We start from the raw sequence: 132,572 nt of genomic DNA on the forward strand, positions 1-132,572 counted from the left end.
TTAAAGAACCCCAGGTGGTCGAAATTTCCGGAGCCCTCCACTACGGCGTCTCTCATAGCCTCAGTCGCTTTGGGACGTTAAACCCCATAAACAAACAAACAAGTATCCAGCAAAGGATCACTTTCTCATAGATCGTAAACGTGATCTTCACCTACGTCTGGTTCCTTCCACACATGTCTACCTCTTTTATTCAACTAAAAGTGCGGTCAAAAACTCTTTGTTATAACAACTACCGTGGTCAGCCTCCACCACAACACGTAATTACTCGTGCTGAATATTAGCACACTGCGAGCAGGAACTGAATTTTTCCAATACCACTCTGGCTACAGAGACAACAGTGCGTCATCGGGAACATTATGAAAAGAAGGTATGAAAAACGCGCTACTTTTTGTCACGTTTTAGTATTCTGGGATTTTGTTTGCGCTCGTATGTTGTGCATGCTACATTTGCAACCTAGATAACCCCTTGCGTTAAAAGGTATTCCGTAACTCCTTTATTTTTTCCCTGTTTCCCTACCACGGGACCACTAACGGCACCAAATTTAGGTGCACGTTTTCCTCTCCATCCCACATTATGAATCTAGTCGTCTCACTCAGCTAAAAGACAGCGTAAGTAGCTTTCTACGAACGCAGGTAAGTTTATATTCGAAGACCCCGTCTTTTTTGCGCAGTCGGCACAAGTGAATGATTGCCCAAAGGTTATGGGAACCAAGACGTCAGTATAGTGATTCCGCTCTCTGACAGAACTTCCTGAACTTCCATCCGATGCAGCGTTGTTTGTTGGTGCAGGTGCCAGTGTTAGTGGACCCTCACGGCCCTTTACGCTTCGTACGCATGACTTCAATTCCACAGCGAGAGGCTCGAGCAGGCGTACTCCTTATTAGCTCGCTTAATTAGGCAGCTCATTACGCTGCGCACTTTCCGCAGCGCTTCTCCAACAGCCTGCCCGACCCTGACAGGAAAGTCGGCTCAGAAGCCGTGTTCCCTGCGGGATTGATTGCTCCCCCGTTGTCGACCGCAAGTCTGTGTTCGTAAACGAGAGTAAAGGCAACTCGTGGAGCTCTGAGTTCTCAACTCCCGCATAGTGTGCCCCTACCTATATCAGACGCAGATTACCGCGAACTTCCGAATGCAAGCCCATCCCGATAGGTCGCCAGCTTTTGCTTCATATGCACAGTATACGTGTATTACTGGAAGCAAGAACTTAATTCTCGCGGCTTTATGATCATCAGACCGCAGGTGATGGGGAATGTTAAGGTTAGGACGTACGACATTGGCGAGACCGGCGCCAATTTCCCGGGAGTAAGCCTCCTCACAGAGATGTTGGTTCAAAACAGACTTCCGTGCATCTCGGAAGAGACGCTGGAGCGCAGTATCAGCGAGTTCCTAACCTTCGCTTCACAACGAGCAGTCCGAATGACAAGCTTGCATAACGCCTGAGCCTCTTTTGGTAACAAGGAGCAAATCTTATTCCCTTGCGGTCAGCGCTGACCCAAGGCCATCAAGCGTCTCTCGGCCTTCCCGGAGAGCACGAGTATCAGTGACCAGCTCTCAGCGTGACGGTCCCGAGGAAGGCGTATGCTTCTAACCTTGCTATCTGCGGCGCATGACTCTTTTTCCTCCCCTGTCTTCCACTCACATTCTTCTTTCCCTCCTTCTGTCTCTACCTATACCAGCGCTAATGGTGATAAAGGTGCCAATCACAGGCGTCAATTTTTTTTTCCTCATATATTGGTAAATTCGTTTTTCTCTCTCGCTCGTTTCCCCGCAGTCTTTGCAGTACTTCAGAGAGTCCTGGTGAGCGCTTTCAACTCAGAGTTCTCCCCCAAGGACTACCCACAATTTAACTAAATATGAGCATGAGGAGTAAATACAGATTTACAGGAGAAAAAATGAGTTAGAGCTATTGTATGGTTGAGGATAAAACCCGCTAGAAGGCACTGATTTCTAAACAAAATTGGTGATGCGCGTATCTTAACGGCTTCGTTTATTGTACCAGTGTTTTCATAAAACTAGCTCGTTTCTACATTGTTTGGTAAACATTGTTTTTTCCTGTCACTTTTTCTAAACCGACCTTGCCGTTATTAAGCTTTACGTGTGGAACCACCCTTGCTAATGCTTTTAACGAGTAATAATCAAAGTTAATAAAAACGAACGCCATAAGCTTGCAAAACATCTTTAGACCATATTCAGAGAGTCTAAAAAACAGCACAAGTCAGGGCTTTAAGAGAAGTTTATTGAACCCAGGACCAAAAAGGGACATCGGTCCCTCTACAAAAACAAACATACATTGCGGCGACTGATGTCGCCCGGTGCACACACACACGCGCAGGGACCTTAAAGAGTCCAAAACCACCAGATGTCCAAGAAAGTTCAGGGGTCCATACGCGCGGGGGAAGCACGCACAAATACCCGCGCACAAACATAACGCGCGAACAACGCACACACACCTCGCGCACAAACTTCGGGCACGAACATAACGAGCGAACATCGTGTACGAAACACGCGCACCACACAGGCGCGCCACACTTAATATGGCAGGAGCCGCACCGACACACGGCCCCTGCCCGCGACGATGAAGCGGGTGGACCAGCGCCGAAGGAACTGGTGCTCCTCCAGCGACATGGGGTCCACGCACGCCTGGGCGAACATGCGCGCACGTACCCGCTGTAACATAGGGTACATGGCTCTCCGTGGTCGTCCCTGCAGAGCCGTCACACCTCTCTGGCGCCACAGCACGAATGCCCCGACGCAAAGAAGCATGCGTACGAAAGGGTCGCGAAACATGGAGTTGGGGCCGAGGGTCGCTGCAAACATCCTAGACATGAGAACCCAAAATGTCCTGGCGACAGAACACTCAAAGAGTGCGTGCGGCAAGGTTTCGACAAGGCCACACTGCGAACATCGGTCGGAGGGGGCCACGCCCCAAGCCGCCAGGCGGTCTGCCGTAGGCAGGGCCCGCCAGCCCCGCAGCCAGCCAAAGTCTCGCACGTCTGCGGGAAGGGATGACGACGTCAGGTCCCGCCATCGCACCTCTCTGCTAAGCGCCAATTTCTCCTGTGGGGCTTCTTTTATGGCCAGGAGCTCACATACCCGAGAGGCGGGAGTTGAAAAAAGCTCCACCTCTGGCAGCGCTGCGGTGAGGGACCTGAGCGTCTGGCAGACTCGCTGGAAAAACCGAGGCTGCTGGAAGGCTGTCGGGCCGACACTTTGCTCGGGAAAGAAAAGGGAGCGCGACGTACCGAGTAGGTATGACAGGAGCGCCCTGCCCGGGTAGCCGGCCTGGTTAGCCAGGTCGCTAGTCGCCCGCAACGCGAGCACGTTGCAGAATGTGGGCAGGTGGGGAATGCTGAACCCCCCCATGTTAGTAGGAAGCCGGAGGAGCGCGCTCGCTACAGACTCCGTCTTGCCTGCCCAAAAGAACGAGCCACATAAAGTGGCCAAACGACGCGTGAAGGTGCGGGGTGGGTGGGCGATGCGTGCGACATAGTACAGTGGGGCGCACACCGACGCGCGGATGATAAATGCGCGCTCCGCGAGGGAGAGACGGAATCGCGCCGCCACTGACAACCGTTCCTCGGCCGTCTCTCTAAGCCGGGTCCACGTATTGCGAGCCGGCTCACCGGACGCGAGGAAATAAACCCCTAAAACCTTCACGGCCGAAACCCACTTCACGTCGCGCAACAGGTCTGAGGAGAACGCGCCAAAACGCAACGCCCTACTCTTGCCCCTGTTCAGCTGGGCGCCGGACAGCTCGCTGTACACTTCACACAACCGCAAAAACAAGTCAGGGGTGTCGTCCTCATGTAAGCCATTGATAACGTCGCTAAAATTCCGCCCGAGTCCCAGCGATGTCATCACTGGTTGACTTCAATGTTGTGATAGTATTTCCGGTAACACTCAACCAAATTTTGAGCAATCATTCATCCTACGGCATTGCGGATGGTGACATAGCGTTTCTCTTTCCACATAGCTTACATATTTTAGTCAAGTTGGAGGCTAGTTTGCGGCAGGGGTTCGGACCACTGACATATGCACCTAAAATTGCATGCTTTCTGAGGCTACTATATTTCTTAAGGTGTGGTTGAGCAGTCCACCGAGATGTCGGGATGCGAGAGCTACTGCATCCTTTCCTTTCCTCAAAAACCTTTCGTTTAATCAAAAACTCTGCCTCTCCCGTAACCGAGAGTAGAGTAAGCATGAAATGTTTACGGGCATAATGCGAAGCGCACGCGGACACGACGAGACGGAGGCCTGACAAGAATGTATATGCAGCGCGTTCGAAACTGTCCGAAGTGCGTAGAGGCGAAAGCGTTTTCAGCACCAATTTGCGTATGTGACACTGGTGATGTTACCACTGGATTACGTCACACATAATTCATGACGAAGTAATGACAAATTACTGATTAGTGTGTAATGACTGATTAATACTAAATACTAATAAACTGCTAATTAATGACGCTTAAGCTTCGCCTTTAGGAGTGGAACGCGACAGCGTGTTGTAGCGCTGCCAGGCAGTCCGCGGAACGCCACCACGCGTTCGGCGTGATGCTTCGTCCTTTGAACGCGACGCTTTTTGAGGAAAGGAAATTACGCAGTAATTCTCTGCCATCTCGGTGGACACCCGAGCCGCACCTTACAGGAAGGTAGGAACGCCACCACCTGTTCGGCGCGATGCCTTGCCCTTTGAACGCAACGTTTTTTGAAGAAAGGAAATTACGCAATAATTCTCTGCCATCTCGGTGGACACCCGAGCCGCACCTTACAGGAAGGTAGGAACGCCACCACCCGTTCGGCGCGATGCGTTACCCTTTGAACGAAACGCTTTTTGAGGAAAGGAAATGACCCAGTAATTCTCTGTCATCTCGGTGGACACCCGAACCGCACCATACAGGAAGGGAGGAACGCCACCACCCGTTCGGCGCGAAGCTACCGGCGCTTGTATGCCGGTCCTGTAGGAGGGCTTAGAGAGTCTCGTTAAATCTCGTACGGTGCACCGGATGTTCTCGTTTCAGTGCCCGGATGAGTGGAATTCAGTGCCCGGATGTTGGCTCTCGGTCTTGGCGTGACTATCACCACACTGCCGACAGCGGGAGCTAAAAGCATTTCATGCTTAAATATTGTGGCATGTATGTGCTTTTTGAACGCGTTATTAGAAATCGGAAATTATAATTCCGTGCATTATCAAACGCACAGCTCGACTGATATCTTGATAAACATTGAGAAGGCACTGGCAGCAGTTATTTCTTGTGACTCGTTTGGAGACCAACCGGCGCTTGCATGCCGGTCGCGTAGGAGGGCTTAGAGAGTCTCGTTAAATCTCGTTAAGTCTCGTACGGTGCCCGGATGTTCTCGTTTCAGAGCCCGGATGAGTGGATTTCAGTGCCCGGATGATGGCTCTCGGTCTAGGCGTGACGTCACCACAATGCCGACAACGGGAGCTAAAAGCATTTCATGCTTAAAAAATAGATGAAACATCAACGTGAATCCGTGTCCAAACGGCAACGGAGGCTGGTGGTTGGGGAAGTTCAAATCTCGGTTGTAGGCCGAGAAGGCGCAGTATTATCCTACGAGTAGCCGAAACAATTACCAACGAAATTTCAGGTAGACTTCCTGAAACTTCAAGAACACCTATGTTTTGCACGTTTATGCTAAAAGCGAAAAGATAGCCTCCTAAATCTAACTAAATAATGCTTTTAGTTTCTTCTCTGAAGGCGAAAGGAGACTTGAGATAAAAGCCGCGTAAAAGTCGCATAAATACGGCGCGACGCAGAAAGGCCTTTTTTTTATATTCTTTCACGCTTAGATACCTATATATTCATGAATTTACGTGGACGAGCTTGTAGCACAACGCCGTAGTCCATCCACTTTGGTCCAACGAAGCAACGTGCTGCTTTACATCTCTCTTTTCGCGATGACAGCTTCATCTCGTCGCGTTAAAGCAGTTGCTGCTTTCAGCTCATCACGCCATTCTTCGCTTAATTTTGTTGTCATTTTCTGCATTTTTGTTTACGTTCTAGAATGAATAACCACTTAACCTCCTGACACTCCGTGACGCTACCGTTCGCCTTTTACTGCATATGAAGTTTTGTGTACGGTGCGTTCTTGAGAAAAGCTGCGTGCGCAGTAATGTCCCAGGTGTAGCGCTCGCTCCTATTTCTGTCTCTACTCGTTGTTGCGAGTGCTGTGCAAAGGTACAAAGATTCATCGCTAGACAAAATTTTATTCAGCACGCATTTCTTTCAGAATAAATCTGCAGTGTGATGCGCGAAATCCACCTGCCAATTACATCTTTTTTCGCTTAGACAGTATTATTCTTCTGGAATACATACATAGACATAACTAATGGGAGGGGTGGTGTAACGCTTTTATTAAAACAGCCATTATATCAGGCGTTCAGTACATCCTGGGCCAAGGCGACGAGGGCACGTTGCAGTCTCAGTTCCAGGGAGGCGAGCCAGATGGGCCACGGTGGGGGTGGGGGAAAAGGATAGGCGGGGGACTGGAAGGCTGCATGGCACTGTGTAAGGCAGTGGTCTATCTCTGCATATCTGCATGGACAGTTTGGGCACTGAGGTGTGGAAGTGTACCGGTATAGGTAAAGTTTGGCTGGTGTATGTAGGAGGTTAAACTGTATTCAGCTAAGAATGCGAGCCTCACGGGTCGATAAGGATGGGTGTGGCGAGGGCAAATCAGCTACGTCTAATAGCTAGTGGAGTAACCAGAGAACACCAATAGTACAGGAGTTTGGCGTGTGGTTCTTAGTACAGTTGAAGAATTCAATCAAATCATTTATCGTTGAAGACGTTAAAAAGCCACAATAGAAAACGCATTCCTAAGCGGAGGCACATTTGCCTAATCGAAATATGGCTGTTGCTACGGTACACGTGAGCTAGTCCTATATACGATGATAAAAGCGGTGTTGTTTGACCATAGGATTACCTATTACGAAGCCAGTGCTTCATTCATAGATTACACAATGGGAGTAGGTAAAGGCCTGTGACATGTTTACGTTCACTCAGACCAAGTCGACCCTAAGAGGCGTCCCTGCAGAAAGCGGCCTTGTCGGAGTGGTCAGCGGCCCTCCAGAGAAAAGAGGACGTAATAGACGATACACTGTCCCGCTGTGCTCACTGATTAGTCGTTGCGCTCAGCACAACTGAACCTTGCCTTACCAGTTGGTTCTCCTCAATCCTCTGATTCGGACGCTCAGCAGTTACTGACAAGAAAAGAGAGGCGGCTCACGCTGCATTTCCTTTCGTTGTGGCGGACAATGGAACGACCTCCGCTGCAGGTGACTTGGCTTCAGCACAGGCTTTGTCCCCAACACTTTCTCTCTCTCCCAGACGCTCTCCGGGACTGATCAGGCTTGCCACCCGTCCCTATTCACCGCAATCGCGACATACGTTCTTGAATACAATGGCGCACATCAGTTGTCGCTGTTATGAGAAAATGACATCATTTCGACTCTCTTGAGCATCCACCCTAGTGTTCGATTTCTCAATGTCCGGGGGACCTGACATGTATAGGTGATTTAAGGACCGGGATCAATGTGGTACCTTTTCATTTATTTTTAATTTTGGTTACCGAATGTACCGTTGGTGAAAGCTAATCCAGGGTTCACTACCCCAGCGTGCCTTATAGCGTTTTGTATAGTTCTAGCGCGTGAAAAGTCCTCCTTAAAATTGCTGGTTAATTTATCTTCTCTGTAGTGACCAATCCAGGGCTCGGATTTTACGTTTGAGCCATACAGTAGCTGCGTGAGCACAAGAACGGCTTGTCAGTACGGGATCAGACTGCCGAATAAGCGAAGCTCCCAACTGAAGTGGCTGGATGGCGCGGAACGTAGGCATCTTGTCTGGAATTTCGGAGCGCGCTGCATTTTGGGCGACCTCAGTTTCGCACGCACAACCAAGCTGAGAACGCAGTTGATGCGCCGGGCACCTGAGGCTATTGTATTGTCAGTTATATATTTCAATGAAGCCTGAAGGTTTTGTGTAAAGTTGCTCGAGGATATGCAGGCGAAAACATGCCGTTCGTGCATCGATGCTGAAATACGGCCAATTAGAATTCCTGCTCTTTTTTTTTTTTTTGAGCCACCAAGACTTTCACAATATACAAAAAAAATATGACGAGAATGGAAAAGCCAGTTACGAAAGAGAGCCTCGAAGACTGGGTTCGCACGGAATTTTTTTCAATTTCAAATGAAAACTCTCGTCTACTCTACACTCGAACTACTTCGTTTCAGAACAAAATTGAGGTTTAGACGGGGAAAAAAAAGCCAGCATGTGCAATGCCTTTTCGTTCAAGGAGTTCCCTAGGAAAGACTTAAGGATAGCATTATGGTAGAACACGGTGAGAGCTTGGACAAAATTTTCTCTCGTTACTCTTGGTGCCTAAAGGTATCCCTGACAAAAATAAAATAAGCTGGCGGTCTCCTCCAGAAAGGGCCACCTTATATTTTGTGTTTTGCTATATAGCCTAATCACCAAGGTTAAACGGCACGACCTAATAACTCTTAGCTAAATGGTCTCTTTCTACGGTCAAGAGCCGGCCGTTCTTTTTCCTTTTGTTCCGAGTTACGTCTTGAGAAAAATCAAAAGACCTGGTGAAAATTTGAGATAGCTGCCGCTTGCAGTGATTTACATTTTCTGGCACATTGAAACTATGGGCCTTTGTTCTGCTCTGCTTTGGAATGGGGCCGTTAAACTTTCTTTTTTTCATTCAGCCAAGAACTCAAGGTCGCGCTTTCAAAAGTAAGCACAGTTACATTGAAGCCTGTCTGAACCCTGGACTAGATTATGCTCAATTTCGTACCCTCGGCGCACATCTGCTCCTACATGAATTCTCCACTCGTTGAAATGCTGTCGACGATCCTGCTTCGGCTGATCTAATAAAATGCCAGCCCTTATTCGCGCGCTCTCGGTATGAAACAAGTGCAAACTAAGAATGTCAACCAGTAACATCTGCAGCTCATTCACCAAATTAGAAAACGTGCCCAGGAGCCTGATTCATAGCAGTATTCGATCCCCATCGGCTCAACAGATCAACGACCTGCAGTCGTCTATAATGAATAACGATAGCCTAACCCAAACTCTCCTTTGAGTATGAACTCCTCGTGCACAGCTGGCAGGCGCTTGAGCTCCCCCCCCCCCCCCCCCCCCTCTTTTTACTGCGGCTAAAAAGAACTCCTTGGCGTGCAGGTTTGCGAAACTGATTTCGAACGCGTTTTAAGAAAAGCCGCCTTGCTCGTTGCCATTGACCAAGTGAAGCTGGGGAAGCAGGAGACAGAGAGAGGGAAAAAGTGGCGGAGGGTCGAGGGACAAAAGCTCGCTATTCGCTCGTGAAAATGGCGTAAGACGACGGACACAAAGGAAACTTTCCCTAGCTGCCAACTCCTCAGCCCAGCTCCTTTGTGAGATGCGCGCTCCTTCACGAGTTGTCAGAGTGGAAAGGAAGAGAAAAAAAAACGTCTGGCGTGGTTAGTTAACGAACAGCCTCTCATTTAGATGAGCACAGCAGTCCAAGCGAGCTCTTCACTGAATGCAGTTTCGAAGGCGTTCTCTCGGAACACCCGCTGAGTGAATAATTGGGTCAGTTTTTTCTGGCCATTCACTCTTGAGTGGTCTGGCCACCTTTTTATCTTATTTCGATCTCACTCTTCTGTCTGAGACGTGGTGAACTTGATGCGATGGGTTAGAAGGGGTAGCGTAAACCTTGAAGTTTTTCTTGTTTTACTGCTTCATCGCATGCCTGAATGCGTACAAACGGTGTGTTCGATAACTTTGTTCGGGGTGTAACTTCGGTAATTCAAAAGTGAATCGGTATTTCTTGAGCTGACATGCTCATCCTACGTGGGGCCTGGGCTCATTTTCAGCTATTTCTGGCAATTTGGCCCCCACTAAAGCTTTTCTCAAAGACACGCGATGCCATCTTATGCCCACGTACAAAAAAAGCAACAACAAAAAGGAGCAAAATTTAGAACTCATCAAATAAGCATCCGGCAAGGGCATGAAGTACTAGATGTTACATTCTCAATTCAGATGACGTGGGATAGTTACGTTGAACAAACAGCCAAAAAACTGTCTTCTGCTAGAGGCGCCCTTTTTCGGACCCGGCATCTCTTTCCAATCCCAATTAGGCTGCTCTCTCTCTCTCTCTCTCTCTCTTTCTTGTTTGCTCGTGCGCTCCTCTTGCGCTCGACTGAACACCATATTGAGTACAACGCGTTTCATGCCCTTATAATACAGAGTCGCGCAATATGCGCTTGGCAAAGTTTTATTTATCGTTTTGATCCGACGGCATTAGACAGCTCAACGACATGAAAGCCCGGCATGGCCCATAAAGTTGCGTTACAAAACTCGGTGGTCGTAGAAAAGGTGTGACGTCATAAAGTGCGCGAACATACGAAATGTTAACTGGTAATATTCAGTACTAGTGCATACAACTGCGCCAACTATGAAGGAGTAGAATAGAATTATGACTGAATTCGAATAGAATGCATTTGAATTTCATGAGACGACTGCAACCACGACCTAGACCGTTGTCGTTCAGACATTACACAGCATCGCTTCCTATATAGGTATACAGGGTGTTTCACCTAACACTTTACGCAATTTTTAAATATAGGCTTTTCTAGTTCGAAGAGCGCTTTTTCGTCATGACATTGTCCGAAGTGTTGAACATTAGAATACAGCTAATACGTGCTGGCTAGCAGGCTGGTTCACTGATATTCAACAGTTAACTTTTTAACTATTACTGTTAGGCTCCTTCATTATTGACAGGGATGTAAACCACCGAAAGCAATAGCCATATCAGTTTTCTAGAATTTCAAAAACGCTGTTACCCTCGGCGCAATGGCACAACAAATTTTGGTTACATTGCGCCAAAATGCGCTTTCGATAAGCTTGCGGGCAAATCAAGCTGGACAATGCGCGTAACTTGTCGAAACAGCCAGAATTTGTTGGGCCACAGCGCCTAAGGGAAGCGCGCATTCGAAAATCTAAAAACGGATATGGACATTACTTACAGTGGGCTGCATGCCTCTAAGTAATTGAGGAGTCTAAAAGTTAATAGTTAAACTGTTTGATCAATATCGGTTAACCAGCCTGATAGTTAGCCTGTCTTAACTGTAATCTGATGTAATAGTACAGGGCCGGTTGCGTTCGAATCTGCGTGTGGTGCAGCACAGAATTACTAGTCGTAACACGAGTTAGCGCTCCAAAGGGAGTCGAAATGTCGACCAAAAAAGCGAGGGGAGCGGGTCGGCTCGTTCGTGGGCGCAAAGCGATGGTATCGCATTGTATCACAAATTCAGCGATTGAGTGTCCCCTAAATTTTGATTTCCCTTTTCTCATTGGCTCAAACTCGAAAAGATTGCGAGACTGCGGTTATTGAACTTCCATCAAGGTCTAATACTTACCTAAAAATGTCCGAAATGTTTCCCGAAAGCTATCAGGAAAAAAAAATTTGCTGAAGGCTTAGCTTGGTTAAGCCTGGCTGATTGCGAAAGCAATAACACCTGGCTGCGCTTGGTTCTGCCGGTAGTTTCGTTTCTCGAATTCACGCGTAGCAGACTCGAACTCGCCAACTCTTATCTCTTGTTCTTCACGTCGCTGAGCCACGATGTCCCCTGCTCGAATCACCACAATGCTCTGCTCTTTCTTCTTGGCTGTATACTGCACTCTTAGCAAGCCGCTCTTCTTTCTGTTCCGGCGTTTTCTTGTCTTGTGATTATATCGCTCCGCACTACTCATAGATTCTTCTTCGGCATTAAGTAAATTTAAATTAATTAATTAATTTAATAATTAAATTAATGAGCCCCCATCGATGGGCCCCAGCTCTCCTCTTGTCGTGACGTCACGCGGTCACGTGGTAGCGTGCCGCAGATGCGCCGGAGCGAAGGATGAGCCTCCATCGATGGCAGAAAAGTGCAAGCAGTATTGCTTTCGCAATAAAAGAAATGATGTTCGTTTAGGAACAAAGAATGACTTTTCCATTGTTTCACGAAAACCGTCGCTTCGTACGTTTTTAGCCTCTTTCGTTTGTGTGAATGCATTTTAACCGCGTGTAGGGAAAGGCCGGGAGGAACTTACGCAACATCATCTCGACGACGTTATTATCAATATGCCCCGATCATCGACATCTGCGCGAAAGGAGGGTGCAAAAATATCTGGCTTTCATCTCTTCATTTCATCTGACACTTTGTACCAGAATATAAAAAAGCAAGAATGTGCTGAGACAACGACAAAACTCGACTTTGTTAAGCGCTACGAGTTAGGCACAGCAGTCATATCGCCTAACTTGAAAGGGCCCGGAAAGTGAAGTGTATTATGTACGCAGCTGTCAAGCAGGGCAAGATTCAAGCCTTTTAACGTTCGAATATGTTGGCTAAGGGATGAGCTAGTCATAAAGAAAAAAATTATGTACGCAGCTGAAAATTACAAGAACGGTAGCTAAGATTATGTGCAACTTTTAGTTTGTTTTAATTTCTTGCAAACAGTTTGTAGCCCAGTGCAGCGGCATATTTTTGTTTTGGTTGTATCGCTTTTTATGTTACCAGTATATTTAACCAATAAATTTATGATAAGTTTTGCGCACAAAACTCTGGCATTTCTTTCGTTTATAAGTGTAATCAATAAGCTACAGCTTGATATATTACAACGTCCTGTGCATTTAGCACTTATTTCGGAATTTTTTTTATTGAAAAGCACTCAAAATCGGTCTTTTTTTTCTCTAAGAAAGTGGTCAAGTGTCTCGGCCCTCTTTCATCATACCCTCCAGCCCACACATGTCGCTTCACAGTCGAATACGCGAGCCATATTATCATATTTGTTAATTTTCTTTTTACTATAGCTTTACTTGCTACTACAGCACCGAATGTGTTCGTACTCGGTAAACTGTGGGTCATCAAATCCAGCTGCCTTGGGCATCACTATTAAGTGAGTACCAACTGTGAAATACTGCAAGATACTATTATGAGCATAATGATGCTAATGGTCAAATCTTCAAAGGAGTTGAAAAATATTGCTTTCAGTGTTTTTCCTGCTCTCGCACTGAGTAGTTAAGGAGGAGGAGGAGGATGTAGAAGAGGAAAGGCAGGGAGGTTAACCGGAAGGATAATCGGTTTGCTACCCTACACGGGGGGAAAGGAGTGAGGGCATAAAAAAAGAAAGAGAAAGGAGAGTAACAGAAAATTGAAGTCACTCTAAAACGTCACTGCTCGTTAAAGTCACAGCCTATCGTGCAGGCGAGAAGTTAAAAACGCCACAGAAAACGAATGGAGTGCGTTTTTCCCCAATAAATATCACAAACTACAAGGGTGCCGAGGAGTATCTGCGGATGCATTGATTGTTATGGTGAAATCTCACGATATGCGAAAAACAAGTTTCCGCTGAGAAGTGAGCTTGTCCAAAATTTCTGCTTATGTGATGCCGATCATGCATCGTACTTGCTTCAGTAATTGGCAGGTCGTTGCGCCAAATTATTGGTGACGTAAATGAAACAATGGTTCGCGCAACCTTGGACTTCGTTTAATCAAATACAAGCTGGCGGATAAGCCTAATGAAGCACATATCAGTATTTCTTGACAATATCGACCAGGGTTCTGCAATAGGAAATACGCGAACCAGGAGCACTACTTCGAATACTTATATTTACAAGTGAAACATTTAAATATGATATAAACTAAAATTTCCCCGCGACCTGAACAGCGGCTACAACAAGGGCGTCGCGGCCATCCGTGCATTTTGTGTCTAAGAATGTATCGCCTTAATTTAGTAAATGAAGTTACGTGTGAAGCGTTCAGTTCCTATTCATTGTAGTACCTGATCTTCCCGCTGAACATCATTTACGCATATCGCAGTATTGGTCAAATGTTTAGGGGAATCCCCCAAGGTGGAGTAGATTTGTAATAAGGGAGTAATTACTCATTGGCATCCACCCAAGCGCAGCCATACGGCTACAAAGGAAAGCTATACAGCTTTCTCAGAAACTTCGTAGTTAAAGAAAAATTCGTCCTGGTCCGGGGTCCAGGACGAATTTTTCTTTAACTACGAAGTTTCTGAGAAAGCTGTATAGCTTTCCTTTGTAGCCGTATGGCTGCGCTTGGGTGGATGCCAATGAGTAATTACTCCCTTATTATATATCGCAGTATGGGCGCAACAGGCACCGCCGAAGCCCTCAGCGTTTCTGTGACTACATAGTTGAAAGCCTACTTGTTCTCGCGAAGGAGTTCAAGATAATCCCGCACAGTACTGTATACCTAAACATAACAGGTGAATTATTAGAAGACCACAGTTGATAGAAGCACCAGTGCACGATGTGACTGTAATCTTAGGCATCCGTACCGGTTTTTTTTTTTTTTTTTTAAGACAAGAATTACCCCAGACGGGCGACAGATAGCCACTGTGAAAATAAATCTCCAGAACTTCAACCTCTAAGCATAGCATGCCATGAATTTGATTTCAGGATCGATCGGTGAGAATAAAAAGTAGAAAGAAAAAAAACAGAATATCGACGTTATAAGTGCTTAGAGTGCTTTCGTAGAGCGCTTTCGAAGACTGCTCTAGCTGGCAGCCGGGCCAGATCGAACCTGCTCTGTCCGCCCACTTCTCGCTCGTTTACACGAGGCTCTAGCAAACGGGAAAAAAACTAAGCAGAAGCTTTGTTTCTTCTCTTCCTTGCTCAAAAATAAAAGAACAAGAAAAAGCCTGCCAGCTTTTACGTTCACGGGCTAAACGCGAAAGCTTCACGGCTGCTCGCACATTGAGCACTCTGCTCGAAAAGGAAAAGACGTAACCCTGAGAGGCAGACTAGGACATGAATTCCTAGAAAAGAAGAGATGCCTCCAAAGACACCCTCAGCCGGAACTGCTTGTTGGTTTCTCCCTTTATTTCTCTCCTTTCTCCGCATTTCTTCCTCCTTTCTTTGTTCATTTATGTTCTCGGCGGTTTTATTTCTCACCGAAAGTATTGTTTCTTTAGCGTAACAATCGGTAGCTCTTGGTTAACCCTCAAGCAAAGTCTACTTCTTGTGTCCACCGCACTTGGCTCATTGTGGCAAAACAGGAAGGGAAGCGAAGATGCAGTTAGGGAACTTGTGCAGGCGAAACGAAGGAAAACGTAACCGTTGGTGTTTCGATTTTCTCGCTGCCGGAGTCTCGCACCGGTTCTCGGCAGACAAATTGACTCTGGAAGCAAACCTAGAAAACCCGGGTCAGTGACCCCGGTTTTGCTGACTTGTGTTCGTTAGCGCCTTCATTTCATCTTACGCCACCCTCCTTGTTAAAGAAGCACTTGAAAAAAAATAAAGAAAGGTGCTTTTTATTTCTAAACTCCCCAATACCGTTCTCGCGCTCACTACGTGTGCATTTACTTACATTCATACTTCTATGAATGACGCGCTTTTTTTCAGTCAGGTTCTGTGATCGTGCGGTATCTGTTTCGCATGCTTTTTCTTGTGTTTTTAATAATGCCATTTCATTTATATGCTGTCTCACCTGTAGCAGTAAACCATTTGTTTGTTAGTCGGCGCTGGTGTTTGTCCTTCTCTTGTCTCGCCTTCCGTTGCGCTGTTTTTTCCAATTCTTCAAACATGTACCAACCAGCCCATATTTGCACTCTTCTGGAATACTTCTATGCATGCCGATATGCATACTTCGTTTCACATAGTCTCTACTCAACTAAGTCTTTAGCCTGGCATTCGTTATTCACGAACAGGGGGACTGTACGTCACTTCAAGCGAACTGCGAGATTTGTACATACACTTCTCAATTGCCCTAATGGTGTCGCTATAGGCAGCACACAGCCCATAGATTTATTTTATAGTTTGAAGGTCCGTCTTGTTGTTTGAAATACCCCCAGTAAAGCAGGAAATTTGTGCGAAAGTTAACTTAGAGTACAACGCAGTTATCCTGCATAAACAATTTTTCCGCCCATGTGCTGCCACCTAGCGGAGTAGCAAGCAAGACTCAGCAAGTAATCGCATTTATGGTTGCATCTTTCTTTCTTAGAACAATATGCTTTTCATCAGACATGGTGGAAGAATTTACAAGAAGAGAAACTGTGAAATATAAACTTTATTACCTTTTTCTCGCATCGTCGAGCAAAATGCAAAGATAAAGTATGTACGAGAAATTTCAACTTCTTATGTGATACGTCGACGTAAAAGATTAATTAGTGGACTAGCATTCCAAGGAAACTTTATTATTGAATTATTGACGCATGACCGCTAAGCATGCTGGGCCCGGAATGTGCGGCTGCAAACTTCTTAAACTGGGCCTGGGGCACAGCGGCACATAGTAATTAGTTTTCGGGACTGGCGAAGCCTCTCTTCCAGTCGTGCAAGTTGCGTAGCACGGCATTTCCTTTAGCTGCATTACAAGTAAAGGAAAGCTTTCCACTATCAGCATGATATGCATTAAAATTAAGAGTCAACAAACAAACAAATCTATAACAGAAAAAAATAAACACGGGCAATGCAGCCAATAGCTGCATCACTTGAAGCCGCTATTATTGATCGCAGAAATTTCTTTCTTTTCTTCTGAGTCAAAGCCAGTAAGGATAAAGCAATCACTGAGAAACAATTTAAAAAACGTACTTTTTTGTGCGAACGTGAAGCATGCATGGAGATTTCCAATTTTTCTGTCTTCCTTTCTGTCCGCAGCTCGTTTTCCACACGTAAGACATCAAAATGCATCCACCTTAATGACGCTAACTCAAAGGCTGTGCGGAAAGAAGAAATAAAATAGGTTCATGTAAAACACGCTAGCTACCGGCCCAGGTACAACGCCTGGCTTTGCTGCCCCAACGTTGCACGAAACACGTTTATTTTTCTACTCTTGGACGCTTTCTTGCGGCCCAAACTGTGCGGTGCGAGCGATGAAACCAAAGCAGCAACATAGTTTTGCGTGAATTTAGTTAGAGACACATGTTTCTGAAAGCTTCGTTTTGCGTGGCATACGCAAAGGCACGCGTTGTTGCATATAACGCTGAGGCGAAACATAGCAGTTCGCTTCCTTTTCATTTCTTTTGTTTGCCCCGCCGCGGTGGCTCAGTGGTCACGGCGCTCGGCTGCTGGCCCGAGAGACGCGTGTTCGATCCCGGCCGCGGCGGTTGAATTTCGATGAAGGCGAAATTCTAGAGGCCCGTGTGCTGTGCGATGTCAGTGCACGTTAAAGAAGCCCAGGTGGTCGAAATTTCCGGAGCCCTTCACTACGGCGTCTCTCATAGCCTCAGTCGCTTTGGGATGTTAAACCCCAATAAACCAAACCAAACCATTTCCTTTGTTTGCACTCACATAAATATACTTTGAAAAAAAAAAAACTTGGAGGATATACTTAAACTAGGCCTAAGTGTATGACGCGAAAGCGAATGAATTCTCATATATGCAGAAGGCCATTCTCCACTTTACGTTCGTAGATCCCTGGGGGTACCCATACCCCTCCTGGCGCAGTGGTGCAGCAGTTAAGTAACGCGCCACTGCCCTGCGATGGCAGGTGCTCCCAGTGGAGGGCCTTATGCGGTCCAGGATGTTCTTCCCGAGCGACCAATCATTAAGGTCCACCTGCCACGGCGGAAAGCTTGCTCGCTATCCGGTGGGCAGGTTGTGATGACGCCCCAAGGTCACGTGACCTAGGTGGCCCATCTGCCTCCTATAGGTTGCTCTGCGGGGACCACCTGCCAGAGCCGCGCCCGTGATTTTTCGTTCACGACACCGATGCTGACAACGCCGACACCCGATTTTCTGGTCAACGAGGGCTTCAACGCTGTCACGCTGAAAATCTCGCAGAAACCTCTACGCTGTCGTCTATGAACTGAGAGAGCATTCGTCATAATGCCAAAGATGGGGCATGGTAATTAACTACAATAAATCTACATACACTCACGTAACTAAAAAACAGAACGTTATCAGATTTGAATATAATATTGGAGAAAATACCTTGGTCGAGGTGCAGAGTTTCCGGTACTTAGGGGTGACAGTGACGCATAATCTAGACTGGCGTATTCATATTGAGAATATCTATTCAAAAGCGTACCAGAAGCTTTGCTTTCTTAGGAGAAAACTTCCAAACGCAACTAGAGAAATTAAGGTAGTCGCCTACAAAACGTTTATACGACCAGTTCTGGAATATGCGAATGCTGTGTGGAGCCCTCACCAAAAATGCTTAAAAAAGAAGGTAGAAAGAGTACAGCGGATTTCAGCACGTTTTATATGTTCAAAGTATCGCCGTACTGACTCGGTTACAAAGATGATGCAGCAGTGTGAATTGGAAACGCTGGAAATTAGAAGAATAAAACATAGACTCAAACTTTTTTTCCAGATAATGCAAGGGACATTAAACATAAATAAAGAACATTATGTGAAAGCGCCTCTAAAACGTGGTTCCCGGAAAACCCACAGCAGGGTACTACAGCCTATTAACACACGTACGGATGTGTACCGGTATTCTTTCTTCCCTGATGTAATTGAAATGTGGAACAAATTGCCAAGTGATGTTGTGGAGAGTATGGACGTGCAACAATTTGAGCTAGGTGTTGATATATTTTTGAGAAATGGTGCACAAATTTTGAACTCTGACTCATGATTGCTCATTTATGTATTTGTTTTTGTTCCCTCCCTGTAACGACCCTCATTTGAGGGTTAACAGTATGACCAAATAAATAAATAAAAATACTAAAGACTACTGAATGTGAACACAACAACGGAATGTGAGTATCGCATGGTGTCGCTATTGTACACGCGTGATGTCCGACGTAAACCGCACCCTACCCATGGCTCGCTGCAAAACACTCCGAACGCGTATTTGCGTACAGTGTTTCGGAAAGTATGCACCGGTCCCGGCAGCAGAAAGTTGTTCTGGCACACCATAATGCCTAACATCATACACCTTTTCGAGCTTGCCTTGCGTTCCTCTGCGCTTTCACGGGCGCGCCGATGTTGTTGGCGCCGTTGCTTCTCGACCTTCGCTGCGCATCGGCGGCATTCGATTTCCCGCGTCTCTTGCAGGCACTGTTGCTTCGCATTGTCCTGCTTTGCTAGCAATCGGCACCCCTCGCCGGCTGCACGTCGCCGTTTTCTTTCTCGGAGCTCCTCGTCTGTGGGTGATGGCCCCTCGCACTATCTGCGCCACGAGACGAGCGCTTCCCAGGCGGCACTGCTCCAATGCGCGCGTAAAAAAAACAGCTGCCGTCAGCCGCTGGGACCGCACAAGACGCTAGAGCACATTTTGAACGATTAGAGGGGCGCGTTTGGCTGATAACACTCCTTGTTCAGGTTCTCTCGGCGTAGCATATAGCTTACGCATGCTAGGTGTGTGGCTTTGACAGAGCGCGGAAGCTCGTGCCTATAAGCGCAGGAAGGCGCTGGGGAAAACCAATTCGGATGCACCTAAAAAATTCTGCGTGCACTTTGCTCTTTCTAAAGTGCGATGAGGTGAAAGCCATTTCCGCCTATGGTTGGTTTATGGGGTTTAACGTCCCAAAGCGACTAAGGCTATGAGAGACGCCGTAGTGGAGGGCTCCGGAAATTTCGACCACCTGGGGTTCTTTAACGTGCACTGACATCGCACAGTACACGGGCCTCTGTAATTTCTCCTCCAAAGAAATTCAGCCGCCGCGGCCGGGATCGAACCCGCGTCTTTCGGGCCAGCAGCCGAGCACCATAACCACTCAGCCACCGCGGCGGGGTCCATTTCCGCCTATGTTGTTGTCCTTGTTACTGTGGTGATGACATCATAGGTGACGTCGCGCGCATGCGCCGGCAGCTGCCAGGGTGGAATCGGAGCGGCGGTCGGCGCTCCATATATGCACTATGGTGATGACGTCATAAGTGACGTCACGCGTATGCGCAGTACATTTCCGGTTACCACATACTACGCCATTGATGACGCCATCAGTTTCTGTTAATTATTTTGTTGATCTGGATTTTTAATTAATTTAATTAAATTTCTGCTATGACATACTACGCAATAACGTCATCAGTTTCTGTTAACCTTTTTGTTCGTTTTGATTACTTTTTAATTAATTTCATGTTACGACATACTACGCCATGTTGATGACATCAGTCTGACTGACAGCTGGGTGAGACAACTGCGGACGCACACTTTATTAACTTTATGGAATGCTTTAGCAAAGTCATGAAATATGCAGTCAGATGAAAAAGCGGAGTCCAAATAGAAGTGCAAGTCCTAAGTGAAAATAGTTGAATGTCACAAGAGAAAAACTTTCAGAAGCCATGCTCTCTTAGAGAGAAAAAATTATCATCCAGAAAATTAATTGATCTCAAAGATATGGGTCAATGGTTAGATGGATTCCGTTTTTCTCCGTCTTTATGTACTGGTATGACCACAACAGTCTTTTAGTCTTCAGTAGTACACCATGATTATTCGATTCTGAGAATATGCATTTCGTGATGATCGAATAAAAAAAAAGTGCTTGCGTGGAAATGACTCACGTGAACTTCGTGTTCGCGATCAAAAAGTGGTGAACGATACGTTGACGTTGATATAAAGCGGGCGACGGGACGAGTATGCTTACTTTACTTTGCTGCGCGCTTGTTCGCTCCAGTGTATTTTGCCGTTCCTGTCGTGAAGCGGACGGCTGGAAACAGCGACTCCCCGCCGCCCGTGTGGAATGCGCCAGTCCGTAGTAGAAGATATTGTGCCTCCGGAACCCATCCATTTTAGGGGGGAGGGGGGCCTCTACCCCCCCCCCCATCCCCCTGCAGTCGGCGCCTATGCGTACATGTATTCTGTTTAATCTACTCTCCTTAATATAGGAAGATAGCCCATGAGCGGTCCCAAGCAGACACCGGCGTTTTCAACATGCATGAGGCGAGGCGCCTTTGCATATCAACTTATTTCGCGAATTAGTCATCAATTATTAAGTCCTCAAAACCTCTAAGCTTTATGACTCCTCGCAGCGTTAAGTGGCACCTCCTGAAAAGAAGAAATATTAAGTAAGGTACTCTTTATTGCAAGCGTTTCCATTTTCTCAGTCACTTGAGACTGAGGCACCCTTTAAAATCCGTACGAGGAAAAAAAAGCGAAAAGGCAAAAATAGATCGAACAGTCTAAATGGCTGGTGAATCGCATATTTCTCAGCTGTTGACTTTCATATGACTTTGGCGCATCAGCGAGAACATTCCCAAAGTAGGCCGCCTTGAGCCTATTATGCGCTACATGGGACCCGGCTGGTGTCTGAACACGAGGACCCCACAATAATCTGGACCATGAATTAAGCCGTAAGAGGATTAAGTCGGCAGAGAAAGGGCGTACTGCGCTTTGAGGCAGAAAAGGATTAAGAATCTTGTTTCGTGCCGCGGCTTTCACGCCTGGGACTTGAAAACTTCTTGAATTTGCCGTATTGTTCAGGATTAAGAGCTCCCGCGCGTCTTAAAATTTACTCAGCGCCTGTGGCACCAGTGAAATGTTAAATTTTTAGAGGTCCTTCAAGCTCCTTATCGCCAGTGCGTTTCTTGGGTTTTCTCTCCAGAATTCTAGCATAACACTTCAATGTCGCGGTACGCCTTGTTTTATATTAACTTTTTTGAAATCCTGCCTGCGGGGCACTGTTTCCTTTCCTAAGGGCGTCGTGCATGGTCGATAGACTTGTGACTTCCTTACTTCGCACACTTGATTTTAAACTGCCGTAAATTTACCCTTTCCCTTTTATTTTCCCTCTTTCCTCTCCCCCGTGCAGGGCTAAAAGTTACATCCAGGTTAACCTTCCAGCATCTGCCTCGCCTCTTTCTTTCTCTTTGACTTTGAAATAGAAGACGCGCTGTATAAAGAGGTGATATTTTTGTGCTACCAGTAGGAAAAGTTCCGAGAATGAAACTTAAAGTGAGACCTTCTGAATAGAGCCGGGATCTCTCAAAAATAAATTTCAAAATTGAGAAGGCTTCTAAAACACATCAACTTTATTTGTAGTCCGGAAGGTTACTTACTGTTATTCTTGGAATTTTATTTCTTTCAAGGCTCTTCAAAACAAATTATACTGTAGTCTAGTCTTCTAAAGCAATTTGCCGTCTGCTCCTCTGCAAAATACTTTGCGGGTGTGGGCCTCGCTGTACCCAACGTGTATACATATTGTATTTAAAAGCGTTAGCTGCAGCACATTTAAAAATTACAATTTATGAGTTGTTTCGCCTGCTCGAGTTTACTTTATAATCCGCCTGTTTTATTTATAAACAAAGAAAAAGAACGCTCGAAAGGCGAACTGAATACCACTAGAAGAAAGATAACATACAATGTGCCATTAATTCTACGGAGCCTGGTCGCCACCTTGCATCTGACAGGCTTTCCCGGGGCATCATCCTTATTCATTCCCGCTCTCCCAAGACAAGTTAGAATTATTATCAATTGTTGTTCAAGGCAAATTCATGCTTTAGCCACTACTTCTTCTACGGATCATCCGTTGTGGCTCAGTGAGTTTAGCGTTCGGCTTCTGATGCCCAGGTTGCGGATTATTCAATCCCGGCTACTGCGGCCGTATTTCAACGGAAGCTAACTGCAGAACTTTCGTGTGCGTGCGATGTAAGTGCGCTTAGAAGTGCACGTAGAAATTTGTTTATGGGTTATGAGGGTGTAACGTCCCAAAGCGATTCGGGCTATGAGGGACGCCGTAGGGACGGGCTCCGGAAATTTCGACCACGTGGGGTTCTTTAACGTGCACTGACATCGCGCAGTACATGTGCCTCTTTTCGCCTCCATTGAAATTCGACCACCGCGGCCGGAATCGAACCCGCGCCTTTCGGGTCAGCCACCGCGGCGACTTAATAGCACTATTCAACAGGGTACGCATATTTTTTTTCTTTCATGGCGGTCTCCATTTTCCCATCTCCGAGCGAAGCAGTTCTCGCGACCGTACACTGACTTGTCAACGTGTCAGTTCCAGCCTCACCTCTGTTTTGTTTCCGAGGCAGAACCTCAGAGTGGTGCGATAGACTGCGCGATAGATTGCGTCTTTGTAATGCATATTGAACCCTGGTTACGTGTGCTCTCCTCACGCGCTTTAGCTCGGGACTTTAATTTCCTGCCGCGACAGCGGTTCCCCCGCAGCCTTTGTTCCGGGGAAGTTTTCCATTCTCGAGGGCCATTGTTTCGCCGAAATAGGCTTTCGCTTCCAGACGGCGGGGCAGCCACATTGCATATCGAGGCGAGAAAGCCCTATTATGCAAACCAGCAGTGACGACCTGACTAAACCAACCTAACCTTCGTCGGTCTTTTCCATGTTCGTTGTGATTGCAGGAACAGCGCCTAAGGTGATAGGTTCACGACTATCCCAGGGTCCTTTCGTTTTCGCAAACCAAAAAGTGTGCGTGAATTCCTTGTCTCGCAAGCTGAATGTTTCAAAATCTTGTGCGTATCATAAAATATCTTTATGTTAACATTATCTGCAATGTTTTGTAGGCGTTGAAAAGGCACTCTCCTCAAATGCTGTTGGTGATGGTTGTTTGCGTAAGTGGTGGTAACTATAATATTGAGTGAAAGAGAACACCACGTATGTTAAGAACATGCCTCATGTGCAGTGCACAAGAAGGAAGAAGCAATATCGATGAATCACATAAAGGAGATCAAGTGAAAAACGGATAAAATTGGACAAAATATGAAGCAAAAAGAAGCTAGACGAACGCTGATGAATGGAACTCACGGACGCGCTTTAACGCCCACGCGATATTTTACAGCGAAGACTGCTATTCAGGTTTAGTGCCAGCACTGGCTCCACCATTCTTTTTTTTTTTCCATACTGAGGGCACGGGGAGTTATGAACCACAAAACATAAACAGTGAATCCGCGGTCGTTTCGAATTTCGAACAAAGTGCTTTGCCGCAAACTTAATTCTCGTGCTGTAAGTTCCACAGACAGCCTGATTCAATTTGATCGCTAGTAAAAACAAAAAAAAATCACAGCGGCACTTTTCGTCACCTAAATCGGTTAGAGGTGAATCGCCAATGACAGGACTAGAAATGCTGGAACTAATGCAGGAGAGACGGCTATTTTCGGAAACGTGGTTACTCGACAAAACACCCGAATTTTCATGCTTAGTATGTGCAGTTCGGCAAAGACATCTCAGTTTCCCCTCTGCCGTAAGCGTGCCATTCTCTTCCATGTCCTCACGAGGTTCCAATATCAAAAGAAAGTGTTCCTAATTTTCGCCCACCGCCCTCCATAAAAGACTACTGGTGGTTCACGCTCTGCCTTCTTCACTGTACATGACAGTATACGGAAACCAAAAATTCCACGCAAAGATTTCTTGAAGCTTGAAGAAACCAAACTAATAAAGAAAAATTGACAGTCCGCTTGCGATATAGAAATTAAAACCAAAAACCTGGAAAAGCCGATTCTTGACGAATGAAAGTCGTGTCAACCCCAAAAACTCTTTATTGAAATCATTTTATATCGTCTTCGCATTCGACATACGCATCTTACATATAACTTCATACACATGAAACAAAAAAAAATCCCTCTGTGAACTACAAGGTCAAGCGGTCATCACAGTAAAATATATTCTGCAAACAATCTCGAGAAACAAAGGAAAAAGAATTTCACCGCGTTTTGCGACAAGCAAGTTCTTTTTCACCCCCACTTATTGTTAGGAGAGACTGCAATAGTACATAGCCTTATCGCGATTTGTTAGGTTCCTAAAAAAACAGAAATGTCGTTGAAGTCAGCGTTCGTCCTGCGTGTTCTCCTCTCCTTCTTCGTCTTGTGTTTGCTGCGCTGAAAAAATGCATTCTACAGAAATGTCGTCAACAAATTGTCACACTTTAAAACCTAGTTCTCAACTAGCACAAAAATGAGATCTTTCTAACCCTGAGTCTGGCGCATGATATCCTCAGCTGCTTATGCGCTATAAAAACCAAGACCCCGCAAAAGCGAACGACATTATGTCATTTGTTACCGTACCAAGATCAGAAGCATTCTGTTTCCGTCTTAAAGGTGCACTGAAGAGGATTCTGAACTTGTCTTTTTGCCGCGGGAACTCGATCTACACGTTCCTAGCATTCTTAGAAACTGCAACTTATTGCCCTGTATGGCCAATTTCCCTAATTAAATCGAATTAACGTCCGGCTCCCGCCGTTTTTTTTTAATTCTGCCTCGTACGATGGGCGGAGTCGATCAACGCGTGAAGTTCCTTTCAGCCAGCTCCGTGGAGGCTTTGCTTTCGCTTTATTTTGTTTTTTAGGTTTCCATGAATAAATAGCTTCATTCGCAGATAATATAGCCGCAAAATAAGCCCGCAGAAATAAAAATACGCACGGACTATTTGCTACTACGGACTACTACGTATTACTCCGCCGATGGCAGAGCGGCAAGCCGTCACGGGACTGGGTGAAAGGCACTCCACGCGTTGGTCGACTCCGCCCACCATACGAGGCAGAATTCAAAAAAAAGGGCGGGAGCCGGACGTTAATTCGATTTAATTAGGGAAATTGGCCACACAGGGCAATAAGTCGCAGTTTCTAAGAATGCTAGGAACGTGTAGATCGAGTTCCCGCGGCAAAAAGACAAGTTCAGATTCCTCTTCAGTGCATCTTTAAGGCATAGAATATCGCTTCCTCCTGTCATCATGCACCCCCGTCTGCCGCTGTTAACTTGCCCAAGCTTCCGCCCCAATCAGAAATCTCTAAGAGGTTTAAAGACTTGAAAGAGTCTACTTTCGCTATATATAGTTGGAGCATTCCTCATCGGGGGCGTAATTTGCCGCTAATCCTCAAAATAAGTGGCATTTCCGGCTATGCTGGCCGGATCACGAGGAGAAGCACATTCGAATATTGTGCCTGAGCGAAGTTTTAAGGCTTAATGCTGGCTCCCTTATTAATTATTTTCACGTTCAGAAATTTTGGCGTAGGTACTTTTTGTATGAGCTATATACTTTAGCTTCATGGCTTGCTGGAGCATGGTTGATATACAATCGAACCTCATTATAACGAAATAATGGATATAGCGAAGAAATGACGAGCTCAGTCGACACGGGCTATAACGAAGCTACGGTTATAATGAAAGTAGTCGCCAGGCCCCTTCAACTTCGTTATAACGAGGTTCAACTGTACACGCTGTAGCGCTGCAGAAGACGAAGACGCAGAAATGGAGACGCTAAGCGTTAGCTGTAGAGCCCCCTTTTCTGCGTCTTAGACTTCTGCTCTAGTTGCCCTATAGATTATTATTTAGATTTTATTTTACAGCTGCAGTACTATTTTTCTCCTTTACATAATAGTACTATAATTGCAAAATACTCTATAAGTACTCTATAAATGCACTAAGATATTCTCTTTAGATACTTCGACGTTCTCTTAGCCTACGCTGTTTGGTATAAAAAGCAATAAATAGATGCTCCTAGGCGTCCAGGAGCAAACATTGTTTAACAAAAATAATTATTATCCTGTGCACTGACTCTGTATTAATCACTGATCAAATTAGGTTTTTATTCTACTTACAGTTGGCTTAAGCTGAGAAACGTCAGAGGAGGCCAATTATGGGTAAATTTTTATGTGCCAGGAATTTTTCCGCAAGCTGGAGAAACCTCTAGACACGGCGTTCTGCCCTTCATATTTTTCAACACTGTCCTCCAGATTCTTTTTATTTTTTGTGGGTGTAAACGACCGCAACAACACAAGCCATACACGCCGTTCGTGCCAGTCATTACGCACTGTGCAGACGTCGAGAGGAACTTGCACCTCTCGAGCTGGTCACGTTGGACACAGAGCGAACTTTCTCAGCCAAGGGGAACTCATGCACTACTTACTTTGTGGGTTGTTCGTACAACGTCATAGGCTGAACGTAAGCTTAGCTCTCTTTGTTCCCCTCCCCAAGTGTGGGGTTGCCAACTGGGCATCGCCTGGTTAACCTCCCTGCCTTTCCGTCTACTTCTCTCTCTCTCTCTCTCTAGCTCTCCACATAGCTAGCAGGGCGCGATGCTCGGATGACCGAGGCAGCGTCGCCGAGCAATCAGGTTGTGGGGCTTGAGATTGCGGGTGCCGGATTTGGGATTAGAGTCCCGAGTTCGGGGGAGATCGATGTTGCTCCTGGCGCGAAAAGTCGTTTCTATCCTTCCTCGCACCCAGCAACGCCTGCATCGGTGGTGCATTTATCATTTTAAGATTCGATGTAGTGCTATTAGGAAGAACGCAGAAAGGGGACGGCTTAACATCGAGCCCAACGTAGGTGCATTGATTACGCAGCACACACAGGCCTGCCCGTCATCGCTCTTTTCAGGATGCTACTCCGGTATCGATGAAGTATGAACGCGGAGTTTTGCAGATATATGCAAAACCGGCTGCTTGCAACGTCCCTGTCATAGTTTTCACGTGTGTCTGAAAAGCCATCTCTATGATATGTGAGCACCGAGCCTGAGGTCCCTAAGTAGTTCATTTTACTAAAAGCTCAAGTGGTCATTATTCAGTGAGAGTCATAAATTGTTACACTGAAAGCAGGAAAGAAAACAAATCTTCGTGTCTTTTTCTACTGTATAGATACATTATGAAAAATGCAGGCGCTAACAACCACTGACACAGAAGGGGGACAGCGCTTACTCGCCACTACAAGAATTTTTATTCAGGAGCTTTTATATATACAACAAAGAACAAAACAAACCAAGAGTAATTGCACGCCACATGCCGACCGATGTGCAGGTAAAGATTAACTCGTGATTTTCAATCGCTCTTTCCAAAAACTTATCTCTCTACTAGACAAGTCAACCGAAGGGTCACTAACACATGTATGCCCCTTTTCTGCGATAGGATAGGCTTCAACTATCTGCCGCTTTACACAATTTTGGTGACGAAAAAGAACACACGTTTTGGAAAAGATGGGAGAACATTTCTTCTTGCGCTTGCTGCAGTTACGACAATGAAGAACTATATTGTTTGAAGTGTCACCTTTTTCCATATCTCCGGCATGCTCCATCAACCACACATTCAAACATCGACCTCTCTGGCCGAAGTAAACTTTTCCGCATGACAGGAGGATTTTGTACACTATGCCGACTTTGCACGCGACGTACGTGATATGTCTGACAGCACAACCTCCATTTCTTTTCTTTGCACCTTGCTCCGCCTTAGCTTAAATCGCACGCCATAACGTTGACAGTTTTTTCGGAGCCGAAGACATGACACGAATGCCATACCCGCCAGCAACTTTCTTAATCCAATGTGAAAGTCGATGCACATACGGCACGATCACGGGTTTGCTGTGTTCTTCTATATAGGACTGTATAGTACGGTTGAGTTTCAATGATCCTGGGAGGCCATTGCTCAAAAGGAGATGCCAGAAGTGCATATAAATCGGTTATTATTGCGCAAGCAGAGTAGCATGCGACAGCATCAAAAGCTGACCAAGAAAAAAATTTGTCGTCGGCCACATAAATCCTAGTGCCGGAAGTGACAGTTTAATGTTTGGATGTACCTGCATTGCATTTGCGTCGCCACCTCCATACATCTTCGGGGAAACATCTAACCACCAGCTAGACGACCCGCGGAAATGTCTGGCTGTGTGCAAACAAACGTGTAGGAGTCCGCAAGCACAACCATGCATGAATGGCACAAAACTCGATTAGTACTTTCGTTTGAGTGAGTTGTTTTGTTTTTTTCAAAGGTGATTATTTATCTTTTATGTTACGTCGTTTGTCCTTTGTTTTCCTTGCGCAAGGAGGTACGTATGGAAAAAAAATCCGCATCCGAAAACTTCAGACCCTATTCGATTCGTTTGGAAAGCTTTTGGACGTGAACTAATTGATTAGTTAAACGAAACGAATCAAACAGTTCGCATTCACATAGTTCAGCAATTCACAATTGTAAATTTTCAAATATTTCCACAACCGTACAAAAGGTCATTCAAGCAGACGCAATCATGTAGGGATTGGCCTCGTTAAGCTCGCCAACCATTGTGTCCTGTGCCTGCATGACGTCGAACAGTGTTTGAAAAAAGGAAGTCCAAATTAAAGCTGTTACATGAAAGCTAAATTACAGCTAATACAAGGCAACCACAACGTAAATATAGATGCTCAAATGCTCCTCCTCCGTGAGCGGTGGCAGAACGTCTGCTGTAAAGGCCAAGGGAGGCGTGTGAAAGGCGCCACCGCAACACTCCTGAAATCGTCGGTTCAATGGATGAGCGCATTTCATTCCTGGGTGCTATACTTGCAGAAGTTGTTGTGCGTTTGTTTTCTTTTAACTATACGCTACTGACTTCGAGATGAGACTTCCAAGATCATCTTCCAAGAATGGTCGGGACAAAGAAAAACAATCAAGAGCAGCGGAAAATGATTTGAAAGTTGCGTCTGTTTAGACGGTACAGGTTGCATGGACTATCCATACAGGACAAATAAATGCCTGTTAAGGCCGATTCCCACGAGAGTCCGTTCGCCCGCGGCCCGCGCATCAGGTATTCATACGCCACTAAAAACTAGTCCGCGATCCCACGACCTCAAGCGGACGCGACGGACCAAAGGAGCAGACGACGCACTGGGTGTACCACAGTTGCCAGATTATTTTAAAGTGTTAGGCAGGGCTGGTCGAACCGGTTTTTCCTCCCGGCCCATGACTATGCGATTGAATGGAAGAAAAGCTTTATTGAACTGCAGAGGTTGTACCACTGATCTCCACTAGGGGAGCTGGATGCCGCATCGGGCGCCCGAAAGTGAAACCACCGGAAGTGAGTGGCCTTGTCCCGGAAGTCAGCCTTTGGCAGTGCATGAAATCGGACGTCAGCACGGTTTTTCAGTTCCAGTTTTGTTTTTTCACTTAGCATTTCGTTTTTTCGCCGTTCTCGTCTTTTTCCATGGCAATGCCTACCTGTTGCGCCATCAACTGAGCGAGGAGACCAGCGAAGTCTTCGAGAAAGACGTTTCAAAAATAAGGGCCCATTGCATCGCAATGAGACCTCACTAGCAGACGACAGGACGTCGCTACATACAGCTACATACCGCAAGTACAGAACCTCGTCTGCTCAGCTCTGTGTCGTCCCGTCGCCAACACTGCTCTCTACTGTGATGCACGCTCCCGCGCTCAAGCCCAAGTTATGCTATCAATGGGGGATAAATATAAGAAAGAATAGGTGGAAGCATTCACCAGGCAGCTGTCTTTGCAGTGATCATTTTACCGACTTATGTTTGAGCGAGGGCTAGGCTACTATCTGGTGAGGTGTCAACGGTGTTCAGTTGGTTCGCATTAGCGCCTCCAAAAGGTGTGGTACTGCTTTTTTGATGGAACGTGTTATGTACTGTTTCGTATTGTAGCAAGTTAAGCCTGAATTGGCTATTATTCGTAGTGCTTGGTGCAGTTCACTTGTAACAGCGCTTCTCACGCGCACTACAGCATTCGTCTTTCTTCTCAGTCGTTCCTTTCGCGCTGTGCCTTTTCTTTGCTACACGAAAATTCGGTTTTAAGATGACCTAGCCTCGTTGTTATTCCACTACTTCTCCTTCATGCTCGGAAGGCAAGAACCAGACAAGAACATAGTGCTTAATGCACGTACTCCTTTACCGCGGCAGGGTGAGACCTGCATGCCTGTTTTCTTCGGTTTCTCTGAAATTACAGGGTTCTTCACACAATGCTCGCATTTCTCGCGTTCAGCTTGCTTGTTCTTTTCATATAGCAGCAGTCATTACACGAGAGCAGCGCAAAAAACTGAGAACAAAAGGGCGAAAGACGCGACTTTTTGCATTGAAATGCACAGCAGACACCCGACTTCCGGGACAAGCAGTCCAACTTCCGGTGGCTTCACTCGCGCTCGTCTCGGAAAGCGGGAATGCGGCATCCAGCCACCTAGTGGAGTTCAGTGGGTTGTACTGCAGAGTGGGTGCGGCCCTTTGTCCAATGGACAACCTGCAGAATAACGAGTGCCCTCTACAATTTTCCGACCAAAAACCCTCGTACGCAGACGGCAATCGCAGACGGCAATCTCGCATTCTTCTTTGAAAAGGGAGAGGGGAGGCGTCCCTGTATCTGTACGGGAGGGAAATTGTTGAAAGGACACAATAGAGTCAAGGCGCGAACGAGAGGAGCTGGTCGAGACGGGTACTCTTCCAGGGAATGCATCACTGTAACCTTTGCACAGCTTTCCTTTGCACTCTACCTCGGAAGCTGGCAATGTCCGGCGGGGCTTCAGGTTCACGCAGATTTGGGGGCAGTCACCCCTCACCTTTTCGAAGAAGGACACAGTGCAGGGCTGCTGACTCATCTCCCCTCGCGCTAAACCCTTCATTCAGCATTGCAGGAAGCGAAAACGTGTCTGTGAACGAGGGTTTTTGGTTGGAAAACATCTTCCGGTATGTCAGCTTTCCCGCAATTTTTGCAAGTTGTTCATTCCTCAATGGCCTGGGTCGTCTTGCTAGCCCATTTGCCAGAGCTAGCGCACGCATCTTCGTGGCCGCTAGTTCCCGCGAGGGGAGAAGCACCTGTGCTTCCGTGCATGACCAGTCCGCAGGCCGACAGCGCGTCTCTCAATGTGGTGACGCATGAACACGTGATGCGCGGGCCGCGGACGAACGGACCGTAGTGTAAATCGGCCTTTGGGGGACTACAAAAACAAAAGAGCGGATTTCGTCTTATATAATTTTCAAATTTTCGACCAAAAGCCAGTACCAGCGTTGCGGAACGACAGAGTAACAAAGTGGCTGGGGAAAGAAGTCGAATAACGGCAGGTATCTGCCCTGCCATCCGAAGACTGATGCGAGCACACAAAAAGGAGAGCGGATGGAACGGAGAGGATTTGCCCCGGGTTTATTCGCGGGCGGACGCGGCAGTCACGGACCACACGGGCTTAGAAGCAGACCCACTCAATCTTCGCATGGGCGGATTTGCTCAGACCGGCCCGGAAGTGTTTTTTATCCGTGCTTAAGCTCCGGATTACGTCCCATGATCTCAACCCAGATCCCGCCCAACATTACACACTGTCTGGGTTAATCACGAAAGGCGCACTTACATGTCGCGTTTTTTTTTTGGGGGGGTAGTCGTTGAAATTGTGCTCCTGGTTCGAAAATGTGTGATTTTTTTTTTCGTGTAACTAGGTAATTCCGATTTTTGTTTTAATATCCTTCGGATTTACTTGTAGTGAGACTTGACTGAGTGCTCCAATATTTAAGCCTCGTCACACGTCGGAGGGCTTGCCCGGGGGATCACAGGCACCCGGATTTCAATCTCTCAGGAAAGTTGATGGGCCAGCTCATTACCTGCAATCCCTGCTTGACCAGAGACCCGCCTTATGGTGTCCGAGGATGGTTAAAGCCTGTGTAAAGCTTCTTCCAGGCTATAGGAGATCTGCGAGTAGGTTACTCTGTTGCAAGGAATAGATAGCCGGCTTAGTGCCTGTATAGGTCGCGTAAGCGGGATACACACCAGCAGCCGGATTTATTTAGTACTCCAATTTGGGAAAACAGAAAACCTTTATCTGCTTTAGAAATTTTAATTCCCTCTCCTTTACGTCGGTAAGCTGCTTGTTTAACACATTAAAACTAAAAGAAAATAAATCAATGCCCGCAATCCATGCACGATCTTGTAGGGGAAATTCCACTTAAGATCAATCGAAGATGCGTAATTTACACGATTAGATAATTTCTTAATACAGCGTGCCAGTCTTTCAAACTTTGCAGTACGGTTTGCTGACATACAGAAGAGAGCCAAGCCAAATTTTTTATAAATGTCTATGTAACGTCCAGTATTGGTCATTTATGCATGCCGTGCAGTCGGTAATGATCTCTAGTGAATTAGCCGATATGTATAAAATATACTCTCAGTCAATCCTAGGTTAATCGTTTGAAAGCTTTAGTAGTTTCTGTTGCTGCTGATTCTCTTGTAGCTAAAACCCAAGTGTGGAATCGATCATTCTCTACTTTACATTCATAGATCCCTGGGAGTCCTCATACCTCTCCTGGTGCAGTGTTGCAGCGGTTTAGCGATGCGCCACTGCCCTGCTATGGCAAGTACTGCCACCGGTGGGGCTTGTGAGACACAGGTTGCCCTTGCCGAGCAACCTCACGCGACCAATCATCGATTTAACTGCCACCTACCACTGTGGGCAGTTTGCTCACAATCCTCTTGGCAGGTTTCGATGACGTCACAAGGTCACGTCACCTAGGTGGCCCACCTGCCACCTATGGGTAGGGTAGGACACGTGGGCCATCCTACCCCGGCCCATTTTTCGACCACAACGACGCCAACGACGCCGACCACAATGTCGAATTTTCTACAGACCGGGATCCCTAACACTAACGCGTTGCTATAAAGCACAGTGTCAGTGTCAGAGGACCGCAGGCTGTTGAAGGAACCCATTAACGCTATGGCATCATACCCTTAAGACGGATCTTAAGTGTCACCCGAATTTTTTGTTGCGAAAGCAACACTATGCCCAGCGTATCGCCTCTTCAGCGTGGCCGCACTTTCGCCGCGGCGGCGACTCCATGAATGACCTTGAGCCGTCGCCCAGCAACCCACAGCAGCTGCCGCCGCCGCGCTTCGCCAGATGGCGCCGCCGGCGCTCGCTTCGCCAGTTGGGCGTAGTAGAGGGGGAGGAGGTGTCACCTAACAACAAGCGAATCCTAAGCGTAGCCACGCAGCCGTTTCATTCGCAACAAAATCACGTATAACCAGAGCTAAACCACTGCTATTTTGTTTTTGCCTCGTAGATTATGCTTGGAAGAAATTTGGAAGACAACGCAAAATAAATATAGTGCTGCGGCGTTTTAGCAATACCATGCACAAAAAGCCGCAGGCAATCCGCAACCTTTGCAAACATTGCATATTTTTCCATCTCTCTTCTAAATGCGTTCAGCCTTCAGTATCCTCCCCGTGCTGTCGCCTTTTTATCTCCCGCAAATTCTTCAGCACCCTTACGGTGCGTGCCGGATCCTCATTTGGAACTCCTCGTGTTGCGACGCCATAGGAACTTATACTATTAACGCGGGAGCGTTAAACGCCCCGCTGTTAAAAGAATCCTGTGTCGACGTTGCGAGCGAGAAATCGCGAGCATTTCTCTGCCAGGTGATGCCCAGAGAGCAACCTAGGAAGCAGGTGAGTCATCTATAGGTCACGTGACCTTGAGGCGTCATCCCAGCCTGCCCGCAGGATTGTGAGCAAACTGCACATTGTGGCCAGGGGCAGCTAAATCAATGACTGGTCGCTCGGAAAGAGCAACCTGGGCCGGACAAGGCCCACCGCTCGGTGCACTTACCATCGCAGGGCAGTGGCGCATCGCTAATCGCTGCACCACTGCGCCAGGCGGGGTGTGAGGACTCCCAAGGATCTATGAATGTAAAGTTAAGAATGACCATCTGCATATATAGGAATTAACCCATTACACTACCGCGTGATGCCCTTCAGTCGGAGTCTAAGTATCCCCTCCAATTTTTTCGTCCGACTTCCGTATGACGCGTTTTAAGGTCAGAATACATTCAACATTCTTACGGCGACAAGTGAACGATTTTCGCCCGCCGCCGCCGATCTGGGCCCGCCAGATAGTGACGCGCGGCGTCCGGTGAGACCGGAAGCGGCAGCTGAAGCGAGCCAATAGCAGCGCAGAAAGCCCGCTCTTCCGGTTTAGCTGCCCCTGCCCGCCGCCGCCAACATGGCCGCTAAGGCCGATGAGTTACGCAGGAATACTGGCACGGAAATGTTATTTTCGAGAAAGTAAACTCTCAATTACACATGAAATGTCGCGTTTTGGGGGGGGAGAACACGACTGAGCCTAGGATCGAAATGCCTGCATTTCCTCCCTGAAGCGAGAATGCCGAAGAAAACCGCAGCAAATGGTATACCTGCGGCTGAGCGGGCATCCAAAGGTATACGCGACGGCATGCATTCTAGCACGCAAGTCCCTATATATAACTGTGCACGAGTGCTGAAATTAGTACAGTTGCGTCGAAACGAACACTTTCGTGATTAAAACATAAGAGTCAGCGTCGTTGCTCTCAAATAGCTCCTCGCCCAGTGGTATTTGTCACTTGTTGATCCCATTCGCTTTCGCGGCGAGGGATACGCGCAAGCGTGCCGCCGTCTATGCGCTTCATGTATCTTAGGCCAGGAGTCGCGCTCGTCGAAAAAAACTTCGTCGAAAAAAAACGTCGCACGTATCCCCGGCTTTATGCGCGCTACCGCAGTGGCAAATACAATAACCCATATAGCGATGGCTGCATTCGGCGTCAAATCACTTTACACAGTTCCCTTATTCCCTTGCTGGTTGCTCTTACGTAACAACCTCGTATAGCTACTTGTGATATGCGACGTACGTGATTATAATCCTTGAAGCAGCGCCTACTTTGCTACATTACAGATTACAGCAAGAGAAATAAAAACTTACATGCAACCAGAGGTGTTTGTTGCGTCACAACAGTTTGGATGGATCACGCTTAATAAAAGGAGATATTAAAGACTATGGCAAAGAAAACACCTTAAAGGAAAGCTAGAAAAGGAAACGGTTAGTCGTAGCAAGAAATGGGGAATGTTTGCGAAGTTCTTAATCTCTCGATACGTATAATATTGGGCGCCCCCGCTCTAGCCGGCAGCAAATCTCAAGCTATGACTGACGTAACCTGAGCGTGATTTGTCCCAGTCGACAAGTCTTTGATTAGCTTCGTAATTAGGAAACGCATTATGCAAGCGAATAAAGCAGCAATTTTGTTTGCGCCAGACCAACATCCTTGGGGCGGTTCTGGAAACACACCGTTGTTTGCTGCCGGTGTTAAGTGCGGAGCTGCCGCTTAGTTGACGCTGTGTAATCACAAAATCAAGCAAAACACTGGTAGTCGGGCTAAGCTAGTAGAATCACAATTGCTAATCTCGCTCAGCAAAGCTTACCTAGAGTCTTTTTTTTTTTCGGTGGTTCGCAACTGGTTCAGATGAGGTTTCGCGCTTGAAATTCAGCACGATCTAGAGTTAACCTTCGCGGTGTTCCAACATGCAAATTTTGACGAAACCTCGATGCGCTCTTCATCCTTCATTCAACTAGCAAGAAAGAGCTTTTGCGTTTCCTAACTCACACAGGGAACAAAAAAAGGTGTAAGAAGATTAGTTTTTGACAAATTATGCTTTTTCTTTACTACATCGCACAACCCCCTCTGAGCCTGCCGCCACGTTCGTAAACATAAATTTATGTTTTCGTAATTTTGTATTTTAACGTAAAACTTGCCCAAGTGCGAAGATACTAATCATGGAAACTGAGTCATCAGTTACAAAGGGGCTCCTTATATATATTTCAAAACAACGCATACATGCTTGTACCGACCGAGAAGATCAGCATACATAGCACCTCGGTTACGGTGATGAAAGCACTGGCGATAGAGCACGTAAATATTTCATCATTTAGACAGAGGAAAGCATCAAGTAGTGAAATGCTTGGAGACATTTACGCAGCGGGTGCCGTCGTTTTCGTCACCTATAGTTGGTGCGCCAGCTATCTCAATAGCCGTTGCCCACTCCTCCTCCCAGAATAAACTTCTAGCAGACGGCTAATTCATCGCGTCTTCGCTGGAACTGCTGTGGAGCATACCCTTCTCTGTAGTTAGATATAACATAGTCCATATACGCGCATACGTAGCTGTGGGGAGGCGCAGCGAGTCACGTGATTCGATACTTCCGAGGCGAGCGAGCGCCCTTGGCTCAACGCGCGCGGTTGTAGCTAGTCACGTGACATGACGTCAGAGCCAAGCCTCCGCTCCTCCTAGGTTTGAAGGTCAAATTTCATAGCCACACGACCTTCAGCTTTGCACGGGCGGATTAGATTTTTCGCGATGAAACAGTGTGATGAAGTAGCTTTCCGGTGGCTTTGAGCATAAACAAAGAAACATTAAAAAACTCGCCAATATAACGGCACGCAACCTTTTTATATGTTGTTTTATTCATGAGTGGCCTGTCCATGCTCTGTGATGTTTAAAACTTCCTGCCCCCCTCACGGTATTCCATCTTTCATTGAAGGGAATGTAAACAAACAAAGCATTGCCTATGTCCTCACTACTTCCAGAATTAGAGCTCGTTCGCTTCAGCAAATAGTTCAGCAAGATGGAGCAAGTGCCGATGATTCAGAGGAGACGCTAAGGGACAACTCGACGCCCAACGCCACCCGACGCCATCGTGTCAAGTTCCGTCATGCGGTGGTAATGAGTCTCGACGGCTCGATTGGCTCCGGTGCATGGTTTCCCATGCTTCAGAAAACGCCGATTCTTTTTTCTCCTCTGTTCACCTCTGGCAGAATACAACTTTTTTGCGCGCGAGTTTGGGGACTCGTTAGGTTCGCTTTTCTTTCCAGTCACGGAAAAATGAAGGAGGAATTAGGGACGAAAACGGGGACGACAAGTGCGGTAAAGGCGGGGAACAATACCAGCTCGAACGCGCAAACTTGCGCGAGGGAAAAGTGTGTGGATGAACCGTTCTCGTTAGGCGCGTTTGCCGATTAGAGCTGTTGAAGCGGGACCAAGTCGAGAGGACAGACCAGCGCGTGCTGTAAACAATGCGTGAGTGCCCGTCTCCCTATATAGATGCTCTCCCGGCGAAGAATCTCCAACGAGCGCCTGATTGGAGCCGCGCTCACTTCTCAACCACGCTGCATGACTAATCAGGCGTGAATTTCCCGCTCACTCAGTCTCATCGACCGACCTCCAATTTTTTTACTAGCTCTTTACTTGCGCCTTGCAAAGAAAGATGGCAAAAGTCGGTGCGAAAGCTAGAGTACGCTGGGAGGGGTGAACTTTGTTAGTGAATTGACGCGGAAGAGAAAACCTTTGTGCAGATGGACGGCACATAAACTGTTAATTGAGCATATGAATACAAGATTTCAAATAATATAAACCACAGTTCTTCTCGATGTTGCCTCCAGAGAACGTCATTAAAAGGCTCGCCCAGTGGCTTCAAGTGTAGCAACGAAAAGTTTGTTGTGAAAGCAAAATATTCACAGCGGTTGATGCGAGTCAATTTCTTTTTTCATCTCGCGAATTTCTCGAAAATCATTTTAGAGCCAGCACATGGATGGAAACGACGAGTTACTTGCGCCTTGATGAGAAAGGTGGCAAAAGTCGGTGCGAAAGCTAGAGTACGCTGGGATGGGTGAACTTTGTTAGTGAATTGACGCGGAACAGAAAATCTTTGTGCAGATGGACGGCACATAAATTGTTAATTGAGCATATGAATACCAGGTATCAATTAATATCAACCATAGTTCTCGCTGCTTGCCTCCATGCAACGTCATTAAAAGGCTTGCCCAGTGGCTTCAAGTATAGCAACGAAAAGTTTGTTATGAAAGCAAAATTTTCACAGCGGTTGATGCGAGTCATTTTCTTTTTTCATCTCGTGAATTTGTCGAAAATCATTTTAGAGCCAGCACATGGATGAAAACGACGATTCCAAAAGAACACTTAACTCCTTATTTTTAACTTTTGACAAGCCGCCCTTACAAGACGGCTCAGAGTTAAGTCCATAAAAAAACAGTGGGATAGCAGCAAAGCAACGTTTTGCACTGACGCTCCTGTAACAACAGGACATCGCGGCAGCTGTATACCACGATGCTCTCCTCTGTGCGCACATTAAATTATTTCAACGCTGCGTTTTTCACTCTAATAAATTTAACTCAAGTGAAAGTTCAGTTTTAGGCTAAAATAAAAACTTTCGCGGCATTTCTGCGAGGTTTTGCTTGAGAATAATTGTATTTTTGCTCCTGAATCCACGTAATAGATGCCCAACAATGGTCAAGTAAGAAACCTCCCGGCATTCCTATGCCTCTCAATGGTGGATGAACTTTAGAGAAAACAGTTTTCCCTGTAGTTACATTAAGAAACACCTTGGAGGAGAGAGTGAACTCTGCCTCAGTCACGTGTGAAGGCATCACCAAGCGGTAGACAAGTTGCAAGTTGGTTTGCAAGGGTGGAAGAGGGGGCTAGTTGGTAGTTCATCTTGAGGAAAAACACAGCGCACTCCTAAGACACGGACAAAGAAAGGCAAGACGAGACAGCGTTGGTGCAGGCAAGTTGGTGCAGGCTTTAACCTGCCCACCTAGTTTTTCCTGGAAGACGGATGCTGACTTTACTTCAGAACTGGGTCACCAACGGAACTCAGTGAACAATGACCGTTCCCGGGAACGCCACCAGAGGTCTCCTGCTAATGCCTCTTTCCAGGAATTGGCCTCGCCCTAATCCTATATGACTAACTTTCTCGGGTGAGAGAAGTGAAAATAGATGCCAAAAACAGGCGCATTCTTGTGCAGCCTTCTGTGGGTAGCACTGCTCAGTTACTGAAAAAAAAAAATGAGAAGGGCCCATGGGTGCAGACAGAGGGATGGAAGGATAGAGGTGAGTCAACAGGAAGGAAGTGGTAACAGATACAACCTGCTGCGGCTCCGTTTTTGCTTCCTGCCACCTTACTTTCTCTCTCTCCTGGAGAGAACAAGAGATAAGCGATGAGTAAGCAAGTGTGCCCAAAGAAAAGAAAAAGTGCTTGTCACGTTGGTAAGATTTCTGTCGCAGATGTCGCTGCTTCGCCGTGACGTCACATATTTGGGATCACGTGTCTTTTCGCCCTAAAAACTGGCGAGACGAGACGCATCGTTTCAGTTTCCCTTCAGTGTGCACATTGGCAGCAACGGCACAGGTTTCTCTCGCGTGCAGTAGAGGCGACCATAGCGCGATCACAGCCTGGAGAGCAAAGTGACGTGTTCCCCAAGCCACTCAGACGCCACGATGCCTTCCTTGAACCGTCGTCAGCGCCGCAAAAAGGTGAGTCCGATATGCCTTTTTCGTACCTTTATTTCAGCAGAGAGCAAAGATTTTGCGATCACATTTCACAACTCTACCATGTTCACTGCCCAGCAAGCACCTTGTTCTTAGCGCGCTCAGGGCAGCTAGCAGCAAACCCTTGTTTCAAACACGTTGCCTCGTATACAGAGAGGTTTGCAAAAACTTCAGGCATTCACTTCCCTGCGTTGCGATGTTGTTGTTGTTTTTTTTGCCGCACGAACAACCATTTCCTTTAACCACGTAGATCTTTAGACAAGCTGGTATCGCGTTCTTACAGAGAGGCTAGGCGAGGAAGCAGAAAAGCGGAAAGGCTTAGTACTCCTTTCTTTGTTCCTTCGCGCTGTGTTTGCGTGCTAAGCCTATTTGCTAAAACGCATTTCCTCCATCATCCACTCCATGCGTACTTACGATGTGGTTGGCCTGAATTTGAATTTACGTTAGTCGAATTTTTTTTCTTCGCTCTTGGTGATAGTTACTGCGCTGGATGAAAAATTGAAACAAAGTCTGTATCTAACCGTGTTCTGAGGTTGCCATGTGGTACAAACATCGGCGCTGTTTTTACTTGGGTGGTCCGCCGCGCTTGTCCCGAACAGCGCGTTAACCCAATGTGGAACCATCTTTTTCTCCTTTGTTGTCTGTTTTGTGGTCACCTCACCTTAAGTTTCCTGCGCTAAAGTATTCAGTAACGTCTACCACGTGCAAAATACGCTCGCCGTGTTTCTGCGCGGTGCTTTTACCACAGGCTGCGGCGCGCAAGTTTTTCCGACAAATTTTTTACCCGGCATTAATCATCTTGAGTGCAACTTCCCTCCGCAGCGTAAAAGGCTTAGGTCTTTTCTGACAATTCAGCCGCTGTGTAGAGCTTATTCACGTGCCATCAACTCCGCTAGCTGATGATAACCTACTCTTGCGCTGAGGTTCCTGTCAAGTAGCTATGCACCAACCAGCCTAGACCACAGTCCTGAACCAACTGCATGGCATGCATGCGTATGCAGGCAGTCGTGGCGTTCGAAAAAGATGGCGGTCGCATCTCGTCTCGCCCACACATGCGAGACACTCCTATTGCCCAGCTACTCGGAAATGGCCCCCCTCTTCCCCGAGGCGTCGGGGAGGAGACTATTGTCAGTGTCCTTCGAGTGAAGTGGGGCGCGATATCATCCCTCCATCTCCCTTTGTGCACGGTCTTTAGTGCCCGCAAGCACCCCGCATTCGGAGATTTTAGTTTCGACAAGCAGGATTTTTGGGTGCAGCAGAGGCTAGCCAGGAAGCCAACCTGCAAATCATGAATCACCAACTGGCCCAAAACATTCCAGGTAGAGGGGGAAGGTTCGGTCAGCTTTCTGGGGCTATGCAGACAAGACTAGGCAGGAAATGGGTTGAGGCTTTGTCCCGTTGCCGTGAAGAGTGGCCTCTCCGACTTCCTGCAGCCGCTCCCCTAGCTCGAACCAATGACCAGCCCCCGCCACACTTCGTGAACAAAGGCACTCCTACATTGCTTTCCTGCCTAGACTTGGCTGCATAGCCACAAAAAGCTGTCCGCGAGAATCGGGGCTCCTCTGAGGGGCATCTGCCGCTTTGTTCTCCAGCACTTTCCAATTTCCCCCATTCACTACTATCACCCATCTATGTCTCTAGCCCTAGCAGACCGCTTCCCATATCACGGAGTCAAAGGCATGTCTCCTTTGCTTTCTTGCCCAGCCGCTGCCGCATTCTCATACGAAATAACCGGTTTCTGAACCCTAAGTTGCTGGCCGCTATGACGTCAATGCAAACTATGTATTCCCTGTGTGAAAACGAGTTTGGAGCTACGCACTGAGCACGCCCTGAAGAATGTGTTCCGTTTCCGGGGGTAAAAAAGTGTGCCGAGATGCGGTTTCGATTGTAGGACTAGCTATTAGCCTAAAGCTTGCCGCCTTTTGAATGGTCTGCCTGGTTCCACTCCACTGAGTCATAAACGGACGGTGTCTACTGTGCACTCCGCGGCTCCGCTGGGTTGTTTCCGGGCGCGTCCAGAAGGTAGCCGTTTTCGGAACAAGAAAGCGAAGAAGCTGCATTTTTCTTCTGTCTGGGCGCGGCCTGTACCGAGAAAAGCACTCTGCAGGCCGCGCCGGGAACTGCAGAATGCCCCATTCACTTCAGAACTGCATGTTAAGACCGCGAAGATACGAGCTTTTACGCGGTTTCCATGTTCGGAAAACATCTGCGCGCACTGTGAGTGAAGCCATTTTCCTATTTACTGAATCCTATTGTCACGTGCCACACCCCGCAACGACGGACGCTCAAGAAGTGCTTTTTGGACATACTCGACGCACCACAAACTTGATTCCGCGACCGCGCGTCCTACATGAAATAAGCCGGGTTATGTACGCTACATTAAAACACGGCAAGCGCAAATACCTTAACAGAGGTATGTACAGTTCTGATGCCTTCAAGCAACCGATATAGCGTAGTCAAAGCTTTCACAACGTAGCAAATTATGTGATGCGCGCTCGATCAGCACATTTTGGCCTTCGGTTAAAGACCAAAACGTGTCATGCAGCCGCGGTGGCTCAGTGGTTATGGCGCTCAGCTGCTGACCCAAAAGACGCGGGTTCGATCCCGGTAGGGACGGTCAAATTTCGATGGTGGTGAAATCATAGAGGCCCGTGTACTGTGCGATGTCAGCGCACGTTAAAGAACCCCAGATGGTCGAAATTTCCGGAGCCCTTCACTACGGCGTCCCTCATAGCCTGAGTCGCTTTGGAACGTGAAACCCCCCATAAACCAACCAAAAACATGCCATGAGATTATGGCAGAAAAAAGCTACTGTAAGATCACGGCCGCGGTAAGATACTCATGCTGTAAGAATTGAGCACTGGAGTTTCAAAGAAACGAGGATTTTTAAGTTCGATTTCGCAATGAAATTCGCATAATGGCGCCATAATGTTTTGAATTTCTTGGATGGAGCGGCCGCCACATGTAGTATACTAGAACTTTCGTCAACGAGGCGTCAGTCAGTGTACCGTAAAGAGCTTTAGGAGTGAAAACTGAAATGGAGGCTACTCTATACTAATGATCTCTTATCACAGTCTAGTTTTTGGAACCGCACTTTTGCCGACGTGCAATCGCCATCGCGCTCGCTGATAATTGTTTCCAGCACCGGGATGCATAAAAACGGGCGCATGCACTGATTCAAAAATTCTCGGTAGAAATTTCCTACAGCGTTTCCAATAAAACCATTGCGAAATGCAACACCTTAGCAACCTCTCCGTCGTGCCGAAAAAATAAATGCTTCCTTCTTTCAGTGTTCAAGTTCAGTGTTATGTCCCTTCAAATATTGAATCCCGGCCTGGCCTGATCCAATGTTTCTCATCATATTTCCCAAGGAGAGTGTAGTGGCGTATGACAGAGCCATACTCTTACTAACCTCAGCACGCGTACAACGCCAAGATTGTGCTAAGGAACGCATCAACCCCATAGTGTTACCCTCTTCCGGGCTGCCATTTTGCATTTCGTCGCGCTACCTATAGGGTTTATGCAAAATGCGGTACCATGTGTTTGCTGCAGTGTGCTATCCGCCGTGTTGGAGAATAGCCTCCGAAATCGCAACGCGTATCTGTGTACGCACGTCGCTCGATTTTTGTTCTGGCTCAAGGTGCCCATATACCGGGTGTTTTTTTTTTAGAAGGTACAAAATTTATTTAAAAATGTAAATTGCTGTAGATTTACTTTAGCACTGGGGCGTTACTGGAGGCTACGGCGGGCACCCGGAAAGAAAACTGCTTTAATTAGTTCGCTGATTAACTAAATATGTTAATAAAGTTTTCTAATTTTTATTTTAGGGGTTCTGTTGTATTCACAGAATTGGAGATCGTCCTCCAAGCAGTCCAACCGAGAAAAAAACAATTTTAATCAAAAATTTTTCACGCACGTTACGAGGCGCGAAAAAGTCACCCTGGTAGGCATCTTCACACCGTAACTCAGCGGCGGTGAGCGCCTCTGACGTAGTTCACTCCGCCCTGCGCTTTGCGTCACACGGCTGATATCACCTGAAGCCCGGACGGGCGGCCTGCGCTACCGCTGCTTGATTCGCTTCGCTCCGCGGCCTCACGGAATGCCGCGTTGGAACAAAAACGCACTTGCACAAAGCGCAGGGCGGAGCGAGCTACGTCACAGGCGTTCACAGACGCTACGTTACAGTGTGTATCTGCCTAGCAGGGTGCCTTTTTCTCGCTTCGTAACGCGCGCAAAAATTTTTTTCATGAAATTTTTTTTTCTTGGCTGGATTGTTTGGAAGACGATCTCCAACTCTGCTGATACAACATATCCCCTAAAATAAAAATTATAAAAGGTAACTAACGTATTACGTTAATCAGCAAACTAATTAAAGTAGTTTGCTTCTTACCTGGCGTCCGCCGTAGCCCTCAGTAAAGCCCCGGGGTTAAAACAAATCAAAAGGAATTTACCTTGCTTTAAAAATTTTGGACCTTCTAGAAAAAAACACCCGGTATTGTTCTGTGCATTCGTCCAGGGAGAAAAAAGGTAGGGCGCTTGATTCAAGCGCACTTCTATTTCTCCTCAGCAAGGTAACTTGGAAATTTGGACGGCATGGATAGGTCAGCTGACCACTCATCACTTATTTTTACCGCCTCAGTTGCCTGGAAAGAGGGTTTTCCGACAAGAACATGCTTGAGGCCAGAGCGTAGGAAGTGGCTGTAGTCATCCTCCAATATGGTGACGTTCCACCTGTTTCACTTTTCTCCAGTAGATGGCAGCAGTTTTGGATAACGGGTTGAGAAGGAGTAGGCGATTAGATGATTCGCGCTAACCCAGTGCATAGAAATAGCTTAGACGGGAAATAGACCTCTCTACTTAGCCTTCCTGGCATGAGCAGTCTAGGCGACAAACTAAACAGGCAAATCCTGTGGAACATATTAAAAGATGAAGGTATCGGTCGTGAGGTAACTGATTTTCTATAGGAAATATACCGAGATAATAAAGTTGAAATTACTTGGGGACGGGATAAAAAATGCTACTGTGGAGGTACACAAAGGATTAAGTCAAGGTTGTTCTTCTCAACAAGGCTACAAGGCAGTAATCTAGGTTATAATTTGTCGTACAGATTAGGCTTAGAGGTCGTTGAGCACCGGCTGCCGGGTTTCATGTATGCGGACGACATTGTACTGTTAGGAGGATTTACCAGCTGTTGAATCGTTGTGCAGACGAAGTAGACGCTATAGGTTTCAATTTTATCGCAACTACGTCGGGTGTGATCGTTTTCAACGATACAACTGATCATGTGCTTACAATACAAGGCCATGAATTACCCAGAGTGGCCGAATACAAATATTTCTGAATTTGCTTAAACGAAGGCTGATATACATGGAAAAAGCACGAACAGTCTGTTAGGGCAAAACGGCGAAGAGATGCCGGGATAATGACACATTGAGCATTATCGGGGTAGAATAAGCATCCGATAGCTTTTTTTCCCGAAAAGAGGATCCACTACCTTTGTTATCGGCCATCTTCGGAGCCCCATGGAGCGACTCCACAGGCGTTTCTTGGGAAAAGAGTCACCTAACGCAGCAAGATGTACTGCTTGACAAATCGCCGCTGTCCAGTCAATAAAATGGGCCTTTTCACCTCTCCTGCTGGAACGGAAGGTGACTCAGTCGCTACTGCCGTCAAGAGACAGGCTTTAACGTACACGCGCTTTTACAGCGATAAGCTGCTTAACCACAAGCGTAATCAGGTGCTTCGTAAGGAGCAGGCGACAAAAATTCATTGACGGCGGCGGACCATAGCTTAACCGCGGCCACGTTTTCGTTTTTACGTAAAATATTAAAACCATTTCCGCTTCACTGCATGCAGCATTTATCTCGCAATACATAAGTGACCCCGAACATAGGGGGGGGGGGGTCAAGGAGGGTGGTTGCCTCCCCCCCTCCCCCTTAACTTTTTGCGCTCCTTTCACCAAAATCTAAGTGCTTGCACTCAGATCACATTTTTGACAATGGTTTTTGTTCATAGATTTTATTAATGTACAGAGCAGTGCGGCCAAGCTATATGGCTCCGTAGCCAGCTGTAAAGCTTTTCATTTAGTAACCTAACCTAATCAGGTCATAGCAGGAGCCGTTGATTGCCTGACCCCTGTTCATGAACATGATTAGCAGACTTGAAACACATTAGGTGCAAACTTTTTTGATGAAATCGATCACTTCTTGTGTACACATCTTATCAAGCTGCCTATTTCAGTCTTTATGTGCATTTGCAACTCTACCTTTGCACAATGCCAAATGAAAAGAATATAAAAAATCAAATTTATTGTAAAATTGAACATTAAATAAATAACAAAAGAAATTCGAAGCCTTGTCCTCCCCCCCCCCCCCCTTCACTTAATATAAAAGTTTGGAAGTCCCCGGAGAGAGACCTCTTTTATATTCTCAGTGTACTTTCAGTTGTAGGATTGCCAGTAAATGCGGAGTACTTACAAAACTTTAGGGGGATGTGGCGCTCCTCCCGTACCCTTTACAGTCATCTAATACCATTTGTGGCACGTAACTGTAACTACACTGAGCTGTAACTACACTGCTGGTCAAGCAATCTTCGCTGAAAAATCTGGAGGGGGCATTTATGCTCCGCCTTAAGGGTATGACACCTTAGCGTTAACAGATTAATGTCCATAAATGCTGGATTGGTCCTTGTATAGTTTACATTCCCAGACCCCTGGGAGTCTCTACACCACTCCTTTGCGCACTGGTGCCGCAGTTAAGCGACGATCCACCGCCCTGCGTTTGCAGGTGTTGCCGTAAGTGGGCTATGTGAGACCCAGATTGCTCATCCCAAGCAGCCTCTTCCGTCCAATTAATAATTTAACTGGGTCGGGGGGGGGGGGCAGATTCCTCACAATCCGGTGGGCAGGCTGTGATCACGTTAAAAGGTCACTTAATCTATAGGTGGGCCACCTGTCCTCTAGGCTGTTTCTCTGGAGATTTTTCAGTCACGGCCAACGACACCGACTGCTCTGCGACACGGAGTCCTTATAAAGCATTTATGTCAAACAGAATAGTTTCTCGCGAGTGGCACTCCGCTTTAAATCTCATCAGATTTAGGCAGCTAATAACAGAACACTTGAACCAACTATAGCTACTTCCCTCGCGATGCTCTGCCTGCAATTTGGACTGCTTGTGCCATTGCGGCCCCCCCCCCCTCCCCCCACAAGTGTTTTCCCACTTATTTAATTTCCGTACATTTTAATGTTTAATTTTTTATACTGCTGCTTTGCCATATATATTGTGTACTATTTGATTTGCCTGACGTTAATTTCACGTCAAACTTGTTATTGTTATTATTTTTTGTTATGCTTTGTAAGACCGCTTCACACCACTGTCTTCCCCCCCCCCCCCCCTAATGTAATGTCCCAGACGGGATCTTTAAGGGTTCAATAACTGATGATGATGATGAAGCCTGAAACGAGCTGCAAAGACAGCCATTGATACCTCGCGCTTGAATATTGTGCACAGACCACGATTATTTGCGTTGTAAGTGGTTATGTTCACCAGAGTGCAGCTACTGCGGTTAGACAGGTGGTTAATTTAAAGATTTGAAGCTGCAAGTGCCTCTGGATCTGCTGCAGCCAAGGGCGTCGACCGATTCTCTCCCTTGGCGGATCCCCTTTTACCTGCTGTAGTCGGATACAACTCAAGAGCGAAGTGGCAGGTGCCCCTCAGAGGAACCCCTTCCAGCCAAAAGAGAGTTTTAGTATAGCGTTAGCGTAATAGCCAACCTAAGGGAAGTTCCGTTAGGATGCCGCAAGCCAGTTATCCCCTAAGACAGTTCCATTATAGCGTTCTGGAAACGTTAAGCGCGATCTGCTTGACTTGGAGGTGAGAGGTCCATCTAAAATGGCCGCCAGTGCCGCTAACTTACCAAAATATAATAGTTCAGAGTCTTTGAAGCCGATTATTGCAGCAGCGCTTATTTTCGCCAGCAATATGACCCAGAAATTGAAATAAAAGGAAATAGAATACATATAACAGTGGCGCCATATCTAGTCAAGGCAATGTTTACAAACCGTTCGAGCAAGAATATTTTCCATCACATGGCGTCTAATCTTCAAAACAGCTTTCTAAATATAATATAAATTGCTGTGTTGCATCATTTAAGCACGTAAAACACCGCTACAAAGTTCGCAATCTATTTTTGTTACGTTCCGGGCAGTTGCACGAGGTTGCAGTACAGCTTGAGGTTCCATTAGGCTTGAGTGCTCCAGAAACGAGAGCGTATCTCAAAAACTGGGCGGAATCGCAGCGTAAACTTTATCGTCGAAGCAAGGCAAGTCATAGCGAAATGCAACACCAGTAGTCTCCGGTAAACATGCCGACCTGAATCGCAAGGACTGCTGAATCGGCTGAAGCGGGCGGCTCTCGCTTGTAATGACGCCGCCATGTTTTTGCGCTAAGGGCGCAAAAGCCGCAAACTGCCGCAACACTACCTTCTGAAAATTCGAGCGTACGCTAACGCTTTTACCCCGTTAGCGTTCTGCGCATGCGCACTCTGCACCTGCTATTCCGCTATGCATACAATTATGCAAAGCCCGAAATACTAAAACGCTCTGATGACGTCGACCAATTTTCATGACGTCGCGGTTAATATGATTGATCCATGATTATTCCCCGTTTATCTTCCACCCCCTGCGATTTCTCGCTAGCAGGTCCAAGGGGATCGGTCAAAGGTGTGGCGTTGTAATAGGGAAATAAATACGCTTAAAGGGGTTGCGAAACACTGCCAGGGGGAATACCGGCTATACTTCAAGTGGGTTCTTTATGTCACACAGATGCTGACTCAAAAAGAATTACAGGATTCGATGCACAGGAGCGGGAGTTACTCAGCGGAGAATTTTCAAAATACAAGCAAACAAAAACGCTGCCCTCAACTCGATTTTGGCGGGGCTTCCCACTCCTATTTCGCTCTCCCAATGGCGGCACCTGGCGCAACATATCAAAACAGCCAGCCAGAGCACGTCGCGGAAGTTTGTACTCCATGGTTGCCTCCTCTCTGTAACTCGTTCTTGCTCAGACTGGCAGCGTTGTTTCCATGCCAGAGCGCCCCTGGTGGTGTATTTTTATTTTACTTGCTTTGCAGGGCTTTTATGTAAGACAAACAAATTGTTTTTGTTGATCTAATATAAAACGCAGACAGATGACAAAATGTGTCTCTATTTATTTACACAATTTGAAGTATATTTACTGTTTGTCCGGTCATCAAGCTCGCGCCAGGTGATGTCATATCCGCTGCTAAAAACCCGCCACTGTGTGGCGACACCATCATAGCCATGAACTTGTTTTTGGGAGGACATTAAAATATTAAAAAACGGAATGTATGCGGTATTACCGACGCTAATAGCACCATTATAACTCACTGTATGCAATCAACAGGCAAAACAGCTAAGATTGTGTTTCTGGGCCCCTTTAACCGCGGCTGACACAGTTAAAAACCGCCGGACACCGCGATCGCGAGCGAGATTTAGAAAGAAATGAACGATGTTTTGGCTGATACCAACAAGGCATTTATTGCTACAACAACAATAACGCCAACTAACGACAAACCACGTTAAGGAATCGAAGTCCCACTAGCCAACACAGTTAGAAGCGAACATTCGCCCATGCTAGCGCAGGGAGAAACTCCGAGGCCGGACGGGACGAGCTGAGGGGAATGTCCCCACCACGAGGCCTCGCCCCGCTGGCGGACAGCGGAGCGTCGCGCATCAACGTCAGCGCGCGTCGAGTTCCCGATCCAAAGAGGGACAGCTGTCTTCTGCGTGCGGGCAGCAATTACGCCGTCTGTGGCGCTCGTGTCGTTGCGACGCCGGCGCCCTCCCTTGTTAGTTAAGGTAACTAAGGAAGGAGCATCACAGGGAAAACAAGCCAATGGGGAGGGAGCAGAAAGTCCTCACAGAGGGCAGAGGAGGCTTATCGGTTAAGGGTGAGAGGAGGCCGACAATGGCTGGAGGGGCTCCTTTTAGGCGCATCGTTCTTGAGTTGGTCGTGTCATTTTACATAGTTTACAAAATGCACTTCTCCTTCGGTCAGTGGCTCTCTTCTGGTATCTGGCTGTTTAAATAAAAACGTGGTAGGGTTTTAACGTAGGTTAACCGAGTAGACGTGCGAAAGCATGTGTTTAGCCTGGTTGGCTCATGGTTTTGCATTGCTGGTTCGTCGGCACGTCTGGCGGCGATATTAGGCTTATGTTAAGCTCTGATCATGGTTAAGTTGATCTGATATGTTCGCGCCGCAGATGAAAGGGGATGAAGACTACGACGTGCAATGCACAGCTTGAGGGTGTGTTGCAGTTTAACCCGAGGCGTGATCGACTGCGGCGACAGCGTAGCACTATCGTGTGGTGGCCAATGAAGCTCAGCTGTCCACGCCGTCACGGGTTTTACACCCATTCGCGGCAATATTTATTTATTTTATCTCTGCATGGGACAAGATTATTCTTAAGGTCAAGCTTCACTCTCGGTCGTCGAAATATGTGACCATTCTGTGTTTGAATCAGCTTTAACTAATCTGATGGTAACATAGTACATGTAATGTAACATAGTAACATAGTACGCGGTAGTCCAAACAGACCTGGTCTCTCTCTTTTTTTTCCCCTTCACAAATTCTGCTGTTTAAGCTCATGACAGGAAATGTGCACCAGTTTTTTCGTGCCATTTTCTACAACTTGCTCCTTGTGTCTTTTTTTTTGCGTTATATGTTTTACTTTCATTCTTTGCTCATAATTTCCTGTTAATGACTGTTAATTTGTTTGATTGTATTTGCTGTAACCTACTCATCTGCGCGAGCCATATTTTTGTTCAAATTTGTGTTACTAGTGACTGCTGTTCTTTTCTCATTTTGTCTATTGTATCCGACTCCCCTCTGTAACGCCGTCGGGCCCTGAAGGTACTGAAATAAATAAATAAATAAATAAATAAATAAATAAATAAATAAAACTCGGTGATCCGGTTAAGCCTCCTGTGGCTGTGAGGTCGAAGTGTGGTAGTAGGTCACGTGAGGCATAAAAATACTGCACTATAATCGGTGCTTCTACATACGTTGCCATTACGCCTCTTGAGGAAGGCTGGTTTCAGCATAGAGAATCAAAACGCTCAAGCCACCCAATTTAGGTGTCTACACTCCTTTAACTGTGAAGTCCACCCGTGAATAAGTGCAACACATCAGCTAACTTATGTGTTGTGTATTCAGCTTTGCACACTAACGAAATGCGGGACACTGGAAAGTGCATTTTCGGGTAGAAGGTACGTTCAATCCAATTTTTGATGAAGTCTTTTCCGCATGCAAACATCGGCTACATCCAAGTTTTTCCCTAAAACGAAGGGCATCTTATATGCCTTGACAAATCTTATCGTGGATGTTCTCACGCCACAGCACACAACAGGGCGAGTAAATGACATTCATATTAATGCGGCATCGAGCAGCGCAATACTGCACACGGTTAGCATGGCTTTCTGACCATCCTTCGAGCAGCCTGGTTGAATTTTTACTGGCGCCTCTTACAGCCCGTGAAAGTTACGACTACTGCAATTTGTGCGACATTCTCACCACTCACTATGTATTCTCTGTTCAGCAGCAACTCAAGAAGGCCGAAGAGCAACGCAAGCAGACCGAGGAGCAACTCGCGCAGACTGGGGAGCAGCTCATGCAGACTGGGAAGCGAGCCACACAGACTAAGGAACAACTCAAGCACTCCGTGCAGCAACGCAAGCAAACTAAGGCGCAACTCAAGCAGACTAAGAAGCAACTGGACCAGACCGGGAAGAAACTCAAGCAGGCCCAGGAGAAACAAATGCAGACTGGGGAACAACTCAAACAGACTGCGGACACCGAAGAAGCCTCTACGCCAGACGCTGTGTTAGAGGCGCCCAATGTCTCTGGCGAGAGTCTGGACGATCCCTCACCCTCTGCAGACTGCTCCGAGGAACAGGTCGTCGGTGTTGAATGCCCTGAGAACCCAGAGCCGACCAAGCGTGTACGGCGCTCCGTGGCTGCGTGGGCGACCTGTATGCGAGAGGCCTTTCTGGCAAGGTGCGACGCTATTGACAAACTTGTGCATCTACAGCGATAGCGATAACAAGCTTGAAGGAAACGTGGGAATGCTCACGGTCGGGTGGTGCGTGTCGACAAAGTCGTTGTAGTCATTACTACTTTCTGGGTAATGTTAACACTTCGCCCTGGGCACTGTGACTATCTGTTATGGCTCTTCCAACAGTTGAATTCAAGGCAACTGTGCAGGCGCGGAATGCTGGACCCTCAGTTTGGGGCCCATCAGATCTCGCGTACACTTGGTTCTTTTCATTCTCACATCTATAATGTTCATTTCCATTTCACTTGCTTAAAATCAACCGCTTTGATTTTCGCACGCAGATACATCCAATCATTGTCTACGCCCTTTCGCTGAATTTTTAATGTCCCCCCCCCCCTCCCCCCGCTGCTTGCTGCAAATAAAAGAACGCATTGCGATGGCCAACTGAAGGTGTCGAAGCTGCATGATGGAACACAAATTTTGCTTTTTTAGGAGCGCAAGTAAGAGTACGTCCTGTGATTAAGTTGCAGAGACCCTCAGCAGTGATTTCCGAACGACGTTTGCCGCACTTCCTTCACGTGAACGGTGTTCGCAGGCGACGATCATTGCAGCAGCCGCCGATGCACGCACAGCTCATTGGCTCCACCTTTGCCGATGAAGGGATGACACCGGAACCCACCGGCCAATGGCGGCTCCGGAATCCCAGGGAGTCGCAGACCCGCAGCGAGCTTGAGGAGAGGCGCGTGGTCGAGCCTGACCCTCCGTTCTCCTATAGATAGTGAGTTATCCTCTTCTTCAAACGACACCTCTTGAGGCACATCTCCGTGTCACCGTCCCGCTAGCCGCTGATAATTCCGTATAGCTGGACGTGGTTGTTTGTGCTATTTGCCCCGGAGGTGCTCGGTTGGCAATTTTTTTCTATTCTTTGATCATTTGCTTACCAAGTCTCAGCCGCTTCGTAACGGATAGACGCCGGGCAGGTGTCCCAGCAGAAAAGAGGAAAATAAAATGCAAATAGAAAAGAAGGCATAAACAGAACAAAGTTGTTGGGAACGAGATGCGCCACGCGCACACTCCCGCATGCAAAAGTCCGTACCTCTTGGTAACATGATCGATGTTAATTCGAAATCTTTGTTCACGGCGTGTTTCTTAAAGATACGAGACTTTAAGAGCACTGTGAGATACCGGGATAGAAATATATGAGATAAGAGTCCATTCCTCCGATGTGTAGCGAAATCTTTCTTTTATAGTGTCTCTATAGCTCGCATCCATCAGTTAAGAACCATAGAAAACCAATGAGGAAGGCTTTTGACGATAGCAAGAACGTTAATACCAAAACATTGCGAGCCTGCGGACAGGAGATCTGCGGACATATTGATTGTTATAGTGAAGTCTTACAATATATGAAAAAAATTGCGTTCATAAAGTCTTTCCAGTTCAAAAATGCTTTCCTCGATGAGGTTTTTTTTTTTTGCTGCATTTGTTAATCTCCCATTCATAAAAATTGCTAAAATTAAAAATATACATCCCCTATGCTCCTTTGTTTCGGTGACTGCTGTCTTTCGTCACTATTATTCAGAACTGCTGGGCATGACTGCACCCGCTGATCGATAAGGCGAAGATGTGGCAAGGCAGGTTATTGACGGGGTTGTTGATGGTAATACTGTAGCACAAGCACGCTACAAGGATCAATAGCTACCACAGGCAAAGCAAGAGAATACAAGTTTGCCACGTTAGCTGTTTATTAATAATGGCAGTTGGCGTATGGTCTCGCCTGAATCGGTATTTTCCCCGCCCTTTCTTTTTCCGTTTCAGTGTCCGGGACACGCTGTTCAAGTATGGTACGTATTAAATCGATTTTCTACTCTACCATGCGTCCCTCGTATTTCGCAAGTGTCAGACAGAACGTACTCCGACACTGCTGGCAGAAGCGAGCTGCGTAACTGTGGCTACTGGACGAACACGGCCGTATGGCCATTTCAGAAAGAAACCTTGGACCGCCCCGATCCTCGCCCTTTAACAGAGATAAGGTTACGGGGCCGTGGCAATCGATTGCCCTAAAGGCCTACAAGGCTCTGTTTAGCTTTCTGAGAGCGACTGGCTTGAGGAACCAGTTGTGCCAGTGCCCCCTCCACCCCTCTGTTTTTTTCCCCTTTTCAGTCCCCTCTTCCCCTGTGCAGGGTAGCCAACCAGAACACTCTTCTGGTTAACATCCCTGCCTTCCCTCTTCCTTTTATTGCGAAAGCTATACTACTTGCACTTTCACGCCTTTGCCGTGCCGCGGCCGGTGACCACCATTGTGCCGCGGCGGTGACTACCAATGACCTTCATTTGACCTTGATTGCATTAGATTGGATTAGATTAGACTGGACTAGATTAGATTAGATTACATTTGAATAGATTAGATTACATTGGATTGGAAAGGATTGGATTGGAGTTGATTGGATTTCATTGGTTTGGATTGAATTGGATTATCTAACTGATGCATCACCACAAGTCTAACCACAAGCACCACCACCAGCTACACTACCAGCTGTACCATGGCGTACGTACGGATATTGCTTTCGCAATTACCGGGCTTAACCAAACTAAGCCACAGCAAATTTTATTTATCTCTGAACTTATCTTCAAAAAGGAGCAGCGCGACTTTTTACTGGGACGAAAGGAAAGACAGAACAAGCGTCGTCAGCAGCACTCTCAAAGCATAGGCTTTCTCAATATCACCTAGAGGCAAAAAGTTGGCGCCACCGTCTATGCGAGTTTCATCCACAGCGGGAATGCCGGGAAGGCGAGGTTTCTTATTTGGCTTGGTTTGAATTAGGCTGAAAACGTAGACTGTGCCTCGAAATCTGCAGGTACGCCGCAATGTTCACCTCTGCCTGCGCGCAGATTACATTATAATATTCGTGCGCTTTTCACTTCTTCAATAAATTTAACAAAGGTGTTGGGCTGGTATCGTCAATGTCGCAATATTTCTTTGAGTTTTGCCGGGAGAAGGCATATTATTAAGGTGGAATTCACTTTCATGCCCAACAATGCCTAAGCCTAATATCACTACTTCGACTTCCCGGCATTCCCCGCACCTCTCCATGGAAGTTCACGTGTTTGAGCTTTGTTCATTGGCGCAATCCGGGACGCCGTTTAACGCAGGAGACGCGTGTACAACGGGACAAATAAAAAAAATAAATAAAAAAAAGCATGGACGTGGGGAACAGCTTTTGGCATAATTAGTTTTAAGGGTACGTCAGTCGCTGGTTCCCACTGCCGTTAATGTGCCGTCAGGTCTTCCACGGAGGACGCTAAAGGCTACTTCCGTGATTTGAATGCCAAAGCCTCTTCTCATCGTCAGTTCACCTGCGAGGTTCAATTAAGGCATTCCTTCCTTTCTGATGATACACCTGCTCAGGGAACTCATACGCTAGGTTCAATTTTACTGACGATTGACCGTCGAGCAAGGCTTAGAGCCGAACGGGCGATGGCGCTCTGTGGACTCCCTGGCAGCGTTGCAAGACGCTGTCGCGTTCCGCTCTTAGAGGCCAAGCTTAACATCTTAACCACACATCAGTAACACAAGCCGAAACACCGCGCTTAAAGGGTCAGTCTACTCACCGAGATGAGTGTATAAATAATGGCATATTCTGGTAGTTGGCACCCTATAACATCAATAACGAGGGGTCTGCGCCCGATTTAGGCAGGAATTTATATTTTATTTCGGCGTTAAAAGTCGCGTAAAAAAGCATGGTGGTGACCCCAAACGTTCCTTTTGTTCAAGAAAGTGGTAGTCTTTTTTTGCAGAAGCATAAGTGAATATACTATGTACCATTTGTATGCCCCAATGTCAGAGAAACGCACGTTTTGTTCTAGTAAACAGTAGAAGGCGTACCGCTCGCTTTTTCTGTAAATCACATGAATATTTATAGTTACACGTACGCAAAACACAGGCACATTCCCACTTTTAGTTCAGCGTATGCTAGCAGAGACGCAAAAGTAAACAGCCTATAGTGGCGCCATCTGGTCGTCAGGACGGGAACCATTGCTGTAAACAAACCGACTCTCCACTTAAGCCTACGAGCGGCAGAATCGTCACTCTAATTATTAAAATTAAGCAAATTTATCTCTCATATGTTTTCTTATAGGCGATATGAGACGAAGAGAAAGACAGGCGCCCAATTTATGGCCAGTGAACGCACTGAAAAAGGCAGCAACAACGAGAATTCAGTCCGAAGCGAGAGGTCCGGCTTCGACGGGCGCCGCCATGTTTGTCTCCGCGCGATGGAAATCCAGATGGTTGCCAGATGAGACTACCATCTTATACAGATGTTTTCCCACATTAGTAAATTCTATTTTAAAATGTTCTACCACACTCCTTGGCACCACAGCTGGCTAAACGGTAATTTGAGCAGAGAGCTATCGGTTGCCGCAAAGAAAATATGGTCGATAAAATTCAGTAGACTGACCCTTTAAGGCTTTCGCCTCACCGCACTTTAGGACAACAAAGTGCCCCCCTGAATTTTTTAACCATGGCATCTTCTGAACTGTGCGCCCTCCGCCTCTGTGTGTGTCCACAGAACGCTTCGACGATTGGCTCAAGGACGTGCACCACGAGTACCTCAAGCTGGTCAGCTGGAGGAGCCCCTTGCGCACTGCCCTGCTGCTCACGGTGAGTGGACTGTCCCTGTGTGCTACGCACGCCTCCTTATCGAATCTAAGTCCGCATTTAGAATCTCTGTAGAAACACCTTGCTTGCATTATAAACCTTTTCAAAAGGAGGTCGATGGGTGCCCCAATATTGGGCACTGGGCTGTGCTCGTTCCCTACACAGCCCAGAAAATCCTGGCGACTGAGCGAAAGCAACGAAGTCGAAACTCACTGTTTTCCTGCGCAGTGAAATATAGCGTTAAACAGTTTATCGAGGCGAAATTCTAGAGGCCCGTGTACTGTGCGAAGTGAGTGCACGTTAAAGAACCCCAGGTGGTCGAAGTTGCCGGAGCCCTTCACTACGCCATAATTCATAGCCTGAGTCGCTTTGGGACGTTAAACCCAACAAATCAAATCTCTTAGAGCACAGTATATTGGTCATACTTGCTGTTTAACACATTTGTAGGACAGCTCCTAAATTCCACATTTAAAGAGTCATGTCAATGAAGAAACTTCCATAGTGGCATCTGTTATACCAGACAGTGCGACACAACCGCGCAGGGGGAAACGTCCGCAGTGTGCTTCAGTTGCACTATTTGCCGGAGTGAGAGTCGCGAACGCTCCTCCCCTGTAGCTTCCTCTTCACTGGCAGCTAACTCACAGAGATACTTGAATGTTTCCGCATCTCTCCGCCTTCCCCAGGTGTTGTTGTTCGCGACCTGGGCGGGATGCCTTCTGCAGCTGCTGCTCGCCCCTGCTGTCGCCTACCTCATTGCACAGCTCTTCGGCGGGGGGTAAGTGACGCAGTGAACAGTTACGAAAACACTGGCCGGAGGAGTCGCATCCCGCAACGCTCACCACTTGAACGCTTCCGTTCAGGCCTCTGGTGTCGTACCTATGACGTCTTGACCATGGTTGTGGCATGCAAATGTTTTTGCCTTTCTCGAGTGATAGTGAGCAGAGGTCTTGTTTGCGCGTTTTTCTTCCAAGGCACTGCGTATCGTGTCTCTGACTCTTAAGCACTTCTTCTACCTGTACATAGTTAGTCTTCATAGACGGATCCTTCTAACTTCGCATGCGTGTGAACAATAACTGTGCTATTTTAATTTAGTTATCAGCCGATAAGCTCCCCTAGGCGTTGAGTTAGTCTTCATAGACAGATCCTTGTAGCTTCGCATGCGTGTGAGATGCATTTCCAAAAAGGGCACTTTCCTTCCCTTTCTCTACTGCGCTCTGGAAAGACTAATATTTTAGGAAGCGTTCAATTTGGAATGATCATGTTGATGATTGCTCCTGGTTGTAGTAGTGGAGGTAGCGCAGAAATTAGGAATACGGTACATTAGCAATTTTTCGAAAATAAATGCAGATGGTTCTTTTTGAAACCTACCAAAGTGGTTACACAAGTATGACGCTGCTGTGTATTGTTTTTCTACACGTTAAAATGCAACTATTAGATTCTCGAAAGATTATCAACGTCGAGGCATAAACGAAAATGAGCACTGAAAACATTCTTTCTAAATCTCTCTCGTTGTGCTTTGCCTACGAGGTCTGTCTCTTTGATAGAAAATGACTTCACTTTTGTGAGCTTCTGTACGTGGTTTGTGGAGCTGTTTTTCATTGTTACTTTGTCTCTACTTCTAGCAGCCCCGTCGTTTCCGACCAGACTAAGGTGAGTGTTCGCGTTTCTCCTCTGACATTTCTCGCCCTTGCGGTCAAGTATCGCAAGAGATTTCGCGCTCTGCCTCTGTGCTCGGAGGCGAAAGACACCTCAGTGTTGCTGTGGTAGTTGTCATTGGGGCACGTGACTTTGTTGAGCGTTTTATCAGAGAAACGTGTTTGAGCGGATCTTGCTGCACTAAGGAGTCGAAGGTCAAAATTACTCATAATTTTATGATTTCTTCTTCACCGGAGTAAACACTATTTCACTATTTCATAGACTTCAGACACAAACTCAACCCAGAGGTAAGAGCTGATCTGGCGAACAATTTCCTCCTAGATACTTTCGGTTCTTATAAAGCTCTGCATTGGTAGTGACAACATTAATGTGCGCTTGTCACAATTCTAAAGTTGGCATGAATATAGCAGACCTAACATACTTCAATTAGTAAAATAACAATACTTCAATTAGTAAAATAACAATACAATCAACACTCTTCACTGCATGAAAAAATGGATGCAGCTTCCTTTCGTGTGCTCTTGCGCACTTGTGTTTATACATCAAATAATAAGATATACACAGCTTAAGAACTCAGTGGCTTTTCCCAGTGTAAGGATCTCCTTCCAGCCAATGCGCCTGCCGATTCTGATGTCCATGCTAGCGGGACAATGCCAAGGAGCGGCGCCACAATGGAGAGAAGTCTATCCCCGATCTCAGAGGGAAGGGATCATCCCCTTTCATCTACCACTCCCTGCGTTGTCACACTAGCAGGCTCAATGAGAATCAGCCGACGTCATTAGCTGGAAGGGGGTTTTTGACGGGGAAAAGCTGCAGAGATCTTAAGTTGCATCCGACTACAGAGCAAAAATATGCATGGACAGCAAAGAACCGACAGGATCCTGCCCTTGCGTCTCTTTGCCCTGTCGTTGTCCTGCGCTCTTTTCTAATCATGTGGTCCTGTCACTCTGCGCTTAACATTTAGTGCGTTGACTTCGCTTACCTGTGCGGTGTGAAAACAACTGATGCCTTCTTTTCCTAGCAATCATTTGCTCGGCTCCATATTGAATTATGCCCAAACGCAATAACTTCTAACACTGTGCTGTTCATTAGAGTTTCCGTCATTCCACTGTGTGCCGCCACGGAGAATTTTGTATCCTAGCCCACATGCATACAGCACCAGCTTTGCGCAAAGTAATTCACAGCTCCTAAGAGCCCACATGACAAAATCAAGCTGTCCAAACAATGCAATCATAGCCTTGGCTCTCCTCTTTCAACCTCCGTCCAGTCACGCAAGAGAACCTTTCCCGGGCGCTTCTTCAAGCCGGCGAATGACCTCATCAAGGTCTTGAACCTCGACATGCGAGTCTCGGTGAGGAGTTTGACTTTTTTCTCATTTGTCGCAGCTCTTTCAGTGTGTATGAGTGAGTGGGCGTGAGATAAAAAAGGGCAAAGGAAACCTCTTCATAAAGTCTGACCTGACGATCCAGCGTAACCTGGTGTCCCATGCAAGAGAGAAAGCCATGACAATTGGAGTCTTGAAATAAGGTCACCACCAGCAGCAAAAGACCTCGTCTTTATTTTGAATTTTCAATAAATGTTTCTACTACTACTACTATTCATAAAGTAAAAATGGGCAGGGTGTTACTACAATAGGATGCAAACCAGGAACGATGGACCAAACACATTTCAAGGAAGGCACCTGAGCCAGTCTCGGTCCTAACATCGAAGATGGCTGGAAGGTGTCTCCATGAGCACTCGCATTGTCTGTTATTGCCTTATGTGCAGGTGACGGCAAATCACCTGTCTTTCTGTGTTGCCTCATCGCATTACGGCTTTACAGCAAAAAGAATAAGCAGTGTATTCAGTATGTTTTGCGTCAATCACTAACATTTCCTTCTCATTTACCCTAATATTTTTGTTCATGTTCCACATTGCAGAAAACGTTCGAGGAAATCTCGACCGTTTTTGACAAGGCCGAAAGGTAAGGTAAAAACTAAACAGATTATTTATTTCACTTAAGGTGTCATTGTAATAAATTCGTCGGATCAATTTCGTACTACGACGAAAGCAATCTGTTCTTTAGACCGCATGCAGTATACAATTTAATGCAATTCACATGTCTTTGTGCCTTGCGCACATGCGTTCATTTCTTTTGATACTTCCTTGCATTTCTGTCTTGCTTCAGTGGCTGCATGGCAGGGGATTAACAAGGAAACGACCCCCCCCCCCCCCCCCCCCCCGCCCCCCCCGCACCATAAAGAGAATAGTTCAATTGCTGACACCATAGGCATAGTCTTACTTGTTTGCAAGGTTGATTGTTTCAGTAGCCACGCCTTTCTTCGTCAGTTGCGTAAGGCAAAAAATAGATTATTACACACCATGTCACGTAAGTTAGTCGATGCCGCATAATATCACCGCCAATTTCTGACCGCATTCAACACCGCCTTGGCTGCGCATAATAGCCACTTGGATTCGACGATCCGACTGCAAGGTTACTTTGCCCGCCCCTCCGTATTCAGTGCCGCGCGCACTAAACAGCTACAGTCGGATACAATTCACTAACGAAGCGACTTTTCCCTGTCAGAGGACCCCTTTCCAATCAATGGCGTCGGCCGATTATCATGAGCCTGCTAGCGTTACAATGCAGGGAGCGGCGTGACAATGCAGGTGGGGGACTGTCCCCGGCTATGGAGAGAGGGGACTGGGTCTACCCCCTTTCATCTGCCACTCCATGCATTGTCGCACTACAGGCTCAGGAGAATCATCCAGTGCCATTGGCTGGAAGAGGATCGTTTGAAGGGAAAAAGCCGCTGCGTTCTTGAGCTGTGTCCGACTACAGCGTGACGATCTATAATCATGAAGGGAAAGGACTATCGCTTCTCATCTGCTACTTCCTTCATTTTTGCGCTAGCAGGCTCATGAGAATCGCCAGTGCCACTGGCTGGAAGGGGCCCTTTGGCAGGGAAATTCCACTTCGTTCTGTAGTTGCACCTCACTGTAGCGTACAGTAGCAACCATATCAGACACGAGCAAACATCGTAGGTTTCTCAGCTAGGCATCGGAGTCTGAAGAAGCGGCTCGTGGCACCCCCTCTCCCTTGCCTCTGCGTACAATTGCGTCCTAAAAGAATTCATTTCGTGGTCGCCGTTTCCTGCCGCTCTTTTTTTCGGCGTTCAGCGCACTTTCTTTACTCCCTGTGTGCTTTTCGCAGCCTTTTCTCTTGGAAGAACGCCAGCACCACGTTCTTCTTCATGCTGGCGCTCATGGAACTGACGGTGTTCGCCTTCTGGCAGGGACAGCAAGCCGCTGTGCAGGTCGCAGGTAAGGACCTTGGCGTGCAGGGTCGTTCTTTTTTGTACCTTGCCTCATTTGTTTCATAGTGACCAGTATTAAAGCCACGTTTCCTGTTTCCGCGTACAATGACGTGATGCATGACATGCGTGACTGCGGGCAGCTGCGCTGTGTGGTACGAATACAGTGGCGTCACGAGTGACCGCATAGTGACGCGAGGCAAACACACAGCTACCAGACAGGAAATTACCACTGTATACAGCTTTGAAATGTGACGCCACTGAATCTCTCGATACGCAGTGGTAAGTGCATTGCGAGTTTATTTATCCATTACACTAGCAGATCTTATCGACAGTCTTCTCCGATGCGTATTATTCAGACAACATGGACTACAGATATTTGTTAGCTTATTTACGAGAGCACCCAGACGTGGTCTGGACAGTTGCGACTCTTGCCCATCGAAAAAACGTTTTTATAGTAGTATACCGCAATCAAGAAAAGAAAATGAAGGCTTTTTACAGCAGATTTATGCGTCCTACTTTATTAACTACAGTCGCAATAGTCTAGACTTCTGATGCCGATTGTTGCCCGGGGGCTCTGAATGTCAGTTAGCGAAAGCAAGAAGTGCAGTTACCTTACATATTATGCCACACTGAGTAAGCATTTCGGCAATACTTTCAAACGCAGCAGGAGGTCGCGCTCGCATTTAGGGCCGACGGCCCTTGAGGCTTGCTTTGTGTTAACCCTTTGTGCGCACGCTGCGTTTTCAGTGACGGGCATCCTGCTGAAGGTGTTCGTTGTGGACCAGGCGTTCAGGCGCTTCCCCCACCTGGCGGCCAAGTACGACCTGATCGGCCGCGCCTGGAACAAGCTGCCTGTGCGTGACGCGGAAGTCACCGGGCGACGCGAGAACCGCGGGTAGACGCCGGCAGGCGCGCCTCGCGCTGCGTCGGGCTCCCTTCTTTCGATGGCAGGCACAGTCCGCAGCTTCCAACCCTAAGAGGCCAGGCATAGCTCACTACTGCTAGCCGAGCCCACAGCGATCCCTTAAGGGTGGGAATCTGTTTCGAGACAGCCGGCTGATCTGCATCGCCACGACTGGGAGCCTATGGATGCAGGCTATGGCTGCCGGGAGGGCGACACCTACGCCAGATATCATTGGCGAAGAAGGCGCTCTATGGAGTTTCGCCCCTGAGTTACCCCGCCATTGGAAGAGGTTGTCGCCTAGAGCGGTGCGCCATGAGCACATTTCCGGCTTTGTTTTCTTCTTGTATAACTCGTTCGACGGCACTGTGCAATAAAGTCTGTCCTGCAGTCTCCCAATCTTGCTGTGTCGCACTTTAATATATCGCCCCGGTAGCACCGAAAGAACCGCAAGTTTCTACGTATGGTGAATGCTGTAGCAGGTAACTACCTCTGCGGATGTAACTTGAAGCTCAAGCAACATTGGAAAGTGAGCATGTAGCTTGGCTTAAAGGCTGCTGAAATGTTTTTCAGGAAAGTTGAGTTAAAACTGTCAATTTACTTATTTCTTGACCTATAACCCTGATATCATGCACCATTTAAGATGCATGCAAGCATCTTGAATCCTCGAAAATGGGATTACGCCATCACGGCCTTGCAGAGGCTCCGGCTGCCACCGGCGAATGGCCACGGGAGCTGTGACATTTGAACTGCACTCTACACTAGCGCTCTAGTGACTACCAGACGGCACATGTTGAGCTGCCTTCTAGTCGTGGTTATTCTAGCAATGAAGTTCAAGAGCCAGAAGAAATCCTCCATGGTGGTGATGGGGAAAAACATTTATCGTCTATTTTTACAGAGAGGTGATTGGGTTGTGCCCCATCGGCCCTTTCCCCTCACAATACTAGGTGAAGCCCCATTGGCAGGCAACGCCGCCCGCGACCGTTGAACCAAGGCCTTTTAGGTCTTTAGGTCGTGACAGCCAAGCAGAGCCGCCTCCTCGTCCTCTCTGGTGGGGTTGGGGGGGGGGGGGCGGGGGGGATAGATGGGTTTGTTCGACACGCCCAAACCATGGGGAAAGTGTCAGCCACCTCCCCACAGAACTGGCACGCGCCATCAAAAGATGTGTTGAAATGTTTAAGCACCGCCGGACACAGCACTGTGTTAGTGAGAATTTTGATGAGGCGCACGGCAGCGCGATCAAATCCCTTACAAGGGGTCGGGTAGCGCCGGTGCTCCTTGTCGTAGTAATCTGTGATATGTTTCAATGTAAGGGCCAGATTGTCTGATTGAAAAAGCAGTCATATGACGGCCAAGCAACAGAGACGAAAAGGCTTTGGTTACAGTGAGTTTCACATGCCAGAAATACCCAGGAAGGAAGCGTACTGGTCGCACCTTTGGCGTTCCCTTTTGAGCGTTCGCTGTGCAGTGACAACAAAGAACGAAGCCGGGCTTGGCTGCGCTTATACCAATGTATTCATTCTTAATTCACCACAATCCATCAAAATCTACACACTTAATCCAATGCAATCACCCTAATTCAACGTAATTCAGTCTTAATGCACATTAAACAGCCAAAATCTATCTATAGTCCATCACTATCCACCGTAATCGTACTTGTTCCTTCGCGCAGCAACTTAATCAAATGTACTCGACTCTTTATACAACCGAACGCAGCTTAATCCTCCATAATCAACCTTAATTCCACGCAACTCACCCGTAATCTAACACAATCCAACAAAATACTTCATCCACACTACTGCAACTTAATCCAATTCTTAATCCACCATTCCACAGTTCTTCAATTCAGTACACCCTTCTGCGACCTACTTCAATGTTTAGATTTATTGGTGTTTAACATCCCAAAGTAACTCAGCCTATGAGGAACGACGTAGTGAAGGGCTCCGGAAATTTCGACCACCTGGGGTTCTTTAACGTGCACTGACATCGCACAGTACACGGGCCTCTAGAATTTCTCCTCCAAAGAAATTCGACCACCGCGGCCCGGGGACAAACCCACGTCTTTCGGGCCAGCAGCCAAACGTAACCACTGAGCTACCGCGGCGGGTCTAATTCAATTCAATGCCCTCTTATTCCCTCTCCTCTACGTCGGTAAGCTGCTTGTCTAACATATTAAAACTAAAAGAAAATAAAGCAATGCCCGCAATCCATGCACGATCTTGTAGGGGAAATTCCACTGAAGATCAATCGAAGATGCGTAATTTACACGATTAGATAATTTCTTAATGCAGCGTGCCAGCCTTTCAAACTTTGCAGTACGGTTTGCTGACATACAGAAGAGAGCCAAGCCAAATTTTTTATAAATGTCTATGTAACGTCCAGTAATGGTCATTTATGCATGCCGTGCAGTCGGTAATGATATCTAGTGAATTAGCCGATATGTATAAAATATGCTCTCAGCCAATCCTAGGTTAATCGTTTGAAAGCTTTAGTATTTTCTGTTGCTGCTGATTCTGTTGTAGCTAAAGCCCAAGTGTGGAATCGATCATTCTCTACTTTACATTCATAGATCCCTGGGGGTCGTCATACCTCTCCTGGTGCAGTGGTGCAGCGGTTTAGCGATGCGCCACTGCCCTGCTATGGCAAGTACTGCCACCGCTGGGGCTTGTGAGACACAGGTTGCCCTTGCCGAGCAACCTCCCGCGACCAATCATCGATTTAACTGCCACCTACCACTGTGGGCAGTTTGCTCACAATCCTCTTGGCAGGTTTTGATGACTCAACAAGGTCACGTCACCTAGGTGGCCCACCTGCCACCTATGGGTAGGGTAGGACACGTGGGCCATCCTACCCCGGCCCATTTTTCGACCACAACGACGCCGACCACAATGTCGAATTTTCTACAGACCGGGATCCCTAACACTAACGCGATGCTATAAAGCGCAGTGTCAGTGTCAGAGGACCGCAGGCTGTTGAAGGAACCCATTAACGCTATGGCATCATACCCTTAAGACGGATGTTAAGTGTCACCCGAATTTTTTTGTTGCGAAAGCAACACTATGCCCAGCGTATCGCCTCTTCAGCGTGGCCGCACTTTCGCCGCGGCGGCGACTCCATGAATGACCTTGAGCCGTCGCCTAGCAACCCACAGCAGCTGCCGCCGCCGCGCTTCGCCAGATGGCGCCGCCGGCGCTCGCTTCGCCAGTTGGGCGTAGTAGAGGGGGAGGAGGTGTCACCTAACCACAAGCGAATCCTAAGCGTAGCCACGCAGCCGTTTCATTCGCAACAAAATAAGGTATAACCAGAGCTAAACCACAGCTATTTTTTTTTGCCTCGTTGATTAAGCTTGGAAGAAATTTGGAAGACAACGCAAAATAAATATAGTGTTGCGGCGTTTTAGCAATACCATGCACAAAAAGCCGCAGGCAATCCGCAACCTTTGCAAACATTGCATATTTTTCCATCTCTCTTCCAAATGCGTTCAACCTTCAGTATCCTCCCCGTGCTGTCGCCTTTTTATCTCCTGCAAATTATGCAGCACCCTTACGGTGCGTGCCGGATCCTCATTTGGAACTCCTCGTGTTCCGACGCCATAGGAACTTATACTATCAACGCGGGAGCGTTAAACGCCCCGCTGTTAAAAGAATCCTGTGTCGACGTTGCGAGCGAGAAATCGCGAGCATTTCTCTGGCAGGTGATGCCCAGAGAGCAACCTAGGAATCAGGTGAGTCATCTATAGGTCACGTGACCTTGAGGCGTCATCCCAGCCTGCCCGCAGGATTGTGAGCAAACTGCACATTGTGGCCAGGGGCAGCTAAATCAATGACTGGTCGCTCGGAAAGAGCACCCTGGGCCGGACAAGGCCCACCGCTCGGTGCACTTACCATCGCAGGGCAGTGGCGCATCGCGTAATCGCTGCACCACTGCGCCAGGCGGGGTATGAGGACTCCCAAGGATCTATGAATGTAAAGTTAAGAATGACCATCTGCATATATAGGAATTAACCCATTACACTACAGCGTGATGCCCTTCAGTCGGAGTCTAAGTATCCCCTCCAAATTTTTTCGTCCGACTTCCGTATGACGCGTTTTAAGGTCAGAATACATTCAACATTCTTACGGCGACAAGTGAACGATTTTCGCCCGCCGCCGCCGATCTGGGCCCGCCAGATAGTGACGCGCGGCGTCCGGTGAGACCGGAAGCGGCAGCTGAAGCGAGCCAATAGCAGCGCAGAAAGCCCGCTCTTCCGGTTTGGCTGCCCCTGCCCGCCGCCGCCAACATCGCCGTTAAGGCCGATGAGTTACGCAGGAATACTGGCACGGAAATGTTATTTTCGAGAAAGTAAACTCTCAATTACACATGAAATGTCGCGTTTTGGTTGGGGGGGGGGGGGGGGGGGGGGGAGAACACGACTGAGTCTAGGATCGAAATGCCTGCATTTCCTCCCTGAAGCGAGAATGCCGAAGAAAACCGCAGCAAATGGGATACCTGCGGCTGAGCGGGCATCCAAAGGTATACGCGACGGCATGCATTCTAGCACGCAAGTCCCTATATATAACTATGCACGCGTGCTGAAATTAGTACAGTTGCGTCGAAACGAACACTTTCGTGATTAAAACATAAGAGTCAGCGTCGTTACTCTCAAATAGCTCCTCGCCCAGTGGTATTTGTCACTTGTTGATCCCATTCGCTTTCGCGGCGAGGGATACGCGCAAGCGTGCCGCCGTCTATGCGCTTCATGTATCTTAGGCCAGGAGTCGCGCTCGTCGAAAAAAACTTCGTCGAAAAAAAACGTCGCACGTATCCCCGGCTTTATGCGCGCTACCGCAGTGGCAAATACAATAACCCATATAGCGATGGCTGCATTCGGCGTCAAATCACTTTACACAGTTCCCTTATCCCCTTGCTGGTTGCTTTTACGTAACAACCTCGTATAGCTACTTGTGATATGCGACGTACGTGATTATAATCCTTGAAGCAGCGCCTACTTTGCTACATTACAGATTACAGCAAGAGAAATAAAAACTTACGTACAACCAGAGGAGTTTGTTGCGTCACAACAGTTTGGATGGAACACGCTTAATAAAAGCAGATATTAAAGACTATGACAGCGAAAACACCTTAAAGGAAAGCTAGAAAAGGAAACGGTTAGTCGTAACAAGAAATGGGGAATGTTTGCGAAGTTCTTAATCTCTCGCTACGTATAATATTGGGCGCCCCCGCTCTAGCAGGCAGCAAATCTCAAGCTATCACTGACGTAATCTGAGCGTGATTTGTCCCAGCCGACAAGTCTTTCATTAGCTTGGTAATTAGGAAACGCATTATGGAAGCGAATAAAGCAGCGCTTTTGTTTGCGCCAGACCAACATCCTTGGGGCGGTTCTGGAAACACACCGTTGTTTGCTGCCGGTGTTAATTGCGGAGCTGCCGCTGAGTTGACGCTGTGTAATCACAAAATAATGCAAAACACTGGTAGTCGGGCAAAGATAGTAGAATCACAGTTGCTAGGCTCGCTCAGCAAAGCTTACCTAGAGTCTTTTTTTTCGGGGGTTCGCAACTGGTTCAGATGAAGTTTTGCGCTCGAAATTCAGCACGATCTAGAGTTAACCTTCGCGATGTTCAAACATGCAAATTTTGACGAAACCTCGATGCGCTCTTCATCCTTCATTCAACTAGCAAAAAAGAGCTTTTGCGTTTCCTAACTCATACAGGGAACAAAAAAAGGTGTAAGAAGATTAGTTTTTGACAAATTATGCTTTTTCTTTACTACATCGCACAACCCCCTCTGAGCCTGCCGCCACGTTCGTAAACATAAATTTATGTTTTCATAATTTTGTATTTTAACGTAAAACTTGCCCAAGTGCGAAGATACTGGCATTTAATTAATCATGCAAACTGTGTCATCAGTTACAAAGGGGCTCCTTATATATATTGCTACGGGTCGACTCAGAGAAGATGAGGCAGACGAAGTGAGAGGGCGCTTGGCGCGTGCTCCGAATCCTGGACAGTGGCCTGTGTTTTGGCATCCGGTGCGCCCTGTGCTTGTGTTCTGTTCAGCGTGAGTGCACCAGTGTTCTGCGTGGCGTGAACGCCTCCTGCCACGTAACAATATTTCAAAACAACGCAGACATGCTTGTACCGACCGAGAAGATCAGCATGCATAGCACCTCGGATACGGTGATGAAAGCACTCGCGATAGAGCACGTAAATCTTTCATCATTTAGACAGAGGGAAGCATCAAGCAGTGAAATGCTTGGAGACGTTTACGCAGCGGGTGCCGTCGTTTTCGTCACCTACAGTTGGTGCGCCAGCTATCTCAATAGCCGTTGCCTACTCCTCCTCCCAGAATAAACTTCTAGCATACGGCTATTTCATCGCGTCTTCGCTGGAACTGCTGTGCAGCATACCCTTCTCTGTAGTTAGATATAACCTAGTCCATATACGCGCATATATACGTAGCTGTGGGGAGGCGCAGCGAGTCACGTGATTCGATACTTCCGAGGCGAGCGAGCGCCCTCGGCTCAACGCGCGCAGTTGAAGCTAGTCACGTGACATGACGTCAGAGCCAAGCCTCCGCTCCTCCTAGGTTTGAAGGTCAAATTTCATAGCCACACGACCTTCAGCTTTGTACAGGAGGAGCGGAGCTTTCGCGATGAAACAGTGTGATAAAGTAGCTTTCCGGTGGCTTTGAGCATAAACAAACAAACATTAAAAACTCGCCAATATAACGGCACGCAACCTTTTTATATGTTGGTTTATTCATGAGTGGCCTCTAAATGAACTGCGATGTTTAAAACTTCCTGCCCCCCTCACGGTATTCCATCTTTCATTGAAGGGAATGTAAACAAACAAAGCATTGCCTATGTCCTCAATACTTCCAGAATTACAGCTCATTCGCTTCAGCAAATAGTTCAGCAAGATGGAGCAAGTGCCGAGGATTCAGAGGAGACGCTAAGGGACAACTCGACGCCCAACGTCACCCGACGCCATCGTGTCAAGTTCCGTCATGCGGTGGTAATGAGTCTCGACGGCTCGATTGGCTCCAGCGCATGGTTTCCCATGCTTCAGAAGACGCCGATTCTTTTTTCTCCTCTACTCGCCTCTGGCAGAATACTTTTTTTGCGCGCGAGTTTGGGGACTCGTAAGGGTCGCTTTTCTTTCCCGTCACGGGAAAACGAAGGGAGAATTAGGGACGAAAACAGGGACGACAAGTGCGGTAAAGGCGGGGAACGATACCAACTCCAACGCGCAAACTTGCGCGAGGGAAAAGAACGCGAAAAGTGGCTGGACGGACCGTTCTCGTTAGGCGCATTTGCAGACGAGAGCTGTTGAAGCGGGACCAAGTCGAGAGGACAGACCAGCGCGTGCTGTAAACAATGCGTGAGTGCCCGTCTCCCTATATAGATGCTCTCCCGGCGAAGAATCTCCAACGAGCGCCTGATGGGAGCCGCGCTCACTTCTCAACCACGCTGCATGACTAATCAGGCGTGAATTTCCCGCTCACTCAGTCTCATCGACCGACCTCCGATTTTTTACTAGCTCTTTACTTGCGCCTTGCAAAGAAAGATGGCAAAAGTCGGTGCGAAAGCTAGAGTACGCTGGGAGGGGTGAACTTTGTTAGTGAATTGACGCGGAAGAGAAAACCTTTGTGCAGATGGACGGCACATAAACTGTTAATTGAGCATATGAATACAAGGTTTCAAATAATATAAACCACAGTTCCTCTCGATGTTGCCTCCAGGGAACGTCATTAAAAGGCTCGCCCAGTGGCTTCAAGTGTAGCAACGAAAAGTTTGTTGTGAAAGCAAAATTTTCACAGCGGTTGATGCGAGTCAATTTCTTTTTTCATCTCGCGAATTTGTCGAAAATCATTTTAGAGCCAGCACATGGATGGAAACGACGAGTTACTTGCGCCTTGATGAGAAAGGTGGCAAAAGTCGGTGCGAAAGCTAGAGTACGCTGGGATGGGTGAACTTTGTTAGTGAATTGACGCGGAACAGAAAATCTTTGTGCAGATGCACGGCACATAAATTGTTAATTGAGCATATGAATACCAGGTTTCAATTAATATCAACCATAGTTCTCGCTCTTTGCCTCCATGCAACGTCATTAAAAGGCTTGCCCAGTGGCTTCAAGTATAGCAACGAAAAGTTTGTTATGAAAGCAAAATTTTCACAGCGGTTGATGCGAGTCAATTTCTTTTTTCATCTCGCGAATTTGTCGAAAATCATTTTAGAGCCAGCACATGGATGGAAACGACGAGTTACTTGCGCCTTGATGAGAAAGGTGGCAAAAGTCGGTGCGAAAGCTAGAGTACGCTGGGATGGGTGAACTTTGTTAGTGAATTGACGCGGAACAGAAAATCTTTGTGCAGATGGACGGCACATAAATTGTTAATTGAGCATATGAATACCAGGTTTCAATTAATATCAACCATAGTTCTCGCTGTTTGCCTCCAAGCAACGTCATTAAAAGGCTTGCCCAGTGGCTTCAAGTATAGCAACGAAAAGTTTGTTATGAAAGCAAAATTTTCACAGCGGTTGATGCGAGTCATTTTCTTTTTTCATCTCGTGAATTTGTCGAAAATCATTTTAGAGCCAGCACATGGATGAAAACGACGATTCCAAAAGAACACTTAACTCCTTATTTTTAACTTTTGACAAGCCGCCCTAACAAGACGGCTCAGAGTTAAGTCCATAAAAAAACAGTGGGATAGCAGCAAAGCAACGTTTTGCACTGACGCTCCTGTAACAACAGGACATCGCGGTAGCTGTATACCACGATGCTCTCCTCTGTGCGCACATTAAATTATTTCAACGCTGCGTTTTTCACTCTAATAAATTTAACTCAAGTGAAAGTTCAGTTTTAGGCTAAAATAAAAACTTTCGCGGCATTTCTGCGAGGTTTTGCTTGAGAATAATTGTATTTTTGCTCCTGAATCCACGTAATAGATGCCCAACAATGGTCAAGTAAGAAACCTCCTGGCATTCCTATGCCTCTCAATGGTGGATGAACTTTAGAGAAAACAGTTTTCCCTGTAGTTACATTAAGAAACACCTTGGAGGAGAGAGTGAACTCTGCCTCAGTCACGTGTCAAGGCATCACCAAGCGGTAGACAAGTTGCAAGTTGGTTTGCAAGGGTGGAAGAGGGGGCTAGTTGGTAGTTCATCTTGAGGAAAAACACAGCGCATTCCTAAGACACGGACAAAGAAAGGCAAGACGAGACAGCGTTGGTGCAGGCTTTAACCTGCGCACCTAGTTTTTCCTGGAAGACGGATGCTGACTTTACTTCAGAACTGGGTCACCAACGGAACTCAGTGAACAATGACCGTTCCCGGGAACGCCACCAGAGGTCTCCTGCTAATACCTCTTTCCAGGAATTGGCCTCGCCCTAATCCTATATGACTAACTTTCTCGGGTGAGAGAAGTGAAAATAGATGCCAAAAACAGGCGCATTCTTGTGCAGCCTTCTGTGGGTAGCACTGCTCAGTTACTGAAAAAAAAATGAGAAGGGCCCATGGGTGCAGACAGAGGGATGGAAGGATAGAGGTGAGTCAACAGGAAGGAAGTGGTAACAGATACAACCTGCTGCGGCTCCGTTTTTGCTTCCTGCCACCTTACTTTCTCTCTCTCCTGGAGAGAACAAGAGATAAGCGATGAGTAAGCAAGTGTGCCCAAAGAAAAGAAAAAGTGCTTGTCACGTTGGTAAGATTTCTGTCGCAGATGTCGCTGCTTCGCCGTGACGTCACATATTTGGGATCACGTGTCTTTTCGCCCTAAAAACTGGCGAGACGAGAGGCATCGTTTCAGTTTCCCTTCAGTGTGCACATAGGCAGCAACGGCACAGGTTTCTCTCGCGTGCAGTAGAGGCGACCATAGCGCGATCACAGCCTGGAGAGCAAAGTGACGTGTTCCCCAAGCCACTCAGACGCCAAGATGCCTTCCTTGAACCGTCGTCAGCGCCGCAAAAAGGTGAGTCCGATATGCCTTTTTCGTACCTTTATTTCAGCAGAGAGCAAAGATTTTGCGATCACATTTCACAACTCTACCATGTTCACTGCCCAGCAAGCACCTTGTTCTTAGCGCGCTCAGGGCTGCTAGCAGCAAATCCTTGTTTCAAACACGTTGCCTCGTATACAGAGAGGTTTGCAAAAACATCAGGCATTCACTTCCCTGCGTTGCGATGTTGTTGTTGTTTTTTTTTTTTGCCGCACGAACAACCATTTCCTTTAACCACGTAGATCTTTAGACAAGCTGGTATCGCGTTCTTACAGAGAGGCTAGGCGAGGAAGCAGAAAAGCGGAAAGGCTTAGTACTCCTTTCTTTGTTCCTTCGCGCTGTGTTTCCGTGCTAAGCCTATTTGCTAAAACGCATTTCCTCCATCATCCACTCCATGCGTACTTACGATGTGGTTGGCCTGAATTTGATTTTACGTTAGTCGAATTTTTTTTCTTCGCTCTTGGTGATAGTTACTGCGCTGGATGAAAAATTTAAACAAAGTCTGTATCTAACCGTGTTCTGAGGTTGCCGTGTGGTACAAACATCGGCACTGTTTTTACTTGGGTGGTCCGCCGCGCTTGTCCCGAACAGCGCGTCAACCCGATGTGGAACCATCTTTTTCTCCTTTGTTGTCTGTTTTGTGGTCACCTCACCTTAAGTTTCCTGCGCTAAAGTATTCAGTAACGTGTACCACGTGCAAAATACGCTCGCCGTGTTTCTGCGCGGTGCTTTTACCACAGGCTGCGGCGCGCAAGTTTTTCCGACAAATTTTTTACCCGGCATTAATCATCTTGAGTGCAACTTCCCTCCGCAGCGTAAAGGGCTTAGGTCTTTTCTGACAATTCAGCCGCTGTGTAGAGCTTATTCACGTGACATCAACTCCGCTAACTGATGATAACCTACTCTTGCGCTGAGGTTCCTGTCAAGTAGCTATGCACCAACCAGCCTAGACCACAGTCCTGAACCAACTGCATGGCATGCATGTGTATGCAGGCAGTCGTGGCGTTCGAAAAAGATGGCGGTCGCATCTCGTCTCGCCCACACATGCGAGACACTCCTATTGCCCAGCTACTCGGAAATGGCCCCCCTCTTCCCCGAGGCGTCGGGGAGGAGACTATTGTCAGTGTCCTTCGAGTGAAGTGGGGCGCGATATCATCCCTCCATCTCCCTTTGTGCACGGTCTTTAGTGCCCGCAAGCACCCCGCATTCGGAGATTTTAGTTTCTACAAGCAGGATTTTTGGGTGCAGCAGAGGCTAGCCAGGAAGCCAACCTGCAAATCATGAATCACCAACTGGCCCAAAACATTCCAGGTAGAGGGGGAAGGTTCGGTCAGCTTTCTGGGGCTATGCAGACAAGACTAGGCAGGAAATGGGTTGAGGCTTTGTCCCGTTGCCGTGAAGAGTGGCCTCTCCGACTTCCTGCAGCCGCTCCCCTAGCTCGAACAAATGACAAGCCCCCCCCCCCCCCCCCCCCAACACTTCGTGAACAAAGGCACTCCTACATTGCTTTCCTGCCTAGACTTGGCTGCATAGCCACAAAAAGCTGTCCGCGAGAATCGGGGCTCCTCTGAGGGGCATCTGCCGCTTTGTTCTCCAGCACTTTCCAATTTCCCCCATTCACTACTATCACCCATCTATGCCTCTAGCCCTAGCAGACCGCTTCCTATATCACGATGTCAAAGGCATATCTCCTTTGCTTTCTTGCCCAGCCGCTGCCGCATTCTCATACCAAGTAACCGGTTTCTGAACCCTAAGTTGCTGGCCGCTATGACGTCAATGCAAACTATGTATTCCCTGTGTGAAAACGAGTTTGGAGCTATGCACTGAGCACGCCCTGAAGAATGTGTTCCGTTTCCGGGGGTAAAAAAGTGTGCCGAGATGCGGTTTCGATTGTAGGACTAGCTATTAGCCTAAAGCTTGCCGCCTTTTGAATGGCCTGCCTGGTTCCACTCCACTGAGTCATAAACGGACGGTGTCTACTGTGCACTCCGCGGCCCCGCTGGGCTGTTTCCGGGCGCGTCCAGAAGGTAGCCTTTTTCGGAACAAGAAAGCGAAGAAGCTGAATTTTTCTTCTGTCTGGGCGCGGCCTGTACCGAGAAAAGCACTCTGCAGGCCGCGCCGGGAACTGCAGAATGCACCATTCACTTCAGAACTGCATGTTCAGACCGCGAAGATGCGAGCTTTTACGCGGTTTCCATGTTCGGAAAACATCTGCGCGCACTGTGAGTGAAGCCATTTTCCTATTTACTGAATCCTATTGTCACGTGCCACACCCCGCAACGACGGACGCTGAAGAAGTGCTTTTTGGACATACTCGACGCACCACAAACTCGATTCCGTGACCGCGCATCCTACATGAAATAAGCCGGGTTATGTACTCTACATTAAAGCACGGCAAGCGCAAATACCTTAACAGAGGTATGTACAGTTCTGATGCCGTCACGCAACCGATATAGCGTAGTGAAAGCCTTCACAACGTAGCAAATTATGTGATGCGCGCTCGATCAGCACCTTTTGGCCTTCGGTTAAAGACCAAAACGTGTCATGCAGCCGCGGTGGCTCAGTGGTTATGGCGCTCAGCTGCTGACCCAAAAGACGCGGGTTCGATCCCGGTAGCGACGGTCAAATTTCGATGGTGGTGAAATCATAGAGGCCCGTGTACTGTGCGATGACAGCGCACGTTAAAGAACCCCAGGTGGTCGAAATTTCCGGAGCCCTTCACTACGGCGTCCCTCATAGCCTGAGTCGCTTTGGGACGTGAAACCCCCCATAAACCAACCCAAAACATGCCATGAGATTATGGCAGAAAAAAGCTACAGTAAGATCACGGCCGCGGTAAGATACTCATGCTGTAAGAATTGAGCACTGCAGTTTCAAAGAAACGAGGATTTTTAAGTTCGATTTCGCAATGAAATTCGCATAATGCCGCCATAATGTTTTGAATTTCTTGGATGGAGCGGCCGCCACATGTAGTATACTAGAACTTTCGTCAACGAGGCGTCAGTCAGTGTACCGTAAAGAGCTTTAGGAGTGAAAACTGAAATGGGCGCTGCTCTATACTAATCTCTTATTACTTTCTAGTTTTTGGTACAGCACTTTTGCCGACGTGCAATCGCCATCGCGCTCGCTGATAATTGTTTCCAGCACCGGGATTCATAAAAGCAGGCGCACGCACTGATTAAAAAATTCTCGGTAGAAATTTCCTACAGCGTTTCCAATAAAACCATTGCGAAATACAACGCCTTAGCAACCTCTCCGTCGTGCCGAAAAAAAAAATGGTTCCTTCTTTCAGTGTTCTGTCCCTTCCAATATTGAATCCCGGCCTGGCCTGATCAAATGTTTCTCATCATATTTCCTAAGGAGAGTGTAGTGGCGTATGACAGAGCCATACTCTTACTAACCTCAGCACGCGTACAACGCAAAGATTGTGCTAAGAAACGCATTAACCCCAGAGCGTTACCCACTTCCGGGCTGCCATTTTGCATTTCGTCGCGCTACCTATAGGGTTTATGCAAAATGCGGTACCATGTTTTTGCTGCCGTGTGCTATCCGCCATGTTGTAGAATAGCCTCCGAAATCGCACGACGTATCTGTGTACGCACGTCGCTCGATTTTTTTTCTGGCTCAAGGTGCCCATTTACCGGGTGTTTTTTTTAGAAGGTCCAAAATTTTTTACAAAAGGTAAATTGCTTTAGATTTATTTTAGCACTGGGGCTGTACTGGAGGCTACGGCGGGCACCAGGAAAGAAGAAAACTGCTTTAATTAGTTCGCTGATTAACTAAATATGTTAATAAACTTTTCTAATTTTTATTTTAGGGGTTCTGTTGTATTCACAGAATTGGAGATCGTCCTCCAAGCAGTCCAACAGAGAAAAAAACAATTTTAGTCAAAAATTTTTCACGCACGTTACGAGGCGCGAAAAAGTCACCCTGGTAGGCATCTTCACACCGTAACTCAGCGGCTGGGAGCGCCTCTGACGTAGTTCGCTCCGCCCTGCGCTTTGCGTCACACGGCTGATATCACCTGAAGCCCGGACGGGCGGCCTGCGCTATCGCTGCTTGTTTCGCTTCGCTCCGCGGCCTCACGGAATGCCGCGTTGGAACAAAAACGCACTTGCACAAAGCGCAGGGCGGAGCGAGCTACGTCACAGGCGTTCACAGACGCTATGTTACAGTGTGAATCTGCCTAGCAGGGTGCCTTTTTCTCGCTTCGTAACGCGCGCAAAAAATTTTTTCATTATTTTTTTTCCTTGACTGGATTGTTTGGAAGACGATCTCCAATTCAGCTAATACAACATATCCCCTAAAATAACAAATATACAAGTTAATTAACGTATTCCGTTATTCAGCAAACTAATTAAAGTAGTTTGCTTCTTACCTGGCATCCGCCGTAGCCCTCAGTAAAGCCCCAGGGTTAAAACAAATCAAAAGGAATTTACCATTCTTTAAAAATTTTGGACCTTCTAGAAAAAAACACCCGGTATTGCTCTGTGCATTCGTCCAGGGAGAAAAAAGGTAGGGCGCTTGATTCGAGCCCATTTCTATTTCTCCTCAGCAAGGTCGCTTGGAAACTTGGACGGCATGGATAGGTCAACTGACCACTCATCTCTTATTTCTACCGCCTCAGTAGCCTGGAAAGAGGGTTTTCCGACAAGAACATGCTTGAGGCCAGAGCGTAGGAAGTGGCTGTAGTCATCCTCCAATATGGTGACGTTCCACCTGTTTCACTTTTCTCCAGTAGATGGCAGCAGTTTTGCATAACGGGTTGAGAAGGAGTAGGCGATCAGATGATTCGCGCTTACCCAGTGCATAGAAATAGCTTAGACGGGAAATAGACCTCTCCATTTAGCCTTCCTGGCATGAGCAGAGCAGGCGACAAAATGAACAGGCAAATCCTGTGGACCATATTAAAAGATGAAGCCATCGGTCATGAGGTAACTAATTTTCTATAGGAAGTATACCGAGATAATAAAGTTGAAATTACTTGGGAAGGGATAAAAAGTGCAACTGTGGAGGTACATAAAGGATAAAGGCAAGGTTGTCCTCCTCAACAAGGCTACAAGGCAGTAATCTAGGTTATAATCTGTCGTACAGATTAGGCTTAGAGGTCGTTGAGCACCGGCTTCCGGGTTTCATGTATGCGGACGACATTGTACTGTTAGGAAGATCTGCAAACTGGTGAATTGTTGTGCAGACGAAGGAGATGCTATAGGTTTCAATTTTATCGCAACTACGTCGGGTGTGATGGTTTTGAACGATACAACTGATAAGGTGCTTACAATACAAGGCCATGAATTACCCAGAGTTGCCGAATACATATATTTCGGGATATGCTTAAACGAAGGGCAGATATACATGGAAAAAGCACGAACAGTCTGTTAGGGCAAAACGGCGAAGATATGCCGGGATAATGACACAGTCAGCATTATCGGGGTACAATAAGCATTCGATAGCTTTTTTGCCGAAAAGAGGATCCACTACATTTGTTATCGGCCATCTTCGGAGCCCCATGGAGCGACTCCACAGGCGTTTCTTGGGAAAAGAGTCACCTAACGCAGCAAGATGTACTGCTTGACAAATCGCCGCTGTCCAGTCAATAAAATGGGCCTTTTCACCTCTCCTGCTGGAACGGAAGGTGACTCAGTCGCTACTGCCGTCAAGAGACAGGGTTTATCGTATACGCGCTTTTACAGCGATAAGCTGCTTAACCACAAGCGTAATCAGGTGCTTCGTAAGGAGCAGGCGACAAAAATTCATTGACGGCGGCGGACCATAGCTTAACCGCGGCCACGTTTTCGTTTTTACGTAAAATATTAAAACCATTTCCGCTTCACTGCATGCAGCATATATCTCGCAATACATAAGTGACCCCGAACATGGGGGGGGGGGGGGGGGGGGGTTGCCTGCCCCACCTCCCCCTTAACTTTTTGCGCTCCTTTCACCAAAATCTAAGTGCTTGCACTCAGATCACATTTTTGACAATGGTTTTTCTTCATAGATTTTATTAATGTACAGAGCAGTGCGGCCGAGCTATATGACTCCGTAGCCAGTCGCAAAGCTTTTCATTTAGTAACCTAAACCAATCACGTCATAGCAGGAGCCGTTGGTTGCCTGACCCATGTTCATGAGCATGATTAGCAGACTTGAAACACATTAGCTTTTTTTATGATATCGATCACTCCTTGTGTACACATCTTATCAAGCTGCGTATTTCAATCTTTATGTGCATTTGCAAGTCTACCTTTGCACAGTGCCAAATAAAAAGTATGCAAAGAAATGAAATTTGTAAAAAATTCAACATTAAATAAATAAAAACACAAATTTAGCCTGGTTGGCTACACGGATGCTAAACAGGCTAAACACGCATGTGTTTAGCCTGTTTGGCTCATGGTTTTGCATTGCTGGTTCGTCGGCACGTCTGGCGGCGATATTAGGCTGAGGTTAAGTTGATCTCATATGTTCGCGCCGCAGATGAAAGTGGATGAAGTCGAGGCGTGATCGACTGCGGCGACAGCGTAGCACTATCGTGTGGTGGCCAATGAAGCTCAGCTGTCCACGCCGTCACGGGTTTTACACCCATTCGCGGCAATACTTATTTATTTTATCTCTGCATGGGACAAGATCATTCTTAAGGTCAGGCTTCACTCTCGGTCGTCGAAGTATGTGACCATTCTGTGTTTAAATCAGCTTTAACTAATCTGATGGTAACATAGTACATAGTGTTTTCGCACTAGAAATTAAATGAAATATTATTATAACGAGCAGTTAAAGGAGCATAGTCACCTAACATTTGGGCACGTGTTTTCTTCTTTGTAATGATGCGGAAAGAATTATTATACATTATTATACTGTTTTGCTTTTTCGGTTTCAACAATTTAACGATGGCTGTGAGGTCGAAGTGTGGTATAGGTCACGTGAGGCATAAAAATTCGTTGTCATTACGGCTCTTGAGGAAGGCTGGTTTCAGCATAGAGAATCAAAACGCTGAAGCCACCCAATTTAGATGTCTACACTCCTTCATCTGTGAAGTCCACCCGTGAATAAGTGCAAGACATCAGCTAACTTGTGTGTTGTGTATTCAGCGTTGCACACTAACGAAATGCGGGACACTGGAAAGTGAATTTTCGGGTAGAAGGTACGTTCAATCCAATTTTTGATGAAGTCTTTTCCGCATGCAAACATCGGCTACATTCAAGTTTTTCCCTAAAACGAAGGGCATCTTATATGCATTGACAAATGTTATCGTGGATGTTCTCACGCCACAGCACACAACAGGGCGAGTACATGACATTCATATTAATGCGGCATCGAGCAGCGCAATACTGCACATGGTTAGCATGGCTTTCTGACCATCCTTCGAGCAGCCTGGTTGAATTTTTACTGGCGCCTCTTACAGCCCGTGAAAGTTACGACTACTGCAATTTGTGCGACATTCTCACCACTCACTATGTATTCTCTGTTCAGCAGCAACTCAAGAAGGCCGAAGAGCAACGCAAGCAGACCGAGGAGCAACTCGCGCAGACTGGGGAGCAGCTCATGCAGACTGAGAAGCGAGCCGCACAGACTAAGGAACAACTCAAGCACTCTGTGCAGCAACGCAAGCAAACTAAGGCGCAACTCAAGCAGACTAAGAAGCAACTGGACCAGACCGGGAAGAACCTCAAGCAGGCCCAGGAGAAACAAATGCAGACTGGGGAGCAACTCAAACAGACTGCGGACACCGAAGAAGCCTCTACGCCAGACGCTGCGTTAGAGGCGCCCAATGTCTCTGGCGAGAGTCCGGACGATCCCTCACCCTCTGCAGACTGCTCCGAGGAACAGGTCGTCGGTGTTGAATGCCCTGAGAACCCAGAGCCGACCCAGCGTGTACGGCGCTCCGTGGCTGCGTGGGCGACCTGTATGCGAGAGGTCTTTCTGGCAAAGTACGACGCTATTGATAAACTTGTGCATCTACAGCGATAGCGATAACAAGCTTGAAGGGGACGTGGGAATGCTCACGGTCGGGTGGTGCGTGTCGACAAAGTCGTTGTAGTCATTATTACTTTCTGGGTAATGTTAACACTTCGTCCTGGGCACTGTGACTATCTGTTATGGCTCTTCCAACAGTTGAATTCAAGGCAACTGTGCAGGCGCGGAATGCAGGACCCTCAGTTTGGGGCCCATCAGATCTCGCGTACACTTGGTTCTTTTCATTCTCACATCTATAATGTTCATTTCCATTTCACTTGCTTAAAATCAACCGCTTTGATTTTCGCACGCAGATACATCCAATAATTGTCTACGCCCTTTCGCTGAATTTTTAATGTCCCCCCCCCCCCCTCCCCCCGCTGCTTGCTGCAAATAAAAGAACACATTGCGATGGCCAATTGAAGGTATCGAAGCTGCATGATGGAACACAAATTTTGCTTTTTTAGGAGCGCAAGTAAGAGTACGTCCTGTGATTAAGTTGCAGAGACCCTCGCAGTGATTTCCGAACGACGTTTGACGCACCTCCTTCACGTGAACGGTGTTCGCAGGCGACGATCATCGCAGCAGCCGCCGATGTGCGCACAGCTCATCGGCCCCACCTTTGCCGATGAAGGGATGACACCTGAACCCACCGGCCAATGGCCGCTCTGGAATCCCAGGGAGTCGCAGACCCGCAGCTTGCTTGAGGAGAGGCGCGTGGTCGAGACTGACCCTCTGTTCTCCTATAGATAGTGAGTTATCTTCTTCTTCAAACGACACCTCTTGAGGCACATCTCCATGTCACCGTCACGCTAGCCGCCGATAATTCTGCATAGCTGGGCGTGGTTGTTTGTGCTATTCGCCCTGGAGGTGTCCGGGTTGGCAATTTTTCTTTTTGTTGATCGTTTGCTTACCAATTCTCAGCCGCTTCGTAACGTGTAGACGCCGGGAAGGTGTCCCAGCAGAAAAGAGGAAGATAAAATGCAAAGAGAAAAGAAGGGATAATCACAAGAAAGTGGTTGGGAACGAGATGCGACCTGCGCACACCCCCGCACGGAAAAGTACGTACTTATTGGTAACATGATCGATGTTAATTCGAAATCTTTGTTCACGGCGTGTTTCTCAAAGATACGAGATTATAAGAGCACTGTAAGATACCGGGATAGGAATATATAAGGTAAGAGTCCATTTCTCCGATGTGTAGCAAAATCTTTTGCTTTTCTCGATGGGGTTGTTGTTTTTTTCTGCTGCTTTAATTAACCTCCCATTGATAAAAACTACGAAAATTTAAAACAATATACATCCCCTATGCTCCTTTGTTTCGGTGACTGTTGTCTTTCGTCACTTTTATTCAGAACTGCTGGGCATGACTGCACCCGCTGATCAATAAGGCCAAGATGTGCCAAAGCAGGTTATTGACGTGGTTGTTGATGCTAATACAGTAGCACAAACACGCCACAAGGATCAATAGCTACCACAGGCAAAGCAAGAGAATACAAGTTTGCCACGTTAGTTGTTTATTAATAACGGCAGTTAGCGTATGTTCTCGCCTGACCCGGTATTTCTCTCGCTCTTTCATTTTCCGTTTCAGTGTCCGGGACACGCTGTTCAAGTATGGTACGTATTACATCGACTTTCTGCTCTACTATGCGTCCCTCGTATTTCGTAAGTGTCAGACAGAACGTACTCCGACACTGCTGGCAGAAGCGAGCTGCGTGACTGCGGCTACTGGACGAACACGGCCGTATGTGGCCATTTCAGAAAGAAACCTTGGACCGCCCCCATCCTCGCCCTTTAACCGAGATAAGGTTCTGGGGCCGTGGCAATCGATTGTCTTAAAGGCCTAAAAGGCTTTGTTCAGCTTCCTGAGACCGACTGGCTTGGGGGACCAGTTGTGACAGTCCCCCTCCACCCCTCTCTTTTTCCCCTTTTCAGTCCCCTCATCCCTCTTCCCCTGTGCAGGGTAGCCAACCAGAACACTCTTCTGGTTAACATCCCTGCCTTCCCTCTTCCTTTTTATCTCTGAACTTATCTTAAAAAAAAAAATGATGCCCAGGCTTAGCTTGGTTAAGCCATGAATGTTTTGCGCGAGGTATTGCTTGGCGGCGCTCCATTTTCTCAGCAGCTTTTCCTCTGTGACGTATGGATGGATGGATGGAGGGATAGGAGCGCCCCCTTTGAAACGGTGCGGTGGCAACCGCCACCATGCTCAGGCGTCTTTTTGTTTTCTTTCTTTTTTTCTTTCTTTGTTTTTTTTTACGTGGTTTATTGGCTTCCCGGCCGCGCCCAAGGGCTGAACTGAGTGATTGCAATATGCTACGCATAACAGGAACAGGGCGAGTTTTTACTGGGACGAAAGGAAAGAACAAGCGTCGTGAGCAGCACTCTCAAAGCATAGACTTTTTGAATATCACCTAGAGGCAAAAAGTTGGCGCCACCGTCTATGCGAGTTTCATCCACAGCGGGAATGCCGGGAAGGCGAGGTTTCTTATTTGGCTTGATTTGAATTAGGCTGAAAACGTAGACTGTGCCTAGAAATCTGCAGGTGCGCCGCAATGTGCTAATCTGCATGCGCGCAGATTACATTATAATATTCGTGCGCTTTTCACTTCTTCAATAAATTTAACAAAAGTGTTGGGCTGGTATCGTCAGTGTCGCAATATTTCTTTGAGTTTTGCCGGGAGAAGGCATATTATTAAGGTAGAATTCACTTTCATGCCCAGCAATGCCTAAGCCTAATATGAAAACTTCGTCTTCCCGGCATTCCCCGCATCCCTCCATGGAAGTTCACGTGTTTGAGCTTCGTTCATTGGAATAATGCGGGAAGCCGTTTAACGCAGGAGGCGCGTGAGCAACGGGACAAATAAAAAAAAATAAAAAAGCACAGACGTGGGGAACAGCTTTTGGCATAATTAGTTTTAAGGGTACGTCAGTCGCTGACTGCCGCTGCCGTTCCGTCATCCTCCACGGAGGACGCTAAAGGCTACTTCTGTGCTTTGAATGCCAAAACATGTTCTCATCTTGAGTTCAGCTGCGAGGTTCAATTAAGACATTCCTTTCTTTCTAATGACACACCTCCTCAGGGAACTCATACACTAGGTTCAATTTCATTGACGATTGGGCGCCGGGGGTTTCTGGCATGTGAGTTGCGTGCTCGCCTCGCACTCTGAAAGTCCTTGCTTCAATTCCCCGCAGCTTTGGAAGAAAGTTTATTTTTCTCATTTCTCTCTACTAAAAGTCGCTGTCTTATGGTCTACTGCTGACGTCGTGCGAGACCGTGGTGACGTCATTGAGGTTTTGCTGCTGGACGCCGCCGGGCTTCGTTGCCGATGAGCGAAATAATGCATATACGGGTAATTTTGTTCAGGCGCCGGTAGTCAACGCAAAAGCGGATAGAGCCATCTTTTTTGGTGACAAGGACGACGGGGGAAGCCCAAGGACTGTGCGATGGTTGTATGACGCCCCTCTGTAGCATGTCATTTACCTGGGCGTCGATAACTTGGCGTTCATTGGCCGAGACGCGATATGGGCGTTGGCGCAACGGCGTATGGGCGCCAGTGTCGATCCTATGGGTAACAGCTGAGGTGCGACCCAAACGGTGGTTGGAGAAGTCAAACGATGACCGAAACTTATTTAGCAGGGCCTCAAGCTGGGTATTCTGCGGTGGCGAAAGGTTCGCGTCGATTGGGCGCTCAAAGACTGCTTCGGGAGCGGGATCAGGAGACGATGGGGAAGAAGTAAGTGAAGACACTTGCATGCGGCAGGGGTCATCCTCATAAGGGTCCCAGGCGACGATGGAAGCGAAAGGCTGGACACGTCCCAGGCATTCACCGCGAAGAAGATTAGAGGGGCACAGGAATGAATTTGACAGGGGCAAGGCGCTCCAGCCGGCTGAGACGGTAAGGACGGCGAATGGCAGGGGTAGACAGTGACGAGAAGCGAAGGAGTCGGACGGGATGAAGATGACATGGCCGTTGGATGCAGAGTCGCAATGAACAGAGGCGAGCACAGCAGAGCACGGCGAGATCACGACGTCATCAGCCACAGTCAACTTGGAGCACGGGTTAGTGGAAGCGCTCACCGATGCGTCGCCGAATGGAAGAAGGGCGACTTCGGAACGAGTGCAGTCGATGACAGCTTCATGTCGCGAGAGAAAGTCCCAGCCTAAGATGACGTCGTGAGACGGCGATGCGAAGACGATGAATTCAACAACGTACAGAACGTCCTGAATAGTAACTCGAGCTGTACAGGCCCCCAAAGGCGCGATAATTTGCGAATTAGCGGCGCGAAGCATAAAACCAGATAGCGGAGTCATCACTTTTCGTAACTGGCGGCACAATTTTGCACTGAGTACAGATACAGCAGCACCGGTGTCATCAAGCGCGAAAGCATCGGTGCCCTCCACAGAAACGGTGATCAGATTGGCCGGAGAAAGTCGAGGTCTTGAGCTTGGCGACGAGCACGCAGTTCTTGCCTCCGGAACTGCGAGCACTAGTTTTCCGAAGGGGAAGAGGGACGACGGCGCATCGGGGAAACCGAGCAGCGACGCGGAGATGGAGAACGGCGGCGAATAGAGGGGCTGTAATCGGAGGAACCAGTGGGCTCAGAAGGCGAAGTGCGGTGAAAAGGCTGGGGAGGGGCGTAGGCGTAACCTCGAGGGTCGGTATCCGCAGCAGGGGACGAAACTTGGCGGCGGCAGTGACGCATCACGTGGCCAGGAATGCCGCAGGCATAACAAATGGGTAGGTTGTCTGGTGTGCGCCATTGGCGGAAACGTTGCGGTGGTGGCCGGGCAGGACGAAATGGGGTCGACTGCGGTGGATGTTGGTACGACACGAATGTGTCTGGGCGGGGACGCCTGACTGCTTCGGCGTAGGTTAGTGGCGCAGCGACGGGAGACTGGGAGGAAACCGGCGGCAGGGCCTCGGACACTTGCTCCCGGATCACGTGCTGGAGTGTCGGAGTTAGGTTAGATGGACTCGGAACGGTAGGAAGAAGCGAAAGCTGCCGCGCAACCTCCTCACGGACAAACTGCTTGATCTGGAGCAGTAGCGAGCTGTCCTCTGTCGTCATGCTCAGGCTAGTTACTGTGTCGTCTGTCTGTGCAGAGGGCTGCCGAGTGAAAACGCGCTGTCGGCGGAGCTCGTCGTAGCTTTGGCAGTGGTCGAATATATCGGTGACAGATGTGACGTTTTTGCCCACAAGCATATTGAAAGCGTCGTCTTCGATTCCTTTCAGGACGTGTTTAACTTTTTCGGCCTCCGCCATGGACGCATTGACGCGCTTGCAGAGATTGACGACATCTTCTATGTAGCTGGTGTATGATTCACCACTCTGCTGTGCGCGAACGCGAAGACGCTGCTCGGCGCGAAGTTTGCGTACTGCCGGACGGCCGAAGATGTCGGTGAAGCTGGTTTTAAATTCGGTCCAGGTGTGAAGTCCGATTCGTGGTTTTGGAACCAAAGGTGGGCGACGCCGGTTAGGTAGAAGATGACGTTGGTGAGTTTCATAGTGTCGTCCCAACAGTTATGGGGGCGCTCACCCTGTCGTAAGAGGACAACCAATCCTCCACGTCGTGATCGTCCGCACCGCTGAAGACGGCAGGGTCGCGCTGGCGGAGCGCACCATGGCAAGCAACGGGTGCCGGCAAGGAGCTGGCTGGCTGGTTGGCGTTGGCAGGCATGGGGGTAGTGATGGTACGGTTGCGTAGCTCCAGGACGGAATCTCGCACCTCCACCAAGATGTAGCGGCCTTTATTGGCAAGAGATGACTGGTTGTTAAGGCCGGCTAGAGCGGGCAAGGGCAGGTCCGGTCCCGGAACAGCTGGTGCTTTTGCCGCGCGTCCGTTCTGCTGCTTCAGCTGCCGATCGTCGTCTTCTCGCCTCGCGCCGCGCATCGGTTCTGTTGCTCCGTCTGCTAAGCGTCTTCCTCTTTACAATATATATATATATATTTGAATGAGGGGCTCGTTACAAGTATGAGAGAATCCAACAGCCACAGAAGCCAACATTTTGCGGTGTTGATCAATTTAGAATATTACTGAATATGTTGTCGCTTAAAGCTAATTGAGTAGAAAAGCAGAAGAAAAAACAACCACATGCCGCCGGTGGGAGCCGAACCTACGACCTCCGAATTACGTGTCCGGTGCTCTACCAACCGAGCCACGGCGGCGGCTGTCAAATCGTCTGCTTTCGGGGATATTTATGTTTACAAGTGACTTAACCTTCAGAGTGTTCATTAGCGCCACCCAGGTTCATAAGCGGCGGACGTAGTGCGTCCTGAGTTACCGCTGGTGTGACGTGGAACGTCATCGAACGACGAGGGTGGAAGCTGTGTGAGAACCATCTTATGCTTCCTATGGCGGCAAGGCTGCCAGAACCGAGGCCCTCGCTAAGCAATTAAGCTTAGCGATTAAGCTTAGCCTTCTCTTGATTGCCTAATTATATATATATAAACAAAGCAGCAAAGCACGCAGGGGCAGACCGTGACCCCCGGCAAGCCAGACAGCTTCCTCGCAATAGAGAAGTGATCTCTCTTTCCTTTCTCCCCTTGCTATCTCTCCCTCCGTGCCCCTTCCTACGCGTAGGGTAGTATACTGGGCATCGCCTAGTTAGCCTCCCTGCCTTTCCGTTCGTCTTTCTCTCTCTCTTTTTCTTATTTCTTCATGTACTGAACTTTTGGGGTAGTTTGCAAGATTTTGTCTGTGGATGCTTTGGTAACTCTGCATCGCTGACAAAGCGCTTATGCTATATCGTTATCGACTGACAGGCGCGTTCTAAAGTTTTAAGGTGAAGGCCTTTAATGTCTCATACTTTCGTGACCAAAATGTGTTAGCAAATGTGTCCGCGTTTCGGATGCACGCCTTATATGGGCATATGCCAATCAATAGCCAATCGATACTGAGCACTAGTGAGGGCAAGGGCGGAAGACACAGCCGCCATGCCAGCTCGGTTGTTTGGAATGAACAAAGGCGCGTCTATATAGTGAATATGGTGTCTTCGTTCACTCCCATCATCCTCCCTTCCCGTTACGGCGAGGTTCAGGTGTCCACCGAGATATGCGAGACAGATACCTTTCCTCAAAAACAAATTAACCGTCGAGCAAGGCTTAGAGCCGAACGGGCGATGGCGCTCTGTGGACTCCCTGGCAGCGTTGCAAGACGATGTCGCGTTCCGCTCTTAGAGGCCAAGCTTAACATCTTAACCACACATCAGTGACACAAGCAGCAACACTGTGCTTAAGGCTTTCGCCTCACCGCACTTTAGGACAACAAAGTGCCCCCCTTAATTTTTTAACCATGGCATCTTCTGAACTGTGCGCCCTCCGCCTCTGTGTGTGTCCACAGAACGCTTCGACGATTGGCTCAAGGACATGCACCACGAGTACCTCAAGCTGGTCAGCTGGAAGAGCCCCTTGCGCACTGCCCTGCTGCTCACGGTGAGTGGACTGTCCCTGTGTGCTACGCACGCCTCCTTATCGAATCGAAGTCCGCATTTAGAATCTCTGTAGCAACATCTTGCTTGCATTATAAACCTTTTCAAAAGGAGGTCGATGGGCGCCCCCATATTGGGCACTGGGCTGTGCTCGTTCTCTACACAGCCCAGAAAATCCTGGCGACTGAGCGAAAACAACGAAGTCGAAACTCACTGTTTTCCTGCGCAGTGAAATATAGCGTTAAACAGTTTATCGAGGCGAAAGTTTAGAGGCCCGAGTACTGTGCGATGTGAGTGCACGTTAAAGAACCCCAGGTGGTCGAAATTTCCGTAGCCCTTCAACGGCCTCCCTCATAGTCTGAGTCGCTTTGGGACGTTAAACCCAATAAATCAAATCTCTTAGAGCACAGTATATTGGTCATACTTGCTGTTTAACACATTTGTAGGACAGCTGCTAAATTCCACATTTAAAGAGTTATGTCCATGAAGAAGCTTCCATAGTGGCATCTGTTACACCAGATGGTGCGACAAAACCGCGCAGGGGGAAACGTCCGCATCATGCTGCAGTTGCACTATTTGCCGGAGTGAGAGTCGCGAACGCTCCTCCCCTGTAGCTTTCTCTTCACTGCCAGCTAAAACTCCGCTCACAGAGATACTTGAATGTTTCCTCATCTCTCCGCCTTTCGCAGGTGTTGTTGTTCGCGACCTGGGCGGGATGCCTTCTGCAGCTGCTGCTCGCCCCGGCTGTCGCATACCTCATTGCACAGCTCTTCGGCGGGGGGTAAGTGACGCAGTGAACAGTTACGAAAACACTGGCCGGAGGAGTCGCATCCCGCAACGCTCACCACTTGAGCGATTTTGTTCAGGCCTCTGGTGTCGTACCTATGACGTCTTGACCATGGTTCCGGTGCGCAGTTATACTTTCGCTTCTCTCGATTGATAGTGAGCAGAGCAATTATTTACGCGTTTTTCTTCCAAGGCACTGCGAATGTGGTCTTGGACTCTTAAGCACTTCGTCTACCTGTACAAAGGGTACAGGACAACCCGTAGGTGTGTGAACAATAGCTGAGCGTTTTTAGATCCTTGCAGTCAGGATCTGAGTTGTCAGCCGATAAACTCTCCTAGGCGTTGATTTAGTCTTCATAGACGGATCCTTGTAACACTGCACGCGTGTGAGGTGCATTTCCACAAAGGCCACAGTCCTTCCGTTTCTCTACTGCGCTCTGGAAAGACTAATATTTTAGGAAGCGTTCAATTTGGAATGATCATGTTGATGATTGCTACTGGTTGTAGTAGTGGAGGTAGCGCAGAAATTAGGAATACGGTACATTAGCAATTTTTCGAAAATATTTGAAACCTACCAAAGTGGTTACACAAGTATGACGCTGCTGTGTATTGTTTTTCTACACGTTAAAATGCAACTATTAGATTCTCGAAAGATTATCAACGTCGAGGCATAAACGGAAATGAGCACTGAAAACATTCTTTCTAAATCTCTCTCGTTTCTCGTTATGCTTTGCCTACGAGGTCTGTCTCTTTCATAGAAAATGACTTCACTTTTGTGAGCTTCTGTACCTGGTTTGTGGAGCTGTTTTTCATTGTTACTTTGTCTCTACTTCTAGCAGCCCCGTCGTTTCTGACCAGACTAAGGTGAGTGTTCGCGTTTCTCCTCCGACATTTCTCGCCCTTGCGGTCAAGTATCGCAAGAGATTTCGCGCTCTGCCTCTGTGCTCGGAGGCGAAAGACAACTCAGTGGTGCTGTGGTAGTTGTCACTGGAGCACGTTAATTTGTTGAGCGTTTTATAAGAGAAAGGTGTTTGAGCGGATCTTGCTGCAATAAAAAGTCGCAGGTCAAAATTAATCATAATTTTATGATTTCTTCTTCACCGGAGTAAGCACTATTTCACTATTTCATAGACTTAAGACAGAAACTCAACCCAGAGGTAAGAGCTAATCTGGCGAACAATTTCCTCCTGGATACTTTTCGTTCTTATAAAGCTCTGCATTCGTAGTGACAACATAAATGTGCGCTTGTCACAATTCTAAAGTGGGCATGAACATAGCAGACCTAACATACTTCAATTAGTAAAACAACAATACAATCAACACTCTTCACTGCATGAAAAAATGGATGCAGCTTTCTTTCGTGTGCTCTTGCGCCCTTGTGTTTGTTTATACATCAAATAATAAGATATACACAGCTTAATAACTCAGTGGCTCTTCCCAGTGAAAGGATCTCCTTCCAGCCAATGCGCCTGCCGATTCTGATGTCCATGCTAGCGTGACAACGCCAGGGAGCGGCGCCACAATGGAGAGAAGTCTATCCCCGATCACAGAGGGAAGGGATCATCCCCTTTCTTCTACCACTCCCTGCGTTGTCACACCATCAGGTGCATGAGAATCAGCCGACGCCATTGATGGAAGGGGGTTCTTTGACGGGGAAAAGCTGCAGAGATCTTTAGTTTCATCCGACTATAGAGCAAAAATATGCATGGACAGCAGAGAACCGACAGGATCCTGCCCTTGCGTCTCTTTGCCCTGTCGTTGACCTGCGCTCTTTTCTAATCATGTGGTCCTGTCACACTGCGGTTAGCATTTAGTGCGTTGACTTCGCTTACCTGTGCGGTATGAAAACAACTGATGCCTTCTTTCATTCCTAGCAATCATTTGCTCGGCTCCATATTGAGTTATGCCCACACGCAATAACTTCTAACACTGTGCTGTTCATTAGAGTTTCCATCATTCCACTGTGTGCCACCACGGAGAATTTTGTATCCTAGCCCACATGCGTACAGCACCAGCTTTGCGCAAAGTAATTCACAGCTCCTAAGAGCCCACATGACAAAATCAAGCTGTCCAAACAATGCAATCATAGCCTTGGCTCTCCTTTTTCAACCGCCGTCCAGTCACGCAAGAGTACCTTTCCCGGGCGCTTCTTCAAGCCGGCGAATGACCTCATCAAGGTCTTGAACCTCGACATGCGAGTTTCGGTGAGGAGTTTGTCTTTTTTCTCATTTGTCACAGCTCTTTCAGTGTGTATGAGTGAGTGGGCGTGAGATAAAAAAGGGGAAAGGAAACCTCTTCATAAAGTCTGACCTGACGATTCAGCGTAACCTGGTGTCCCATGCAAGAGAGAAAGCCATGACAATTGGAGTCTTGAAATAAGGTCACCACCAGCAGCAAAAGACCTCGTCTTTATTTTGAATTTTCAATAAATGTTTCGACTACTACTACTATTCATAAAGTAAGAATGGGCAGGGTGTTACTACAATAGGATGCAAACCAGGAACGATGGACCAAAGATGTTTCAAGGAAGGCTCCTGAGCCAGTCTCGGTCCTAACATCGAAGATGGCTGGAAGGTGTCTCCATGAGCACTCGCATTGTCTGTTATTGCCTTATGTGCAGGTCATGGCAAATCACCTGTCTTTCTGTGTTGCCTCATCGCATTACGGCTTTGCAGCAAAAAGAATAAGCAGTGTATTCAGTATGTTTTGCGTCAATCACTAACATTTCCTTCTCATTTACCCTAACATTTTTGTTCATGTTCCACATTGCAAAAACGTTCGAGGAAATCTCGACCATTTTTGACAAGGCCGAAAGGTAAGCTAAAAACTAAACAGATTATTTATTTCACTTAAGGTGTCATTGTAATAAATTCGTCGGATCAATTTCGTACTACGACGAAAGCAATCTGTTCTTTAGACCGCATGCAGTATACAATTTAATGCAATTCACATGTCTTTGTGCCTTGCGCACATGCGTTCATTTCTTTTTATACTTCCTCGCATTTCTGTCTTGCTTCAGTGGCTGCATGGCAGGGGATTAACAAGGAAACGATCCCCCCCCCCCCCCCCCCCCCGCACCATAAAGAGAATAGTTCAATTGCTGACACCATAGGCATAGTCTTACTTGTTTGCAAGGTTGATTGTTCCAGTAGCCACGCCTTTCTTCGTCAGTTGCGTAAGGCAAAAAATAGATTATTACACACCATGTCACGTAAGTTAGTCGATGCCGCATAATATCACCGCCAATTTCTGACCGCCTTCAACACCGCCTTGGCTGCGCATAATAGCCACTTGGTTTCGACGATCCAACTGCAAGGTTCCTTTGCCCGCCCCTCCGTATTCAGTGCCGCGCGCACTAAACAGCTACAGTCCGATACAATTCAATAACGAAGCGACTTTTCCCCTTCAAAGGACCCCCTTCCAATCAATGGCGTGTGCCGATTCTCATGAGCCTGCTAGCGTGACAATGCAGGGAGCGGCGTGACAATGCAGGTGGGGGACTATCCCCGGCTATGGAGAGAGCGGACTACCCCCTTTCATCTGCCACTCCATGCATTGTCGCACTACAGGCTCAGGAGAATCATCCAGTGCCATTTGCTGGAAGGGGTCGTTTGACGGGAAAAAGCCGCTGCGTTCTTGAGCTGTGTCCGACTACAGCGTGACGATCTCTAGTCATGAAGGGAAAGGACTATCGCTTCTCATCTGCTACTTCCTTCATTTTTGCGCTAGCAGGCTCATGAGAATCGCCAATGCCATTGACTGGAAGGGGACCTTTGGCAGAGAAATTCCACTTCGTTCTGTAGTTGCACCTCACTGTAGCGTACAGTAGCAACCATGTCAGACACGAGCAAACATCGTAGGTTTCTCAGCTAGGCATCGGAGTCTGAAGAAGCGGCTCGTGGCACCCCCTCTCCCTTGCCTCTGCGTACAATTGCGTCCTAAAAGAATTCATTTCGTGGTCGCCGTTTCCTACCGCTCTTTTTTTCTGTGTTCAGCGCACTTTCTTACCTCCCTGTGTGCTTTGCGCAGCCTTTTCTCTTGGAAGAACGTCAGCACCACGTTCTTCTTCATGCTGGCGCTCATGGAACTGACGGTGTTCGCCTTCTGGCAGGGACAGGAAGCCGCTGTGCAGGTCGCAGGTGCGTGCACGATCGTTCTTTTTTGTACCTTGCCTCATTTGTTTCATAGTGACCAGTATTAAAGCCACGTTTCCTGTTTCCGCGTACAATGACGTGATGCGTGACATGCGTGACTGCGGGCAGCTGCGCTGTGTGGTACGAACACAGTGGCATCACGAGTGACCGCATAGTGACGTGAGGCAAACACACAGCTACCAGACAGGAAATTACCACTGTATACAGCTTTGAAATGTGACGCCACTGAATCTCTCCTTACGCAGTGGTAAGTGCATTGCGAGTTTATTTATCCATTACACTAGCAGATCTTATCGACAGTCTTCTTCGATGCGTATTATTCAGACAACATGGACTACAGATATTTGTTAGCTTATTTACGAGAGCACCCGGACGTTGTCTGGACAGTTGCGACTCTTGCCCATCGAAAAAACATTTTTATGGTAGTATACCGCAAAACAAGAAAAGAAAATGAAGGCTTTTTACAGCAGATTTATGCGTCATACTTTATTAACTACAGTCGCAATAGCCTAGACTGCTGATGCCGATTGTTGCCCAGGGGCTCTGGATGTCAGATATCGAAGCAAGAAGTGCAGTTACCTTACATATTATGCCACACTGAGTAAGCATTTCGGCAATACTTTCAAACGCAGCAGGAGGTCGCGCTGGCATTTAGGGCCGACGGCCCTTGAGGTTTGCTTTGTGTTAACCCTTTGTGCGCGCGCTGCGTTTTCAGTGACGGGCATCCTGCTGAAGTTGTTCGTTGTGGACCAGGTGTTCAGGCGCTTCCCCCACCTGGCGGCCAGGTACGACCTGATCGGCCGCGCCTGGAACAAGCTGCCTGTGCGTGACGCGGAAGTCACCGGGCGACGCGAGAACCGCGGATAGACGCCGGCAGGCGCGCCTCGCGCTGCGTCGGGCTCCCTTCTTTCGATGGCAGGCACAGTCCGCAGCTTCCAACCCTGAGAGGCCAGGCATAGCTCACTACTGCTAGCCGAGCGCACACCGATCCCTTAAGGGTGGGAATCTATTTCGAGATAGCCGGCTGATCTGCATTGCCACGACTGGGAGCCTATGGATGCAGGCTATGGCTGCCGGGAGAGCGACACCTACGCCAGATATCTTTGGCGAAGAAAGCGCACTATGGCGTTTCGCACCTGAGCTACCCCGCCATTGGAAGAGGTTGCCGCCTAAAGCTGTGCGCCATGAGCACATTTCCGGCTTTGTTTTCCTCTTGTATAACTCGTTTGAGGGCACTGTGCAATAAAGTCTGTCCTGCAGTCTCACAATCTTGCTGTGTCGCACTTTAATATATCGCCCCGGTAGCACCGAAAGAACCGCAAGTTTCTACGTATGGTGAATGCTGTAGCAGGTAACTACCTCTGCGGATGTAACTTGAAGCTCGAGCAACATTGGAAACTAAGCATCTAGCTTGGCTTAAAGGCTGCTGAAATGTTTTTCAAGAAAGTTGAGTTAAAACTGTCAGTTTACTTATTTCTTACCCTATAACCCTGATATCATGCATCATTTAAGATGCATGCAAGCATCTTGAATCCTCGAAAATGGGATTACGCCATCACGGCCTTGCAGAGGCTCCGGCTGCCACCGGCGAATGGCCACGGCAGCCGTGACGTTAGAACTGCGCTCTACACCAGCGCTCTCGTGACTAGCAGACGGCACATGTTGTGCTGCCTTCCAGTCGTGGTCATCCTAGCAATGAAGTTGAAGAGCCAGAAAAAATCCTGCATGGTGGTGGTGGTGAAAAACCTTTATCGTCTATTTTTACAGAGCTTTTATTGAGCTAGTGCCCTATTGGCCCTTTCCCCTCACAATAAGGTGGAGCCCCATTGGCAGGCAACGCCGCCCGCGACCGTTGAACCTAGGCCTTTAGGGTCTTTAGGTCGTGGCAGCCGAGCAGAGCCGCCTCCCAGTCCTCTCTGGTGGGGTTGGGGGGGGGGGGGATAGATGGGTTTGTTTGACTCGCCCAAACCATGCGGAAAGTGTCAGCCACATCCCCACACGACGCACGCGCCATCAAAGGATGTGTTGAAATGTTTAAGCACCGCCGGGCACAGTACAGTATTAGTGAGAATTTTGATGAGGAGGCGCTGGTCAGCGCGATCCAGTCCCCTACAAGGGGCCAGGTAGCGCCGGTGCTCCTTCTTGTAGTCATCGGTGATGTGTTTCAATGTAAGGGCGAGATTGTCTGATTGAGAAAGCAGTCGTATGACGGCCAAGCAACGGAGACGAAAAGGCTTTGGTTACAGCGAGTTTCATATACCAGAGACACCCAGGAAAGAAACAAATGGGGTCGCGTACTGGTCGCCTTTGGTGTTCCCTTTTGTGCGTTCGCTGTGCAGTGACAACAAAGAACGAAGCCGAGTTGGGCTGCGCTTGTACCAATGCATCCATTGTTAATTCACCGCAGTCCACCATAATCTACAACCTTAATTCAGTACAATCGCCAAAATTCAACGTAATTCAGTCTTAATGCACATTAAGAAGGCAAAATATATCTATAGTCCATCACTATCCACCGTAATCGTACTTATTACTTCGCGCAGCAACTTAATCCAATGTACTCGACTCTTTATACAACCTAATCCAGCTTAATCATCCGTAATCAACCTTAATTCAACGCAACCCACCCGTAATCTAGCACAATCCACCAAAATACAAATTCATCCACACTACTGCAACTTAATACAATTCTTAATCCACCATTCTACAGCTATCCAATTCAATACACCCTACTGCGACCTACTTAAATGTTTAGATTTATTGGAGTTTAACGTCCCAAAGCGACTCAGCCTATGAGGGACGCCGTAGTGAAGGTCTCCGGAAATTTCGTCAGCTGGGGTTCTTTAACGTGCACTGACACCGCACAGTACACGGGCCTCTAGAATTTCTCCTCGAAAGAAATTCGACTGCCGCGGCCGCGGTCCAACCCAGGTCTTTCTGGTCAGCAGCCGAGCACCATAACCACTGAGCTACCGCGGCGGGTCTAATTCAATGCAATGCCCTTTTATTCCTCCAGAATCCACCTGCCCTACTGCAGCTTAGAATAAACTAATCCACTGTGAGCGAACTTATTCCACAATTACAACCTAATTCAATGTAATCGACCCTACCTCAACTTCAACATACTCTACACCTGAGCCAAAATCTTAACCGCAATATGCTAGAATACATCACAGTCCAACGTAATAGGATAGGATAGGAAAACTTTTAATGTCCAACAGACAGAGGGTAGCCAGAGGGCTACCCGCCTAGACGACGGCCGAAAGGTCTTGACTCTCGGCGGTGGCTTCGGCCAGTCGGACGAGTTGTAACTGAGTCGCCGGGTCGGAGCTCAGTAGTAAGGTCTCCCATTGATCTTTCGTGTTTATACCTCGTCCCTCCCGGGGGGCATGAGGACATTCCCATAGTATGTGGTCCAAGGTGGCTTTAAGTTCGCAGTTTTCGCATTTGTCTCAAAATTGCCCTGGGTGCTAAAGACTCCAGAGGGCCGGGTTTGGAAAGGTGTAAGTTTGTAACCGGCGCCAGTTGATGGCTTGGTACCTGGACAAGAATCTATCCGCTGGAGGAAGTCTAGCTCTTTGAAAACGAGAGTGCTGTGTAGTTTCTCTGTATGTCACCATGCGATCCCTGTCTGTAAAGACCACCTCGCTCGGGTCCGCCCGGAAGGAAAAGCATCGGGCGAACTCGTGGGCCGTCTCATTACCAGGCAGGGATGCATGTGCTGGTGTCCAGACTACTGCAATTTTCCAGTCTATTACATGAGGGCTTAGAATTATATTCGTCAGAGGGTAGACGCGGCCCCTGCTGAAATTTAGTAGGCAACTTTGGAGTCACTGATGATGTACCTCGCTTTTGTGCCTACACAAGGCAGTGCTATAGCAGCTTCCTCTGCAGTCTCTGGGTTACCCGAGATTATGGAGGCACTTATTTTGAGGAGTTGTTTATTATCGACGACCGCGACGGTCATCGTGTTCCTACCATACTCAGCGGTATCCACGTAGACCACGTCCTCGCTCTTGCAGGAGCGGAAGCGTTTCTCTTGTGCCTCTGCCGTCCTGTCCGTCTTTCTGTGTGTTTTGTGTAGAATTTAGCGTTGTTTTTACTTTCCTGAACACAATGTCACACCAACTAGCCCAACCAAAGGTACTGTTAAACGAACTCTGCCCGTTTGGCCCGGCGCACTGAGTGATGACTAGGATGCATATTCCTGAGTAATGAGAGTACAATTATATCGCCCTGAATTTCTCCGAGCATGTCAACTTTGGCGGTTGTTCTGTTATCTCGGCTCAGATTGAGTTTTTCTAGAATGGCCCTGCCGTTTGGGGTCCCGGCTAAGCGTTCGATTTGGGACGTTCTCACTGTCAGTAATTTCTTCCAGGCTATTATGCATGCTTAGCTCTAGGAGGCGGTGTGTGGATGTACGGATGGGCAGTCCTGCAGCTTGTTTCGTGCACCACCTGATAATTCCATCTATCTTTCCCTTTTCTGAAACTTTAAGATCAAGGAAGGGGGCAGCATACGAGATACGGCTATTTATACGAACACCTGTACCAGCCGCATGAGATTCTGCTCTTTCTTGCCGTGTCTCCTGTTGGCAATCCGCTGTATGAGTCGTATCGTTTGTTGCGCGCAGTTCTTCATCTTAGTTATTGCATCACCGTTGTACCCGTTGCTTTGTATAATAATGCCTAGAATTCTGATTTTTTCAACATGAGGAATCTCCGCCCCTTGCGCTTGTAATTTGATGTTAGGGATGATACTAGTTTGTCTTTGATGCAGAGGTCGATAAAAAAGAAGTTCAGACTTCTGCGGTGAGCGTATATTTTTATGATTATTATTATTATCTATAGTTATTATTATTTATTTATTTATTTATTTATTTATTTATTTATTTATTTATTTATTTATTTATTTCATCCTCTCCCTGCCCTTCTTGTGGTAGACTCCCCCGGTGTTCCTCTCCCGTGTGCTTTCCTTTTGCCTTTACTACGTACAGGTGAATACTAACCTTTACCTCCCGATCCCCCAGTGTGGGTATTTGCCATTCTGTCAAAGGCTGCAACAACAGCAACAACATTGCAAGCCCCTACGGCTGACATAGTTTTCGACCTCATTTATGGCCTTCTGTAGCGTACGTTCGATGTGCGCGTCGTGTCCACGGGTCATCCACATGGTGATGTCGTCCGCATACATGCAGAAGTTCAAGCCATCTATCCCCTCCAGCCCCTTCGGGAGCCGTATCATGGCCACGTTGAAGAGAAGAGGGGAAAGTACCGAACCCTGTGCAACGTAATGGGCCGTCTGGCGTGGGCACCGCGTCGTTCGTACCATCGCCGTACGCAAATCCGTCTGGGCCGCCGCGGTGGCTCAGCGGTTAGGGCGCTCGGCTGCTGACCCGAAAGACGCGGGTTCGATCAGTGCCGCGTCGGTCGAAATTCGATGGAGGCGAATTTATAGAGGCCCGTGTACTGTGCGGTGTCATGAAGAACCTAGGTGGTCGTAATTTCCGGAGCCCAACTAGACGGCGTCCCTTAAGTCGCTTCGGGACGTTAAACACCACAAATCAATCAACCACGAAGCCGTCCTTCTTTGTAACAAAGCTCAGGCTTTCGCCTAATTTAGTAAAAGGGAAGTTTATTGAACAGTGCAAACAAACAAAACATTGCATATAAACTCATGGCTGAGGGCAAAACAAATGTATACAATGTGGGTGGCCACCCAGAAACACCACGACCTTATTTTAACACACCGTACATATCACAAATTACAGCCTATAGTGCATAAAACGAGCAGTGAGCAAAGAAGAATCAGTCTCCCGAGGCCAACTATGCGCGGGGAGGGGGGGGGGGGGGGGCAAGGATCTTTCTCAGGGTAATTTGCCCTTACAAAATTATACACCAACATAATCGAACAAAACAGCATAGTCGGTAAAAAGGAGGGGGGGGGGGGGGGGGGGAGTCGGCCTGGCTAATACCGCAGCGTCGGTCGGCATAGCCAGCCGACCTTCATGCACGACAAAGAAGCGTGTCTGCCACCGTCGCAGAAACCGCGCCTCCCCATCCGCTGCAAGTCTTTCAGACAGTTATTGCCAGATGAGGATAGCCTTCGCCGGTTGACGCCGGGCTTCGGCCAGACAGCGGCGACACCAAATACTCACGTAAGAGAAATTTATTGGACCCTCGATCAAAAAAGGTCCCAACACGCACACTGAAAAGCCTCGTATTGTTTAGCTGTTACAGATATGTGCGGCGGGCTACCAGGTCCTCTTGCATGGCCTAAATGCTAGTGATGACGAGTGCTGAATCAATACCAGTTTTTCTTGCGCTACTATGGTTTAATTTCAACAGAGATGAGTAGACTGGGCTTCCTTCTTGTTCCGCACCAATTTTTTAGTCAATCCTACCCAACAAACATAAAACCTCCTCAAAATCTCCCAAAAATGACCCATCGGGACATCTGGAATCTCCCCAGGAGGTGCTCATTTTTCCCGAACACATCTAAAAAACGTCCCCACAACTAGCAATGTCCAAAAAGTTGTGCGTCCCATGGAAAGCCCCAAAAGGTTAATGCTCGATTTCTCGGCTCTGGTTCAATAAAATTATTCCTCATTTTTCGTGCAGCCTACAGGCATCCAAGTGCACATATGTGCCAAATTTCAGGTGCATACTTAGGTTACAGGTGGTGTAATCCACCTTTCCACTCGTCTGAATGCGTGCTGGCTCGGCCGTTCTGCACTTATCCGTTTACGTGAAATGCCCTAGCATTTTGCACACAAAGGAAATATGAACTCAAAAAGTCACCCGATTTGGCTCATATAAGAGCAAATAGCAGTGCCATACAGAAGTAATATCAGTTTACTAGGTGTGCTCTTAGCACGAATTGCATCCTGTCGTCCATGCCGGCGACCGCACCATACACCACCACAATCAAAATGCATTCATGTTTCAGTCAAAGAAAAACAATACAGACCGAATTGAAAGTCCGTGCCGAAAAACTTACGTTCAACGGCGCAAATCTGAATGAATACAAACAGCAGACGCAAACGTATGCACCATTTAATACACAGTGTACATAACACTACGGCGCCATGCATATGATGGCCACATTTTTCCCCAGCCCTGAGAAATCTGCAATATGAAGCAAGTAAAACAGAATACAGGCTGAAAGTTGATGCACCTTAAACGAGCATTCTAAGGGCTTCAAAAGCAGATATGCACATGCAAAAGCAAACGTATGTAAAGAGCAACTTCGGTGACAAAAGAAAAGACGAGATGGGCGTACGCTGCAGACACGCAGTTTCAGGTCACGGATTTTCTTCAAGTTGAAACCCCCGTCACGCTTAGAGACTCGGAGCAAGCTTCAGCGACGTGTTATCAAAACAGAAAAAAAAATATTAGTTCTACTAGGCGAAAATAAAAAAAAATGCGAAAAGGGCCTGCAGTATGCTTAAATAAATAAATTAAATAAATAATTAAAATAAACCAACATACCTTGACGACGTTGCCTACGGAAACCCAGGGATGAAATACAAGGCTGCAACAGCTGAAACCATAAATTAAACGCAGGCTTCTGTCCTGCGCCTTCTCACAGCACAGCGAGCGCTCAAACTACGCGTTACACCCTCGTAACGATCCTGGGAGTTTTATTTTCTTGTGACTAAGTGTGGGGATAAGACTGCTTGGAGCCAGGCGGGAAGGTGAACGTGCTCAGGTAGTACGTGCGGTGGCGCGCTGCATCCATGGTGCGGCAGACCGCGCATGCGGCACAGTCCAGCGTGGGAGTCGAGATCAAGGCACGATTAATCCAGTGGGAGAGAGTCAATATAACCACGCGAACACTGCACAAACTATACCGCTGCGGCAGGATGGCTGCGCGATGGCGAAGTTGGTAGAGCAGGCTATGCTAATCCATGGGCACTCGCAGAAAGAGAGTGGTGGGTCTCGGAAGGTCCTTCCCGCCTCAGACCGTAGTAGACGGCCACGCTGCCACCACCAACGTGCTGCAGTCGCCGGAGGCGCTGAGGAATGCAGGGTGCGTGCGAGGAGTCACCTATTGCCACGAACTCCGCTGCCACGAACGCCGCCTCGAACAGCGGCATCAGTAGGGCCGTGGAGCTGCGCAAAGGACTTGCGATGCGCAGCCGCGGCATCAGTTCCAAAAGGAATGGTGTGGGCACGCCGAGTTGCGCGGGAAAACTTCCGTGAATCCGTAGCTACGAAGTCCACGACAGCCCAGTTGGCGCAGTGACGAGAGCAAGAACTGCCGCGCGCTGGGGCTTGTGCTCGAACGTCTGGGGCAGCGCGAATAAGCGTGCGCAAAATGGCGTCCGTCCAGCGAGGAAGCCGGGCGAGCGACGGGAGGCCATTACCGCACTTCTGCTAGACAGCGGCGCAGCGAGGAGTGCCGATAGTCGGAGACGCCTGGAGGGACCACCACACAATTTTGAAGTTGGGCGCAAGCTGGGAAAACGCTAGAAGACGGGAAAGATGTTGACCGCCGCTGCCGGCGGCGCGATGAAAATGCAGACCGCCGCCGCCTGCCTGCAATGGAGCCGACGGCCCACGTGCGAGAAACGCATGCACCGAGAGATGCGGGGTTAACCGCTTCCTTCGGCTGTTCGAATGAAACTGCCGTTTCATCTCTCAAAACGACGAGTGCAAGAGCAAAACCTTCTCTCCCCGCAGCTTGTGGCGCGAAGGAGAGAGAAAAGAGCGCGAGCAGTCGATTTTTATTTCTTGTTGAAAATCATTGGTCCCAAAACGTTATGCCCAGTTACATTTCTGGGACGAAAATGCATTAACTCGCTTTTGTTGCTGCTTAACACTCCAGAAAAAACGTTTCTAGACCTTTAGTGGGAGCACTGCCTTTTTGCTTGTGTTTCTATGTCGTGCCTCTATGGTCTGGAAACGTTTGATAAACGTTGTACTGGGACTGGGACATTCCATCCTTTTTTGGAGTTTCTGAGGAGGTTATGTGTTTGTTGGGTAATAAAGGTACAAATAATTACCTTCGACAACAGAAGTTTGTAACGAGAATGGATTGGCGCCGTAGCTATCACGTTTAGAGTACACCTCAATCGCATGGCGAAAAATGAAAATTGGTTTTTGAGTAAAGTAAATGGCGGACTATCTCACGTAGCAAGGGAAAGGAAGGGAGTGAAAGAAGAAACGAAGAGGTACCGTATAGTGAACGTGCGCTAACATGGCACAGATCACGGGCTTGCGAAAGCTTCGCTACGCTACCCGAAAGACGCGGGTTCAATCCCGGCCGACACGGCCGAATTTCGATAGAGGCGAAATTCTAGAGGCCCGTGTACTATGCAATGTCAGTGCACGTTAAAGAACCCTAGGCGGTCGAAATTTCCGCAGCCGTTCACTGCGGCGTCCCTCATAGCCTGAGTCGCTTTGGGACGTTAAACCTCAATAAGCCAACCAACCACTCATGGACGAGAACATCCCGCTCCTCTCGCTCGCAACGCCTCCCACTGCTGACAACCTCGCCAAATACTTGCATAGACCTCGTCTTTAAGAACCAGGCATTGGTGCAGCAAGTCGAGCATATATCCATCTATATCTCCGACCACAAAGCTTCCTTCATGACAACCAAGAACTGTTAGTGGAGTGTTTCTTGAAAAGGGAATATGCGTGAAAAATAAGTTCTCTGTAACTGTACATACATGTCTTGCTCGTATTCTTTGCCTCAATCTATCGAAAAGCTGAAACAGCTGATGATTTAGTGGTGGTGGTTGCGACTGAGAGAAGGATGAAAAGGAAAGTGCACGGTCCTGCCGACTGGCTCGAGCCGAGCCACCACCGCTGCCACGTGCAGATAGAAGAGAGTTGAAAGATGAGGAAAGAGAAAAAGAGGGAGTAAAGACGCGATCAACACGCTGTCGTGTTCCACTCCTATAGGCGAAGCTTAAGCGTCATTAATTAGCAGTTATTAGTACTTAGCCATTAATCAGTAATTAGTCATTAATTGGCAATTTGTCATTACTTAGTAATTAGTACCTAACTATGTGTGACGTTCTCCAGTGGTGACGTCACCAGTGCCACAGAGGCAGTCAGCCTCTGTGGCACTCTCTGTGGCAGCCTCTGTGGCTCTGTAGCCCAAGAACTAACACTACTAACACTACTAACACTACTACCGCACAGTAGTTGTGTTTTTGTCAGTCATGTTGTTCGACAGTGCAATGGCAATCGGCTCTGCTCTGCAGTCTGCAAGCGTTTTTAGGCGGAGGTAGCTGGTGGACCCTTCGGTGTGTGTTCCGGCCGCCGGCTTGCGTCGGTGGCCGGTGTTCGACCTTTGGACGTGCCCTATTGTTAAGGTGTCCTTCGGCTGGCGGGCGCCGCAATATGGTGAGCCAGCCACCTACAAAGGCTCTTGCCTCTGATGTTGTCGTCCCTGAGGGGGCTAGTCCTGAGGATGTCGTCGATGCGACAGCCTCCGTTGTTGGATTGGAAGAAGTGTACTGCGTCCAGCACTTCGGTGGACGCAACTACCAAGTGACCGTGAAAAGTGAAGCCGCCATGGCTACAATCGTTGAAGCTTCCTGCCTCACCATCGGCAAGGAACGCGTCGCCATCGTTCTCCTGAGCCCGCAGGTGACCCAGGTGACTGTTCTTTTTCTGCCCGCACGTGTACCCAGTGACGCCCTTGCCATGGCTCTCTCCCCTTTTGGCAAGGTGCTGCACATTAGTCACGGCGTCATGGGATCGCATCCCACTGTCACCACCGGGACCCGCTACGTGCGGATTGAAATGAAGCGAGAGTCACCCGTACCCAACTACATCAAGGTCGCGGGCCACCGCGTGACGTGCGACTACAAGGGCATGCAGCGCGTTTGCCGGCGTTGCGGGTCCACTGCGCACTTCGGGGCACAGTGCACTGCTCCTTTCTGCGCCCGCTGTGGGGTCTTTGGGCACCAAGGCCAGGGTTGCGTGCTGCCATGTCGTCGTTGTGGTGATCCGCACGCTACTGTGGCGTGCGCTATCAAGCCCTCGTACTCGGGGGCTGCGGCCCGCCCTGCGCCCCCGCAGGCCGCTCAGGGAGCGGTTGAAGCCATCAAGGAGACCGGCGGATCCAACACCGCCGCCGTTACGGGTGCTTCCAATGCGTCTCAGCGTCGCTGCGTGGAAGAGCCGGAGTCTGCTGTTGATGTGTCCAGTGCTGCACCAAGCGAGCAGACAGTAAAGGTTCCTGCTACGTCAGCCTCAGTCTCTCCGAGCGTCGCTGATGACACAGGGGCCGAGCCTACTGTGTCCCTGGAAAAATCTGAGGCAGGGAACGCGCCACCCTCGGAGCCCGCGCTAGAACCCGCGGCCAGCGTTGCGGTTTTGAGCAGGGACGCCGACATAGCTGAGGTCGACGGTGACGACAGCAGCTTGACGTCCTCGGCCTCTTCAGTCAACCTCGTCATTGACGAGACTGTCATCACGCCTGAGGAGGACCCGACGCCGCCGTCGCCGTCTTCGTCATCGCTTTTACGGGAGCCAAGATCATCTCCAGACGCTGACCCTGTGCAGTCGCCGTCCTCTTCTACGTCGAGGATCAGCGCTAGCACTTCTAGCGAACAGTCGGATATTGAGATGGTCGCTTTAAGTTCGAGCTTAAAGCGTCCACATGCGTCGACTACGGACTCGGACAATTCTGCTGGTCGTCCAAGGAGGCCTCGTGCCTCCTCTGGTCCGACCCTCCGCAAAACGTGAGGTGGTTTAGCGCCGTGCGCGGCGCGCTTTGTATTGCCTAAGCATCACGACTGTTCAGGTTTCATTATTCATGTCCAAAATGACTAACCTTCAAATTATTACTCTTAACGTGCAGGGGTTCCGCAGTGTTTTGAAGCAGGCAACGGTGGTCGCATTCGCTCGTTCCTCGGGTTGCGATATCGTCTGCCTGCAAGAAACCAATTTTTTTCGTCTCAGTGACGTGTTGAAATTCAAGCGTAGGTTTGGCGTCGATGCCTTCTTTTCGTACGCCAGCACGCGTTCTAGCGGCGTTGGCGTTCTTGTTTTGAACCGCTCACTGGTGCGCGATCATCATGTTATCTACGATGCGCTTGGACGCGTGTTGGCGTTCGACTGCACGTTTAACGGACTTCACCTGAGAATTCTTTGTATTTATGCGCCTGCGCATTCCAATTTGGTAAACGCATTCTTTAAAGATTTAGATGTGTATTTTCTTGGAGGGCGTAATGTTGTGATGTTGGGCGATTTCAACTGCGTGCTCGATACGGTCGCCGATGTGCAAGGCCCTGGTAGGGGTAGGCCAGGCTGGAATGCGCGTGAGTTGCGCCGCTTAGTGAACCATTTCATGCTCACGGACGCGTATGAGCTCCTCTATGGCAACGTCTTTGTGTGGACTTGGCGTCGCGGGTTATCGTCGAGTAGGCTAGACAGGGCGTACGTTCCGGCGAGCGTTTCGCGGTCAGTGTGTGTAGCTAATGTACTGACGCTGCCATCCTCGCCGGTGCACATATCAGACCACCGCCCTTTTCTTCTATCACTCACGGTTCCGGTGCCTGCAGTATCACCTCATAGACCATGGCGGTTGGATGTACGCATACTTCACGACGCCAGCACTAAAGACGGGCTCACACGGGTCTTGCGTTTTTCGGTTGTTGGGGCGGCGCCTGGTGACTGGGACCGTCTGAAGGAGCAGTGGCGTCACCATTGCGCCGCATCTGGTCGAGCCCTTAGGGCTCGCGTGTCAGATGAGGTGCGTGTGGTGACGGCGAAGCTGCGTATTGCTCAACGCACCCCGTCGCCTTCGTCGCTTATGTGCGCATGGAAAGAGGAGCTTTCGGAGCGCCTACAGCGTCTTTTACGTGCCTCCTCTTTGACAGCGGCTGCATGGCGTTGTCGACGCAGTCCAACTGCTCATCCCGAGGTGCTTCGGCTGGCCCGCCAAGAGCTGTTGTACACTCAAGGTGCCCCTGCGTTTACATCTTCCGCCGGGGCTACGTCCCAACCAGGTGGCAGGAATTTCAGTGCTTTTTTTAGCCATTTCAGGAGTATTGCTCAGTCGGTCATTCTAGTCGATCGCAATGTCGTTTCCGCAGCCCCATTTTTAGCAGGCTTGCCGCAGGTTTCCACTGAACTCCATGACGGCCTTATGGCTGTGCCAACAACAGATGAAATCAAGGAGGCGTTGGACTCCATGAAACGAGGCTCAGCGCCTGGTCCAGACGGCCTTCCTGTGGAGTTCTATTTAGAATTTTGGGATATTGTGGGCCCTATTTTCTCGGTAGTATTAAAAATATGCTTTACTGAGCACGTATTTCCTGAATCATTCAAAAGAGGCCGCATTGTCCTTATTCCTAAAAAGTCTCCTATGTCGACATGTCCGGCAGATTGGCGCCCTATCACCCTGCTAAATTCAGATTACAAAGTATTAGCAAAATTACTCGTTCGTCGTCTACGAGCTCTCCTCCCGTCACTTATTTCCTGCCACCAGGTTTGCTCCATCCCAGGCCGTGAAATACATAGTTTATCTTCTGTAACGCGAGACAGCGTATACTTTACGACGGCGCGCACAGGGTCTTCTTGTTTCCCTTGATCAGGAAAAGGCGTTCGACTTCTTAGAGCACGAGTACATTTACGGGATGCTGGATGCTTTCGGCTTCCCACCTTCTTTCGTGCTTCTCATTAAAGAGATGTACAGAGATATTTCAAGCACTCTGTTCCTCGATGGCCGGGAAAGTACCGCATTTGATGTTCGCCGCGGCGTCCGTCAAGGTTGTCCGCTCTTCCCCCTTTTGTTTGTCTTAGCATTAGAGCCTTTCCTCTTGGCAGTCAATCGCCACTCCTTTATTAGAGGTCTGGCTTTGCCAGGCAGCGAAGCGGTACGCGTCACGGCTTATGCAGACGACATCACTCTGTACTTAGCTGATGAACGCAGCCTGCTTGAAACTTTAGATGTTTTCCGTGAGTACGCCTCCTTGTCTGGGGCTGCTCTTAATTACTCGAAGAGTTGCTACTTTTTTGTGGGGTCTTCCCAGACTCGTATTACATCTTCAATACCTTTGCAGTGGTGCGCGCAGATGCGCATTTTAGGTGTGACCTACGACTGGGCTGGAATATGGAATGGTGTGTGGTCTTCGGTCGTCGAAGACATTACAGCTCGTGTGCGAAGGGCGCAGACATTCGAGTTGCCTCTGCTTGAGAGGCGCTACCTGGTTCAGTCCGTCATACTCGGTGCCTTCTGGTACCTCTGCTACACTGTTAAACCACTCCTCCGTGTCATAAGGCGAGTGCAGACTACAGTTTTTTCGTTCTTTTGGTCAGGCGGAACCGAGCTTGTAGCCCGTACTGTTCTTGGCCAACCACGGGAGAGAGGAGGGTTTGCCTTTCCAAATTTGTCCGTCACGTCCTCGCTGTTAGCGTTGAAGAGTATTTTGCGTATCCTGCTAGGAAACGCGTCTCCGGCACGAATCCTGGCTCGGTACTTTTTGGGCCCTTCTTTACGCTTTTTGGATCCGGCGGCCCCTGTTAATCATGGACCCCAGTCAGAGCAACCTACCGCTTTCTACGCTTCATCAGTGGCCTTTTACAGGCATGTAAGAGCAGTAGCACCTGCTGTCAACATCGTTGCAGACCGTGTGGTGGACATTATGGGCACACTATTGTTACCTGTTGTGCCGGCGTCTCGCCGCTCACCTATGCTCCGCGTTCAGTGGGCGCGTTTAGCGTCGACACCTCTCCCAGATCATCTACGTGACTTTGTCTGGAAACTTGGCTGGGCAGTGCTCCCTACTTGTGATCGGTTAGAACGGTGGGGTGTGTTACGCTCCAGTACCTGTCCGAATTGCCCGCTCCCGGAATCTAATCGCCACGCTACAGTCACCTGTGTTGTAGCGCGTGTCTTTTGGCGCGCGGTTCATGCGGGATTTCGTGGGCAGGGCATTTCGTGCTTCGTCTCCCGCGGCCGCTTCGCCAGCGGCCGTTTTGCTCGCCTGTTAATAGTTGCAGGTCTTTTTAGTTTATGGCGCAGTCGATGCGCCGCGGTCGCTAGTGGCTTTCGACGCCGCGCTATGTGGCCAATTCTCGGCCGTCTACGACGGGAGCTGATTAGTTTTTTGTCCGAGGAACTCTTTTTCTTGGGTGAGGAAGAGTTTCTCCAACAATGGTCATGCCCATTTATTTCTGTTAATAACGGTCGTCTTGTCTTGGTTTTTAGGCCAAACTGGCGCTAAGATCTCCTTTTCAATGTTTCAATGACTAATTATCGACTTTTCGCTCTTCTGTCAATCGGTATATATGCATTCTTATTTTACATTGCCCATTCCTGTTAGTTACTTAGAAATGTTTATGGTACCTCTTTAATTGGCTCACCTTACATGCTTAATGTCATGTGTTTTTGTTAATGTGAATGTATCTTGTAACCTTGGCATGTGTACATATGGTTTGGTTTGGTTTATGGGGTTTAACGTCCCAAAGCGACTAAGGCTATGAGAGACGCCGTAGTGAAGGGCTCCGGAAATTTCGACCACCTGGGGTTCTTTAACGTGCACTGACATCGCACAGTACACGGGCCTCTAGAATTTCTCCTCCAAAGAAATTCTAGCCGCCGCGGCCGGGATCGAACCCGCGTCTTTCGGGTCAGCAGCCGAGCACCATAACCGCTGAGCCACCGCGGCGGCGCATGTGTACATATGTAAATAATTTTTTTCTAAACTGAAGTCAGAGTGGTGCGGAAAACGCTTTCGCCTTTACGTACTTCACACAGTCAAAGTGCCCCCTATGATGCCACCGCCGCGGCGATTGGTGCGCCGTTGCTTCCGCCATTCTACTCGGGATGGACATTGGTCAAACCACAGCCAATTTTCTTGCGTTTAACATGCGCACACTTTTCATAGCAAATATATTTTTCGGAAAAATTTCTTGCGCATGAAATATTACACTATAACGGCTTCCGTTTTCGCAAATGTTTCACTGGTACCGTCTGCTGTCGCGGATTCGCGCCCCAAGTTCGTGCATAGGCTATCCTTTGTGCCGTGAGGAACTTCCCCGAGCCCTCACTTTGCATTCAGGCACTAGCTTTCACAGGCTGAGTGCCGACTCTCACTCGGCGCCGCGCTTACATTTTGCGAATAAAAGCATCAATTAGGAAGAGGAAACATGTCCTTCCAGTAATTAGGTGACGGCCGAATGTATGCGGACAACTGAAACATGTGGGTATTTGCGTAAATTAATTCACGAAGTGGAAGTATTAAGGCGAAAGCCTTTAATGCCTCATCGTTGTCGACAGAAGGTTGTCAACAGAAGCTTGTCAGCAGAGGTGTCACGCTTTTCGGTTTGTCGAAATGGTTATGACGTCAGAATGCACGGATTCGAAGTAATGAGGTCACCCCAGAAATGAAAAAAATTAACAGAAATAAGCAGATGAAAAAATAAAAAGGAGAAAAGAAATAAGAACAAAATAAAAAAAATTAGAAAACAAAAACAAACAAATAAAAATTTCAGAATAGAAAGAAAAAATTCAGAAAATTTAAAAAATAGAAATAAATAAAACATTAAAAATTAAAAAGAGCAAAATAAAAAATAATGATATAAATGCCAAACAGTGCGCCAGGAAAGGCTTTCGCCTTGCAGCACTTTAGAGAGCCAAAGTGCCCACTGAATTTTTTTCCTGCACGCATTGCGAGGCCACTGCCCAACTTGGAAATAAAACAAAACCAAGCCTCGACGAGTACGGTCAGCGTAAGTTGCGCTTGACGAAGTAGTACTTTGCACTTCAAAAACGGGCGCCGTAGTGGAAATAATCCCGACCACCTGGGATTCTTTCACGTGCACTCACGTCGCACAGGACACGGGTGTCTTTTGAGTTTCGCCTCCATCTAACGGGGCAGCCGTGGCTGGATTCGAACCCTGGTTCTCCGGAGGGGTGGATTAAAAAGTGACGACAGTTGCATCCCCTCGTGGCGCAACCATTAGACAAATTGTTTTGAGAAAGAAAATGGGCGCAGCAGTCACCTCACTTTATCAACCACACCGGGAAGGATGGGACGAAGGAAGGAGTGAAACAAGGAAGAGCTCGAAGCCATATCGCAGTCAGAGTTAATAATTGAAGTGCGAACGCTGCTGGCGCCACCTGTTGCTGGTAGGGCAAAACACACTCCTGCGAAAACCCTTAGCTCTCGTTCGGGGCTCTCGGAGCCTCCTGCGGAGAGTTTTTCCTCCTTGGCTACAGATGCCGCCACTGCCTTTTGCGCGGCGGAACTCGGCTTTCTCGGCCCGCGACAACACCGTAGGTTGGTTGGTTTATGGGGTTTAACGTCTCAAAGCGACTCGGGCTATGAGAGACGTCGTAGTGGAGGGCTCCGGAAATTTCGACCACCTGGGGTTCTTTAGCGTGCACTGACATTGCACAGTACACGAGCCTCTGGAACTTCACCTCCAAAGAAATTCAACCGCCGCGGCCGGGATCGAACCCGCGTCTTTAGGGTCAGCAGCCGAGCACCATAACCACTGAGCCACCGCGGCGGCAACACCGTAGGTAGCTGTATACTACAACTAAGCTTGCTGTTGATGTATCATACATATTTACATTCCAAAGCAATTCGGCAACGAAGCACATGGTTGTGAAGAGCTCCAACTTATTTCGACTTCTGGAAGCTCAAAAAGGGATTCTAAAGGGGAATACTGAAGATACTAAAGACTAATAACGCAGGGTTCCCTGACAGCATTTATGTCATTTTTACCGAAACAACGCGCTTTTAACGCGGTGGCGTTAAGTAGTCCGCGTCGGAGAAAAGTCCGCGTCGTTGACCGTGAGCGAGAAATCCACGAAAAATCTCCAGAGAAGCAACCTAGGTGGGACGCATAGACCACGTGACCTTGTGGCGTCATGACAACCTGTCCACTAGATTGTGAGCTAACTGCCCACCGTGCAAGTGTCAGTTCAATTAATAATTGGTCGCAACAAGTCACTCGCAAATAGCAATCTGGGTCACACAAGCCCCACCGGTCACACCACCTGCCAAAGCAGGGCACTGGCGGATCCGCTTATCCGTTGCACCACAGCGTCAGGCGTGGTATGAGGACTCCCGGGGATCTGCGGCTGCGAGAGACGTATTTATGAGCGAATGTTATTTCGCCGTCTTGAAGAACAATTACCCTCTAAATAAGCGAATAGCAGCGCGTCGAGCATAGCCGACTATGCGAAGGGTCTCGTAATCATAACAGCGCAAAAGAGAGAGTTTCAGCCGGTGAGATGAAGGTGAGGCAGGATTAGCGCGCAAAAATTTGTGAGGGCGAGGGTGAGGGAGGGCAGAGGTGGTGAGGTGAAGATGAGGAAGTAAAATATGCACGGTTGGGGGTGCCTGGGGAGCACCAGATTGCAGAACAGGCGTCACCGCAGGTACGACGACAAAATCAATACAGATGAACAAAAAATGTTGTCTAACGGCAAGGGTACAAGCACCTCATTTAGGCGCCGTTTTGTTTGACCCACAACTTGTACGCTGCCGCCGCAGTGGCTCAGTGGCTATGGTGCTCGGCTGCTGGCCCGAAAGACGCGGGTTCGATCCCGGCCGCGGCGGTTGAATTTCTTTGGAGGAGAAATTCGAGGCCCGTGTACCGTGCGATGTCAGTGCACGTTAAAGAACCCCAGGTGGTCGAAATTTCCGGAGCCCTCCACTACGGCGTCTCTCATAGCCTCAGTCGCTTTGGGACGTTAAACCCCATAAACCAACCAACCAACCACAACTTGTACGATCTTCCTTTTGCCATAGGATGTGCACCAGAGGCTCCTCCGACCTGCCCCCCTCCCCCCCCCCCCCCCCCTTCCCACGCTGCCACCACACGGGCGGCTGGTCAACCTGGACGCGGTCGACAGGGGCTGTACACGCTGCAGCATGGTGGCGACCGCTTCAAAGAGCAGTGTGCATGGCAGCTTGGCATCGAAACCCGGAACCCTGGTGATTTGCTGCTCATAAATGCTCATAAGGGAGCCAGGTCTTTCTCTGGCAGTCCTTCGCCAAAAGAACAGGGATTGTTTCGTCGCTTCTGGGCTCTCATTTCTTCACCGTTTCTTTTAGAGCGCAGCTCTTAGGCGCCCTGTGATGGATTCCGCGTTGTAGTCGCCTTAGTCGGCGTAACACGTCACCTGCCAGCCGGGGCAGGTAGTAGCACAGCGAAGCGATAGCGGCTACGGAGAGAGCCGCAAGTGGCTCGGCGTATCGCAGAACTAGGATTCGTGAAGAGCTGCGCTCAAAATTCGCACTACCGACTACCATAATCGTCTACCAATTTTTTTTTTATTCAAGCGGAGGGCAAAAGAGCTGTGCACAGAAAATAAAGTTATGAACAATGCACCCAATAGCGAGAAAAGAGAGAGAGAGAGCAATGGACGGAAAGGCAGGGAGGTTAACCAGGCGAGGCGCAGTAGGCTACCCTACACTTGGGGAGGGGAACAAAGGGGAAAAAAGGAAAAAGAGCGGCAATGAAATGAGTTTCGCAGAGAACCAGCTAGGCCTCACCGATATTTTCATCCATAAGCTTAACCTAAGTATCACCTGTGAAAGATGCACTACCATGAACACTACTGTGCGACAAAAAAGCCAACTTAACGTCAGAAGCAAGTCGCGTATGTGGCAAGCTCTAATGCGGATGGCCTGAAGGTATTTATTAAGGCGGAAGCCTTTAATGTCTCATCGTTGTAAGCAGCAGTTGTCGACAGAAAATGTCACGCTTTTCAATTGGTGGAAACAGTCGTGACGTCACAGTGCGCGAATTTCAAACGGGGCCAATTGTACTTTGGCTAGTAACCATGCAACCAATTGATGCTCCAAGTAAGTGGGACTGAGCTTAGTTAATTGCTTAATTATCCAATTAGCCTAATTAGCTTTAGTAGTCGGGCCATATAAATAAATAAAACCGATTAAGAAATTGGTCGAGCTCAGGAATCGAACCCCGGTCTTCGGCCTGAGAGACGAGCGTGCTATCCACTCCGCCATGCCAGCTCGATGGTTTGGAATGAACAAAGGCGCGTCTAGTGAATACGGTGTCTTCACTCACTCTCATCCTCCTCCATTCCCTTCCGGCGAGGTTTAGGTGTCCACCGACAAATGAGAGACGGATACATTTCCTTTCCTCAAAAACCAATTTACCGACGAGCGAGGCGTAGAACCGAATGGGCGGTGGCGTTTTATCGACTCCTTGGCAGCGTTGCAAGACGCTGTCGCGTTCCACTCTTAGGGGCGAAGCTTAACATCTTAACCACACATCAGTGACCACACTTTAGGTCAAAAAAGTGCCCTCCTGAATTTTGTGAGACAGTTACTGCGTAATCTCCTTTCCTCAAAAAGCGTTGCGTTCAAAGGGCAAGGCATCGCGCCGAACGGGTGGTGGCGTTCCGTGGACTCCCTGGCAGCGCTACAACGTGCTGTCGCGTTCCACTCCTAAAGGCGAAGCTTAAGCGTCATTAATTAGCAGCTAATTAGTATTCATGCATTAATCAGTAATTAACCATTAATTAGTGATTTGTCATCACTTAGTAATTAGTACTCAATTATATGTGATGCCACCAGTGCCACAGAAACAGCGAAGGTGGTGCGGAAAACGCTTCCGCCTCTACCCACTTTAGACAGTCAAAGTGCCCCCTGAATTTTTTTATTTATTTACTTGATTCCTTGTTTTTGTTTGTTTATTTTTGTTTGTTTTTCTATTTATTTATTTATTTATTTATTTATTTTACCCTCAGGGCCTGCAGGCATTGCAGAGGGGAGTAGGCAGAAAATATACAACAAAACAATGGAGAAAAAGGAAACGGGTACATAAAAGATTGATCCTGTGTATACAATGTTAGCTAAGACGAAAATACATTAGTGCAGAACAAAATCCGCAGAGTTTATACAACATCAGCAAAAGCTTTGCAAAAGTTATTTATGCAAAACAAAACACAGGACGTAGCAACAAGCAGAATTTGGAAAATTAGGGTTATGCGAAGTATCCCCGCGCATTCATTAATTAAAACGTTCAATTATTTGGAGCAGATGGTTTATTTATTTATTTATTTATTTATTTATTTATTTATTTATTTATTTATTTATTTAGAGTACCTTATAGGACCAAGAAGGGCATTCAGTTAGGGGGCAAAAAACAGATTAAGTACGATAGGAACAATTAGTTAAATACAACGAGCAAAACAAGGCAAAAAGTTTAGTTTAGTTTAGTTTATGGGGTTCAACGTCCCAAAGCGACTGAGGCTATGAGAAACGCCGTAGTGAAGGGCTCCGGAAATTTCGACCACCTGGGGTTCTTTAACGTGCACTGACATCGCACAGTACACGGGCCTCTAGAATTTCTCCTCCAAAGAAATTCCAGCCGCCGCGGCCGGGATCGAACCCGCGTCTTTCGGGTCAGCAACCGAGCACCATAACCGCTGAGCCACCGCGGCAAAAAGTAAAAACAATCATAATTATGCAGGGCAAATCGTAACTAAAAGACATACGCTGCCGCGAACAACAAAAAAGTCAAAAGTAGCAAGAATGCATCGCATGTGCCCAATACACATCTAAAGAAAAAGAAATAGCCATAATAAAATGCGAATTGTTAAAACTGCACAAGAAACCAAAACATAACACTTTAGCAACGAGAAGAAAACCAACTTATAGGACAGAACAACATATAACAAGACACAATGTCATTAATGAAAATGTTTGTGCAGCTGGTCTTGGAATTAATGGTGGTTGCAGATAGATGCGATACTGTCGGGAAGATCATTCGAAAGAACAATGGCACGTGGAAATGCATATGAATTGAGTCTTGGGTTCTTTCCTATATGCGTTTAATGCTGTGCTATACACTTCGAGGGGCAAGGGAGATGGCCTGGTGCTGTGACGATATTTATGAGTTAAGCAGAAAAGAGCGTTGAAACGACGAATATCTAATGGTTTGAGGGAGGTATCAAGTTTGATCTCAGTGACGCTGAAATGGTTATTGTACTTTTGTGTAATGAAACGAGCGGCTCTATTTTGTACGGATTCAAGCATGTTGATTGGGTAGTTTTGATGAGGTGACCACGTAGGTGAAGCAGATTCTATAGTTGGGAACGCACAGTTGTTAAGTAAGCCGCTCTTCTCACTTTATTAGTGGCGTTTCGCAAGTTCCGGTGCAGGTACCCAAGTGATCTTGAAGCTTTGGCACAAATGCATTGAATATGCGTGGCTCATGAAAGGTTATCCGTGAGGTTAACACCTAAATCTTATCAGATGATGCCCAAGACACTACAGTACCATCAATGAAGTGCTAGAAAATATAATTTGTATGCTTTTGGGTGAAAGAGATAACTTCGCATTTAATTGAGTTGAGCATTATTTGCAATTTACTACACCAATTTGAAATGAGGTTCAGGCCAGTTTGGAGAGCGAGGTGATCGTCTATAGACAAACGGAAACAATTGCTCACGAGGAAGGAGCGTTATCGGCATGAGTAAGATTCAAAAACACGGTCTGGCTCGCACCTCGATGACAATAGAAGATTAAACGCATATCACAAAGCATTAAATGACTTTAGTTTAAGAGTCCGTCACTAAACTTCGGGCATCTCTAGGGCGCCTAGCAACTGCAGCAGCTGCCGACGCCGCGCTTCGCCAGATGGCGCCGCCGCCACCGGCGCTTGCTTCGCCAGTTGTGCGTAGTAGAGGGGGAGGAGGTGTCGCCTAACCACAAGCGAATCCTAAGCGTAGCCAGGCAGCCGTTGCTTTATCAACACAACCAGGTTTAACCAGTGCTAAACCACTGCCATTTTTTTTTTGCCTCGCTGATTATGCTTGGTATCAGTATGGAAGACAACGCGAACTAAATATACTGTTACGGCATTTTCGCAATACCATGCACAAAATGCCGCAGGCAATCCACAACCTTTGGAAACATCGCATATTTTGCCATCTCTCTCCCAAATGCGTTCAGATTTCAGTGTCCTCGCCGCACTGTCACCTTTTTAGCTCCTAAAAATTATTCAGCACGCTTTCGGTGCGTGCCGGATCCCCATTTGGAACTCCGCGTGTTCCGACGCCACGGGAACATAATATCAGCGCGGGAGCGTTAAACGCCCCGTTGTTCAAAAAATCCGATGTCGACGTTGTCGGCGTCGACGTTGCGAGCGAAACATCGCAAGCATGACTCTGGCAGCTAGGTGATGCCCAGAGAGCAACCTAGGAGGCAGGTGAGCCACCTGTAGGTCACGTGACCTTCCGACGTCATCACAGCCTCTCCATCGGATAGTGAGCGAACTGCATGTCGTGGCTGGGGGCAGCTAAATCATTGACTGGTCGCTCGGAAAGAGTAACCTGGGCCGCACGAGGCCCACCGCTCGGAGCACTTACCATTGTAGAATAGTGGCGCATCGCGTAATCGCTGCACCACTGCGCCTGGCGAGGTGTGAGGACTACCAGGGATCTGTGAATGTAAAGTAGAGAATGACTATCCGCATATATGGAAATTAAGCCATTACACTACCGCGTCATGCCCTTATGGCGGAGCTTAAGTATACCCTCCAATTTTCTTCTTCCGACTTCCGTATGAGGCGTTTTAAGGCCGCAATACAGGCAACATTCTTACGGCGGCAAGTCGGCGATTTTCGCCCAACGCGCGCACTCGACGCCCGGCGTCGAGAAAACCGCCGCCGCCGACGATCTGAGTCACTTTTAGACACTTCTTGCGCGGCATCCTGCCGATAACCACCCGCCTGTAAAGGCCTCAATAAGGCAGAGGAGCGTTGGCTACTTCGCCTCTACACCAACACGGTACTGTGCCCGGCAGTGCTCAAACATTTCAATTCGGCTTTTTCGGGCGAGTGTCATGGGCGTCCGGAGGGGGGGGGGGCAAGGGGGGGCGGCTGCACCCCCCTGGAAAATCACTCACTCGAACCGTGAGTGATGGCCGCACGTCAGGGGCGGCGGTGCGCTCAGCCAAAAGAGTAAAAGCGGCTCCGCTTCCACGCTTTGGGTCACATCTGCGAAGTGCCGCGTCCGGGGACGCGTCGTTGCAGACATACAGCGGCATCGGCGAGCATGTGTTTCGAGCTGTCTTGAGATGTGTGCCTGTTTCTTTGATCTCTAGAGAGATAGCGACACGGAGGCAGACAGTGCACACCCCGGCCACCGATGAATTCTTCAGGAGGGAGGGACAAATCAGCCGTGTCCATCCCCGCTTTGTCGGGATGCTCAAGGGCAAGCGGGCGATGAGTTGGCGCCGCCGCCGCTCGCTGTCTCCTCCGATCCACGGGAGAGCGCAGTTCGGTACAAGCGCCGCTTTCAGAATCTTCGGCAAAGGGGATTAGCTGCTTTTGTTCACGGCGACGCAGTCTCCAGAGGCGCCCCCACACCAGCGTTCCTTGCGTCTTCTCCGGAAACCAGCGCCTTTGGTCAAGGCAGCCCGATGGCGCCTGGCTGGCTCGCCTGTCACCTCTGGCTGGGCCTCAAATCCCAACAGCGCCCATGTACTGTGCGATGTCAGTGCATGGTAAAGAGACCCAGGTGGTCGACATTATCCGGAACTCTGTACTAATCCGTCCCTCATAGCCTGAGTCGTTTTGGGGCTCTGAACCCCATAAAAACACACAAAACAAATTTTCCGACCGGAGTGGCGAGTGTCCCTTCCCCTCGGAAGTCGCGCGGCGTTCCTTGAGTGTGCGCGCCTCTGTGTTTGTGCTTCGGTGTTTTTAGTGGCCGGTTGTCAACGAAGCTGAGAACAACCAAGACAGCGGACGAGAAAACGACGAGCGGCGAGTAGTGTGTGTGCAAATACTCGACTGTGCGGTTGCGCGAGCAAGATGGAGCGAGGTGTATGAAGCTGCGAGCGTGCATTTATCTTGTAAATAAGTTTTCGTTGTATATATAGTCATTTTTTGTTTTCAACGTACGCATTCAACCGTTTTTCCAATCAATGTGTATATATTTTTAATACTACCAACCCCGAGGAACTCCATAGCCAGCTTTGTCTCGCGCGGTCCCGAATGATGGACATTCGACGCTTCTTCAAGCGTCAGCGGTTGTCTGACGAAGCATTATCCAAATGCGCCCCTCCAGATTCTGGTGTGACATGTGACAACGGTGTAGCATTTGAACAGAGTGATGCAAGCTTTTATCACCGCACAGTAGCTGATGTCGTCGACTCCATGGAAGGGACTCTGTCAACAGTGAGTTCAGGTGATGCAGCAGGCCGAGATGATTCCATTTCTCCTTTCTTGGGATTTAAGTCCGGATTTGACCAGAGCGATGCAACCTTTCATCACCGGACAGTAGCCGACGTCGTCGTCTCCATGGAAGTAACTCCACCAGCAAGCTCCGATCACGCAGTAAGCCGAGACGATTCCCTTTCTCCTTGCTTGGGATTGAAGTCCGGAGACAACATCAAGAAAACAAATAACTTGCCTCAAGAATATGACTTAGGAGAGTTTCTAGGCAAAGCTAAACTCACTGGCATACCGGACTTTTTGAAGTTACGTCTTCTTACTAAGCCATGGTCGCCAAATGTCACATATGATTTTAAGACGGATGTAACACCTGGAAAGAGGCCTTTTCGACATCAATGGCTGGGAGATTACGCCCCCTGGCTTGCGTACTCAGCGACAGCGAAAGGCGCCTTTTGTCGTTTTTGCGTCATTTTTCCTCCGCGTGTTCACCGGGGTACTCAAGGTAGTTTTATCGTGCGCGCTTTCAGTAACTACAGAAAAATGCACGAGGCGTGCAGGGATCATGTAAAATCCCAATGGCACCAGGAGGCAATGACGGCCTCACAGAACTTTATGGATGTGATGAGAACCCGTATGCAGCAAGACTGAGCACTCTTCTCCACGAAGTGATAGTACCTTTTTGCATTTTTATTAATTTTAATTGTTTCTTCGTTGATAAACTCCAATGTATCTCTCCTAGCCTCGCTTTAATTTGCTGTTTGTATTTTTTCTTTCATGTGTGTATTTTACTTATTTATTTTATTTATATATAAATAAATAAATTTTCTCCGCAAATAGTGCCTTTTTGCTACGAACATACCCCCCCCCCCCCCCTCCGGCGCCAGAACCAATGGGGCCCCCCCCTGCAAAAAATTCTGCGGACGCCCTTGGCGAGTGTCCACACTGTGGGGAAGTGTTTGCGGACACGTATCACATGGTGTGGGGATGCCCTGCCAATCCTGCTTTCACACCCCACCCCCACCCCACCCGAGAGGACTGGGAGGCTGCCCTGCTCGGCTGCTCAACTCTTCAGGACCAACGAGCCCTGGTGACAAGAGCCCGTGCCGCCGCGGAGGCCACAGGGGTCCCGGACTAGGGATCCCTCCTAGTGATTGTGAGGGCCGGGCCCTTCAGGCACGGTCCAAGCAATACCTCTGTATATAGTATGAATAAATGTTTTACACCACCACCATCCGGTGAGACCGGAAGCAGCGGCTAAAGCGAGCCAACAGCAGCGCAGAAAGCCCGCTCTTCCGGTTTGGCTGCCCCTGCCCGCCGCCGCCAAAATGGCCGCCATGGCCGACGAGCTACGCAGGGATACTGGCACGGAAATGTTACTGTCGAGCGAGTAAACGCTCAATTAGACATGCAATGTCGCTTTCTTGGGGGGGAGAACACGACAGAGTTAGGACCGAAATGCCGACATTTCCTTCTGGAAGTGAATGTGTCGAATAAAACCGCAGCCACTGGTGTCCGTGGCTGAGCGGACATCCAAAGGTATACGCGACGGCATGCATTCAAGCACGCAAATCCTTATAGATAGCTATGCACGCGTGCTGAAATTAATGCAGCTACGTCGGAATGAACACTTTCGTGATTAAAACATAAGAGACCGCTTCGCTCCTCTCAAATAGCTCCTCGTTCAGTGGTATTTGCCACTTGCTGACCCCATTCGCTTTCGCGTTGAGGGATACGCGCAGGCGCGCCGCCGTTTATTCGCTTCACATATCTTCGGCCGGACGTCGCGCCGCCAGACGTTTCCTGCCGCGCGAACTTCGTCGAAAAACACGTCGCATGTATCCCGGGCTTTATGCGCGCTACTGCAGTGGTGGCAAATACAATTACCCATATTGCGATGGCTGAATTCGGCGTCAAATCACTTCACAGATTTCCTTTATTCCCTTGCTGGTGACTCCTACGTAGCAACTTCGTACAGCTACCTGTGATATGCGACGTACGTGACTTAATCCTTGAAGCAGCGCCTGCTTTGCTACATTACAGATTAAAGCAAAAGAAATAAAAACTTACGTACAACCCGGCGCGATTGTTGCGTCACAACAATTTGGATCGGACACACTTAACAAAAGCAAATATTAAAGACTATGACAGCGAAAGCACCTTAAAAGCAAGCTAGGAAAGGAAACGGTTAGTCGTTACAAGAACTAGAAAATGTTTGCAAAGTTATTAATCCCTCACTACGTATATATTGGGCGCCCCCGCTCAAGCCGGCAGAACTTCTCCAGCTTTGATCTGCGTTATTTCAACGTGATTTGACCCAGCCGACAAGTCTTTGATTAGCTTCGTAATTAGGAAACGCATTACGCGAGCGAATAGAGCAGCGCTTTTGTTTGCGCCAGACCAACATCCTTGGGGCGGTTCTGTACACAGCGTTGTTTGCTGCCGGGGTTAGCTGCGGAGCATTCGCTGCGTTGACGCTGTGTTATCACAAAATGGAGCAAAACACTACGTAATATCAGAGAGCATATAGTCGGGCAGAGCTGGTAGAATCATAATCGCGAAGCTCGCTCAGCAAAGGTTACCTAGTTTCTTTTTTTTTTCAGTGTTTCGCAACTCGTTCAGAAGTTTCGTGCGCGAAATTCAGCACGGACTACTATTATTCTATTGATTTGATTTTGATTAAACCTCGATGTGCTCTTCGTCAGCTTCATTCAAGCATGCCAAAAGAGCTTTTACGTTTCCTAACTCATACATGGAACAAAAAAAAGATGAAAGAAGATAAGTTTTTGATAAATTATGCTTTTTCTTCACTACATCGCACAACCCCACCTGAGCCTGCAGCCGCGTTCATAAACATAAATTTATGTTTTCATGATTTAATATTTTAACGTAAAACTTGTCCAAGTGCGAAGGTGCTGGCATTTAATTAATCATGAAAACCGTGTCATCAGTTACAAAGGGGCTCCTTATATATATTTCAAAACAATGCAGACATGCATGTACCGGGCGAGAAGATCAGCATACATAACCCTGGGATAAGGTGATGAAAGCGCTCGCGATCAAGCACGTAATTATTTCATCATTTAAAGAGAGGAAAGCATCAAGCAATGAAATGCTTGGAGACAATTACTCCGCGGGTGCCTTCGTTTCTTTATCGTAAAGAAGGACGTAGACAAAGAGTGCGGCTATGCAGTGAGGAGGAGGAGGAAGAACACTATTTTACTTAGCTTTTTTTTTCCCCCGCGCATGTATCTCCTTGGCATTCACCACCGTACTTTGGCCAATCCCCCCGCGTGGGTATGTGCCATTTTAAGGCGAAAGCCTTTAATGCCTCATACTGTCGTTAGCAGACGCGTCGACAGACGCGTCGGCAGGAGTGTCGACAGACGCGTCGGCAGGAGTGTCGAGAGACGAGTCGGCAGCCGTGTCGACAGACGCGTCGGCAGATTCGTCCGCCTTTCGGCGTCACTGCTTAAAAGGCTCAAGGTTCCAGCATGAATAAAGGCGCATCTAGTGAATGCATGGGCTTCATAAAAAAAAATAAAAGGAGTAAAGTCAAGAAAATGAAAAATAAAACTAAGAAAATAAACACAAATAAAAACAAAATAAAAATAATATGTGGAAATACAAAACAATAAAATTAAGAAAAAGAGCAAAAATAAAGAAAACAAAATATGAAAAATAAAAAGTTAAAAAAGAGTGGCCAGGAAACGCCTTCGCCTTGCAGCACTTTAGAGAGCCAAAGTGCCCCCTGAATTTTTCATACGGTGAAGAAGAAGAAGAAGATTTCGCGCCTAATAAGTGCCCAGGGCACGCATAGCTTGCAGCACCACACCTAGTTGGTGTGCAAGAAAATGCGTGAGCGAGCTTCAGTTTTAATTTGCGCCGCCTTTTGCGAGACGCGTGGAACCTCTACTATGGGACCTCTTTCTGCGTATATACATATCCGTACTCATCAGTTAAGAGACTAATAAATTCTGATTCTGGCGTGGCTCTGATATTTTCATGTCCAACATTCTCGAACAAAAATTTAGATATTGGAAAATTGTAAGCTCTTGTTATGGAAATATTCAAGGTAATGGTGCAGTATTCTGATGTGTATCAAAATCTCTCTTTTAAAGAGTTTCCGTCGATTGCATCGAGCAGTTAAGACTGCCATAGAAAACCAATGGGGAACGATTTTGGTGATAGCAAAAATTTTAATAGAAAAAACTGCAAGACTGTCATCGGGTTATCTGCGGATATATTGAATGGTATAGTAAAATCTTACATTGTGTGAAAAAATTGCGCTCATAAACGGCTTCCCGCGCAAAAATGCTTTTGCCCAGAACTGTTGGGTATGGTTGAGAAAACGAGATATCCGCCCTGCGCTGCGTAGTTTTTTGTTTTCAAACCTCGTCATGTAGCCCGTCAATAAAGGAGTTGATGCACATTATATGAGGTTATATTGGGTTAATTGGAGAGACATGGGAAAGGCCTTTGCCTTGCAGTGGGCGTAGTGAAGCTGATGATGGTGATATGTGAGGTTATAGCAGCTAATTTTCGAGCACTGTCTAAATATATTGCTAAATAAAAACTAGAGAACACCTTCAAGCTTCATTCGGCTTCAGTAAAGTGACACTGGGGAAGCTGAGAAGGCTTCACGATTCGCGCTTCTCATGTAGAACCATATGTTGACTTGCCCGTGAAAAGCTGCGTTGCTCGTGGATAGAAACTAGTTCGTCACTGATGTTTCTCTCCCTTAGTTACAGACAAATCCCAGTCTAAGTGAAACACACTGTTCGTCATTAGGAGCTTTCGGACTATTTAACAGAAACAGGCAGAATAGGCAGAAATATAAACAGAGGCTGTTCATTCTCTGCTTTCAAGGATGACTTCCGGCGAAGGTTCGGCACGGTATAGCGTGCTCTTTCACCTGCTTGTGTCTGTCCCTCTGTAAACGAAGTAAATAATCCTCTCCTATTGCTTTATGCAATAACTCATTTTGATCTTCCATTTCTCTTAACAAAAAAATCTATAATTATTGCTATGTGAAGCGCCTGTAGATGGCGCCAGCTGTCTCAATAGCTGCTGCCTACCCTCCTCCCAGAGTAAACTTCTAGCGGACGGCTCTCATTTCATCACGTCTTCGCTCGAACTGCTGCGCAACATACTCTTCTCGGTAGGTAGATATAACCTATTACATATTGTGCATACGTAGCTGAGGCGAGTCACGTGATTCGATAGTTGTGATGCGAGCGAATGATCGCCGTCGGCTCAACGCGCGCAGCTGTAGCTAGTCACGTGGCATATGACGTCAGACCTAAGCCTCCGCTCCTCCTGGTTTGAAGGTGAAATTTTTTAACCACACGACCTTCAGCTTTGAACGGGAGGAGTGGAGCTTTCGATATCAAACAGTGCGATGAAGTAGCGTTCCGGTGGCTTTGAGCATAAACAAACAAACATTAAAAACTCGCGAATATAACGGCACGAAACCTTTTTATATGTTGTTTTATTCATGAGCGGCCTATAAATGCACTGCGATGTTTAAAACTTTCGGCCCCCCTCACCGTAACCCATCTTTCATTGAAGGAAACGTAACCAAGCAAAGCATTGCCTATGTCCTCACTACTTCCCGAATTTACGCTCCTCCGCTTCAGCAAATTGTTCAGCAAGATGGACCAAGTGCCGAGGTTTCAGAGGAGACGCTAAGGGACAACTCGACGCCCAACGTCACCCGACGCCATCGTGTCAAGTTCGGTCATGCGGTGGTAATGAGTCCGGACGGCTCGATTCGCTCGACGCATGTCTTCCCATGCTTCAGAAGACGCCCCTTCTTTTTTCTCCTCTGTTCGGCGCTGGAGGAACACAACTATTTTGCGCACGAGTTTGGGGACTCGTTAGGCTCGTTTTTCTTTCTCGTTACGGGAAAAGGAAGGGAAAATTAGGGACGAAAACGGGGACGGCAAGTGCGGTAAAGGCGGGGAACAACACCAGCTCGAACGCGCAAACTTGCGCGAGGGAAAAGAGCGCGACTAGTGGCTGGATGGACCGTTCTCGTTAGGCGCATTCGCAGACGAGAGCTGTTGAAGCGGGACCAAGTTGAGAGGACAGACCAGCGCGTGCTGTAAACAATGCGTGATGGTCTGTCTCCTTCTATAGATGCTCTCCCGGCGAAGAATCTCCAATGAGCGCCTAATTGGAGCCGCGCTCATTTCTCAACCACGCTGCATGACTAATCAGGCATGAATTTCCCGCTCAGTCAGTCTCATCGATCGACCTCGGATTTTTTCCCTAGCTTTTTACTTGCACCTTGCGAAGAAAGATGGCAAAAGTCGGTGCGAAAGCTAGAGTACGCTGGGAGGGGTGAACTTTGTTAGTGAACTGACGCGGAAGAGAAAATCTTTGTGCAGATGGATGGCACATAAGCCATTAATTGAGCATATGAATACCAGGTTTCAATTAATATCAGCCGCAGTTCTTCTCGTTGTTTCCTCCAGGCAGCGTCATTAAAAGGCTCGCGCAGTGACTTCATGTATAGCAACGAAAAGTTTGTTGTGAAAGCAAAATCCTCACAGCGGTTGATGCCAGTCATTTTCTTTTTTTTCTCTCGTGAATTGGTCGAAAGTCATTTTAGAGCCAGCACACGGATGGAAACGACGATTCCAAAAGAACACTTGACTCCTTTTTAACTTCTGACAAGCCACCCTAACTAGACGACTCAGAGCTAAGCCCATAAAGAAAGAGTGGAATAGCAGCAAAGCAACGTTTTGCACTGACGCTCCTGTAACAACAGGACATCGCGGTAGCTGTATACCACGATGCTCTCCGCTGTGCGCACATTAAATTATTTCAACGCTGCGTTTTTCACTCTAATACATTTAACTCAAGTGAAAGTTCAGTTTTAGGCTAAAATAAAAACTTTCGCGGCATTTCTGCGAGGTTTTCTTTGAGAATAATTGTATTTTTGCTCCTGAATCCACGTAATAGATGCCCAACAATGGTCAAGTAAGAAACCTCCTGGCATTCCTATGCCTCTCAATGGCGGATGAACTTTAGAGAAGCCAGTTTTCCCTGTAGTTACATTAAGAAACACCTTGGGGGAGACAGTGAACTGTGCCTCAGTCACGTGTGAAGGCATCACCAAGAGGTAGACAAGTTGCAAGTTGGTTTGCAAGGGTGGAAGAGGGGGCTAGTTGGTAGTTCATCTTGAGGAAAAACACAGCGCACTCCTAAGACACGGACAAAGAAAGGCAAGACGATACAGCGCTGGTGCAGGCAAGTGGTGCAGGCTTCAACCGGCCCACCTAGTTTTTCCTGGAAGACGGATGCTGACCTTACTTGAGAACTGGGTCTCCAACAGAACCTAGTTAACGATGACCTTTCCCGGAAACGCCACCAGAGGTCTCCTGCTAATGCCTCGTTCCAGGAATTGGCCTTGCCCTAATCCTATATGACTAACTTTCACGGTTGAGAGAAGTGAAAATAGATGCCAAAAACAGGCACATTCTTTTGCAGTCTTCTGTGGGTAGCACTGCTCAGTTCCAGAAAAAAAAAGGGGGGAGGCTATGGTGCCGACAAAGAGATGGCAGGGTAAAGGTGAGTCAACAGGAAGTGGCAACAGATTCAACCTTCTGCCGCTCCCTTTTTGCTTCCTGCCACCTTAGTTTCTCTCTCCACTGGAGAGAACAAGAGATAAGCGATGAGTAAGCAAGTGTGCCCAAAGAAAAGAAAAAGTGCTTGTCACGTTGGTAAGATTTCTGTCGCAGATGTCGCTGCTGCGCCGTGACGTCACATATTTGGGATCACGTGTCTTTTCGCCCTAAAAACTGGCGAGACGAGACGCATCATTTCAGTTTCCCTTCAGTGTGCACATTGGCAGCAACGGCACAGGTTTCTCTCGCGTGCAGTAGAGGCGACCATAGCGCGATCACAGCTGGAGAGCAAAGTGAGGTGTTCCCCAAGCCAGTCAGACGCCACGATGCCTTCCATGAACCGTCGTCAGCGCCGGAAAAAGGTGAGTCCGATATGCTTTTTCGTACCTTTATTTCAACAGAGAGCAAATATTTCGCGATCGCATTTCGTAGCTCTACCATGTTCACTGCCCAGCAAGCACCGTGTTCTTAGCGCGCTCAGGGCTGCCAGCAGTGAACCCTTGTTTCAGACACGTTGCCTCGCACCTGCTATATACAGACAGAATGCAGAGAGGTTTGTAAAGACAACCATTTACTCTTAGCCAAGTGCAGCCCTGGGCAAGTTACAGAGAGGCCAACCGAGGAAGCAGCAGAAACGGAAAGGCTTAGCACTCCTTTCTTTGTTCCTTCGCCCTGTGCTTCCGTGCTAAGCCTATCTGCTAAAACGCATTTCCTCCATCATCCACTTCATACGTACTTACGATGTGGTTAGCCTGAATTTGATTCTACATGAGCCGAATTATTTTCGCCCTTGGTGATAGCCACTGTGATGGATGAATAATTGAAAGCAGGTCTGTATCTATCCTTGTTCTGAGGTTGCCATGTGGTACAATTATCTGCGCTGTTATTACTGGGTGGTCCACGGCGCTTGTCGCGAACTGCGCCTTAACCCGATGGGAAACCATCTTTTTCTCTTTCGTTGTCTGTTTTGTGGTCACCTTAACGTTCCTGTGCTAAAGTATTCAGTAACGTTGGCCACGTGTAAAATACACTCGCCGGATTTCTGCGCGGTGCTTGTTACCACAGGCTCCGGCGCGCAAGTTTTTTTACGACCAACGTTTTTTGCCCCGTATTAATAATCTTGAGTGCAACTTCCCTCCGCCGCGTAAAAGGCTTAGGTCTTTTCTGACAATTCAGCCGCTGTGTAGAGCTTATTCACGTGACATCAACTCCGCTAACTGATGATAACCACAGCGGGTAACTGATGATAACCTTCTCTCGCGCTGTGGTTCCTGTCAATTAGCTATGCACTAACCAGCCCAGACCACAGTCCCGAACAAACTGCGCGGCATGCATGCGTATGCAGGCAATCGTGGCGTTCGAAAAAGATGGCGGTCGCATCGCGTCTCGCCCGCACGTGCGAGACACTCCTATTTCCCAGCTCCTCGGCTAATGTCCCCCCTCTTCCCAGAGGTGTCGCGGAAAAGACTATTGTCAGTGTCCTTCGAGTGAAGTGGAGCGCGATATCATTCCTCCATCTCCCTTTCCTGCACGGTCTTTAGTGCCCGCAAGCACCCCGCATTCGGAGATTTTAGTTTCGACAAGCAGGATTTTTGGGTGCAGCAGAGGCTAGGCAGGAAGTACTCTTTTGTCCCCGTGCAGTGGAGTGTGCCCTCTACTGCACTGTAGTTGTATGCGGTGCCCGGCAAGCCGCGGTTATACCTCACTCACCTGCCACCCCTGCGATTTCAGGCTAGCGCCCAAAACTCAGCTTTGCTAAAGATTTCAGGTTAGGAGGATGGGGGGAGGGGGGGGGGAGAGATTAGGTCAGCTTTCTGTGGCTCTGCAGCGAAAGCTAGGCACGAAATGGGTCGGGGCTTTGTCCCGTTGCCGTTGCCTCTCCCACTTCATGCAGCCGCACCCCTAGCTCGACCAAATTACAAGCCCCCCCCCCCCCCCCCCCCCCCCCACACACACACACTTCGTCAACAAAGGCACGCCTACATCGATTTCCTGCCTAGACTTGGCTGCATAGCCACAAAAAGCTGTCAGCGAGTATAGGGGCTCCTCTGAACGGCATCTGCCACTTTGTTCTCCAGCACTTTCCAATTTCCCCCATTCACTACTATACTACTATCACCCATCTATGCACCTAGCTCTAGCAGACCGCATCCCACGGCACGGCGTCGAAGCCATGTCTCCTCTGCTTTCTTGCCCAGCCGCTGCTGCATTGCCATACGAAGTAACCGGTTTCTGGACCCTAAGTTGGTGGCCGCTATGACGTCAATGCAAACTATGTATTCCCTGTGTGAAAAAGAGTTTGGAGCTACGCGCTGAGCACGCCCCTGAAGAATGTGTTCCGTATCCGGGGGTAAAAAAGTTTGCCGCGATGTGGTTTCGATTGTAGGACTAGCTTTTAGCCTAAAGCTTGCCGTCTTTTGAATTCCCTGCGTGGTTCTTCTCCACTGAGTCATAAATGGACGGTGTCTACTGTGCACTCCGCGGCCCCGCTGAGCTGTTTCCGGGCGCGTCCAGAAGGTAGCCGTTTTCGGAACAAGAAAGCGAAGAAGCTGAATTTTTCTTCTGTCTGGGCGCGGCCTGTACCGAGAAAAGCACTCTGCAGGCCGCGCTGGGAACTGCAGAATGCACCATTCACTTCAGAACTGCATGTTCAGACCGCGAAGATACGAGCTTTTACGCGGTTTCCATGTTCGGAAAACATCTGCGCGCACTGTGAGCGAAGCCATTTTCCTATTTACTGAATCCTATTGTCACGTGCCACACCCCGCGACTACGGACGCTGAAGGAGTGCTTTTTGGACATACTCGACGCACCACAAACTCGATTCCGCGACCGCGCGTCCTACATGAAATAAGCCGGGTTACGTACGCTACATTAAAGCACGGCAAGCGCAAGTACCTTAACAGAGGTATGTACAGTTCTGATGCCTTCACGCAACCGATATAGCGTAGTGAAAGCTTTCACAACGTAGCAAATTATGTGATGCGCGCTCGATCAGCACATTTTGGCCTTCGGTTAAAGACCAAAACGTGTCATGCAGCCGCGGTGGCTCAGTGGTTATGGCGCTCAGCTGCTGACCCAAAAGACGCGGGTTCGATCCCGGTAGCGACGGTCAAATTTCGATGGTGGTGAAATCATAGAGGCCCGTGTACTGTGCGATGTCAGCGCACGTTAAAGAACCCCAGGTGGTCGAAATTTCCGGAGCCCTTCACTACGGCGTTCCTCATAGCCTGAGTCGCTTTGGGACCTGAAACCCCCCATAAACCAACCCAAAACATGCCATGAGATTATGGCAGAAAACAGCTACTGTAAGATCACGGCCGCGGTAAAATACTCATGCTGTAAGAATTGAGCACTGCAGTTTCAAAGAGACGAGGATTTTTAAGTTCGATTTCGCAATGAAATTCGCATAATGGCGCCATAATGTTTTGAATTTCTTGGATGGAGAGGCCGCCACATGTAGTATACTAGAACTTTCGTCAACGAGGCGTCAGTCAGTGTACCGTAAAGAGCTTTAGGAGTGAAAACTGAAATGGAGGCTACTCTATACTAATGATCTCTTATCACAGTCTAGTTTTTGGAACCGCACTTTTGCCGACGTGCAATCGCACTCGCTGATAATTGTTTCCAGCACCGGGATGCATAAAAGCGGGCGCATGAACTGATTAAAAAATTCTCGGTAGAAATTTCCTACAGCGTTTCCAATAAAACCATTGCGAAATGCAACACCTTAGCAACCTCTCCGTCGTGTCGAAAAAAAAAATGGTTCCTTCTTTCAGTGTTCAAGTTCAGTGTTATGTCCCTTCAAATATTGAATCCCGGCCTGGCCTGATCCAATGTTTCTCATCATATTTCCTAAGGAGAGTGTAGTGGTGTAAGACAAAGCCATACTCTTACTAACCTCAGCACGCGTACAACGCCAAGATTGTGCTAAGGAACGCATCAACCCCAGAGTGTTACCCTCTTCCGGGCTGCCATTTTGCATTTCGTCGCGCTACCTATAGGGTTTATGCAAAATGCGGTACCATGTGTTTGCTGCAGTGTGCTATCCGCCGTGTTGGAGAATAGCCTCCGAAATCGCAACGCGTATCTGTGTACGCACGTCGCTCGATTTTTGTTCTGGCTCAAGGTGCCCATATACCGGGTGTTTTTTTTTAGAAGGTACAAAATTTATTTAAAAATGTAAATTGCTGTAGATTTACTTTAGCACTGGGGCTATACTGGAGGCTACGGCGGGCACCAGGAAAGAAGAAAACTGCTTTAATTAGTTCGCTGATTAACTAAATATGTTAATACACTTTTCTAATTTTTATTTTAGGGGTTCTGTTGTATTCACAGAATTGGAGATCGTCCTCCAAGCAGTCCAACCGAGAAAAAAACAATTTTAATCAAAAATTTTTCACGCACGTTACGAGGCGCGAAAAAGTCACCCTGGTAGGCATCTTCACACCGTAACTCAGCGGCTAGGAGCGCCTCTGACGTAGTTCGCTCCGCCCTGCGCTTTGCGTCACACGGCTGATGTCACCTGAAGCCCGGACGGGCGGCCTGCGCTATCGCTGCTTGTTTCGCTTCGCTCCGCGGCCTCACGGAATGCCGCGTTGGAACAAAAACGCACTTGCACAAAGCGCAGGGCGGAGCGAGCTACGTCACAGGCGTTCACAGACGCTATGTTACAGTGTGAATCTGCCTAGCAGGGTGTCTTTTTCTCGCTTCGTAACGCGCGCAAAAAAAATTTTCATTATTTTTTTTCCTTGACTGGATTGTTTGGAAGACGATCTCCAATTCTGCTAATACAACATATCCCCTAAAATAAGAAATATACAAGTTAATTAACGTATTCCGTTAATCAGCAAACTAATTAAAGTAGTTTGCTTCTTACCAGGCATCCGCCGTAGCCCTCAGTAAAGCCCCAGGGTTAAAACAAATCAAAAGGAATTTACCATTCTTTAAAAATTTTGATCCTTCTAGAAAAAAACACCCGGTATTGCTCTGTGCATTCGTCCAGGGAGAAAAAAGGTAGGGCGCTTGATTCGAGCGCATTTCTATTTCTCCTCAGCAAGGTAACTTGGAAATTTGGACGGCATGGATAGGTCAGCTGACCACTCATCACTTATTTTTACCGCCTCAGTTGCCTGGAAAGAGGGTTTTCCGACAAGAACATGCTTGAGGCCAGAGCGTAGGAAGTGGCTGTAGTGATCCTCCAATATGGTGACGTTCCACCTGTTTCGCTTTTCTCCAGTAGATGACAGCAGTGTTGCATAACGGGTTGAGAAGGAGTAGGCGATCAGATGATTCGCGCTTACCCAGTGCATAGAAATAGCTTAGACGGGAAATAGACCTCTCTATTTAGCCTTCCTGGCATGAGCAGTCCAGGCGACAAACTAAGCAGGCAAATCCTGTGGAACATATTAAAAGATGAAGGTATCGGTCATGAGGTAACTGATTTTCTATAGGAAATATACCGAGATAATAAAGTTGAAATTACTTGGGGAAGGGATAAAAAGTGCAACTGTGGAGGTACACAAAGGATTAAGTCAAGGTTGTCCTTCTCAACAAGGCTACAAGGCAGTAATCTAGGTTATAATCTGTCGTACAGATTAGGCTTAAAGGTCGTTGAGCACCGGCTGCCGGGTTTCATGTATGCGGACGGCATTGTACTGTTAGGAAGATCTGCAAACTGGTTAATTGTTGTGCAGACGACTGAGACGCTATAGGTTTCAATTTTATCGCAACTACGTCGGGTGTGATGGTTTTCAACGGTACAATTGATCAGGTGCTTGCAATAGAAGGCCATGAATTACTCAGAGTGCCCGAATACAAATATTTCGGGATATGCTTAAACGAAGGGCAGATATACATGGAAAAAGCACGAACAGTCTGTTAGGGCAAAACGGCGAAGACATGCCGGGATAATGACGCATTGAGCATTATCGGGGTACAATAAGCATCCGATAGCTTTTTTACCGAAAAGAGGATCCACTACCTTTGTTATCGGCCATCTTCGGAGCCCCATGGAGCGACTCCACAGGCGTTTCTTGGGAAAAGAGTCACCTAACGCAGCAAGATGTACTGCTTGACAAATCGCCGCTGTCCAGTCAATAAAATGGGCCTTTTCACCTCTCCTGCTGGAACGGAAGGTGACTGAGTCGCTACTGCCGTCAAGAGACAGGCTTTAACGTATACGCGCTTTTACAGCGATAAGCTGCTCAACCACAAGCGTAATCAGGTGCTTCGTAAGGAGCAGGCGACAAAAATTCATTGACGGCGGCGAACCATAGCTTAACTGCGGCCACGTTTTCGTTTTTACGTAAAATATTAAAACCATTTCCGCTTCACTGCATGCAGCATTTACCTCGCAATACATAAGTGACCCCGAACATGGGGGGGGGGGGGGGGGGGGGGGGGGGGGGCATGGAGGGTGGTTGCCTCCCCCCCTACCCCTTAACTTTTTGCGCTCCTTTCACCAAAATCTAAGTGCTTGCACTCAGATCACATTTTTGACAATGGTTTTTGTTCATAGATTTTATTAATGTACAGAGCAGTGCGGCCGAGCTATATGACTCCGTAGCCAGTCGTAAAGCTTTTCATTTAGTAACCTAAACCAATCACGTCATAGCAGGAGCCGTTGATTGCCTGACCCCTGTTCATGAGCATGATTAGCAGACTTGAAACACATTAGGTGCAAACTTTTTTGATGAAATCGATCACTCCTTGTGTACACATCGTATCAAGCTGCGTATTTCAATCTTTATGTGCATTTGCAAGTCTACCTTTGCACAGTGCCAAATAAAAAGTATACAAAGAAATGAAATTTGTAAAAAATTCAACATTAAATAAATAAAAACACAAATCTAGCCTGGTTGGCTACACGGATGCTAAACAGGCTAAACACGCATGTGTTTAGCCTGGTTGGCTCATGGTTTTGCATTGCTGGTTCGTCGGCACGTCTGGCGGCGATATTAGGCTCAGGTTAAGCTCTGATCTCATATGTTCGCGCCGCAGATGAAAGTGGATGAAGTCGAGGCGTGATCGACTGCGGCGACAGCGTAGCACTATCGTCTAGTGGCCAATCATAGAGTTTCTTACTACTACCTAGAGGGAAAGCTGGCGGCGCTGCACTTCAGCCAACATGGACGCTCAAAGCATCATGGGGCGGTGAGCTACTTGTTGCGGAACAGTCGTAGTTTTTCGGG

The 132,572-nt window shown here is 47.9% G+C and overlaps 1 protein-coding gene and 1 pseudogene across 5 annotated transcripts; both read left to right on the forward strand.

Moving 5' to 3' along the window:
• The first annotated feature begins 39,233 nt into the window (after positions 1-39,233).
• Positions 39,234-62,684, forward strand: LOC149363540 (uncharacterized). Of its 4 annotated transcripts, none has more exons than XM_089573532.1 (11): positions 39,234-39,694; positions 51,326-51,783; positions 52,377-52,559; positions 53,597-53,622; positions 56,350-56,441; positions 57,122-57,213; positions 58,061-58,088; positions 59,362-59,445; positions 60,014-60,057; positions 61,288-61,397; positions 62,138-62,684. In XM_089573532.1, exons 1-11 carry the CDS (start codon positions 39,659-39,661, stop codon positions 62,287-62,289), a joined length of 1,305 nt encoding a protein of 434 aa, XP_089429658.1. In that variant the 5' UTR covers positions 39,234-39,658; the 3' UTR covers positions 62,290-62,684. The 4 variants fall into 4 exon arrangements, with proteins under 4 accessions (XP_089429658.1, XP_089429659.1, XP_089429656.1 ...); XM_089573533.1 differs by having other exon boundaries at positions 51,329-51,783; XM_089573530.1 differs by lacking the exon at positions 39,234-39,694 and having other exon boundaries at positions 51,143-51,783.
• Positions 62,685-79,490: 16,806 nt separating this feature from the next.
• Positions 79,491-93,582, forward strand: LOC149363541 (uncharacterized; annotated as a pseudogene). The gene is made up of 7 exons (XR_016288218.1): positions 79,491-80,211; positions 80,806-80,988; positions 81,708-81,853; positions 87,582-87,673; positions 88,359-88,450; positions 92,485-92,594; positions 93,325-93,582. The product of XR_016288218.1 is annotated as an uncharacterized LOC149363541 (transcript).
• The last annotated feature ends 38,990 nt before the right edge of the window (positions 93,583-132,572 follow it).

Source organism: Amblyomma mixtum, chromosome 2 (assembly GCF_055824585.1).
Source record: "Amblyomma mixtum isolate Tamu chromosome 2, ASM5582458v1, whole genome shotgun sequence".
Classification (NCBI taxonomy): domain Eukaryota; kingdom Metazoa; phylum Arthropoda; class Arachnida; order Ixodida; family Ixodidae; genus Amblyomma; species Amblyomma mixtum.

What these genes read in the sequence shown, in the direction of transcription:
- LOC149363540 (XM_089573530.1), top strand. Translation starts at nt 51,146, where the DNA reads ATGACATTCATATTAATGCGGCATCGAGCAGCGCAATACTGCACACGG. An exon ending in CCTCCGTTCTCCTATAGATA is followed by an intron (nt 52,560 to 53,596) that starts GTGAGTTATCCT and finishes TTTCCGTTTCAG; the next exon opens with TGTCCGGGACACGCTGTTCA. An exon ending in TCGTTTCCGACCAGACTAAG is followed by an intron (nt 58,089 to 59,361) that starts GTGAGTGTTCGC and finishes ACCTCCGTCCAG; the next exon opens with TCACGCAAGAGAACCTTTCC.